This window comes from Echeneis naucrates, chromosome 15 (genome assembly GCF_900963305.1).
Source record: "Echeneis naucrates chromosome 15, fEcheNa1.1, whole genome shotgun sequence".
NCBI classification, from domain to species: domain Eukaryota; kingdom Metazoa; phylum Chordata; class Actinopteri; order Carangiformes; family Echeneidae; genus Echeneis; species Echeneis naucrates.
Window position 1 is genome coordinate 4,242,539 of NC_042525.1, and position 140,328 is coordinate 4,382,866.

The 140,328-nt window shown below is 43.2% G+C and overlaps 7 protein-coding genes and 1 non-coding gene across 18 annotated transcripts in view; 1 reads left to right on the forward strand and 7 right to left on the reverse strand.

Annotated features, from left to right (window-relative positions):
• Positions 1-720: 720 nt before the first annotated feature.
• On the reverse strand, positions 721-3,804 carry irf2bp2a (interferon regulatory factor 2 binding protein 2a). The gene is made up of 2 exons (XM_029521030.1): positions 2,452-3,804; positions 721-2,135 (listed from the first exon to the last, which is right to left on the reverse strand). The coding sequence occupies exons 1-2, from the start codon at positions 3,278-3,280 to the stop codon at positions 1,417-1,419; spliced, it is 1,548 nt and encodes a 515-aa protein (XP_029376890.1). The 5' UTR covers positions 3,281-3,804; the 3' UTR covers positions 721-1,416.
• A 1,061-nt stretch (positions 3,805-4,865) lies between these two features.
• tomm20a (translocase of outer mitochondrial membrane 20) lies at positions 4,866-29,128 on the reverse strand. Of its 5 annotated transcripts, XR_003841675.1 has the most exons (7): positions 28,926-29,128; positions 28,606-28,652; positions 28,433-28,514; positions 28,201-28,343; positions 22,323-22,400; positions 14,038-14,294; positions 4,866-5,155 (listed from the first exon to the last, which is right to left on the reverse strand). XR_003841675.1 is itself a non-coding variant. In XM_029521031.1 (6 exons), exons 1-6 carry the CDS (start codon positions 29,044-29,046, stop codon positions 5,108-5,110), a joined length of 519 nt encoding a protein of 172 aa, XP_029376891.1. In that variant the 5' UTR covers positions 29,047-29,128; the 3' UTR covers positions 4,866-5,107. The 5 variants fall into 5 exon arrangements, 4 of the variants coding, with proteins under 4 accessions (XP_029376891.1, XP_029376893.1, XP_029376892.1 ...); XM_029521031.1 differs by lacking the exon at positions 14,038-14,294; XM_029521035.1 differs by lacking the exons at positions 4,866-5,155; positions 14,038-14,294; positions 22,323-22,400 and adding an exon at positions 27,105-27,922.
• LOC115055892 (small nucleolar RNA SNORA14) lies at positions 28,014-28,148 on the reverse strand. The gene has a single exon (XR_003841724.1). It is a non-coding gene; the product is annotated as a small nucleolar RNA SNORA14 (small nucleolar RNA).
• Positions 29,129-31,563: 2,435 nt separating the features above from the next.
• arid4b (AT-rich interaction domain 4B) lies at positions 31,564-69,785 on the reverse strand. Of its 3 annotated transcripts, none has more exons than XM_029520736.1 (24): positions 69,615-69,785; positions 66,994-67,042; positions 57,061-57,171; positions 53,372-53,437; positions 52,949-53,039; positions 50,923-51,002; positions 50,454-50,545; positions 47,780-47,921; positions 46,445-46,524; positions 43,398-43,474; positions 42,115-42,263; positions 41,942-42,014; positions 41,182-41,276; positions 40,962-41,059; positions 40,522-40,720; positions 40,221-40,420; positions 36,974-37,156; positions 35,844-35,928; positions 35,620-35,755; positions 34,178-35,410; positions 33,903-34,013; positions 33,233-33,457; positions 32,855-33,001; positions 31,564-32,007 (listed from the first exon to the last, which is right to left on the reverse strand). In XM_029520736.1, the coding sequence occupies exons 2-24, from the start codon at positions 66,997-66,999 to the stop codon at positions 31,856-31,858; spliced, it is 3,831 nt and encodes a 1,276-aa protein (XP_029376596.1). In that variant the 5' UTR covers positions 67,000-67,042; positions 69,615-69,785; the 3' UTR covers positions 31,564-31,855. The 3 variants fall into 3 exon arrangements, with proteins under 3 accessions (XP_029376596.1, XP_029376595.1, XP_029376597.1); XM_029520735.1 differs by having other exon boundaries at positions 35,548-35,755; XM_029520737.1 differs by lacking the exon at positions 36,974-37,156 and having other exon boundaries at positions 35,548-35,755.
• Positions 69,786-70,175: 390 nt separating this feature from the next.
• On the forward strand, positions 70,176-79,932 carry ggps1 (geranylgeranyl diphosphate synthase 1). 2 transcript variants are annotated; one of them, XM_029521048.1, is made up of 4 exons: positions 70,176-70,307; positions 71,695-71,784; positions 72,845-72,915; positions 78,490-79,932. In XM_029521048.1, exons 2-4 carry the CDS (start codon positions 71,712-71,714, stop codon positions 79,291-79,293), a joined length of 948 nt encoding a protein of 315 aa, XP_029376908.1. In that variant the 5' UTR covers positions 70,176-70,307; positions 71,695-71,711; the 3' UTR covers positions 79,294-79,932. The 2 variants fall into 2 exon arrangements, with proteins under 2 accessions (XP_029376908.1, XP_029376909.1); XM_029521049.1 differs by lacking the exon at positions 70,176-70,307 and adding an exon at positions 70,331-70,557.
• A 5,548-nt stretch (positions 79,933-85,480) lies between these two features.
• Positions 85,481-93,516, reverse strand: b3galnt2 (beta-1,3-N-acetylgalactosaminyltransferase 2). The gene is made up of 12 exons (XM_029521127.1): positions 93,299-93,516; positions 92,547-92,673; positions 92,044-92,144; positions 90,080-90,279; positions 89,753-89,848; positions 89,033-89,143; positions 88,851-88,929; positions 88,100-88,283; positions 87,615-87,740; positions 87,324-87,483; positions 87,187-87,243; positions 85,481-86,574 (listed from the first exon to the last, which is right to left on the reverse strand). The coding sequence occupies exons 1-12, from the start codon at positions 93,417-93,419 to the stop codon at positions 86,437-86,439; spliced, it is 1,500 nt and encodes a 499-aa protein (XP_029376987.1). The 5' UTR covers positions 93,420-93,516; the 3' UTR covers positions 85,481-86,436.
• Positions 93,517-98,496: 4,980 nt separating this feature from the next.
• On the reverse strand, positions 98,497-108,231 carry gng4 (G protein subunit gamma 4). 3 transcript variants are annotated; one of them, XM_029520534.1, is made up of 4 exons: positions 108,196-108,231; positions 108,019-108,021; positions 105,214-105,277; positions 98,497-98,748 (listed from the first exon to the last, which is right to left on the reverse strand). In XM_029520534.1, the coding sequence occupies exons 1-4, from the start codon at positions 108,219-108,221 to the stop codon at positions 98,620-98,622; spliced, it is 222 nt and encodes a 73-aa protein (XP_029376394.1). In that variant the 5' UTR covers positions 108,222-108,231; the 3' UTR covers positions 98,497-98,619. The 3 variants fall into 3 exon arrangements, with proteins under 3 accessions (XP_029376394.1, XP_029376393.1, XP_029376392.1); XM_029520533.1 differs by lacking the exon at positions 108,019-108,021; XM_029520532.1 differs by lacking the exons at positions 108,019-108,021; positions 108,196-108,231 and adding an exon at positions 106,358-106,466 and having other exon boundaries at positions 105,214-105,319.
• Positions 108,232-108,565: 334 nt separating this feature from the next.
• lyst (lysosomal trafficking regulator) overlaps positions 108,566-140,328 on the reverse strand; it is a 53,467-nt gene continuing 21,704 nt past the window's right edge. The window contains exons 7-54 of one of the 2 annotated variants that reach the window (XM_029520531.1): positions 136,788-137,724; positions 136,498-136,683; positions 134,057-134,207; positions 131,992-132,203; positions 131,799-131,865; positions 131,098-131,207; positions 130,087-130,456; positions 129,850-129,997; positions 129,566-129,739; positions 129,324-129,484; positions 127,955-128,145; positions 127,118-127,363; positions 126,634-126,807; positions 125,598-125,747; positions 124,826-124,963; positions 124,557-124,755; positions 124,337-124,465; positions 122,840-123,458; positions 122,102-122,282; positions 121,343-121,512; positions 120,965-121,195; positions 120,624-120,790; positions 119,545-119,697; positions 118,709-118,900; positions 118,390-118,601; positions 118,095-118,304; positions 117,570-117,746; positions 117,316-117,392; positions 116,984-117,172; positions 116,031-116,176; positions 115,850-115,946; positions 115,623-115,684; positions 115,357-115,412; positions 115,112-115,264; positions 113,460-113,704; positions 113,048-113,114; positions 112,746-112,902; positions 112,064-112,204; positions 111,758-111,975; positions 111,436-111,666; positions 111,133-111,322; positions 110,920-111,056; positions 110,687-110,785; positions 110,085-110,224; positions 109,897-109,994; positions 109,651-109,807; positions 109,507-109,578; positions 108,566-109,417 (exon numbers count right to left, since the gene is read on the reverse strand). In XM_029520531.1, the coding sequence (XP_029376391.1) occupies positions 109,279-109,417; positions 109,507-109,578; positions 109,651-109,807; positions 109,897-109,994; positions 110,085-110,224; positions 110,687-110,785; positions 110,920-111,056; positions 111,133-111,322; positions 111,436-111,666; positions 111,758-111,975; positions 112,064-112,204; positions 112,746-112,902; positions 113,048-113,114; positions 113,460-113,704; positions 115,112-115,264; positions 115,357-115,412; positions 115,623-115,684; positions 115,850-115,946; positions 116,031-116,176; positions 116,984-117,172; positions 117,316-117,392; positions 117,570-117,746; positions 118,095-118,304; positions 118,390-118,601; positions 118,709-118,900; positions 119,545-119,697; positions 120,624-120,790; positions 120,965-121,195; positions 121,343-121,512; positions 122,102-122,282; positions 122,840-123,458; positions 124,337-124,465; positions 124,557-124,755; positions 124,826-124,963; positions 125,598-125,747; positions 126,634-126,807; positions 127,118-127,363; positions 127,955-128,145; positions 129,324-129,484; positions 129,566-129,739; positions 129,850-129,997; positions 130,087-130,456; positions 131,098-131,207; positions 131,799-131,865; positions 131,992-132,203; positions 134,057-134,207; positions 136,498-136,683; positions 136,788-137,724 (8,926 nt within the window). In that variant the 3' untranslated portion in view covers positions 108,566-109,278. Of the gene's footprint in view, positions 109,418-109,506; positions 109,579-109,650; positions 109,808-109,896; positions 109,995-110,084; positions 110,225-110,686; positions 110,786-110,919; positions 111,057-111,132; positions 111,323-111,435; positions 111,667-111,757; positions 111,976-112,063; positions 112,205-112,745; positions 112,903-113,047; positions 113,115-113,459; positions 113,705-115,111; positions 115,265-115,356; positions 115,413-115,622; positions 115,685-115,849; positions 115,947-116,030; positions 116,177-116,983; positions 117,173-117,315; positions 117,393-117,569; positions 117,747-118,094; positions 118,305-118,389; positions 118,602-118,708; positions 118,901-119,544; positions 119,698-120,623; positions 120,791-120,964; positions 121,196-121,342; positions 121,513-122,101; positions 122,283-122,839; positions 123,459-124,336; positions 124,466-124,556; positions 124,756-124,825; positions 124,964-125,597; positions 125,748-126,633; positions 126,808-127,117; positions 127,364-127,954; positions 128,146-129,323; positions 129,485-129,565; positions 129,740-129,849; positions 130,001-130,086; positions 130,457-131,097; positions 131,208-131,798; positions 131,866-131,991; positions 132,204-134,056; positions 134,208-136,497; positions 136,684-136,787; positions 137,725-140,328 lie in introns of both variants that reach the window. The other variant, XM_029520530.1, reaches the window with a different exon arrangement.

A 140,328-nucleotide genomic window follows, 5' to 3' on the forward strand; every position in this document is an offset into this window, starting at 1 on the left:
AGACACAGTAACTGCAATTTGTCACTTAACGACCCCATAAGGTGCTCATCGCCTGCAGAAATGAGTCTGGCTCCCTGCTAGCCATTACGGGGGGACAGAATTGCTGCTTTTATGGCTGTGCTGCCATGAATCTGCAACAATTAAATTTGCATCTGAAGAGATATGGAGCGAGGTTGGTATTTAAAGGCAGCAACGGGTTGTTGTTTACTCCAGAGGAGCACACGTTGCACACCGAGGCAGAAACCTGCTTTTAGCCTGTGGAGGAATGTTGTAGTATCAGTGTCACAAACTCAAAGCAAAGGGGGTGTTGCTGCAGTGCTGAGGGACCTAATTCATGCTTGGAGATCGTTTGCATCGCGGATTTTATTCACAATTTGCGATTTGTCAGCTGCTCGGTGGAGCAAAAGTAGGATTCAGCCTAAAACAAAATGAAAACCTACGCACATTTATGAACGTCATGACACAAGTTTGCACAGAAGCTTGAAAATATGTGGCGCCAGTTTAAAAACTGGGAATGGTATTCAGGATGGCAAAAGTTCTAATTTGTGGTTACACAACACAGTTACACTATGGTTTCATGTTGACAATCATGCACTTTCTCACATTACTGACTCAACAAGATTCCAGCTGACTGAACATGACTTGGCACCTATTTCTGTTCGCTGCAATCAGTTACAATGATTCACACACTAAAGCAAATAGGCAACAATGCGTTGTGGATTTTTTTTTTTTTTTTTTTTGATTATTTTTTTTTTTTTTGCTGTTGTTGTTGCTGCTTTTTATTCTCCCTCTTTCTCATCCAGCCATGCTTTCCGTCAAATCATGAGAGACTTGTGTGCAGAGAAGCTGCCGTTCTGGAGTCTGAAACAGTAGCCTAGTTGTGTTGTGCACAGCGTAAATCAAGTCTCCTGAGCCGTCACAACAAGCCTGCGTATCAGAGGACAGAGCCCTATCTCCTCATCTGTCCACAGTCCCGTGTAACTTAATCACTCAAATGAAGCAAGCTCAGACAATAAGTTCATACAAGATCAGAAATTGTATTTGGCAATTTTTAAACAAGTGCATACAAGTACAGCTAAAAGCATTTCAGTTTTGCCAAGTGCTCGTAGAGTAGCATTAGTCACATTCTACGTTAAACAGGAACTGCCACCAGACCTAGAAGTACATCAAGAGTTGTTAAACATCAACAAAGAGGAACGTAGTCCATTATAATGAGTACATACCTTTATCTTCAAAAATATAGAAACACAATGTATTCAAAAATCAAAAATTATACAACCATGTTTACGAAGTATACTCTTCCCTTGGGTCCAATATGTACAAGTCCGTTAGTTTGTTTGAATGGTACGTATGTGATATTTATATATTTATACTCATATTTTTGCTTCCCCTCCCCAAAGAAGTGTTCAAACAAAATCAAGGGTCCCTCTCCTTTTTTACTTTGACATCACCAGCAAGGATGGTGGCAATTTCTCCTTGCATGAAAGCCCAGGGTACGTTCGAGCCAACCAGGGGACATTTCTCTCCACTGGGACAGTACACTTCACCCGTGGCACCTTGCTGCTTTATGCTTTCCCTCGAGCACGGGAAGCAGAACTTGTGAGAGGGCACGGACGGGCACTGAACAAAGTGTGTGTCCTCCAAACGCTCGTGGCACAGCGTGCAGCACAGGGGTATGCTGCCGGGTACCGAGGAGTCCGGAATGCTTTGGGGGTGCACTTGGTCCATGCCTGGCACGTGGGGGGTACCTGCGCCTGACGCATCTCTCTGCGCCAGCCTCCTCTGATTCATGGAGGACGGTGACAGGGGACTGCTGCTGTTCCTCCGGGTGGTGGAGTGGACTTGGTTGGCGTCCTTGGGGGAGCTGTTCCCACCTGCATTGTCTGCCGCCATGATGAGCGCAGCCATGGGGGACTGGCCGTTCTGGGCCGCCTCAGGTGGGGTGGTGCGGGAGTGGGGGGATATTGTGGAAGGGGGAGAGGCGAAGCTTGGAGGGGGAACTGGAGGCATTTTCAGTCCGTCAGTAGGCGGTGGTAACCACTGCTGTCCTTCTCCATTGAGCTTGGCGGCTGTTCCCTCTCCCTCCGGTTCAGGAGAAGCTTTTCTCTTAATGCTCCGGGGGTGTTTTCCTCTGTCTGGAGGAGGGAAGGGGTTAAACACAAATGAGTTGAGTTGCACAGCTCAGCCAAGGATCAACAAATTACACTGGAAGGGAGACGTGCATTTTTGCTGCTCCCTGCTGCACCACGGGCTGCAAACCAATAATAACAAACACAACAACCGAGCAGAAGGAAATAAAATAAAAATAAAAAAAAAGAAAGAAACATTATGCCATATTTACCATTATTGACATTATCAACCCCTCCCTGAGCTCCAGTGGGCCAATAAGGAGCACGTAGAAATGAAAAGTGCACATGAGTTTGCTGCTTGCTTGCCCTGCTGGGAGCTCACCTGACTTGGACGCGGTGGCGCTGGCCTCGTAGCCCATCACCCTTTGTTGCATGGCCGCATGGTCTTTCTTGAACCTGTTGTCGAAGGTGTGCAGAGCCATCAGGTCCCTCACGGTCTTGCCTTTGGCCATCCAGTCCGGGTCTGCCCTGTTTTTGTGGCTCTCGGAGATCTCCGGCGTGAGGCTGTCCGGTCTGTGCTTCTCCTTCACCTCCCTGTCGTGCTCGGTGCTGGAGACCGAGGCGGGTCTCTTGACCAGATCGGCGGGGCTACCGGCCGCCAGGACGGAGGAAAGCCCCATCTGGCCCGGTCTGCCGTTGACGGCGTGCACCGGGGGCATGTTCCCGTTAACCAAAGGCACTAGGTTGGGGGGCACCGTGCTATTCCTGCGCGGGTTGGGGCTCTGGCGGTTCAGCTCCGGCGGCTCGTCGGGCTTAGGAAATCCATTGGGGACGGGGATGCCGTTCGCCTGCCTGCCGGACTGGTACTCTGGACCCAGTCTGGGCGGCCGGTCGGAGGAGAGCGGGTAGCGGTCCAGCGGCTGCGGCGGCCGGGAGCCCGGGTCTCCGGCGGCGGCGTGGTTAATCGCCTCTTTCCCGGAGAGCTGCGACTTCCCCGGCCCGGGAGACCGGCCCTCCTGGAAGCCGTGAGCCCGCTTGAGCTGCCGGGCCGTCTCGATGACAAACTCGATGCGGTCCGCTCCTTCGTAGTTGACACATCCCCTGCAGACGGGCTCGGTAAAATCCCAGATCATGGCCCACGGCATGCGGGGCAGGTCGCATAAATAACACGACTGCCTCCTGGAAGAAGCAGCGACCGCCGCGGACGACATTGCGCTCGTCGTCGATCGACCCCCCAGAAGAAAAAGCAACCCCGAAAAATCTTCTCCTTCCTTCCTTCCCCTCCTTTTTCTTTCTGTTTCTTTACTCTTTCTGTCTTTTCCTCCGGGCTCTCTCCCTTTTTTCTCCTTCTCCTTCTTCTTCCTCCTCTGTCTCTCTCTCCTTCTTCTTTTTGTTTTATTGTAAAAGCAGAATAATAAAGAGCAAGTTCCGCGCTCGGCTTGTTGTTGTTAAAAACACGCACAAGGAGAGAAGAAGAAGAAGAAGAAGAAGAAGAAGAAGAAGAAGAAGAAGAAGGAGGAGAAAAAAAAACACGCATACACAACAAACACACACACACGCACGCACACGCACCTGTTTTTTAAAAAAAAAAAAAAAAAATAGTCGTCCTCTCCCGACTTTTTAAGAGCAACAAGGTTGAAGTTTTAGAGGGAGAAGTTCATGTCAGTGTGTACTTTACTACAGCTCAGCTCTATCTATCTCCACTGACTCTCTACTACTGGCTCAATGTGGACCAGTGACGTCACCACGGAGCTCTAAACGCCTGCTTCCACTTCAGTTTCTATTGACTTGATTTCTTCGACAGACACCCCCCCCCCCCTCACCCTCCTCCTCCTCCCTCCCCCCCCCCAATCCAGTTTACTGCAGCCTCTGCCACTCATGCACATTTTATTATTATTATTATTATTATTATTGTTGTTATAATACAGCTTCAGCCTATAATAACCCATTGTTATTATTTTATTTACTATCCCTTCCACCCAGAAAATAAATAAATAATGAGAGAATGAAACAAATATTATTATTAATAGTAAAATATGACCACATGCGTCGATATCAGCCGCTGATTTTTCTTTTTTTCCAAATAATAAATGTGGCTGTAGGTTAGAAACGGTCCGCCAGGGGAATCATTAAAAAATAAATAAATAAATAAAGAGAAAGAGACGGGGGGGGGCTGTCTCCGGCTCCTCCAGTTGACTGTTGGCTGCTTTGTCCTAAATTCACAGCGGCTCCGGCTGAAAATCGCTCTCTGCAGCTTGTTTTTCTCAATGCACAAGCGCCTCGACGCCGTGAAGCTGCTACTACTACTGCTGTTGCAATGAATGAGGTGGGTCGACCCCTTGGAGAAAATAAATAAATAACCAGCCGTTGGTAGAAATATACCATGCAGTAGTTTTTTTTTTTTTTTTCTCATATAGAGGTATCAAAAAAATAAATAAAAGATATAGGGAATATTTTACTGCCCACATTTTTTCGCCGCTGCTCATCAAGCCTGCCAGCATGAAGTCAGCATGTACTGACCAGAGTTTTTAGCAGCGGTTAGATAATATTTTCCTTGCAGTGTTAATATAAAAAAAGAAAGAGAGAGAGAGAGAGGAGAAAAAAGGGCGCCTCCATTAGCCAGTAACCAGGAAGCTCTGTCATGAGGTGGGGATTTCCAGCCAGTGTGTTGTAAACTTGAATGGATCGGGGTAACAGCATGAATATAGCTCTGCCCACATTTTATTCTAGTGCAGTGAACAGTCAGTCAGTCACCAACTAAATGAAATGACACAGGAATGAATCAGCCATTCAGGCTCTTTTTTTTTTTTTTTTTTTTTTTTTTTTAGTGAGTTAACAGTCATGCAGCACTAAAATGAAAGAAGTGTTAGTAAGAGAAGATTAATGGCTGCACCATCATGTTGTGTGTTTTACATGATGGAAAACAGCTCATATACCAAAACCCCAGCCAAAATCCCCTGAAGTTAAAGTGTAGGTTTGAACTGGAGGAGTGTCCCAGTAGTTTCAGATTCCTCCCTCTCATCTGGTCTCATTCCAACTCATTGCAGCTCAGCCTCGGGCTGTGGGTGAGGCAATGCGTCTGAAACCTGCAGACACAAAGCAGGATATGTTTGTGCAAGTCCATGTGACGTTGGAAAGAGGAAGCAAGATGTTTAGTCACGTACCCTCATCCGCCTCACCCATCCAGGGGACATTGGGCCACTTGGCTCCCTGCCTGCGTGGCGTGAGGCTTTTTATTCTAAATGCTCCTCGATCGACAACACTGAAGCGCTGCTCATCTGTTGCCACACAGGGCTTGCGATTGTTGTGCAGTTGTCATATGATCGTGGCTGTGAAGCAGCCACCACAAGATCGAGCACAATACATTTATTTATTTATTTTTTTTTTTTAACAGACGTCACAAGGTTTTAGCGCCCCCGGTGTTTCTCTGATTGTAAACTACTGTATTCACACGCCGTTTCCCATCACCGCTTTTTCTCAGCTCAGCCCTCTGTAGGTGAACAACACTAGGAAGTGCTGTGAGGCTTTATGGCACAGTTAGGAAGTGACTGTTATAGGGGGCAAAAATAAACAAATGCTTTCCTTAAGATTGGTGGGAAACAGTTGCCTAATGCTTTGATCCCTTAGTTTCCACTCAGCTGATGTTTGTACAAGCAAATAGCTACACAGTGTTACGCAAGACAGAGACATGCAGAGATTCAGTTAAATCCTTAATGACCTGATTCTATAATAGAAGATCCATCGATTTTTCTTTTTTGGTTCCTTTTTTTTTTTTTTTTTTGAGAGAGACAAAGTGCTGCAGTGGTTTCAAAGCGAAGGCTGAGAGGCCGACAAAGGTCTGACAAGAAGCCAGACATGCACAGATGGCTCTGATTGGCAATATGAAACATGTATACAGTGCAATCACCACAGTGTGACCCGGCTGACGGCCATCTCATTTCTAGTCTAGCCACTGAACCAGATGGAGTGATTTTCTTCTTCTTCTTCTTCTTCTTCTTCTTCTTCTTCATTTTTTTTAAGTGGTATGTAAATTGAGATGTGCAGCAGCTAAATAAAGATTGAGAGCTAGGTGACGGCCAGGGGAATACCCAGCATGTGACAGCATCACAGACCTGATGAGATGACGTTATTTTTGTTCTATCGCTTTTCTGTGGCTGTTAAATTTTATATTGGTCATCTTTTATTCATGGGAGTGAACCATTACAAATTCCCTCTGAAGTTTTTATCTGCCTAGGCGGCACACATCACCGGGTGTTTTCTCAGTCTTTTTCTCCCTTTTCTCCCCGACAATATTTATGTTATATAACCTCTTCAGAACAACTGCTGAGGAGCTGAACTGTAACATGTTGCGCCGACACAAAATGAGGTTATAACGGGACAGTGTGAGGACGTGTAAGTGAAGTTAGGCATCTGCTGGAGTGACCTACTTTTGAGATTAATAGCTGAACACAGTGGCAGGGAGTGAATATGGGGACTAATGTGCAGCTTTAGAGAGCCGCTGTGTACGTAACAGGGAGAAGTAACCATGGAGATTATCACCGTACCCCCAACTACCATATATATCCTGTTTGTGCTGCTATTTATAGCCACAGATTTGCACTGCCTGGGTTAGAGAATAGATAAAATTTGGGGGAACTTGGAAAAAAATAAGGTGTTACCAAAGCTTCTATCATGATTTCATTTTTAGCTTTCCCTTTTTGTTTTGTGTTTTGTTTTTTTTTTTCTATGAAATGTCAGCTTCACTGTGATTGATTGATTTTCTGAATGGATCATTTCCACGGCTGCATGTGCAGTCGGCTTTGATGTAGGTATAAAATGGTGGAATTCAAATAAAATGGAGGGTCGACGGCGAAAAAGGGAAAAATGTGCTGGGCGGCTGGAATCTGGGGGCTGGAGGCTGCAGAGGTGATGTCATTGGGCCAGAGCAAGAGGCGAGTGAAAAACAAGTCTTGCTCTTTATTCTGATCCTCTTTGCAGTCCCAGCAGGAGGGGTGGGTGGGGGGTGGGTAGGGTGGTGCAGGGGGGGGGGGGGGGTTGGTGTTGTTGGCGGTCAGCCAAGCAAGGGCTGCTGGGAAATGGCAAAGGATGCCAAGCAGGCCCCACCGCCAACATTAGAAGCTCACATCTTTGTTCTCAGAAACCTGGTGTGCTGCCAAAGGCCTCATTTCGGCTCCATGGCATGATTACACTGGATGTAGGCCAACTACTGAGAGCTCTCCCTCCCTCCCTCTCTCACTCACTCTTTCTCCTGCTCTCCCTTTATGTTTCCTCCCTTGGCTCTCTCTCCCCCTCTCTCCGTCTCTCTCTTTTTCCACTGCCTTCAAAAAGCTTTCTGCCAAACATGCAGCAGTTGCCATGGCTGCAGAGAATGGAACATAAAAAAGTGAGTAATGAGTCAGGCCTGGACCCAGATGTGCCACATGTGTATCCATTTAGAAAAAAAACAAAATGGTAACATATCCCCTTAATCTGCCCGGCTTGTCAGGGGGGAGTGGAGCGGGGTGAGGCGGGTGGGGGGGGGGGGGGGGGGGGGAGTCGTGCAGACGACTTAAGTAAATAGCAGAAGGCTGAGAGAGAAAAAAAAAAAGTAAAAATCCCCACAGAAAAATGTAAATATATTTGATTGTTTTCACATCCATTTTTAAACAGAAGGTAGTTTTGGTGCTGATTTATATTTGACAACCAGGAACAGAAAGACCTGAACTTATGCTTCACTTACATAGGTTTGCATGCAAATGTGAGTTGGTGACATAATTTCCTGTGCAGTTCCCCCCCCCCCACCACCACCTCTCTCTCTTATATGAGCTTAACACAAATACACATAAGTACTGTATATATTTATATATGTGGCCACACAGTGATGTAAACAACCTTTACCTCACCCAGTTTTTTCTCTTCAGCAATAATAGCCCATGTAATTTGATGCATTTGATGTTCCTACGCTGCGTATATAAGTGGTGTCCTATTTATTGCCCGTAAAAGGCCATTTCACGTCTGACTCATAGTTATGTTTAGCATGCTGATTCCAGCTTTGTGAGCAACCCGTTTCAAATTTTCTAAATGTCATTCTGCTGCGTTGCCTCACACCACTGCTCTAGTTTCTGTGCAGCTCTCTTTCTTCACACCTCAACTGATCCTCATGAAACCTGCACGGAGACCAAGAACATCACAAGGAACTTTGTTGTAGCTCCGCAGTATAAATATGTACATACGGTAAGAACTGTGAGAATGTGATTACATTTATGTTTGCGCGCACAGCATTTTTTCCCCCTCACCATTTCTCACTCAACAAAGGTTGTATTTCTTTCCTTTTTCGAGCTTAACCAAAAAAGAATGAGGAGTATTTCATGTGTTATGTAACCTCTTCCTCTGAGCCAAAATAAAACCCTCCCAAAGTAGGCTTATTTATTGCCGGAGCTCCAGTTTATTTTTTGAGCTGCCCCGCTAGAAAATGGACTCTGACATTCCCAACGCAGCAGTTAACGCAGCACTCAGGCTCACTTTGCTGGTGCAGAGGATGCCGTGTTCAAACGTGGGCATTTTTCATTTTTCACATCCCTGCTGTCCTTCTCTGTCAGCCCCCACGTGCTTCATATCCACCCCTTTTTTTGTGTGTATTCATTTATTTGGGCCAAACAGTTGCATAAAATCCCTGTTAAATAATACAAGTATGAGTGAACATGTATATTTATCACTCCCTTACTTTGAGGATATTTTTGGGCTGCTGCTGGAAGAAGATCAAAGCTGCTCCCTCTCCAGTAATGTTTGCCTTGAAAGCAGGAGGATGTAAAGAGTAACGCTGAGCGAGGTATGGAATACCAAATAACGTGACTGAGAGGAAGGAAAAATCAAAAATAGCCAACGGTGACCTAATTAGAAAGTCATGATCATAGACAGTTTATGGCTAATTCGAATCAGGAAAGTATGGAGGAGCGCAGATTAAAGCAGCTATAATGTTGTGGTTTCATTTGGAAAGTGATATTTCTGAAGCTTTCCCGCAATTAAGCCTCGAAAATATTTACTTGGAAACAGGCCTTTTTTGGTGGTGGTCATAAATCAGCCGAGGTTTCCCATCACAGATTCCACAGATGCCTTGCTGCCCTCCCTTTGATTTTCTGGTTTATGGGGGATGTTTCATCGTGCGCCGCGAGCGTCTGTGGCAGAGATGTCCTTCCTCCCCTTTCCATAAAAGTGCAAGTTGTCACGATGGTGTGGCATTCATTATCCGCCTGTGGTTTTGCTGGCCAGTCCCCTCCCCTCCCCGCCCCACCGCCATCATCCTCGAGCAGCTGGGGACCATCGGCTGTCATAGTTAGCCTCCTGCCGTAGTGCAAGACGGGAAAGGCAGGCAATGAAGACTGCGCCCCCCCCCTCCTTTCCTGCAAGTCCCCTTACACGACGCCTCACCTCCCTCACCTTCTTATAAAATCTGTCCAAATCTTGCTCCATGTGAAGACAGAAATCGAAGCTGGAATCGCAAGTACAACTCTGAGTATGTGACTCCAAGGACACCGCTGCTTTCTCAAAAAGTGTCGGACATGGGGACGCAAGTTGAAAGTAAAATAGGCTGTGACGGCACTGATATTGCCGATTTAGTATTAGTAATTCACGACTGAGTCAAGAAACTGCTTGAGTTCACTTTGAGTAATAATGGAAACAACTGGGGGCTGTAAGTGTGTTAAGAAATTCCGATTACTATGTAATTTTTTTTTTAAATGAGCCACTCAAATTCAAACAGAAGTTACGACAGGATTGTCCATCTGATCCATTACAACCCTGCTGCTGAATATAGTCATTACTGAGAATCACGGGGCTGTAGCGTTAAGTAGAGGCATGAAAGAAAGCATGAATTAAAGATGTCGGATGTAGGAAATAAGTAAGTTTGCTGCCTTTCTAAAATGCACACTGGCTTTACAGTAATTCCAGCTTGTCACTCGAATCAGCAGAGACACCGCAAATAAATAGAGCTGCTTTAAAATGAATTCAAATGATTTTACAGGAGTAAAAAATTACCACCTGAACACAAAATTAAGACCTGTGATGATATAAAGGAGAGTTAATATTCAAGATATAAAACCTATTCCTTTGTTTTTATCCCCAAAATGATTTATAAAAATGAAAGTGACCGCAGTATTTATTTGGGAACTTCAAATCAGATTACCTCACACTAGTTTTGCAACAAAGAAAATGATGGATGTTGTCATACGTACACTCATTATGCCCAACAGGCACATTACGGACAGTTTAGTCATAGTCCCAACAACAACAAGCTCTGCTGAAGTGGTGCAGTAAGAGTGTGGGAAGTACACAAGATGAATTGGAGAGCCTTGACGCAACAGCCGAGTCCCAGAGGGAAGTAAAAAGGACGGCGCAGAGGGAGCTTGGTGGGAAAGTTCACTGCCCTTGAAGGATCTCGATAAGGACGAGGTGATATGAAACCACGTGTTTGTATTGTGCAAATATGTAACGGCTACAAGCGCGTTGCTGATAGAGAGGCCGTCTTACGCCATGTGTTTGCAGAAAAGCTGTCCGACCAAAGGGCATGTTGAGCTGGGTGTGGCCAGTGTTATCTGTGTGATTTCAGTTTGTGATGGCAATGCAACACCGCCTTTTGCACAGTCAACAGACAGGTTTGGGCAGAGGCTTTTCTCCCGAGCTGTTTTACAATATGAAAGGTTGTGATTACATCTCCCCCCCTTCCTCCCCCTGATCGGTGCTGGGGGCCACATTGTTCAGCAGGCACACAGATGTGTAACTTGACCTTGCTCTGTGCTCATTTGAATGCTCTGCCTCAACTAAGAGGGATAAAGTTCACCCTCGCCGTATTGCCACACAATGACGGGGAGGGGCCAGACATCCTTGATGCGGAAACGGCTTCCCACTGACAGACAAATCAGGTTACACCCAGGGTTGTCCTGAACACACCACCTTCCCCTAGTTCCACATTCACATGTACATTATCTACTCATCTTAGCCTCAGACTCATTTCTGTCCGACTTCCTGATGCATGTGACGTGCTCTGCGCTCTGTTTCTGTCTTCACATGACAGGAAAAAAAAAAAAAAAACGTTGCCTGACGACAAGACCGGCAAAGTTCACACCTCATGTAACTACAAAAGAAAACTCAAACGCTCACTTGACCCTTGCCAAGTTAACCATTTACATGAGGCAGGAAGGAGAGGCTTATTCTGGGCAAACAGGGTTCTGTGTTTTCTGTTTAAAGTAGTTAACCCAGCTATTCACATGTTCACCTCTCTGCCCATTAACACACAAACGCACAACATGCAGGGACGTGAAACCCGTCAGGCTACATGTCACCCCACACCGACACAAAGCTCCTGCCACCAAACAATGTAGGAGCAGAGCGCCCATTATGAAACTGCTCTGTCACAAGACATGTCCTTCGCAGGAATGCTGTTGTGACACATGCAAGTTGTTGACACAAGGGTTAAACATTGAACCGCTGACACACACACACACACACACACACACACACAGACTTCAGCTGCCAACAGGGTGGGAGCTTTAACCACTACAGCACCGGTTGGTCGGCAGTTTGTATTTATCTTTCCACTTCTGCTGTCTGCATCCTCTGACCCCCCCCCCACACCCAAACAGTCGTCAGTTTTATTAAAGGAGAAGCTTTCTCTCTCTTTTTAACTGCAGCCAGGTGCAGTACAATGTAATGATTCACACAGCAGACACAATGCTCCACAGCAGGTTGCCTTTGCCTGCTTGGAGATTTGCAGAGGTCACTGGGTGCATGTGTGAGTGCGAGTGTGTGTTGGATGTCATGTGGTGCTGATCTCTGAGCTCGGTGCTGCTGCAGAGGGTTCAGCAGGAGTTCAGCACAGATTCATTATTCATGCATTTCTGTGCTGCCAAATGATGGTACAGAGGAGCCTTTCCTCTGAAAAGGTATCAAGTTTTCCTCAAGTTGTATTTCTTTTTGCTTTCTTTCTTTTCTTTTTTGTAGTTAACAGAATATGAGAGGAGTCAGAGTATTCATGTGCTTAGGGGCTCTGCATTTTTAAAAGTCTTTGGCGTTTGGTTTCTAGGATTTAAATGTTGCCACGTCTGTCAGGAACAGGAAACGTTTGCGTAATTCTTTACAGGAGGGTGTCTTCGCTTTAATGTGTTGGCAGCGCTTAAAAAAAAAAAAAAAAAAAAACAATCCCTGCTTAACAATTCTAGGAAAGCCAAGCCACCTGGAAATCTCATGACTTCCTGAAACTAATTTCCAGGCCAAGCTATCAGACTGTCTGACTAGCAGCTTTCATTGAGGGGTATAAACACTGAATGTGAGGCATGTTTGCCCAGTGTTGAATCAGGCATTAGTACTCATGTAATGCCTGCAGTGAACTCGAATGCCCCAGCAAAGCCCTGATTATATTTTCTCCCTGTCTAACAGATTTATGGTACTCTGTGAACTGCAAGAAAGCTGGCACTGGCTGGACCGATGAGCAGGCCTCCGCACGTTCCACAGAGTCTATTCCTGTTGTTTTCCAATGAAGTCCACACCGCACTCCAACCGTGTAATAACAGATGTGAGCTGAAGCTTGCAGTTTTGAGAACCTGCAATTGTAATCTGAAATGTGCATGGAGCAAATAGGGCAACGGAGCAAAGGTATGACACCACCAAGGGAGAATCCAGAAACAAAATCCCCCTCTCATGTCACAGCGTGCTGTGTTGGCGGAGCGTGACCTCATCCAAAGTTTACACACCGCCGCCTCACGCTGCTTTGTTATCTTCCAAAACTTGCAAACCAGCACATTCCAGCCCTCGCGAAAAAGTGTCAGTGTGCAGATCCTGCTGCGTTATGAGAAACCTGATAAGTACAGACTCGAATACTTCACTGAGCAGCAGCGCGGCTCACAAAAACAAAAACACACCAGCAGATACAACACACATTCACAGGCGGAAGGCCGGAGATGTATATGGGTCAGCTGCAGACTCTGATTAGAGCTTTGCGTGTCTGCTTACTCAGCAGCCTGGAACCAAGTTTAGCTCGTTTTCAGTCTTTTTTTAAAGGCAGACCACAGGGTAGTAAATAGCTATGAGGAGGATCACAGCTGATTGGCTTGATATTTGCCTGACACAAACAGGAAGCTGCCTGTGAAAGCTAAGAGAGGGGAGAGCGAAGCAAAGACGGAAGGAGCGGAGACAAGCAGAACGTGGTGGCAAGACAAAGACGGAGTGTGTAAAAGCCCGAGGGATTTAGGTTTGAGGGGGAGAAGAAGGAAAAAATAGGTTTGTTTGTTATGTGCCCTGTGACTCATGGAAGCTTGTAAGTCAGTTCTCTGCATTGTCAGCAAGCACTGTGCAATGATAGTGATGATGTGTAAACTGTGATGTGTTCAGGGTCACTAAATTATGCCACTCATCAACTACACTCATAATAATATCCTCTCGAGGCCTGAAGGAATATCAGATTTTACATGTTGGCTTATAATTCGTGAAAAGCAGATTTCACAAAATAATTTCTTATCTTTGTGTTCAGTTTTAGCGTGACAATGAGATTCTAGTTTAGGAACAAAACTCCTGCATTTATTTACACTTTTCAGCTGAAAATGTCCCACAGGACGTCTGCACCACTAATTATACGTTCCCGTTTAATATGCTAGACTTCATTTCACGCGATTCCTATTTTTATTTTTATCCGGTTGCACAGCTTATGTAAGCGAAGCCCTCAAATGATTCCACTTCCTGGAATTTACCATATGTTTTTGTTTTCTGTGTGCTTACTTTTTGTGAGGGGGGATAAACAGTCTTCTGATGAGGATAGATTGTGTTTATCTGGTCGAAAAGTGAACCACTGTGAGGCCCCTACGAGCTCTGTGGCTTGTTGCATGTTTCTCAGAAGGTCATGACGGGGCAAAAGCACAGAGTGGAAATAATGTGTGACATATCAGCCCTGATGGGGGGGAAAAAAAAAAAAAAAAACAGACAGAAAGAAAGACCAACCTACTGTTCTCATGCCGTGGACTTTGAAGGTCAGATGAGAAACAAGGGAAAGCAAAGCCACCTCCGACAGACTGGTTCAAACAGGCCCTGGGAGGGAGGGAAGGGGTTGGCGGTGTGTGGGGCGTCGCCCACTGAGCATGCCCAGTGAGAAGGAATGCCGTGTGATGGCAACACAGTGGGCTCTCCCATCTGCTGATGCAGTGTACACTTCTCGCCCCGGGCCCTTTTCCATCCAGTCTACTGAGCAGCCAGATCAATTTACTGTGGAATGAACACAAAGTCAGCGGCTGACGCACGCACACACACACACGCATTCACACATTCTTTATGTAGAGCAGTGATGCAGAGCCACACACTGCAGCAGGCAGACAAGCACGCATAGGAATTTACTCATGCGTGCAAAAAAAAAAAAAAAAAGAAATAGTAAGGCAGAGGTTGAATCTGAGGGCTGATATATTATTCAGGGAAACTCCCTCACTAGTCCAGCTGAAGTTCACAACTGCTCATCTTCCAACCCCGAAACACACACACACACACACACAGACACACACCACTTAAAAGCAGAAGAGCTCAAATCCTGGCCACTTTCCTACATCCAAATTCCTGTAAGGTTCTGCTGACTCATCTGAGGGAGGGGGGGGGGGATTTATGGTGATAGCTGCTGATGACATCTTGGCTCTGAGTAGGATTTTCATTGTTGAACTGTGTGCCATTTCATCAACCACCAAAAAAAAAAAAAAAAAAATAGTGATATCATCTGTCTTTACACACACACACACACAAAACTAGTCTCACTTTGCATGTGTTTGTGTGTTTGCCCCTCTTATGAATAATTGAGGAGCTTTGCCTTGTGTAGTTGAGCAGGCGCTGACTCGGCACCCGGGGTGGCATTCTTAACTACTGTGACAAAATGGTGCGGTGTGAGAAGTGACATTTAAGGCGTATTGATGCTGAGGCGTGTTGTCGGGGCTACTTAAACGGACAAAGCTGGTGAGAGCACTTATTCCACCGGCTCGACTGAAACTTGGAAAACACAAGCACCGTCTGCTCGAGGGAGCGCTCCAAATAAATGGTAATTTTCTTCTCTGGGGGCGCAAATCAAGGTGTAATTCAGTCACTATCTTCTCACTTTTACATTATATGAATAATTGAAACACATTGTGGTGTCGGCCTAATGTGTTCCTTTATTTGCAGAGTCACGCCTGTGCTTTCTGATATGATAATGAGTCCACCCTTGAGTAATTGAGCTGTGCTTTAGAAAAAAATAAATAAATTAATGGTGCGTTGTATGGAGGATGATCAAAAAGCAGCTGAGATGAGGATGAGATGTTCTCCAACGATCCACAGATGACACTGATAATGAGGCACTTCAAGGACTTTTCAGCCGTGACGGGCAAGGCGGACACCTCAGTCACAAACCCGCCACGAGACGCAATCGAATTTCATTTCCAGATTTGTCACATGCAGATATCCTCTGATTTTATTTATTTATTTATTTATTTATTGGGTGAGATGTCCTTTGCGGCTTTGTCCTTCATCTCCCGCTGCCTCTTTGCCCCTAAACCCCAAACCATTACAGCCCACTCCACACTGAGCGCTGCCACCCCGCCTCCTTTCTTTCTTGAGGCTTTCTAAATAAGGAACGTCAGACACCTACTCATGTGTCTCTCTGCAACGCCCCGTGACCTCGATCCACCCTCTTACATTTGAATACAGTACACACCAATCTTCCTGTAACATTTTATGGCAACGCAATGTTCAAACACAAACCCGTGACCACATGTACACAGAAATGTCGCCCAACAAAAGACAGACAGCTGCAGTTCAAAGCTCAGCAACAGCTGTGATCCATTGTCTGACCGGGAGCTGACTGACATTTGAAGCCAGCGATGGTCGCCTTTAAACGCCTCTATTCTTTCCCTCACCATCCCTCTTATTCGCTCCCTCCATCCACTCCTTTGTCCTCCACCACACACACACGTCTCATTCCTGTGATGTTTTGGGTATCGCTGAGGTCTGCCCAGATACCGCAGTGTCTCAGATTCTCACAGAGAATATGCTCCTTATTTGCCTCCCACAGAAAGCAGACACTCAATCCAACCTCTCCAGCAGAGATATACTTGGCAAGCTCTGTTTTGTATGGGCCCCCCAACCTGCCCCTCCACACACACACACACACACACACACCTCTCTGTCTCACCCCACCAATTCTCCCTCCCCAATGTGTGTATGTGTCTTTCAAGCCCTTCGTTTCCCAGAAAGGAGCCGAGGATTTATGTGTGCATGAGCAGCCGCAAGCGACATCTCCAGAGAAGGATGAGTGTTTCCTGCAAACAGTTGGGGTGGGTGGGGGTGGGTGGGGGGTTGGACAGCTCTCATAGAAACACTATCCAGTAACACTTGAACAGCGTCATCAAGGGGAGGTTTGTTATGTGTGTTATGTGCACTGAGGGGGCATCTTTCTGAGAAAAAGCCCAAGAGGCCTTCAGGCCTGTGATTGACAGTTACCTCTGCTGATTATGGCCCCTCAGGGACACACTCTCCACGACAGCTGCTGCTTCAAACTCACCCCAAACTGTTGCTAACTTCAGGTTTGACTAAATATGTCCAGACCGCAGTTGTTGGATCGAGCGTTGTGCCCAAATCTAACTCTCTTTTTGTCTGGAAGAAGCTGAAACCCGACACAGGAGGACTATGCAGCACCGCCTCGCAGTCCCAGTTGAACTGACACATATTTGCAAAATAACCAAGCCCTTCATCATCATGATCACTCTCTTGATCCTCCGCCATCGGGTGTGGACGTGAGGAGTAACAGTGACCTAATGGTACGTTGTGTAAGAGTTCAGGGTGAGGCTTTGAGACCAAAAAAAAAAAAAAAAAAAAGAAACAAACCATGTGAGACAAATGAAAGTGCTGATGAGCCAAAAAGAGAGCCAGTGTTTCTGGAAGCACAAAAAAAAATCCTGACAGAAGTCAGATGTCAGAGAGGACAGACAGGGTCTGGACTCATCGAGGCTGTTTGGACAGTGCGTGGTAAAGGGCTAGATATGGAGTTCGGGGGGGGGCAGGAGGGGGGTGGTATCTATTCCAGTGGAGAGAGAAAGGTCACAGTGTAAGCTGATAAAGGCAGGAGGCAGAGCTTGGGGCTGCTTCCAGGCCAGCCAGTCAGCTGACGCCTGCAGCTGTGTTTGGTACATCAATATGAGCCTTGTTCAGTGCCCCCCCCCCTCCCCAACTTCCCCTCCCCTCCCTCGAAAAATCTCTTTCTCCCTCCCTCTCCTGCTCACTCGACACCTCCTCCTCCTTCCCTCCCTCCTCTCCCCATCACGCTGTTTCCTTTTTTTTTTTTTTTCCAGCTCTGATTTATGAAAGTAGGGCATGTGCCCATAACTGCTGCATCAAGGCACATGGCTGAGCCTCCAGAGGCACTAAGGCTCTGTTTACATCAGCCCAGACAACTGCACCGCATTGCACAATCGCCACAGGCGAGCTCTGTTATATAAAACACGCGGCCACGTTGCCTCCATTGTTTTTGTTTTTCTGGTTCGCCCTGTTTCTACCTGCAATTCCTGAACTGCAAAAATCTGAAAGGACACAATGTTTTCTAATCTCTGACGTGATGCAACACACCCTTTGGCCGGGGACTGAATGTGTCAGCCGACCGCACAGTGTCGAATTTCACATCTCCCAGACTGATGCGGGGGGAAAATTTTTATCAGGCATATTTGAAGCAAGCGGCGAGGGAGCAGTTCCAGGGATTTCAATAGCTGGTTTGTTTGGTAGAGTTTTCAGCTATTCCCACTCAGCGTAGTGCAGAATTTCAGGGGCTTTGTGGTTTAGGTTTATTGTGCAGATGTACTGGAGCATGAGACTATTATAACAAAGACAGCGACCGATACTGTGATTTCAGCAGCGAGCGTGCGAGCAGAAAGAGCATGCATGTTTGTTTGGGGATAACAATTAGTCCCAAATGAAGCACCGCAGCACTTCATGATCAGTTTCCATGACAACAAATCAGACTGCTCAGCCGGTGGAAGACAGGAAAATGTGCTTTTAATGAGCTCGGACAGAATCATTTGAGCCAGGAGTCCGAGACAAGATGGCTCTTACGGAGAAAATAAAACAGCATAATCATTTGAGCACGAGGAAGGAGCAGACTCAAGGTTGGACCCAAATGAATCACGAGAATCTCTGTGAATGAGCAGGTCAGGGGAGGAGATAGTAGGAACACACTGTCATCTCTCTTCCTTTTATTCATCTAAAACACAGATGGGGTTTCGTGGGTGTCACCTGTCAATCCTCACTGCAGCTGAAAAACAAGACCAGCTGCTGTTCATCAAAAACCATTCACATACTTTAATGGATTACAGGCCACATTTCTGCAGCACCGCCATGAAAGTGAGCTTGTAACCTTCCCCGTCTCGATGTTTGCTAAACCAGTGCTGACTCAACATGCAGGGCCGGTCGCTGCAGCTCCACGCCTGAGCCTCCCAGACTACAAGGACACACGATCCTTCGCAGCTGAGGACTCGGGAGCTGGACTGCTTTTCAATATTCCTGCCTGCTTATGAGTCATTACAGGCAGCGTGCCCTCTTCGCAGTCATGTCAGAAGCAGGGTCAGGCTCCTGCACACGCAGTGCACTCACTCATTACTCCAATTTTCTGTTCATGAAAGGAATTATCAGATTCTGCTGCTGCTGTTTAGCATGAAGCGCATCACTTATGTTCCTGACTTGGCTTAATTAATAATGTTTGCCTTTTTCCAAAGACTGGAGATGCTTTTTGTTGCACCCAAGTACTAATATTCTTTGGCAGGAAGGGATCTGGAAAACATCTTATTTTTCAATCCAGAGCTCAAACCCGAATAAACAAGTCTTTTTTTTTAACCCTCAGAGATGCCCCCCCACCCCCACCCCTCATGCTTCCAGTCTTTGTTGCTGGCTGCTGTCTTTGTAGAAGTCCTTCTATCCCCCCCCCCCGCCTTCCCAATCAACAGTGCCCACGCTCCTCTCTCCTCCACTCTCGTAACTCAGCTGTTACTTGGCAACACAGTCCCAGCTGGACCCAGCATCAGCCATGTTACCATGGCAACAGAACGCACACAATGCAGGCACGGTAAACATGTTGGGGTTTGTTTTTTTTTTTTTTTTTGTAGAAGATGCAGCACTACATGCACAATAAAACCCACATGTGTATTCAGCTCAGACTCGGTGCTGAGACATCCATCAAAAGGAGAGACACCCCCGGGTTAATCAACCCAGGAGCGATTGCCAATATAATCCTGTGCACCTGCGGCATTTTGACATCTGTGTTTGTGGTAAAAAATAGAGAAAAATAGATTTTGAATTGTGCACCATGATGTGACGGATTGCTGATTGTGCACAGTAATTCCTGCTGGGAGGAAATCCATCTGCCTGCATTAATTCCCCCCTTCAATATGTTTCTTTTTCTCCTGTATTAATCACATCCTGCTTCGCCATACATTTAGAGTCAAGACCCGCTCGCAGCCTCGAGCGTTTCGGTTCTGGGAAACAAACCACTTCGCCGTGCTCCAGGTAAGACTGCATCTGTTGCCATAGCAACCCGATCCATCATCTGCAGGGGGATCAATTGATTCATTATTGAGTGAGGTGCAGCCCCCTTCTCTGCTTCCAGTTCACGTCTACTTACTCTGCTTTCAAGCATCCATTATCGAAGTCTGAGCCTGCCCACTTACTGGGCTGAAGAATAGAGAGCTGTCAGCCCCCCCCCAGAAATAGAAGTCAGATTCTACAGTTTCTCTGCAAAACAGCACATTTGCTGACCAGTGTGAAAGATACATGGCTTGCGATGTGCAGGTAGGTAAGTATCCTTCTGTTGCACACCTTTAGATTGTTAAAATCAGATGGGATCTCAGCTGTTTGAGGGAATAAATATCGCACGTGCGTGCCACATGCGGTGGGAATTGTAAAAGAGGTACTATAAGCTGAAAGTTAATAAAATGGGTAAGGGTAAATGCAACTCGACACACACAGGCTGCTCAAAACACTGTTTTCTAGAGCAGGGCATTTATAGCTGCAGGGGAAGGCACAGTTTGATGATATCACCTCTTACTCCAGTCTGTCCTCCATCGTGTGGCTGCACACCTAAGTAGAGCCTAGAGGCAGCAGGATGGGTGGGGAATGCCAGTTTCCAGGAAGGAAAAAAGGCAAGACAAATAAATGTATATTATTGGAAAATGTGTGCTAAATGGATGATGTCAGCTTCGGCACTTTGACATTTTAATGTCATCCTCTCAGGGAATTACATCATTAGCCCTCTTTCCTGGCCTGGCTCAATGCTGGGAAACCTCCTAATGGATGTCAACAAGCTGTCCCTCCGGAAGAATGGAGCTGGGAAGGGGGTTGTGGCGATGATGTGCTGGGCTCTCACTGAGCTTTTCACTAAGCTATATGAGCGAGAGGCCTCGCACTGAGCGTCATCTGCACTAAAAGCCTGCAGCGCATTTCTCGGTACAAGATTAACTCAATCTGCGTTACCAAACTTATCAGACAAAGTGCAATCGTCCTCCACTCCCTTCCTGCTGACCCCAAATGACTCGACATGTAACAGCCTCACAGCAGCATTGTTTGTTAATTATTTCATGCATTTATAATTACAGAAGCACATCGAGTTGGCGTTGGGCGACACTCTGTCGATTACGCTTCTTTCAATTTAAAAAACTGTCCATGTTTCTGCTGCAGCTGCCCAGAGATCAGACGCTGCATCCAATAATTGATTCATTACTCATCTGCACAACCATCAAATCCAAGGATGCAGTTTTACTCTTGTGACATCAAACAGTAAAGAACTCATCAGACTGATTGACTTGCCGAGCTTAATATGAAATTATTTATGAAGAGAAACACCTCAAACTGGATAAGGAAATCAAAAAAGCCTTTTATATGCAAATTAATCTTGAACTGTGGTTTGAAAACAAACATAATAAGTCGCTCATATTTTAGGCAATGATATCAAATCATCAGAGGAGCTGCAAATAGACTCCAAACAAACATGGAGGGAGATCAAGGCTGCTCTGAAAAATAGGTCATATGGAGCTCAGTTGCAAATCAGGAATCTGTTACTGAGTGCACATGGCACCATGCTGAAATAATAATAACAAAATTAGTGCTGAAGATTGAAATGCAAGAGAGGAAATGAGCAGGAAAAGAGTTATGATGCACAGTGATCAAATGCAGAGAAGAGAACAACAACTGGTTTCCTGCCCTGATCTCTCATTGACAGTGTTTGAGCTGAACAGTGGATCAAGCGGGGCTTGAGGAGGATTTTCTGGCCGGGCCGAAGAATTGGAAAGACGGGCGTGTTTCTGCAGCTTAAGTTCACCAACCAATCACCAGGCCGACCAGTATTTCAGATGGATTGGGGACAGAGGAAAATCATATTTCCAGATGGACAGAGGAAGAGCTTCAGTCACAGCGTGAGAATCAGATGTGGCCTATGATGCGACTCTATTCTCTTCATCATCCTCTTGAGGACTTTCATTTGAGAGTCAAAACCCGACTCGCCGTTATTATCTCACTGACTATGAGTCTGTAATCTCCCTCCCCAGTTCATTGAGAAAAGCAGATTTGATGTGACAAATCCACAGCCCCAGATGACAAATAAGTCAGGAATTTGCTGTGATAAGTACCACTCACTTTATGGTGCGGCTGGAAATGGGGGGGCGGAGGAGGGGGGAATCTGTTACGTTCTATTTTCTGGATGCTGCTCTCCTTCGTGTTGAGGCGAGACTTAACATCAAAGTGCAACCCAAAAACACCCAGAACTAGCCAGAGCTGTGATCCCATTTTTATTTTTATTTTATTTTTTTACTCCGCTATGGCAGCTTTCATGCAGAACATTGCACACTACGGCTTTAACGTATCAATGGGCCCCTCACTCCTTATGCATCCTACAAAAGCAAACAGTGCTTCCTGCCTCTCATGTGAAGTTAAAAAGTTGCTGTACTGCCTCTTAGCACGCGCACACACACACACACACACACACACACACCTATGCATACAAAGACTGAAGTTGGTTACATAAACAACAATAAAATGTAAAATAGTTCTTCGTGCACAGCCTGTCATAAAAATAGTGCGCATGAATGAATAACATTAAATGAGTGGGGCAGATAAGCGACCCCCCCCCCTTATGTGCTCGCCTCAGATTCAAATTTATCTTTGCGTAGGGAATTGATGAGACACAGAGCTCAAAGCCCAAGTCTTCAAAGACCGTGGTTACACAAGATGCAAGGCGTCAAAACTCACTTTGTAGTTCTCGGGTGAACGAGTGGGCTGTAGCTGCCGAGCTGCACAGGGTGATACGGCAGCAGAGTTGAGTGAGCCCTGTAAAAGATGATAAAATACAGAAGTTACACCAAGGTTACATTGTGTGTAAAGGAGAGCAGAAGTGATCCTTTTTTTTCCTTTTTAGATGATTGTAGTTGTGGGAGTTGGGGGTTGCTTTATCATGTTTCAAGGTTGAGGTCCCCTTTATCGTTGCCATAAAACATAGCAGGTGTGGGAGAGACAAAAAAGCTGGAGCATCAGGGGAGAGTGAGAGGAGAACAACACGGGAGATAAGGGGGAGAATAAAGGGCTGATGCTACAGCAGTGCAAGCGAACGGTTTCATCACAGCCTTAGAGGGATATTTCGACATTTCGAGAAATGTGATTATTTGCTTTCTTGCAGAGAACTTGATGAGGAGATTGATGCCACTTTCATGTCCGTATTTCAAATGGGAGGCTACATGCAATGAGGAGACGAAATTTCTCAAACGAAAACTGGAGATATTTCCATTTTGGCAGTTATATCTGCGACATATAGTAAATAAACTGCACTTATAAGGGGCCTTTCTAGTCTTATTAACAATGGAAGCCACATCACATTTCTTCCAACATTCAACACACAGGCCTGGGGAGCCGGGGATGCCACAAAAAAAACCCTTTTGTTTCCTCTTTTGATACTTTGGGCAGAGGCAGGCTGTCTGTTTACCCCTTTTCCAGTCTTTATGCTAAGCTTAACTAATCCAGCCACCACATGCAGGTTCACATTCGAAGCACAGACATGAGACTATGAGTCCAAAGTTGTAAGTTGTGGATGAAAAGGAACATTTGAGCCCAGTTACTGTGAGGAGACCATTAGACGGTGTCCCGCTCTGCAGCCTGAGGACTGATTTCCAGTTTCCCAGTTTGCTTTGCTCACTCAAAGAAACCAGTCAAATCCCTCCCAGCTCCAGGCCTACTGTGAATAGCATCTCACATTAGCACGTGATTATTAATATTGCATTATTACTTGCAAACTGCTTGTCTTGGTAAAACTGAGAGAGTAGAGCGGAAGTGGAGGATTGCTTCATTTTTGCGGAGGCTCCACATTCCTGAGAGCTCTACAGCAGCGTTGTTGTAGCTAGTACAGTTCCTCCTTTGCTCTCCCCCCTCCAGCCCCCGGTTTCCTGTGCAGCAGCATGGCCGTTCAACCCTTCCCTTCCCTTCCTTGCTCTTAGCGCGGTCAAGCTTGAGCTCCCTCTACCCCGTTGCTCCAAATACATTATTTACACTCTGCTCCCCTCCCTGCAGCTCGGCTCAAAAGAATCAGGGCAGAGGGACATAACACCACTGTATAATACCTCCCCCCCTCCACCCTGAACTGACACACACATTGCACACACAAGTTTCACCCTCCCCACCTGCTCATTCTTTTCTCACTCTGCGGGATGGAAATACAGTGCAGGGCTGGGCTGCGTCAATGGGAAACTCTGTGAGGCCCCGGCCCTCCCATTAATCCCCTCTGACATGCCTCCTGAGGGCAGGGATTTGCTACAAGTCAATGCAGGAGACCTACAGTATGCAAAACAAGCCTGTCTGACTCTCTCATGATTTTCAAAGCCACTGCACTGTACTGCCTGTGAGACAGGAAGACAGATCAGAGCGAGAGAGAGAGAGAGAGGGGGAAAAATAACTGTGCACAGTCTGCTTGGTTAACCCCTTCCTTGCCCTCCTACTTGATGTTTGTGTCACTTCCCTCTTCTAGTTTCACTCTTTGCCTACGTCGCACAGATAATGCTGATGACAGATGACAGGATGAGAGCTGATGCTGAGTGATATATTTTTTTTCCCCCATTCAGCTGTGCTGCTATTATACTCCACAACAACCCCGCCCCCCCCTCCCCCAACAGACCAGATCAAAATATGAAAACCACCCAACGTAAACAGGAATTTGCAGGTCATGTGATGTGCTTACTTCTCCCAGGCAGAGTAGGCCTATTGAATTTCAGCCTAATCAGTGATCTAGTGATGAGGAGATAGAGACTGGGGGCAGGGTGAGCGCGGGTAGGATGACATTAGAGTGAGGCAGTCAGGGTAGTTGGGTGCTGGAGGGGGTAAGTGGGTGGGGGAGAGGATGCTGTCCACACCCTGTAGCTCACACACACAGGGAATGTAAACAAGAGAGCTGTGTAGCTTAGCAACAGGCTAGGCTACACATGGGGGGAGGGACGAAACCTGCAGAGAGGAGGAAGCGCTGCGGTGCAAGTTCAATTACCACGGGCGAGAGCAGCAGAGATGGAAAAACAAAAGACAGTAAGGCATTACCCCAAAGAGGAAGAGAAAGCCGCCAGGATGTGTAGCCTGCTTTAGATTCACGTGATTGGCTCTCACTTCAACACCACCAACCCCCCCCACTCTCTTTTTTCCACCCATCCACAGACCCTTTGAGATGGAAAAATGGGTCATCTGTGTGGAAGTTAATACTCTGAGCACGTACAGTGCTGCTTTATTTTTAGGACGTGCTTTGGAAATTTTTCTTCTTCTTTCCCTCACTGGTGAATGACACAGAGGAGGCGCTGGGTAATTAATATACTGAGTTGCTGCTGTGCACACAAGTGGCAGTGCAGAAGAGAGCAGCAGTCTTTATTATAGCTGCTGGCACAGCCTGGACATGTCTCATATTTCTCCCCAGCCTGCTCTCTCCATGACAACGTACAGTAGGCTGCAGACTCTGGCACCACCGCCATGACATCAGCAGCAGGGCACAGACTGTGCAGCTGAGTATCATCAGGCGTCGGAGGGAAAAACAAGTTCCATAACAAGGAGGGCTCTTGCAGGCCTCTGTGGACACCTCCACCTGGTCTTCAGTGACCAGCAGCAAACGCCACCCAGCAAAGTCACAACTCAGAGGGACTGAAATGCAGCAGAGAGTCTGCTGCTTTGCAGAGCTACGTGAAGCTGCCATAGCAACCGCATACAACAGGGTTATTTCTGGCTGCTTTAAACTCTCAAACACAGCTGCTACTACATAACCAGACATGTCGACCAGTCACACATCCAATCTGTACATGTGGCACTCCGGCAATAAAGCTTTGACGTTCCTCAAACTGCAAAAATCAAATAAAAGATAATTATTGTTCTGGATCAGTTGTTGGCAGGATTTCCAGTAATGAGTTGTGAGGCTGAACTGATTATAATATTCCCAATACCACATTGGCAACACGCAAACAAATTACAATTGCGGTCGGGCTCCTTTGGTATTAGCTAGTTAGAGCTCCTCTTCCCCTACACTTTGAGATGTTAATGTTTCCTTCAGTAGCAGGCTATTTCTTGCACCTGTAATAAATTATCAGGGTGCGTCTGTCATCGTGTGTGCATTGGAAAAAAGGATTACAAACTCTTAAGAAAAAAAAATCCTCCCTCCTGAGCACATGGTCTCTATGCTGCAGGCACAGCCATTGTTATTGCTGTCAACTGGAACTGTTAGACTCTCAGCTCGCTCCCCTCAGTTGTCCTTAAGTGTGGAAGGAGCGTAGAAAATCAGCCTGGAGCAACAGTGCCCCCTACTGCACCACAGGAGGGAGTTTCTCTGTTTTCCTTCCCCTGCCTGCTTCATCAGATATGAGGAGCTGACTCATAATCCATTCATACAGACTCGAATAGAGCAGGAGTGCAATTAAAAGAATGAAGCCACGTCAAGAGAAGCAGAACAAACACCTAATGGACCACGTTAAGGTTCTACTGAGCAGCGAGGACAGAGGATGGATTTGTGTTGGACCACAAAAAAAAAAAAAAAGGGGATATGCTGTGTCATGCTGAAATCAAGTCACGGCTGCTTCAGTTAACTTGAGCAGCACTGATCGGATATCCCTCAGTGACCCCTCAGCTCTCTCCACTCCACAGGAGGCTGAGCACACAGGCAGCAGCTGGGAGTTTATTTACAGGAGAAGCTGTTTGCGTGGAGGGGTCTGAACCGGTTCCTCCCTCCAGCGCCAGCAGCAGACCGCTCCGGCCTCAAACATATTTTTCTCCTCTGCCTCCCCAAAGGGCAGACCAACAACAAGTCACTTCTTCTGTGCACTAACTCACACACACACACACACGCTCCAGGCCAGACAATTCTGCAGAAATCCTGTCAGATTTCTCCTTTTCCACTAAATGGCAAAATAACAGGAGTGCTGAAGAAAAGGCTGCAGAGTGAGGGCATGAGTTAATGGAAAATGGAACAGTGTCTACCATTTAGTCTTCACTCGACATTTCTGGGCCCCCGTTCAATTTTCATTTCTCATTCCTAATGTAGAAAAACTATTTTCCCCCTGCTCTCAATTCCTGGCAACCTCAAAGCCTGGGCTATTTGGGCCAGAGCAGTTAGAAAAACAGCTGCAGACAGGGATAAAAATAATTACAGCTCTATTTGTCTTCCAAGAGACACACTTTCAACCAGACCTACTCCCTTCCCCTACGAGCTGCTCCACTTTCACTCTCCTACAAACACAATAAAGCTATTCACAATAAAGACACTGGCTCAATGCACCCACACAAGCTCATGTGTTTCAACACTCTAGTTGGAAACAGAAATACCACATTTTAAGGAGGGCAATTTAACTTGTTTTGGCAGCGTCTGTATTTTATTAACCACTGTCAAGGTTTCATTACAATGTGAAGGTCAAGATTCAAGGCGCCCCCCCCATCTACGACAAATGTCTCGGAGACAGCTACAGTTCCTTGTATGAAAGTCCCATTAGACTGGCTTACAATAACTTCCTGTGCTCTTGCATCTTGGTGTTTTTTTTTTTTTTTTTTTTTTTTTATTGTGAGCTATATTTATCCTTGAATTACTCACAACACTTTCCATTCAGCAAAATGACTCTCTGGCTCTTCAGGCAGATAAGAACTGCCCACACTCCACATTTCAAAACTGTACACACTTCATTTTTTTTTTTCCTGTGCATTGCTACTGCCATCTACTGACAAACGGAGACTCAGAGCATGTAAGTGCGTTTTCATGTTTTATTCTAGGAGTTGAAAAATAAGAACGGGTCCAGATATGAAATGCTGAAATATAAAAATAACATTTAACTGACATTAAAATAACAATGTCAGAAAACTTAAAGGGTGATATTCAACAAACCAGTGTTTTGCTTAGTGTAGATACTGTTATATTCGACGTGAACTGCACAGAAATATGTAACTAATCATCTACATATTGCTTTTTTATTTTGTACACAACATATCAACAAACACTTCCTCCAAAGAGACAATTACTTCTCAGAGAAATAAATAGAATAAACAGAAGTCTAGAAACATGAGATATGGTGCCAACAAGGTAAGAAAGATGGAATGTGTTTAACATTTCCCAGAAACATATTGACAAAGTTATCTCAGAATGCTGTGATACAGGATGATTGATGTCCACAGAAACCAGACTCTCAACTCAAATCGCTCTCTGTCTCTCACACACACACACACACCCCCCCCAGTGGTCACGCATAATAAACAGTGCAGAAATATTAGTGCCCGAAATCTCTTTACAGAATAGTAATACACTTAACGTGCATTCATTCGACGTCATCCTCTGTTAAAGACTGAGAGCTGATGATTCGCTGAAAAAACAGAGAAAAGAATCTTTCAGAGGTTGTGCCAAATATACACTTCAAATCACACAGGAAAATCGGCATCTAATTCTTTGCAAAAATCTGTCTTAGAGGTGAAATAACCAAGAGCTACTGACACATGGCTCTCAGCTTTGGATGATTCTAAAATTGATCTTGCACCCTTTCTTGTCCCAGAGACCACAAATCGCAACTGGGGGGTTTATTAAGGATGCTGTGAGACCAAACCATCACATTAAAATGACGGGTGTTGAAGGATTTATTCTCACCTGGCTGATGGTGGGCAGCTTGGTGAGCAGCATTTGGAAGACTGGAGGCGGCAGCGTCTGCTGGAGGACCTGGAGCAGCTGCTGGGGCTGACCGCATACTGCAATGGCATTGGTCAGGTGGTCCACACCTTTCTCAAATTCACCTGGAAGGGGAAGAGTGTAGAAAAACTTAAAACGACAAATACGGCTGGAAATAATGAGAATGACTGCTGGTGAATTACAAGTTTCTAACCTTGTGACAAGAGCTCCTCTCCCAGCTGGATTTCCTCCAGGAAGAATTTCTGAACAGCTTCTGCGTCCTTCAGATCAGGCAGCTTTAGAGTCAAACAGGATGAGACATCGACATTTAGGCCTCAGAAGGACACAACAATAATCTAAATTAACCGATTGACCAAAATGACCCACCTTTGCCAGCCTGGACTTCTCACAGGACACCTTTTGCTTCCGTCTACCTGTACAAAACAGTGTTTTACACTTTCAGTCAACTCCTGAACAAGTCACATGTCACAAGTGAAGCTAATGGCTAAAGCCTGCCTCGTGTCTACCTTCACTTCTCTGCGACACAGCTGCAGAAAACTAACTTACTTTACACTTTTTATTATACACAAGCAATGAGAATAACGACGAATAAAGTGTTCCGTGTAGCTTTTCTGACCAGCTGTGTGGGGGAACGGAGGAAGCTAACACGCTGCTAAGCTAACCCTTCACCCGCTCCCTCCTCTTACGTTCCCGCAGCTTTTCCTTGAAGCGGGGGTCGCTCCGTCGCTTTCTGTCGAAGTAAACGCAGTATGCCACGAAAAGGGCTCCGCAGACGCCGGCGACGACCGCGCTCGTCCTGCCGCTCATCGTGTCCGGAAGCTGCTCATTGAAGCGGCGGCGAGAAGCGAAAGGCGGGCGAGCTAGCGGGCTAGCAGCTAGCAGGCTGCAGAGGAAGTACGCAGTTCGTGACGTAAGACGCAACGTCGACGTCCACAAAGCCTCAGATTCACGAAATGTCTGAAAAATCTAAAAAGAACACGTCGATTTTTAAGTAAAGCTTTGGGTAAATAAGACAACACGAGAGCGCATAAGTGGCTAAAAAGTCTAATTTCAATGATTTGGCAAGCGCAAGTTAGCCGGCTAGCAGCTAGCACGCTGCTGAGCAAGTACGTATCCGATGACGTAGGACGTAAGGGCGACGTCCACGAGCTTCCGACCGAAATAGTTAAATAAATAATAAAAAAAAAATTACTAATAACATTAATAAATGTGCCAACACACCTACCACTAATCCAATATTAGCTCAACGCTCTATGGAAACGATTTGGTAAATACATTTTTCAAACAAGTGGAATCAAAAGACTTTCCTGCTGTAAAACCGAGTTAAAAAAAAATCCCCTAAAATCAGATAGAAGTATAATTAACTGGGAAGTTAATTCAAGTGCAACTAGTGTTTAAGTTCAGCAGACACACTGAGTACTTCACAAACTATGGCATTTATTTCAAACAGAGGCTTCTGCTTTGCTTACATTTTTACAATAAATTACACAATGACCATCATCAGATGAGCCTAATAAATACTACTGAGCATTTTTTTTCCAATAAGCTCCATTACTTTCTCTTTATCTATGATCGCACCATTTTCCATATACAGGTTCATACAGCTTTAGCTTCAAGGCCATAGTTCGGCCACATCCGAAAAACCAACCTTCTCCTCTTACGAGCACAAGCTATAGAAAAACAAAACAGAATACAAACTAAAGCAAACATGAAATAAAATTAAAAAAAAAAAAAGAGAGAAAAGGAAGACAGAAAAATAAATGAATGTTGAAACCAATGAAAGAGGCCAAACAGAACAACATAAACCAACTCAAATCTGTTCCTACAGGAGAAAAGAATGAGGACAAAGGGGAAGAACAAACATGCTGTAACCCTCATTATTTACACTCACACTACAGTTAAAACCATAAAACTGTCTGTACAGAAAAGTACATGTTATTAACAGTGCAAGATATTAAATAGCTTGACTCAAAACACTTCTCAATATACAAATGTATAACAAAAGCATACAATTACATACAAGTGCCAAACAAAACGCAACTTCAGGTTATCATACAGTAGGGAGTCTATACAAAGGAAACACTGGAGATGTCCTCAGAAATGTATACGCATACATCACTTTATGATATAAATGCACATTTACAATATCTTTACCTTTAATCTGGTCATAATACAGGAAACAGAACCAAACTTTTTTTTTTTTTGGTAAGGATGAGTATGAGAAGAAGCTGGCATATAATTATTGATCACGAGGAAGATGAGAAAGAGACACGTTGCTTTAATAAATGGAGCAAACATATGCTTAAGTAACTTCATGTTGTGTGAAACACTGCAAACTTGGAATTTAATCGTTCATGTAATCTGAGTTTATGCTGATAGATAGATAAGATACCTCCTACGGCAACCTTCAAGTTAACTTGATCCAGTTGCAGATGTGCACCATTAAATCTTCAGTAAAGACGATGGAGCTTGTGGAGGTGGGGGATATATAGGTGATGAAAACATAATAAAAGAAAGCAGATGGACTTTTTAAAAGGCCGATGACCCGAAGAAATGTGACCATTGCATTCACCAGCTCCATCATTGCACATTTTATACTGGCAATCTCAATGGTTGTACTCAGGCTGGGTGAGTATTCAGTAGTCGATTACAGGTGTTCCAGTATAGGAGTTCTTGCTTTTACAGTTCTTAAATATTACCATATGCTGATAAAAACCGTCATCATCTGCCAGACAAAGCCCTTCACCGCCTGCTCACTTACATGGTGCTTTTCAGTCTTTTGTAAGGGACACATTATTCCAGCTGACCCTCTCATTTGAGAAGAGGACCTGGAAAAAAAAAAAGTGCCGTCCTTTCTCAAAGTGCCCCATTGAAAAGAACAAAAAGGCACTACAGTATCACTCCGTATTCGCCCGCTGAGGTTGTCAGTGGACCTGTGATGGTCTGAAACCCTCTCTAACGCCACGTGTATGAATCAATGGAAACACGCACAGGACCAACGTGCCTGTACATGAGGAGAATATCTTCAACCGCTTGAGGTGTAACCACACAAAGACCTGTTCAATGAGTGGTGGACAGAGAAACGTGGCAAAGTTACATTTCACACGCCCTTAATGCCAATGTGGCAGTGTTCCTCTTAATTCCCCATAGTAAGATGGCAAGCCCAGGCTGCACCATGTTGAGCTATGAGGACAGAGCACAGAGGGGTCTTCACTGGAAATCATCCCTTACCAATACAACTTTATCAAATGGAAACAATTATTGCTTGCAAAAACAATTCTTATAAATGTTCAATTAAGGAGAGCACAAAAGACAATTTGAATATTTTTTGACAAATTTCACCCCCTTACACAATCTTCATAAAAGTGCACTTAAGTGCCATTAGCTTGCCAAGGAAACAGTTGTCAATATAAAATAGTGCTTGTTTCTTGTTTTTGTTTTTTTTGTTTGATTTTTTGTTTCGGTTTTTTTTTTTTTTGTCTCTGGTCTGGTTTTTGTGCCCCAGTAGTTACAGTATGCAGGTTGAGTTGTCCATCCTGTTGGAAGGGAATGGGGGTGGTGACCCCAGCGTGCTGGTTAAGTGCTTGGTGCGGTGGTTCCTTGCTGGTCTGTCCTGTCACCTGCACTCCACTGACAGCCCAGAGTTCTGAGAGGAGGAGGATGAGGATGACACCGGAGGGTCAGCCAGTGTCAGCATGACTGCTGCAGTCAGTGAACTGGAGGACGGTGAGGAGGAGGAGGAGGACGAAGAAGAAGCGGCTACTGTGCCTGTGAAACAAACAGGATTTGGTTGGGGTCAAACTGTAGATTGGAGCAATCTTAGCCTCATTATGATAAAAGTGTTTGCTATGTGGACTTTTATGTGATGCTAAATTAAAATGAGCTGACCAAAATTAGTTCTTAACAGATACATGTTTGCTAATTTCTTTTAACCCGGTGTCCATTAGGTTCAGCCGAGCACAGTCTCTGAGTAAAAGGTAACTCAGCCAAACCTGAATGCACAGACTAAATTCAGGGTGACTTGCACTCACTGAAGACAACATTCGATCCAAAGAGCACTGCATGAAAACATCCATAAATCTTAAAACTCCTTTCTAAAAATGTTCTCTAGATGTACATTTCCACTGACAGTTGTCTGCTGATGTCTGATTTGGGACACTTTTGACTGCAAATATTTTGCAAGTGGAACAAATATGAGCAGAACAAAAGCTGTGGGCCAGTTTTTCGAGACTTGATTTAGTAATTTGGGCGTCAGTCTGTTTGTAAACACGATGCAAGACAAGACACGACAATATGGAAATGTTCCAAATCCTAAAGCACGTCTATTCTCTGAACACAAGTAGAAATCAATTTTTAATTAGCAAAAAAAAATATATATATATCTGACAACATACTAGATAGTATAAAAGCACTATAAGCACCACGAGTGCGTGACAATACAGAGACAGTCTCATATTCTCTAAACATGAGAGTCAGAGAATATGTCTGTTTGGTACAACTTCATTTAAATCTTTTTTTCAATGAAAATAAAATATAGAAACATTTAAAATATATTTTTTTTTGCACATCCTCACATTAGACCCAATTTTTGTAATTCAACAAAGAGCTGACTCACTTTCCCGTTCTTTTTTCTTCATGCGTTTTCGTCGTCGGTCAATAGAGGCAACCTCGGACTTGAGGGAGAGGTAGTGGTTCCTGATGTCCTGCAGCTTTTCCTGAAGAAATGAAATCCTCTCCAGGCTGCTCATTTTCTCCAAATCAGCTAAGCCCAATGTAAAGAATATTTATTTAATCATCATCATTTTTATTATAGGGTCAATTCAAATTCAACTATAGCCAAAAGAAGGAAAGACTGTTGCTATAAAATGCAGTTTTTGAAAAAAAAAAAAAAAAAAAAAAAAAAAAGATTAATTTAGATTTAATTAAAATTGTGATGTTACTTCTTTTAAACGAGTCTTTTCAATCATCAATTATTTGGCTGTGTGACACTTACACATCTGGAAGCTCCACTTGTACACACGTGGCGATCTTCCATGGTTGTCTCGGTGCTGGCCGTGGTCAGCATCACCCTGCTTGTGGTACTTATGGCTCGAAGGGGGAGACCGTCCATGACACTTGGGCGAAGTGGCCGTCTTCACGTCTGAGGCGTTGCTCTTCGTGGCAGTAGATTTGGCAGCGCCCTCAACCACAGACTGGTCCTCACTGTCACTGCTGTTGGCTGAGAGATGACAACCAGATTTTGAGAAACGTGGACGACAATCGAGCAAAATCGGATTTCAAATCAAATCAAATCAGATTTATTTGTATAACGCCAAATCATAACAAAGTTACATTAAGGCACTTTACATATAGAGCAGGTCTAGACCAAACTCTTTATACATTTATTTAAAGAGACCCAACAGATGAACCAGGCTCAGGGGGGGCGGCCATCTGCCTCGACCGGTTGGGTTGAGAGTGGGAGAGAGAGAGAGAGAGAGAGAGAGAGAGAGACAGGCATTGTAGGGGGGGGGGGTGTAGGCAGGAACATGTTGGATTGTAGGATTTCTCTAATATGTCAGGAAATGAGTGAAACTTGGAACAGAAATTCTGCAGCTGATAAAAGATGATGCCAGTACTAGAAACAGGAAAGCAGGGAGTCAGCAATTCATTGCACTGCTCCTTACCTGTTTTCCTATTCTTTTTGGGAGGCACACCTAGGCTCTTGCGGTTTGGCTTGTGTTTCTTTGAGGCTCCACCTGTCTGTGATTCTTTCTGCCGCTTCTGACTCACAGATGCTACAAAGGAACATAGAAGATGGTAAGGAAATAGGCAGGTTGTGAAATTTATGAGTTACCCATGTGTACTTCTGTAATATTCCACTCTGAATAAAAAAACAAAAAAAAAATAAGGAAGTCTCTGTTTGAAAAATACATCATGTACGTTTGCTGTGACTATGTACCTTTGGACTTCTGCTCACTCTCCTGTTGGCTGCTGCTGCTAAGCTCGAGGCTGCAGCTGCTGCTGCTGTTACAAGAGAGGCTGACGTCGAACACCTTTGAGGGGGAACCTGCCCCCTCATCCTGAGGGAGGTCTTGCAGCTCAACATCCATACACTCCACTTCCACTGTGCTGCTGTCCGTCTCGCTGCGCCCACCTGTTGCCTCCTCCTGCATAGGCCCTGGGGGAAGAGTGTCAGAAACTGGCTCTGAAGGCAAAGCAGGAGGTGTGGATGGCGGCAGAGAGGAAGGCTGCGCTTGAACCGAGTCTTCTACAACGCTGCCTCCTCCTGAGGGGGATTCTGGCGTAGTTGGCGGTGTGTTGAGTACTGAGTTGCTGCCACTGCTTGGAAACTCCTGCAGTTTGTCGTTCTCCATCTGCTCCTCAGAGGCTTCATTCTCAGGTCCTGCGTCCTGTTCGATGTTTGGCTCCTCTAGGCATGAGGGTACAGGTGGGGGAGGAGAATTGGCGGCCTCTGTGTCTGAGTCAGAGAACAACTCTTTGAGCGTTTTCTTTGGCCACTGGGCCTGGATGCTGGACCACACATCCTTTTGTCCTTTGGAGCGGACAGCAGGCCTTTCTTCTGCATTTCCGGACGTCTTGGCCCTCTTTTCAGGAATCTCCCAGAAGCCGGCTTGTCTAGCAGTTTTGGTCTTCTCCTTCATCCCATTGTACTTTTTAGAAGGTGAGCCTTTGGACTTTGGGCGGCCTCTCTGACTTTCCTCAGCCTGGGTATCAGCCTGAACTGCACCCTCATCATCTGAACTGCTGTTAGATGAGGCCCCCCTCTCCTCCCCAGGTCCGGAGGCTCTTTCTTCCAACTTCCTGGGAGAGCCTCCAGGTAACCAGTCAGCACTCCTGGTGTTCCTTGTCTTGGCTTTGGATTGGCCTTTTGGGGTCCTCTCCGCTGCACTGTCAGATTTCCTCTTCCTGGTGCTCACCTCCCCCTCCAACTCAGATTGACTTCTGCGCTTCGCAATGTCTGCGCTCTCAGTGCTGACTAAGTCCTGGCTCTTTCCTGAGACCGAAGAAGGTTTGGACCCTTCGGGCGGAGAACCGCTCTCCCAACGCTCGGGAGCTTGCGCCATCTCTGTTGGGGCCTTCTTGAGGCTGCCTCTGCACCCTGGGTGATCCTCATCATTGTGCTCTCCCTCTTCATCCTCGTGCTCGCTTTCGTCTGTGGACATCTCCGAAGCTGAGGCAAACAAGAGAGAGCAACTGTTAGTTTCAGGAGGACACTAACAGACACAGATAAGCCACTTCAGTCACAGTCAAACAGTCCTAATCTGCTGTATGTGTGTGTGAGGACTACAGGCTAATGAGTGTTGCTACCTTGGAGGCCATTGAGGATAGATGTAATTTCTATAGACTTGACTGGAGACTGCTGAGTCCCTTTGTCCTCACCCTCGTCCAGCTTGGAAAAGACATCCTGACTCAGGCCACATTTGGAGCGTGGAACGCAGTTGGTGTTGGGCGAAGGGCCGAGGACTTCCCTGTCATTGAGCCTCTCCAACCGGTCTCTCTCCCGCTCCGCTTTGTTCTGTCAGAATTTTAACAAAGTCAGCGATTCACTTCGTGACACCATACGCTGAAACAAAAAGAAAAAGTGCCACTGTTCAAACTCGTACCTTTATTTTTTTGCGGTGCTTTATTTTTGGTACATTCTTATTGGCTGGGCGCACAATCTTGTCTGCTTTGATCCATTCATCGTATCTAAAAACAAAATAAAAATCAAGTACAAAAGACAAGAGACAATTTCATCGTTGAGGTCTTTGAAAGTGGCTCAAAAAAATTAAATAAAATAAAATCTCTCACACCACCCACCACACAGACACCTCTACTGTCTGACTCCAACATGTTGCTGTGACACAATAAGCCTCAACAGCAAAAAGGAAGAAGTCCCATGGTGTTATGTGGAAAAAAGACAAACCTTTTACGATGAAGAAAGAAACAATATTAACACCGACCACCACACAAATCATATTCAACAAAGTTCCAACAGTACCAAGGGTGCTACTTGTGTCGTATGAGGAAAATGAAAAGTTTCACGACATCACACACGACAGACACAATGCAGAGAACATCCCACTGTCTTTTATAGAGTGCTAGAGGACCACACAACAACATTAAGACAATGAAATGCTGATTGCACTAGTTAACCTCTGTGTCATGGTTCCCTAACACTCTACTTAACACTGCATTAACCCTGACCCACTGGGGAGGGGGGAGAGGGTTGAGAGGTAGAGGTGAGTGTAGCAGCACTTTGTTTGGCCTTGTCAGAGAGATTCAGAGAAGGGAAGCTCACATTAAAATAGCACATCTGAAAATTGCTTGACCACAACCAGTTGGTTATAATTGGTTAAAAAAAATAAATAAATAAAAAAAGAAGAAAGTTCAGTCTGTCTGTAGATTTTGCTAAGAGACAGACAGCTGGGGGACAGACAGACAGGGGATTCAGTCAAAACTGAGCGAGGGAGGATGAAGAGTGATCCACACCAACCCAAAACTCAGTTCTGTTTCTGCCACTAGATGGCCCAGTGCTCTCCATAATCAGAGTGCTGAGTATGGGACTGGATTAGATGGAGCACAATTGTGAGGAAGGGATGTGTTACTGCTGCGGGGATACCCATGTAGAGGTGATCCCCTGAGCTGAATTGAAGGTTAAGAGATGTTTTGTTTGTTTGTTTGTTTTTTTTTTGTTTTTTTTTTTTAGGGTGAATATAGACGTTAGGTGATTTCTCCCCAGGTCCTGTCTTACCTGACGTTCCAGCCACAGTAGTGCACCAGGTAGAGCACCTCTCCCCCCTCCACGTCTGCCTCTTTCACAGTGGCCTCGTACGTCTTCAGATTGCGGCCTCGCCCATACCTCACCTGCACCTTCATCCCTGGGGGGTAACACTCAAACTCCTCCCCCTCCTCCCCCTCCTGACTGCTGTCATCCCTGCAAGAAAAACAGTTCAGCACTTCCTGGCCCTAGGCTGCCCCCATTTTCCCCACCCACAGCCACCCCTCCCCACTCTTTGCCTGCTGCTTGAACTCCTGTTGTCTAATTAATTTGCTCCAGTCTTGCCTGCCATGTCCCGTTACAACACTAAGCCCTTATCTGTACAGAAACATGAACTTCCCATTTTTGCCCTGGTCCAGTGTAACCTACAGCAAACAACTGGCTCATTTACAGTAAGCCAGACAAAGAACAGTGCAGCAAATAAAACATCATTCTTTCATGGCAAAAATCAATCATCTTGCATGGGAAATAACTCTGTTATATCTAACTAACCCAGTAATCCACACAACAACATACTTGGGATTCTCATTCTCACACAAGCACACACAAACTGTAAGAAAAAAAGCAGCCACAAGGAGGAGCTAGAGGGAAACAGTCAGGAGATGTCGAAGCTTGAGGGTGTGTGGGCGGTGCAGTGGTGCCAGTAATTGGTTTAGGTGCAAGGGGCCACAGGGGCAGGTTAGCACGGCAAAGCACAACTGGGACAGGCGGGGCCGGCAACAAAAAGCGAGACCACAGCATTTGAGAGGAAGCGCGGCTGCAGGATACCACTTCTCTACCCCTCACAGAGGTCCACAAGAGTCCCCCCTAACAAACCCCCAGTGACCTGACTGCTCCTCTGGCCCGAGTGTGAAAAGGAGAAATTGTGACCGCCAACCTACAACTTGGGATGCACTCAAGTGCAAGAAGCCAACTGATGTTAACAACTCGCTGCACTGTAGTCAGTTTCATTGACCACCTCCACGCCGCAGTGATAATGTGGCCATGAAACACAAACGAGCACAGGTAGGTTATTACAACACGCACACACACGCACACACACGCACGCACGCACGCACGCACAAACACACACACAGATATTGCAATAATTATTCAGAGAATAATCTGCAGGCTTTCATTTTCAAACAAACAGTTGGTTCCAGATTCTCAAGTGTGTCAATATATTTAATATTTTGGGGACAGAACGGACGTTATCTTTTATTGGGCGTTCTTTACTGTTGCTTTTATAGACCAAACGAATGATCAATTAATAAAAGGAAAAATGCCCAGCAGATTAATCAATAATGAAAGTAATCATTAGTTCAAGCTATACAATCCTAAAATCTGTATTCTTCAAAACCAGAGCAATGAAACTTTAATCCAGTTGTATTATTATTCACCGCAAAGAAACTTTGGAGTCTCTTTTTCATCAGAGCTGTAGCTGAGTATGCTTCATCAGAAGAAAAAGGTAAAATGCAAATAGCACTCAGGCAGCAGCTTAACAATTACTGCAAAACAGTAGTTTCTCTCTATATCATTAATTACCATAATTGATTTAAATTAAAAACATATTTCTCTCATTTAAGTGCACTGTAAACTAGCTTTATTGGTTGCACAAAAAGTCTGCTACTGGAATTAGAATGTGGTCCAGGGTAAAGGCTAGGAACATCACACAGGTTTGATATCATGAGGAAAATGGAGCTGAGGGCCCTTGGACCGCCACGGCACCCATGAGGACCAATCACAACCCAACAGGACCATCAGCAAGTCCATAGTTGATGGTGATTGGTATTGTGCCATACTATAGTGTTCCCGCAGCCAAGGGGAATTGAAAGAAAAAGAAAATAAACTACACAGGGAGGGAAACCAAGAGCGTATCAGGAAATCCTACAGTTGTAGAATTCACAGTTCTTCAGTTGGAGACAAAAAAGCAGCAGAGCAGTAAGCAGCAAACTAAGCATGGCGACACTTAACTCTCTCAATGTGTTTTCTAGCTGGTCCCAAGTAGCACAAACAACCTGAACTGGAGGATGAACAAACACAGGTCTAAACTCAACAGAGAACGCTGGCCTACAGGCTCCAGACAGGAAACAGTAGGGGGAAACGAGGCGTCTAACTGAGACCAAACAGTCCGACTCCCCAGAGCAAACATTCATCAACACGCTAAGTTCCCTTTTTCCTCTAAAGGTTACTGCCTCTGAAGCGCTATCTTGCATCTAGTGCACTAATGCATTGGTGACAACACACACACACACACTCACACACATGGAACATTTAATAAAGCTGAACATCAAAAAGCCAAATAAGATGGGAGAGGGAGAGAGAAGACAGGAAGGCGGGTCAGAGGAGACAGAGAGTTTAGGAAAAGGGGTTGATATCAAGAAGAGCACAGTCATGTTGTGTGCATTGAATGAGTTGAAGCTGGACACGGTCAAACAGTCCCAGCCAGGGACAGGGATGAAGAGAGAGAAAGAGAAAGAGAAAGAGAGGGAGAGAGAGAGAGAGAGGGAGAGAGAGAGAGAGAGAGAGAGAGAGAGAGAGAGAGAGAGAGAGAGAGAGAGAGAGAAAGAGAAAGAGAAAGAGAAAGAGAGAGAGAAAGAGAAAGAGAGAGAGAGAGAGAGAGCACAGCATGACATGCCAGGTGAAAGGTAGCAGTCAGGCTTTGGTGCTCTAAGATGTCTCTGCCAGCTGATTCCGACTAAGCCGCAAGAAATAATAATAGCACAGAGGGCGGTGGGTAAGAGCTTAGTTAAGAGGAGAGAGGGAGAGAGAGAGAGGGAGAGGTAGAGAGGGGGGGGAGGGAGAGGGAGAGAGAGAGAGAGAGAGAGAGAGAGAGAGAGAGAGAGAGAGAGAGAGAGAGAGAGAGAGAGAGAGAGAGAGAGAGAGAGAGAGCGAGAGAGAGCGAGAGAGAGAGAGAGCGAGAGAGGAGTGCCGGCCTCTCTCTGGTTAGCAGGTAGAGGTGGTTTGTGGGTATATTGCGTATTAGTATCATTAAAGTCAAAAGGATTGTTACTTCTCATCTGCTAATGGTCTTTTAGGTTTTTGCTGCCACCAAGCAAAGTGAAGTGCTTTTGTCTGAACAAACTTTGAGTGACGGCCAAATGAAATAACACAGCCCGTCCACACAGGAGCCCTGCGTGGAGGAGCTGTGTTTGTGCCATGAGAATATTATTTGTTTGTAGATTTTTTGGTTTTCTTAAAAACCACCCTGGTGGAGGGACCATCGTTTCAGAACACCTACCCAGAGTTGTCCTTGCTCTCCTGCTCCTCGTCAGGCTCGTGTTTCAGGCTCTCAGCTCCGAGATGGGCCGTCGATGAGCCCTCGTCTGCGTCTCCCCTCTGGGCGGCATCATCTTCTTCGTCTTTGTTTGCACTGTCCTTCGCCTCAGCTTTCGTCGGTTCGGCCTCCATTTTGTTTCGCGTCAAATCGGGTTTCTCCTCCTAAGGCAGAGGAATGTTTTTAATATAAACACGTGGGAGGTCTGCAGTTATTCAGTAATCAGGTTTGTTTTTTGCATGAAAACACAATAGAGGAAATTCACCTTGCAAACGACAGATTGTGCACTGCAAGGCTCTCCGTCCACCTGGGCTTTCTGTTCCTCCGAGCTGGAGGATGCGGGAGCTGGGACTCCTGCCTCCCCTTCAGACTTCACCTCCCCCTTGGGACCTTGCTTCAAAGGGAGGTCCATCCGGAAGGTGATGGCGGTGGAAGTGCAGTATTCCTCAAATCCATACAAGTACCTGCACATCATAACATCACATTTCTCATCAAGATGCAGCCAGACGACTTTCACTTTGAACACACCTGCACTGCTTAAAATGAGTCTTACAAAGACAAAAATTCAACTGGCTCATTTGGAAGGAAAGTACATTTAATGTAAATTCAACAGTAGAGCAGGGAACAGATTGCATGTCAAAAAAACTGCAACAAAAGCTGCAGATAAAAGCTTGGAGGAGCTGTGGAGGCAGCACCTGTACGTACTTGCGGTAAGCACATTTGACATTGTAGCCAGCGGCAGAGTTAAGCACAGGGATCCCTAGATCTTGATAGACCTGCTTCCAAATGGCGCCGCTGTCAATCTGCTCAGATGTGGACACAGAAGGACAGTTTTGTAGTAAGTCAATATCAGAAGAGATCATTCCTGACAGAAAAAGACAACCGGTCTTGGTCTGGAGCAGCACAGAGAAGAACTGCAACTCACGTTGTCAAAGCCTCCAAGCTTTTGCACCAGCCTGTAGAGCTTGAACAGGTTCAGGTTCCTGTAGCCCAGAACTGGCCGTTTGTTGATGGGGGTTCCTGAGCAGGAAACACACAGAGTGCGTTGACACGACTGGCACACAAACATACAATTAAACAGTGAGATGGAGCTGCATTCGTTTGGTGCTAAACCTTTCTGTGAAGCTACCAGCCACCACTTTTCAACAGTGATGTAAAACTGTTCAAAGTGTCAAAAGAAAAGAAAACGCTGTATCGATTATTTTTGTATATTAATTTGTATATTCAGACTGCATAATTGACAATCTGATTATTGCAGTGAAGTGAATGAATGAATAAAGTGACACACGAAGGAAACGATTAAATCAAATAAAGGTGCTCCTCAGAAAACAAAGGAAAAAACAGTCACATTTTATGTCTTGTTATAAAATCAATTTTGAACAGCATATTTTTCTTTCAATCATTTTTTGGCCTATATTATTGTGAAAGGACAATGTGTAGAGACAGGAAAGGGGACAGAAAGAAAAGGAATGAGATGCAGAAAATGCAGCTCAGATGATCTGACGCTAACTGCTCAGGTAATGGGACACTTGTCAATCTTAATTTCCAATCAAAATTAGAATTAAGAGTCAACCTTTTTTCTAACATCTGGTGCTAGTTGGGTTCATTTTGGTTCAAGCTGCACCGACACAAAAACCTGTTTAAGAGGAATGAGGTGTGTCTAATGATGTGCACTGTGGCCTCACCCCTGTCCTCCATGAACTTGTAGAGCTGCTGCAGAAAGTTCTCCCGTTCCTCTGGGAATGGCTCCACTTCCTCCTGCAGACAGGAAACAAATTTGAAGATGTTTTTCCTTTTTTTTCCCCCGTAACTCAGAGGTTGAAGCGATAAGAGCATGTGTGCGGCTTCTCTCCACTACCTCCTCTTCCTCGCCGCTGGCATCTTCCTCCTGCTCTTCCTCTTCGTCCTCGTCGTCTTCCTCGCTGCTGGAACTCTCCTCTTTCACTTCTGTCTTCCAGTTGCTGGGAACAACCAGCTGCTGCTGGAATTCGAATGCTGCGTCCAGTGCTGTCAGGCGGAAAATGTATTATAAAGTATGAGCCACACTCTGTAAGCGCTGCCCGCCGTTCCCCACTGCTGTTATCTGGCAAACTGAGCTTGTAAAACTCAAACTGGGTCATTTTTCAGAGGGAACAATTTCCAGGCTAAATAAACAAAGATAAGAAATGAGCAGATGTTTGAATCAGATTGCTCTTCACATCTTGCACACAAAGTATAAACAACCCATATTTCAAGGAAATAAATCCGATGAATCAGCTGAACTAAACGCTGATAATCTAACTTTAAGACTTTGCTACTGTTATTTTGACCTCATAACATTTGCCAGTGTGTTTGTGTACTCGTGTGATACCAGTGGTGACCCAATCAATAAATCAATATTTCACAATGACAAACCAAAAAACAGATTATCATAATTGTTTGCAGAATGATTGAACACAAACTGAAATATGACATTGACATCAGTATTCTGACCCTTTAGTCTGAATCCAAAGGGCCCTGGGTTGGGGCACTTTTGAATTTTCATGGGTATGTGAGGAGCTTTGCAGACCTGGATTTGAGGATTTTGTGCCATTCTTTTTTCCAGATCCTCTCAAACTATTTCAGGCTGGATGGAGTCTGTTCTATTGGGTTCAAATCAGGACTGCCTCCTGTTGCTGTGTTATAAGGGTCAAAAATGATCTTTGACATTAACACAGAGAAAGGCAGCATGAGAAGCGTTCAGCAGTGTTATCACTGAGGCAGAGCAGGAGAGACTTTCAGCCACACTGTCACAGGTGGGTTTAAGCAGCATTTAACTACCTTGGCAGATGCTTGTTTACACTGATGTAATGCGGCAAATATCAGAGTTGTGAGTCAACCACCTGTGAATACCAAGACTTGGATAACACAAAGCCGCTTCCTAGCTGTAATTATGAGAAAGTGAGAGCTGTGCAGCAGAAAAAAAAAACAAAAAACAAAAACACGCAATGTATAAAAAGCCTGGTGATGACTTAAAATAAAAATAGACTTGACAGTGACAGGCGCTCTCCACCGCTGCATTCCCCAGAATAAAAACAAAACTTCTCTTCAGTCTGCCTTTCTGCAAACCACTCTCACCTTCGAGTGGGTTATGAAGATCTTAAAGCTCCATTGCAAACTCACCTGGCTTGAGACCTGCATCGGCTTTTGGAGGACAGTCGGTGTTCATTTCACGGACATCTTTTCGCAGCACCATGTAACTGCACAGACAGACACTCTGATTAAAATGTGGTCACAAACAACAGTGTGGATGATGGTGTTGTGAATATTCTTACTCCAAGTTTGGCTCTTGGGTGTGATTGTAAGTAAAATCAGTTAGCGAGCCAACTATCCACAGAAGAATTTATTTTCCTGCAACAAATGGGCCAATTATAAAAGTAAAATGTACAGCAGAGAAAACTAACCACCCTGAAATCTTATTAATTAAAACACTTGCAGAGACAGAAGTGCCCTCTATACTTCGGTTTCCCACAACAACCTCCAAATGTAAGTAAATATGAAAAGCTGTGATTGCATTGATAGTGCATTTTCTTGCAATGTCTCTACAGCAGCTGGACAAAGCGTCAGTGATTTGGCAGATAGATGGATCAGTGGAGCTTGTAAACTGAAAGCAGCCAGAGGCTTGGAGAGACGATTGTCTGTGGGATTCTCGGGCAGCTGAGCTGATTGAACGACTAGACTTGCCACCTAGTAGGGGTTCATTGCAGCTAATCGAGCTAAGAAAAAAAAAGCAACTTCATTCAATCTTGTTTCCGATTGGTAGCCATTTTTTTTTCATTGTATTTTTAGTGGCTTTCCAAACACACCTGTGTAAAAATTATAATAACAAAAAAGGCGCAAAGTTTGTTTTTCATCACTGTGAGGCACAGTCAAGCTAAATACCAATAAATGCATGTTAGCATTTACTAATTAGCACTAAAACAGCTTACACTGAATGGGAAAGTGGCCTCTGACTATAGAGCCCACTGTATGTATATATAAACGTGTGACTGACTCAAAAACTGATGTAATGTCACCAGCGTTGATAAAATATATGTTTAATTTATTAATCAACTAATTGTTTCAGTTGTAAATGTGACACAGAATTTGTAGCCTATGTTTGTTTAGTCGATTCTGAAAGTTGCACATTTACGCACAACAATCCAGCTGTCTCTCTGTGCATGTCAGTATCGCTGACAAGTTTGAGGACAAGCCCCACCACCCAAAAAAAAAATAGAGGAAAAAATAGTAACAGCTCCTGTTTCCATCGTTACTACAATAACCAGATCTGTCTAAATAAGAATAACAGTTTCCTGACGACTCCTGTCTCCCCTCTGGATGTGACCTTGTTTCGTCTGAAATGTTTTCCAACACCATTGTTTTTGAAAGTCATGCTGAACAGTTATCGCTAACAATCCCAAACTCTCAGGGGGAACGTGAACACACTGACTCCAGCACAGCGCAGGCGAGGTCACATGCTTTATGGATGTGACCCCTATTCAATAAAAAGAAAAATATATCATCATAATCTCACACGGAGCAGGAAGGTTAGAATAACAGACAAGAGGCTGGCATACATGATAACGCCTAATAAAATTTTTTCTTTGAGTGGACAAGCTGGAGCAAAATTAGATATGTGGTTAGAAAGCTTTTTCTCTGTCTTAGTAGTAACTAATCTCTGCAGGGACCACTCGGATCAAACTGTAACATAACACAAAGTCGAGGCTGATGGATCAGGCTGATACATCACATCACACACACGAGTAACAGTAATGATCAGCCTTTTTCATCGTTGTTATTCCCACCACATAAAAATCAAAAGACTGAAGCAAAATAAACCTGAAAATCTCATTAACAATGATATGGATTTTCCGACATCTTACATTACTATTTCTTGCGTCCAAGCCCGGATACACTATGCTGATTTCAGTGAGAAGACTCAAATTGCTACAAAGCTGAAACGAAAGACTAAGGCGGGTGTGCGAATGTAATTTGCTAGACACAGCATCACAGGGTGCTGTGCTCAGGAAGGAAATACTTCAAAGAATAGGGCTCCCGCACCTTCTGATTCATCATTCTTCATCTTATCCGCTTATTCAACTTTACCCTTTACCTGACTATTAACCAAAATACAAGCAATAACACTTCCTGCTCTCCAAAAATGTGTTCAACTGCAGATCATGGGCCATGGTGCGGATTTGTACAAGACACCTATGAAAGAGTGCATAGTGAAGGATGCTCTGACACCAGTGGAATTCAAGTAGACAGTAAATTTCTTTGGCACAGCAAGCAAACATGGGATTAATCCCGAGTGTGGGCTACAGCCCGTTTCTAAATGGCCAGCTAAGCCTACACTCCTCCTGACTGGATTTATTCCTGTCTTTGTGTTACAGACAAAACAATCTGGCTGTGCGTTTTCCACGCCGTGGGCAGACTGCGGGGAAGCAACACTACCTTTCCTAACTGGTTGAGGACAACAGCAAACAGGAACAGCAATGTCAACAGCGAAAAGCTGCACATCTTTACTCTGGATGGGAAATTACAAAATCTAAATTTGTATTCCAGTAAAGGCATAAAAGCTGTCTTAACTAATTTTGAATCATGTTCTATTCATTTGGTGAATTGCAATTATAAAATGTCAAACTGTGATACAACACTGTAAAAGGAAGAAAAGAAAATGCACCAATATGATATTTGCATAGACCATCCTGATGTTGTGCAGCTGCTATACATCTTACAACAGAGCGCACAAGCATTTCCTTGTGCACATGCATCATCTTCTTGCAAAGGTTCATTGCACATGTATCCCATTAAAACACTTATTCAGGCTCCTGATGGGAGATGTTTTACATTGGCACTTAATGAGAGGTTGATTAATAGACTTAAAGAGAATTAATCAAGGGACAACTTAGGTAATTTATCAGTAAAAATGCCAATCATTAATTTCTTGAAGCTAAAGAAAAGCTTGCTTGCCTCCTCTTCCCTCCCCCACAGCAGTGAATTGAATTGAGTTTATTTTTTGTGGATAAAAACTGCAAATCAGACGTTTGATGATTGAATACGATATAGATAAATAAAATTAAATAAATAAATTATGTTCTCAGTTAATTGACGATGAAAATGTCAGATTGCACGACACAAAAAATCTTCTTTTAATCAATAGTGAATTTTTCACTGAAGTAATTACTCACAATTTTCCATCCTTGAAAGAGCGGACGAAGATGTTGTCCTTCTTCATCGTCACATCTTCATGACAGTCTGGGGAGATAACCTTGTTGCATAGAGACAAGAGACAGTTAATAGGTCAGATGGGGTGGTACTCTGAGTGTGTGTGTGTGTGTGTGTGTGTGTGCGTGTGTGTACGTGCTTTTTTTTTTTTTTGGGGGGGGGGGGGGGGGGTCGGAGTCTGACTGTGGCCTTCAGCAAAAGGCCACGGTGATGGATTATAAAATATGCTGTTGATGAAACAAAGAGAATGAGGTGGGAGAGATGAGGAGTGATCTGTGAGTGAGGTGGGGGGTGTAAGCCCCCTCACAGCATGTGCTGCTGCTGTTTACTGGAGCCGAGGAGCACAACAGCCAGAGTTGTTCCAGTGCCAGGGTCTAACCCAAAGGAGGCAGCACTGCCATTATGGAGATCTGATTTCCAGCAGGACTCACACCCTCTTACAAAACACACATACACACAACTCACACACGTGTGCACTAGCAGCATGACAACATTTCCCTTTCTGAAGCAAATAACCTGCTGCAAATGTAAGCATCAGGCTCCAACATACACACACACACACACAGACCTGTTTCCTTTGACTTTTGTTTAACTGGGCCATTTAAGAGCAGAGCACACTGTTTGTTGCAGATGTGAAACATCTACCAGAGCACGACTCCACCCCTCTGCCATATGGCCACAGTGTAAACAATGATGGGCCACTGTATGATGTGCTTCTCTGGACTGTCACAGGGAGGCAGCATGGAGCTCGGCCCACCACAGGCCAAGAACAACAAACCCTGGAGGCGGGGCAGGGCTGATTACACTATTAAAGAGACAGCTTTCCCCACCCTCTCCTATTCTCTGTCATACTTTTAACACTTAGATAAATAAGCAGCGTCAGTCACAATCTCATTGTGTGCAAACCATAGCTGAGGGTTGAGGCTGGGTGGAGGGAAATGGGTTGGAACAGATTGAAAACATCAAACTAGTGTTTGTGCTGCACAGCTGCACACATCATATTTATTTTTAATCCAAGATAAAACACTATGAAATCCTTCAGACTGCAGAAGTTAGCAGGCTGCTGCTGAGTTGTGCCTTATTTATAGAAATCAGCTATGTAACAACATGCACATTTCTGGAATCTCATGGTGGATGTAATGCAACACTGTAATCCTGCAGCGTGCTGTGGTTACATAAGCAGGCGTTTAGATGAAATAGCACAATACTGAGTGTACCAGAAGACCAGCAGCAGTGCTGGCTGTGTCTTCACAGGCGCAAAGTAGAAAACAGTGAGGGAAGGGAGACTTTTAGCTCACCAGAGCAGGATACCACGTGGTCTTCTTTTTGTCCCCGGTAGCAACCCCCTCCACACAGACCACTTTGCCAAACAGGTCCTCATTCTGCCGCTGATCACTCTCCTCTTCTTCACTGGAAGATGAAGACAGCTCTTCTTCTTGACTGTGGGGGAAGAAAAGGACAGTTTACTAAACAGAAAGGTAAAGTGAGTATATGGATTTTATAATGTACTGTATATTGGGCAATCATTTAAACATCACTACTTAAAATGCCGTTGCAGCTTCTCAGGTGTGAGAATATCCTCATTTAATCAGGACAATAGTCATGTGTAGCCAACATTGACAGTTTGTTTTTCCTGGATGCACTAAAACTGTGTCAGCCTCTATCTCTTAAACTACATTATGTCATCTGTTCTTGAACACTGGGGACCGGTAGGTGTCCCGATCTTGTTGAAAGTGTTGACATTTGACTGAGAAAGTGCAGCCATCTCATCTCCATTTTTAGACAGGAGTTTGGTATCAAGAAAGAAAAACACTCTGGTTGCTCACAGAGCTGCAAAGATATTGGCATTTCGTGTTGAGTCCACACTACATATTTATATAAACCAGTGGGGGGAAATAAAGTCTGCATGCAGGGTTTTCCTCAACATGGAGGATTTCTACTGACCAATCATCTTCTTGCTTACTTGCTTCTTTGGCAGAAAAAACATAAAAAAAATCTCCAACTAACAAGCCGCAGTACAAGAAAACTATTTGCAGACCTTCTTGTTTTATCATTGTGTAGCACAACAAAACATTAGGGTCCACTCTGCTGAACAGCTCACTCATTAGGATCGGAGTATTGACGAGGCAGCTCATTCCCTGCTGCCTGACAGCCATCCCAATAATCAGACAGAGCCCTGACTGCAACGAGGAGACAGACAGCGATCATGTGAGGAGTACCAGCAGGCAAACAGATCCTCCATCCTCTTTTTATGCCTTACTAGGCCTGTTCTGACAACAGCTCTATTGCATATACATACACACACAAATACACACACACACACTGTCTGGCACCACTCAAGACCAGTAATTCAGCCATGCAGCTATTACTACTACAACTACAACAACAACAAAGCTGTGAATTTGCACTTAATGAAGATCCACTGTTGTTTCAAGTCAGATGAGAATACTGCCACCAAGCATATCTGTACACATATCTATAAATATGAAGCCACAGGCGGCACAGGCCTGTGTGATGGAACAATGGAGATATCTATCATCAGTTGATACTTCATCAATAGCAATGTTAAAACTGTTCAACAGAAATGCTACTAGATTCAAGATTGCATGAACAAACGCCAAGCTTGCTCTGTGGCTGGCATACTAACATAGTCTATTATATTCTTTGATAATGGAGCCTGCTATGAGCGACCAAGAGATCAATTAATGGCTCTGTTGTTTGGTTGCACCAACAACTGAAAAATGGAGTCAGGAAAAACAGGAGGGTAGCTGATGTGGAAATGTAGAAAATGGAAAGGTCAGCTGACCAGTCTGGAAGTTTGCTGGCTTCTTTACATCACAAATTAATTCAGGAAGTGCTTTTGTACTACGTTTAATGGGGAAACGAGCCTGATTCCTCCAAAATGTAAAAAAAAAAACCCAACAAAAAACCAAAAAACCAAAACCTCCTAACAAACTGGAAAAAAATAACACCTATCAATACCTTTAAGATATATAAAGCCAATTAACTAACATTTATTAGTAATTTAATGAAACTGTACAGTGAAAATTAAAAAACAAAACAAAAGAAAACATAAATATTAGAACTTTTTCTTTGTCTGGAGCACCAACTTTTTGGCTTTTCTGCTTTCTGCTCAACCTCATGAACATGATGTTACCTGCTGTCAGAAGAATGCTACCCATTTCCCCGTTTCCGGTATTTACCATACCAACACAAGAGTATCTGATTCACATCCGACCTTCAAACAAACAAATTAGCTTGGCCCGCTAAATGTTGCATTACACATTGAAAGATAAGACATGTAACTGAAGCTTAATCTCAATCTGTGCCACATCGTCAGCCCCTGTTCAAAAGACAACTGGTCCAAGGTGCTAATGTGCAGCTGGGAAAGCTCCAAGTCAATATTGCATCAATCTTTAGAGTAATATTGACTTTTCTCTGAGTGCCATTAGCAATGGGTGTCAGAGAATAAGATTATGCAGCAGAGTGTCCTCTTTATAATAGAATGGAGCCACAATTATATTTGGTGCCAAAAAAACCCTCAGCAGCTCCTATTCCCTGATGAAAACTCTGCAGTCGACCAAGAGGAGGCACATCAGAGCATAAAACATCCACTGGAACATTTGAGTCAAAAGGAGGTCAAAAAAAGACAACATTGAGCAGGACCATGACATCTTTTCACTCTCCAAGAAGCATGAGTACATGCACACACCCGAAGCCTAGTGTGATTAAGGAACTGAAAGAGGCGAGTAGACTGTCCTCTCCTGTACCTAAGGGGCTGTTTATGAGGAGATGGAGATGGGAGTAAATCTCTCAGTTCAACTGCTGTCAGTGCACTTAGAAATGGGAGAGCATGTTACTGATGACTGTGGATCAGCAGGAGAAAATCCGTCCCTGCTGGCATCCCAACCTTACGATACATTAAGTTTGATTTCAGCCCTGGATGATGTATGGAGATGGGGGGATACTCACATCGGGTTCGATCGCCGGCCCCGGTTGCCCTTCTTGCCCATGACAGGTGTACCAAAGTGTTCGGGGTTGGTTAGAGGGAGCCTGTCGAGTGTCTGCAGAGGAGAAACGACAGCAAAGAGCCTCAGTGCCACCTTGTCAGACACTAAATTGGAAGACAAAAGATTGATATCGCACACCTAGAAGAAATGCCTTTCATGGGATTTCACCGGTTACAAATAAGGGGATTCACCCAGCACTTCGCTGTGATATCAGTTTACAATTCCTGGAAATATTTCACAGGTGACTGACTAAATGCCATTTTGATATCACTGATACCATACCACCAATTTGATTCATAACCAGCATTTTAATTTACTGAGCACTGTGATTGGCGATGTAAGGGTGACTGCTGGTGACTAAATAAAAACTATGAAATGAGCCCTGTTTCCCTAGAAAGCTGCCACAAACTGCAGGACAGTATGATACTCGCCTCGCTCTCTGCAAAGTGACGTGCTCCTTTCAGGCAGAGAGAGGAACGCCTCAGGGTCTTCTCATCGCCATCGTCAAACACTGCAGAGATGAGAGAGAAACTATTAGGCTGCTGTATGTAGGGCAGGAATCCACCAGCGCGCGCACACACACACACACACACACACACACACACACACACACAGTTACAAAATGTCTGCTTGCTTTATGATATGTTTAAAACAAATTATGCTGGTCTTTTAAGGCTTAGATAGATCCTCCAGCAGGCAGCAAGAGAGTGGCTGCAGCTCAAAGCTCTGCTAGAGCTTCAAGGACCCTCAGGGAGGCAGACACTGGAGTAAATGTCAAAATAAAGACACTTGGGAAAGTGTCTGATGCATTTACTCATATTACATCTCCATTGACTTTTACACAAGGCAGCCACATCACAGAACACTTAACATTCTAATAATAATAATAATATACATCATATTAAAGATGTCCCTCAGCAGCCACAGTGCTCCCAAAGACAAACCCAGATGTACACAAACTGAAATTCCATTATTCATTGCTCAACAATAAGCACTTGAAGCACCTTCAGCTCATGCAGGGTTTTTTTTTTGTTTTATTTTGTTTTCTAGCTGATGAATGGAGAGATGAGTGTTTTCAAGACAAGGGAAATCCCATGGGCACTCTCAAGTGACGAGCAGCTGCAGAGGGACTGCAGCAGCCTCTGCACTGTATGCTTTGGATTATCCAACACAGTAACTGTGTGCACTTGACAAGATGTCATGCTTAAATGAAAATAAGCAACAGTTTTCACACTTAAAATATCCCCCTCCCCCATGCAAAAATTCAAGTACTTTGCTGAATGAAGTTTTGAAATACGAAAATGTGCTGCTTTAATCACTTTCATTTAACTGGAAACTCAAGGTTAGAATTTTGTGGTCAGCCATGTGAAGCAATTTTACAATGTCACATTGAGCTGTAAGAAGCTGTGATCAGCATTTCTGAATTTTCTAAGACCAAAGGATTAAAGTATTGGTCATCTGTTATTGATATTGAATTTATATTACTTCCCTTGAACACATAATATAGATCAGGGGTTTCCGATATTTTCCAACTGTGTATGTATGTATGTGGACCGGGGGGGGGGGGGTGTCACAGCTCAGATAGTGTTGGAGCTTTGTGAAATTTAAACAGGAAGTATGATTTCACTTTGGCCAACCAGCACCATTGATTTACTATGAGCATCATCAATGTGCCCATGAATGTCCACACTGTCTCTGGGTCACTTTGATACTGAAGATAAATTGTGAGAAAGATAAATTCTGCAGTTTGAAGGAACAACATTTTTTGAATCTGATTCCTGAGCAGATTTTGGTTCATTTTGGTTTGTTTGTACCCTCTGCAGCACCGGGGCAGATCACAGCATGTTTGGCCTTGTCATAGGTGATCTTGCCTGTTTAGCTGCACTGTAGTGGGATTTTAGGATTTGGTTTTAGTGATCTAATTGGGATATTATGGATCCTTAAGTGAGTCTCAATGCAAAAATGTAATTCTTAAACATAATTGCAGATCATCAAGATTGTTCCATTTAAGTATTTTCCCCCATCATTTGTTCTTTTTGTAAAACACTTATGAATTTATATTACTTCCCTTGAACACATAAGGTATGCGCAGAATGATGCTAATTTGACATTTCAACGAACAAGCAGCTCGACTGCTTTGGTTAGATTTTATGAATCTGAGCAGTCAGGGCACAGCAGTCATTCTGCTGTCAAGTTACAGTTTATTTATAGAACCCAATATTAAGTCACAATTTCATCTCTAGAGCCTTAACAAAACCCTCTGGCTCGTCCCTCCCCATTCCCATTAGAAGAAACTCCCTGCAACAACAAACTGTAACTTGGAGAAGGAAAACACAAACCTTGACACTTTCAAATTTTCATTGTACACAAACATGGTTTCACAGAGTATCTGTCGGCAGAACACCAGTCTACAGGCGACGGGGAAGAACAAGGGGTTTGCTCTTCTCATTGACTTACCGACAGTGTATATACTGGCATCGGTCAGCTTGTTGATTGTGGCTTCCTGGTAAACTCCATCTTGATTCTTCACCTCTACAACAGCACCCACCTTTTTGGACAGATTGCCATCTGTTATTCAACATGCTGGCAGACTAACTTTTATTCTACTCTATTTATGTTTTTTCCAAATAACTGTGACATGAAAACTTGTGACTTAACATGAATTTCTTTCTACAGTCTCTGTTAGAGAAGTGGTTAACTAGATTGATAGATACTAAAGAAAGCAGAACTAAAAAAAAAAAAAAAAAACATGACATAATTGGGAGTTTAGACATGTTTACAAATAATATAATTAGGTGAATTTAATGCCAACATGTGGGTTTATGAAAACTCAATCTGACTGTTGCTCAACATTGATCTCTTCCATCTTTCCTGCCTTACCTTCAGAGGTCCTTTGATGTTTTCATCATGAACCTCAGCTGTGGACAGATCTGGTTTAAAGGTCACCTGTGGGGGGGGGGGGCATGGGAGGAGAATCAGTAATGAGAATAAACAAACAATTCCCTAAAGGCCTGACCAGGACACATCAATCCTCCACTTCAAATAGGACGTCGGTCTCTGTTAGCATTGCTGGACTTCATAACTGTGACACAACGGTCACACTGATCGACTTCCAGCTGGTCAGGTTTGGTTGCCCGTCACAGGTTTGATGTAACACAGAAATAATGAGCCCTTAGTGTCATCAGGCAGCAGCATGTTGGGGAATATCAAAATGGTCAGATTAATTTCTGCCATTGTGACCGCCAACCAACAACTGTAAAGCAACTGCTGGCACCAACTGGTGGGGGATCTCTGCAGTGAACGTTATGGGGCTACTACCAACTGAGCCTCCCCCTCTCCAACCCATACTCCCTCCCTGCATCTGCAGCCTCCCCTGAGTGAGCCATGGCAGATCAAAATCTGATCACACTGTGGTAATCTTGCATCTGCATGGCAACCTGGCAACGCTGAGTGACAGAGGAGACCAAAAGGCTGGCTCACGCAGTCACGCAGTCACACAGTCACACACACTTGCAGCCATTTACTGTCACAGGTTTTCCGAGGAAGCGTGTGTGAAAAGTGTCAAAGCGGCCAGAAGCACGGAAGCTGTTTAGTATTACAAATGCCCCCTCCTGCTTTATATATATCAAAGTCCTCCTGTTTTGTTTTTTTTTTATAGTTTTACCTGGGGGGGAATTAAAGCAATTTTTGAAAGTTGTGCTAGTAAAATAGTAACATAATTATAAAGGAGAAATAGCTTCACTTTTATTGACTGTGATTTACTTTAGACTTCAACTGCTACACAAGGCCAGGAAAACAGGATGTTAAGTACCTCATCTTAGAGAAGAAGCCTGGAGGTAACAAATTCAGACAACGCTCTCTGGAGCCACTTTCAAATATAACAACAGCAGAAACACCAATCAAAGTTGCTGTGACGCCTCGATCTAGATGATGAATAAAAGAGATGCATATTGTACAATGCTGCTGGATTGGCGGGTCATATAATAAGAGGGGAAGAGAAAGAACTAAAAAAAAAAAAAAAAAAAAGCATTCAATGGCAGCGCTTCATCAGTTATGGGGATAATGACATTCCTGCTCAGTAAAATAAAGGAATCCCTTTCCTCTCAGGGATGAGCAGGAGGCTCCGCTCTCCTCAGACAAGAGGGAGGGGGCTCTAACCATCCAAGGACCCAGCATCAACACCAGACCTCTCTGAAAGCCTCCTTACTATGAGCTCGGATGGAGCAGAGCTGTGTGATTGTATGCACAACCACTTAGACTGAACAATGAATATTAGAAAAAGATAATAAACCATATTTCTGATACAAGTCCAGGAAATTCATGTGATGTGAATGTTTTTTAGTTAACAGGGCATTACATTATAAGATTCCTCCGAACAAAAAGCTTTGATAATACCGAGCTATCCCACCAGACTAAAAAAGGGACATTTTTACTATCTACTACATTTCTGTGTTACACAGAAAGTAAATCTGACAACAGAGGTGTACTCTACAAATAAACAGCAAAAGAATGTGGTCCTTAGCTAACAACAAGCACCCACTGCATTTGTGACAGCTTGGAGAAAATAAACAGCAATTCCAGCTTCCCCTTCTACCTCACACAATGAAGCTGTCCTCTGCTCTGATTTCACATGTTGTCTGGTTTGAAAATTAAAAAAAAAAAGAAGAAGAAAAAAGTCACAATGATTGCTTTAAAGGGAACAACGGTTTGAGCATTAAAAAAAGTTAACATTTGATTTGTAATGATCTGACTGAATTCAAAGTTTCACATCATAGCAAAAGGAGGCAAATAAAAAGCGAGCTGATCGGATTATAACAACACTAAACCATGCCTGAACATACCTGAAGAACCTGGAGAAGCAACAGAGACTCCAAAGATAAATTACTGAACTTTGGATCTATTGAGATAGATTTTAAAATGAAATTCTACTTTTAAAACGTCCACACAAGAGACTGCTCTATAAACATAAGGCAGCACAGTGATGAAGTGGTTAGCACTGTCACCTCACAGCAGGGAGCTCGAACCCCAGAGTCTGTGAGCAGTTTGCATGCTGCCTTTGTGCTTACATGACTCCCTCCGTTCACTCGGGCTTCCTCCCACAGTCCAAACACATTTGTGACTCTAAATTGACCGCAGGCGGGAGTTTGAATGGATGTTTGTCTCCATGTGATGTCCCTACGATCGGCTGGTACCCCACCCTCGCCTCAAGTCAGCTGGGACTGGCCCCAGCACCCCCAGAACGCTGCATGTGTAAGTGGTGTAGACACTGGATAAATGGAATAGCATGTCAGGCCTGTCATGCAGCATTCACTTTTTGACAGAACACTTGTTACTGTGTCAGAGGGTAGTCATGGCGGAGCAGATGCGTGCTGAACCTTTCACAGCTACAGTGCTAAGTGACTTCACAGGGCCCCTCTAGTATAGATCATTGCTGTAATTAACAGTACCACACAGATCTTTTCACAGAGTCTTAAAATCACTCAAAAGACACGAGCACCATGCCATGACCATCAACTTTATTAAACAAGCAGAAAGAGATTAATGAAGCAAAGAGCTAAAGAGGAATTCATTACAGTGGGAGATGCACAGCAACAACAGAATAATTGCCATGTTTCAGTGTTTGTGTAATAGAGCTCACATTCATTTTACAACAGCTCAAAAACAAACCGCACACTCAGCCAATTAGTATGGTAATTAATTTATGAACTGGGGCTATCTTATTAGCTTCATTTTAGCCCCTAATATTTAAACTAAGAAGATCACATAGTACACTTTGCCATGTTGTACGTGCATGAGACAAAACGGCACAATCATTTGATGATTTCAGCTGGTGAGCCAGAAAGGCAGAACATCGCTGCTTTTTGGTCTCTATGGGGGGAACTACAGTGCACTGACTCAGTGAAGCATCCAATCTTTGTTCCTCCCACACTCACACACACAGACACACACTCACAGACACAGACACAGACACATTCATAGACACACACACACACAGAATGAGAGACAAGCGATCTGTCTCTATTGTATTATCCAGATGCTCCAGTCCCACTGGGAACTGAGAAACTGTAGTATGTGCACCGTGCATCCGCAAGGCATAAAATCAATCGGGAAATGTAGAAGCTGAGGACCGGAGGATACGACGGCTACCTGGTGGGATAGGCCATACCCTGCAACTGTCACAGCAGGGCCTCCTGATCAGAGTTTCAACTTGATCAGCTGTACTAACAACCTAAAGCCCTCGGAAGTGCTCTGGCACATCAGCAACACAGCTGGATTTCTAAGAACCTTGGCGATAATAAAATAATCTAATGACACAGGTTTGGTGAATAATTCTAATGTGAATAATGCTTTCAGCCCATCAACCTGGTCTCTACAGTAACATTTTGGTCAGTGCCTTTTAAATGTGGTCATTTCCAATCTAACCACTCCAGGTGTGCAATGAGGCTGAGCAGTGTGATCAAACAAAGATAAGGTCCCCCCCAGCCCTGCTAGCAATCTTCCTTGCACATAAAAAAGACAGACAATACATTTTTAATTTTGGACCCTGAGCACTTTAAAATGTGACTTACCTTGGCCTTGACTAGCCTCTTGGCAGTCTTAATCTTAGCCTCGCAGAAAGCCCCTCGGTACTTGGCACTCACATCAGTCCCTACTGTCAAGTAGGGGGGCTCCTCCAGAGTCTGAAGAAATTACAAAAAAACAAAAACATAAAATCAGTGAGTTTTAAGCATTTTTATTACACATATATATATATTTAGCACAGGTGTATTCCTTTGACCAAGGCAGGAGGGTACACATAGAAGCTTCACACAGTCTAGCCCAGATATGCAAAACCCACCCAGCTCAGTGATTCATCCATGGAAAACACATACCATCTGCTCTGGGTATTGGAAAACAAGCCTCTGAGGGAGCAAACAAAAAGGCCACTTCACTACTGCTTTGATGACTACAAAGAAAAAGCTATCCGAAACACGTAGTACCATCTTGTGTCATCATTGGATGTTTATCAAACCTCCACACACACACACACACATATACCCCTCTCTCCTCAAGAACAGATTTGTGGAGGGTATGGTACAGTGAGAAAACAGACTTTTAGTATGTGTAGGTGAGTGCAGGTGATGTTTGAGGTTCATGTAGTGCAGAGATGAATTTGCTGGGAGTTTTTACCACCCAGGCTGAAGAAAAGGCCTAATATAATTTATATTTAGATATCTTTCTAGAATAAGAGCCAAAATGGGCCATGCTTCCTGCTGACAGGATACATCAAGACCAGCTGCAATATGTCATAATGTGCACTTGACTGCAGGCTTCAAGACAAGTGTTTTGTGAGAAGAACATCAGCTTCTCTTCTTCACCTACAAATTTCCCATTTTTTGCAGTATATTAAACTAAATAACATCTTACTATCTGAATGTATGAAACACATTAAAATGTGTTGCAGGGAATAAAATTTAGAACAATTTCACTTCAGATTATTTAGAAAAATTCACCAAAGATGGATCTAGCTTTCATGTTAAGTTTATTTCATAGACTGACTGCAAAATCCTTACATGTCTCAATTATTAAAATCTTCTCACTGTTCCCACAAGGAGGGCAAAAAGTGTATAGCTTAATAACCCAACTAAAAACTACACCAGCAGATCAGTGAGGAGGAACTAATCAGTGACACCAGCTGCTATAGGCCTCCGTGGCACATACTTGTGCCATGACCAAACCACTTCGTGAACCAAAAAGTCCATGTGCTAATGTGAGACATTTGTTTTAACTGTTTGGAGGTTTTTGTTTTGTTTCCCCAAAGCAATGCGCTCCGGTGGCTGGAGCCCATCAGCCCCTTATCCAAGTCCGATCATTTATTTATTGTAACCCAGGGGATACGCCAGCTGTCAGAAATGACCCACTGCCTTTGTGTAAACACTTGAGAACTGTTCCTAATGTTTTATTGCACACGAACTAACCCTTGAATGGCAAAAAAAAAAAAAGAAAAAAGAAAAAGAAACAATAAACAGCAGCCAACAATTTTATAGAGGGAGTTCCACTACAAACAAAGAAGCTTTGGAAGAAATAAAAAAGAAAAAGAGAAGAAAAACAGCTTCTTAACCTCAATTTCAGCAACATTTTGCAGGTGCAATGCGACTCTCACCACTGAGTAGATACTGCATTTGAACTTAAATATAGAGGCTGCTGAGACTGGCACTACTCACTCTGTGGATGCCATGCATACTGTCACATTAAGGCCATTAAAGTTCCAGCACAGGGAGAAACAAAATACTGCTCTTCCTGATGAATTGGGGAAATAGGTAAAACAACAACAATGTGATTAAAAACGAGTTGCACAATTATCTTAATGAACTTAATAGATTTGTATGTCTTGTTAGACAAAGAAACTAAGTGGCAATGGTCGGCCACATTTAATATCATCTGATAATAATCTGACGCTTTGAAACAACAACAGAGCTAAAGATAATCTGGATAGGCAGACAACTACAACATTAACTGTTGTAACAAACAGAGTCTGGCTGGCAGCTAGGATCCTCAAAAACTAGAAGTAGATATTGTACTAAAAATAAATATGGTTTCTTGCCAACTACAATCCAGCCGAGTTCTGTAAAAGAAAGAACTGTTGGGGTGCTCTGTTTGCCTCAAAGTGGTGTTTCATATTGTTCACTTTTTATCTTGTACTGTGAAAAGTCTGAACTGTTGCTGATGGGGAGCTTGCCACACTGTACAAACACCAATCCATCCAAAACCTAATTTAGGCTATACGCTACTAAGACCATTTGAAAGCACCCACAATAACACACCTAAAAACGAACGCACACACACAACCATTCACTGACATCAGGCATGTAAACAGGAAACAGATTGTTTACTCTCAGGCTGATTAGTTACAGAAAATACTACCGGCAAGTTGTGGTGTTAACAGGCAGTATTCAACTGCACAGCTGCTAGCAAAGAAGACAAGCTTGGTAAGTAATTTATTTCTCATGTTGCTTTCATCATTAGTAAGATCTGATGATGGCGCAACTAGCTGCAAATACATCATTATTTAACTCTCAGTCTCTGCAAGTCCAGACTGCAACGCAACACAAACGGGCGGGTTTGGTAAAGTTTTCTAAATATATAAATATCATACATTTTTAACTGGTCCTTGTGTGTTAAGAAGCTCATAAACTGGTCACACTGAAACTAGGACAGGGTGCCTCATCTACATAGTCTTTGAGATTCTGACAGACAGGCTTCAGGAGCAGGAGTCCAGTGCACTTCAGGCTCCCTACCTCTCAGATAAACACCTCATTACTCTTTAGTGCAGTCTGGCCTTGGCTCTCGCTGCCCTCCCTGACGCCAGGTTTACATGACGCAGCAGCCATTTCCACCGGCTAACCAACGCTCTTGGCAGTGGTGGCCTCGACACAAAGCCGGGCTGCCACTGTGTAAAGCACAGATGCAGCTCTTCTTGAATTCCGCCACTTGTTTCCCTTTGCTTCCTCTGCTCTAAGCCTGCTCGCTCCTTCTGCTTAAAAGAGAAGAGTCACACTGGTGAGCTAGATAGGGCAGCTTGGGTTATCTTGTCAGCTGTTGCTGCCAAACTCTGCCAACTTAAGAAGGGAGGGGTGATAACTCACTACTGTGCCCAGATTTACATTTGTCACACTCACATGCCAACACAAATAGAGGATGGATTGTTATTTCCACTGACAATACCCCGCCTCCCTGCATTCGGTTAAAACTATGAAAGAGGATTCCATTCTCTGGACTGGATTTCCATTTCGCCTACAGCTGTCTGCAGCAAAACATTGGCTACTTCTTTTTATCTTTGTTGCTCTTGCTGGTGCTGAAGGACAAACAATGTTCCTCCCCACTCAAAAATCAATCAATCAAGATGACTAAGGTCAGAGAGCTGGAATTTCTGTGCTTGGGAGACAAGCAATGTCCTTTTCCTCCATCCCCAAATAACAGCCTGCACCTAACAAGAACTGTTGTCACCTTAGAGTCTGCCATATATTTGAAAAGAGAGCATAACAGCATTTATTAGAGGCCTCAAGTGCCAACTCAGCTACAGCATGTTCAAGTCAATGAAGTGGTAATAAGAGTATTACAATCAGGACCAGCTTTCTGGCTATTCACCTTGTGCCAGTGATGTGGAACACACTCTACAGGCACATGTGCTTGATTAAATACATACAAATGTGACTTGGCACGCAGTGACAAAACGCACCTGCAGCTGGCGTGGAAAGAAACAAGCCTAACTGTAGCTTGACTTGGATTAAATACATCGCAACTGACTGAGGAGAAAAGGTACATGTAGTAATTAAAAGGATGCTCCGCTTACATTAGTCTAACTTGCCCAGCTATCACATGAGATAACACTTAAATCTATTCACACTATAAATGCCCCCCCCCTCCCTCACATAGAAACCAACTAAAACAAGTGCCAGAGCTGATGGCACAGCAGGATGGTTGGGCATAAAGCACAGTTAAATCACACAGACAATTTAAACAGTACTAGCACCTCACTGATTACAAGTGATCCAGAGCCTGCTCAGTATTTAAGCCTTTATAGCCCAAGGAACAAAACAGGCCAGACTGCCACATTCAGTCAGAGCTCTGAAATCATTCCAGCTCCACCAAAACAAAATATATTGGAGTGACACTGGCAACAGCAGAATGAGATCCGTTTCTGTTCTGACAAAGACTCTCAGGTCATGAAATATTTAACAGCCAACTCCTCAGAGCACTGGTTGATACGCTGTTGCTTATAGGGCATTTCTTGGACAGCATGAGTGACTATAGCATTTTTATTCCAAAACTCAGTGAAATTTAAAAAATAAATAAATAAATAAAAACACCTTTCCTTGCAGCCCTCTAAATGTTAAAGCTGCAGAATTAAAAGCACTGATTGCACAGTTGCAGTGTGGTGCATGTCAACTGTCGATGCAATCCACTGTGGTGTATGGCCTCATTTCATATCTGACATCAAGGAGTCACTTGCTTAACACACTACAGGCAGTTTTACACTTGCAACAGTCTCTTACTCACCTCACCCGAAACTAATCTGACTGTTACATTCAGTGATGCATTTCCAGAGCGACTATCATCAACTATCATTACAAGTTACGAGGGCTTGACAATCTTGCACTTTAAATTTCCATAACAATGTTGTCATGATCAGTTTTGTGCCAGTTTGCAGCCTGACATTATTTAGATTGTTGTTTCCAGATTATCTTCATCAGACACACTGAGGTGTAAATGAGATGTAGCTCTGTAGGGAATTACTTGAAATATGGCTCTTATGATTTCGCATATCATACAACAAGTGTTTGCAATGCTTCTTATATTTCAGTGTGTCAATCATGACCAAAGAAATTCAACCAGTCTAACTCCAGATCACAATCAATGACATTCAGGAAAGTCTGGCCAGTCGACAGTCAATTTGAATGACTATATGAACTTCAAACTCAATAAAATAGTCTAGAGGTTCATAAGAGGATTTACTTGCATGGTTCTGATAGGACTGGCATATTTTCAATCCAAGATTTAAACTCTCATGCTGGATTTTTACTGTGAGATTGCTGATTTAAAGAATCTGACTACTTCTTCAATCACTGCTAATAATGCAATTATCACAATATGCATAACTCCAGAGATGATGTGAAAGCAGATAAAATTAACAGCCAATGCAAAATTTAAATTACGGACAAATCTCGCGTCTTTTTCACATCACCGGAGTTGCAGTTTGCGTCTTATTTTCACAACAACAATTCCCCCCATTCTTTCTTCTTTAAAAAAATAAATAAATAAATAATAATAACCGGCTCCTGTTGTGCTGTTGCTGTTGCACAGAATATAAACTAGTTGTCACACATGCATGTGTTATGATGGATGTGTCACTATTACATATTAGTGTGTTTGAAGTTATACAAAAATAACAACATGTATAACATATACTCAGTATGTTTACCATGTTAGGGTGGTGGGGATAGGTTGACATAGCTGAAAATCACTTGCAATAGATTTCTGTGTATTGTTGATTTCTGCATAAAACTACGCCTTAAAAAAAAAAGAAGAGACTACTGAAACACCAGATAGCATTGCCAAAATATTATAAACAATAGTCTTTGACCAATTATATTGTGTTATAATGAATAGGCTTGTAGGCTGAACAAAGAAACATGCAAGAGGCATGCAGGAAAGAATTAAGCTCCCTCCCAGCCTGGCTCACATGTACAATAATCCTGCTGTGAATCACCTCTTTGTCCAAACCAGAGTCACCGCAATTCCAGTGACTGGTGCTTCAGCAGGAGTTGCCTTGGCAAAGCCATGGCAGCTTTAAACCAGAAGGGGAAAAAAAAACCACAATCTTAATCCCTTTTGTTTACATGTTTATTACCCCCAAATTTAGGAGTGGTTCAACAAATCTACTCCTGCAGGATCTTTTAGGCCTCAGCACAGGCTCAACAATATTGAGTTTCACAAGATGATAAGTTTTGGATGAGAATTTCCCATTCTGACCCTGTTACCTAACACTTTATGAGGCAATCTTCTCTTCTAGTGTGGCCTCAGTGCTTTTTATGATTAAAATTATAAAACCTACTATGCTGTCTTTGGTTGCACTGAAGAAAGAGAGAAGCAGGTAAACAGATTCCCTTATAGCATGTATTTCACAAGTACTGATCTGTGTAGGCAATTGCTTGGAAAGAGCACCCCCGCAATTTAGTGATGCACTTCCATGAAGTTGTAAAACGAATTGATGCAGTGGAGGATGAGATGTCTTGAATATTAATATTTAGACGCGAACTAGCCTGTAAAAATACAGAATTCCTAGATTTGCCATAACAAACAACTTTCAGTAGGTCTCCCATACTTCCTGATTTATTTATTTATTTAGTTAGTTAGTTTTCTTTTTCTTTTTTTTTTATACACACCTCACAGCTGCTACTTGTAACAAAGCCCAGGCTAAGATAACCCTGATGACATTATTAGCATTATTTTTCCTTCAGGGCCAAAAGATATAATAAAACTACTTTTATTAAGCGATTCCTACTCTCTAAAACACGTACAGTAAAATTCATAGGTAACAAAATCGAGGGAAACATGAGTTAATAGGTGGAAGAAACCTAACAAAAGTAAATGCTTCCACACTGGTGTACCACATGGTACAATTAAGCTGTTAACATCCAAACATGCTCTATAGCAGGTGTAAATATGCTGAAAAGGCCAAGTTCAGTTTTGATTCTGTATCAAGAGGAAGGAAAGAGGAAAAGATCTAAGTGACTTTGAAAGAGGGTTCATTGTTGGGGCACAGATGGCAGGAGCTACAGTCACAAAGACTGCTCAGCCAGCTAGTGTTTCAAAGGGAACAATGAGTAAAGTCACATTTAAGTTCTGATCTATTTCATGACCAGGACGTCGCTAAATGGGGTTTACAGCGTATATTGATTAGACATTACACATTAGTGAGATAGGAAAAGAAACAAACAAACAAAAAACAGATGAGCGTTCCTTCCTCTGGTGACTTGACCAAGCTGCATCAGCAAGAACAGTCTGGACAATTACACACAGAGAGATGTTATAGTAGGGTTGTAGTGAATAAACCCATCATTACAAAGATGAAGGTACATTTGAGAGTGGTGCAAAAACCAGAGGCAATACTCTAAAGAGGTGTGTGTGTGTGTGTGGGGGGGGGGGGGTGATATGGTCAGATGAGTCATTTCTCTCCATATTCCGCACAAGATGAGTAAGTGAATATATGACAACACTAAGACTAAATCCGTGGTCCCTACAATGAGGGGATGTGGTGTCTCTTAATGCTGTGGAGGGCATTTTTCAGGCCTGGTTTGGATCTACTTGTCCCCTTCGAGGGAGGGGTCATTACAAATCAATACAAAGTTGTTCTAAGCAGTTGCCTTTATCCAAAGAAACATTCTTGTCCTAATTGGAGGCATCTTTCTAAAGCTGGCGATGACTCCATGCATTTGGGGTCACTGAATGGCTTGATGAGTATGAAAATGATAAGATTCATACATCATGGCCTTTGCAGTCACCAGACCTGGACTCATTTGTCTCGACTAATAGCATCAAAACACCAAACGAGGGAATGTCATGGAGGCACTGTGCTCATCCATCCATTAAAATCAATGACAAGTTGCTCAAGCATTTGAGCTGTTCTGGTGGTGATACAGACAATTAGAAAGAGACTTTAGAATGGGCTCATCCCGATAGTTACTCATCTATATATATAAAGTTGTTATGTACAGCTATTTTTTGGAACCCCCTTGTCTTAGCAGAATTTCATGCATCTGAACATCCCTATTATCTTATGAATATATAAATGAGTGCCATGGATGTCATGAGACTGTGCATGAATCTGAAATGGTAGCGTATTTAGTATGGGCTGCTGGTCTTAAGGCTTGAGACGCTTTAATTAAATCTCATCTAGGTTACCAAGGTCATGGACAAAGCGCAACAGTTGAATGCATCAGTGTGCTTCTCCTCAAATCAAAACTTTCTTTATTCCAGCATAAAAACCCTTCATGATATTTTTAGAATAATTTAGTTGGTGGGCTCTCTCTTCTTCAATGATCAAACACATTATCCCACTTCAATTGTGTTTAATGTCTAAAGTGTTCTATACAGCCCATACAACAAACGATGTTTGCAGCTAATGAAGAAAGTCTGTGGACCTTCAGCCAAAGGCATGAAATTCTAAATGAACATAATGAAAATCAGTCCTCCTTACTGAAAGATTTACAGTTTAGACATTGAGCAGATGCTCCTATATAGCAGGAGTAGTAAAATAAGTGAGCATCCCTCAAGCAACAACAGAGCTGCGCAACTCTGAGCTGCATGAAAACAAATGCTACAACCATAAGTAGAAATGTCATTGGAAATGTTTCAGTCCTGTCAGCAGTTATTTGGATAATTGTCTAATATAGGATAACTGCCGGGGAGAATAATGAATGCAAAAGTGTCATGGGCACTCGCAAAAACAGTTCAATTAATTATCACTTGTCAAGCTTTATTCAAGTGTCCACTTGTAAGAAAATGTAAGCAGCAAAACCAGCCTATGGTGTGAATAAGGAGGTGTCTGCTAACCCTTGTGATCCTGTAGAGTCTGCAGCTTGGAAGCTCTGCTGACTGAAATGGATTGCTAGCCATGACATTTAGAATCCTATTGCCTTCCTATGAAGCAAACAGTACATTATATAACTTCCTATAACATCCTGCAGTTCATGTCATTATTACCAGTAGTACATGTGTGAGTGCATGCAACAGAAATGCTTGTGCAGTAGAGAAAGGTGAAGCATTGAACCACATGTTCTCATCACACTCAGCTAAACAAATAAATAAATAAAATATTCAACTATTTTCAAATGACACGATGAGTTGAGGTGGAATTTTTCACCATTTAATTAGATACTATTGTTGACTACTAGCATGTCTGTTAATGGGCAGTGATATACTTTGATTAACCACAATAAGCCTAACACCATTAGTGGAAAAAGAAACGGACTAGAAATAATTAGTCCAGCAGATTTAGATATGTCTAACACCAATTCGGCCTTCACAAATCTTACAAAATCGTATGACATCTTCTATTTGCTTCATTTTTTTCCCTGCAATCCTGCTAAACTACACATGTTGGCTGTCAAATAAAAATGCAACTAAACCCACACACACTCCCTCTAAACTTCTGTATGTCATACCAATTAATTTAAAAATCAAATGAGATAGCAAATGTGAGGACCCCAAATGAGGCCTACATGGCAACAAATGACAAATTAAGACACAAAAGCCTGTCAGACTAACAAGTCAACAACTGTGATCCACCAAAAGAATAAGAAAATAATAAACAGCTTGCTTCACAGCCAAATTCCCGGGAAATATGACAGCTGTACTTTCACAAATGGATACAAACAACATCAGTGCATTCAGTTATTTAATAAAATTTAAGGCTCATGTATTTTATTATCCATATATTATCAATAAACATACTTTAAACCATGAATTACACACACTCTATGACAGCAGGTTATAAAGTTCAATTCACAAATCATCATCAAAATCCCCGCAGCCTCTATGAGCATGCAATTCAATAACACAGCTTGAACTTAAAAGAACATCAAAATCACAGTTCCAAAATTGTGTTTGCTGGTAAAGGTGAAGCTGCTGGAAACTCCATATCATGCTTATCAGACAAATGTATTACTTTGGCTGATGTCCAATACATTTCCCCGTGTTTGAACAGATCAAAATTGACATTCAGTACAAGTTCACACTAGCCTTATTCGTGAGAACAAAAGGATAAAACTTTGCATGTAAAATACTCATGTTACCTGATGTACTGATGTTTCAACATTCATGTTTAAGTAGGGGGCACGTTTATACAGAGGATAGATGAAAATGAGCCAAGACTGGGGATGTAGAAGCAGTAGTAATGGAGTTTACCCTGGCAATAAAGGCATGCAAGTTAAAAGGGGAAGAAAAATGAATGGCCATACCTTCATCTCTCAATGAGTCCTCTAGGTGACCAGTGTAACGAATCTGAGGCTGGAAACAGAGGATGGAGAAGCTGTTAGGCATCACAGGCAGTGCCAACTTCAGTCTGCCACATCAAGACACGTTTATGTTATGATGACATCACTTCTTCTGCTACACCGCTGGATGCCATGGAAAAAAAGAAAAAGCTGGGCGGCCGATGCACACTTTGCATTGCTTGGGAAAAACATAAACACGCACACACAAACACACACACACACACACATACACACGAGATGTCCTCTCGGGGGATTGCGGGTTTCCTCCAGAAACTTTAACACCATTTACGTCAATAATCCCAACTCATGCAGGAGGGCTAAATAGTATATGTGCCAATGCTCCCAAACACATCGGTGCTGTAAAGTAATGAAAAATAAAACATCCAGGCAGGCTGATCATTCTCCTTCGCAGAGCCCTCAAAAGCTGTTTATGTAATGCCCAATGTACTGTAGTCAGTCAGCCAGCCAGTCTTGTCTTGTGGCTACTGAAGGGGCGAGCAAAACGCAAAGTATCCAACAGACGGCTTCCTGTCGACACAAAATGCACGGACGGTGCGAGCAGCCGGCGACGGAGCGGTGGATCCCGCAGTGAAAAGCCGCACCGTCGGCCGGTTCTCCCGGAGCTCGGCAGCGTGGTGTGTCCGCTGTCTGCACCGCACCGACTATAGCAGCACCACAGCAGAGGATGACGCCATTTCTGTAGCTGACAGTCGGCTGAAGAAGGGGAACACTCGGGCGCACTAACGCTGGGAATTGCGGGACCTGTGATCGCGATTCATTAGAGTCCTTTCTCTTGATTTTTCTTTTTGTTTGTTTGTTTTTAATCTCCCTCCTCCCTCTCTCTCTCCCTCTCTCTCTTTTTGTCAACAGAAAACTGCTCCGAAACGCTTCGTTTTCGCTTCTCTCCCTTGTCTCGGTGCGCTGCTCTCTGCGGAGAGAGTACTCTCGACATTAAATAAAAAAAAAAAAAACAGAGCACTAATAAAACATCCCATGGGCAGACAACACAGCTACCAAACCAGACTCATTTTCTTTTTCTTGTCAGAGGAATGGCACATATAAAAATGCACGGGGTTGTGGTCACAGCGTTAAGTTGAACCGGGAGGAGGAGAAGGAGGAGGGGGGGGGGGGGGTCGGTCGTGCAGAAGCCACTGAAAGTCACTTTCTTCCACACACAAAATGCTCTCTTTATCGACTGGGGCATTTCGCTGACTGTTCACTGAGTAACGCTGAGTGTAGGTTTTGTCTCTGACAAAGAAACAAGTCGACGGAACGGTCCGCAACAAGGTCAAGCCGGAGGAAAGAACCTGTAACGCGGCGACACCGCGTTCATACCTACGAGCATTTTTTTTTATTTATTTTTTTTTTTGTAATAAAATAATCCAAGGTCGCAGCCCTCATTTGAGGCTCTTTAATCGCGGAAGATACAATGTCATCCGCCCCAGGCAAATGTGCTAGACCGGCCGCTGCAAACTGAGTGACTGACCACCAACCAACCAACAATAATGCACACAAACAGCCCGAGCCTCGGCCGCCTTTCCTGCACCCACCACAAGGCACTAAAGCATTGATCCCATTTAAGCCACCGTAATGATTCCTTCCTAATCTGTCTACGACGGAGGATGTTGCCTGTTACGGAATATGTGCAAAAACAACAACAACAACAACAACAAAAACAACAAAAAAAAACTGGTCACGCACAACACTGAGAATAACATCCGAGAAGTGCTCTCCAGCAGAGGGAAAATAGTCCACCTCGCATTGGGCTGTAATGCCACAACTGATCAAAACGGTGAGTTCCTTGACACAAGGCAGCACCCCCCCCCCCTTCCCCATCTGCTCCAGCCTGCCCCCCTGGACAAGTCGATCCAGAGGAGCTAACCATTACAGTTGTCGGTGGTGGCACAAAAGAAAAAGCCTGACGATGCAATTTACCTGCGAAACTACACGGATTAGTGAGCTACACGACAAATCACATCCCCGCAACGATTGTCGAGCCGACACTGGGGGGAAGGGGACGGAGGGAGGGAGGGATGGAGGGGGGGGGGGGGGGGGGTCGCCGAAAGGTTTTGTTGTAATATCACTTTTGACGGCTATTCGGAAACACCATGACAGGCGCCCTGCTCGACGACAACCTCCGAGGATTCCTCCGCTTCAGAAACACAACACCCCGGTGCTCGTCCGGCAGGGCTGCAAACTATTCAACCGGGAGTAGCATAACCTTTCCCCGTGCTCATCGGCTTCATTTGGCTGGCTGGCTACGGCGTAACTTTGTTATCGAGGCGACCAAGTTTCCCTCCGTATACTCGATCCGCTGCTTTTAATATTATTATTACACATTTATGTACATATATGTGTATACGTCGCTAGCCTTAACCGCCGTGTTCATTGGTTTCCATAAATCTCCGTTAAACACAGCACAGCGTTAGTTAACAAGTTAGCTTAACGTCAAGGTTGGCTTGGTAGCAGCGGGGAAGCCAAGCTAGTAACACACACACACACACACACACACACACACACACACACACACACACACAAAAATGTTCAAAAATAGCGATGGCTTTGCTGAACAAAAGCAGGCTTACCTATGCCGTCAACTTGAGGAACACTTGTGTTTTTCGACGAAAGTGTTTCAGTAATCCATAGGAACATTTATGTGGGGACTCTGACAGGTTTTACCGTCGTCCGTTAGCCCCCCGATGGATGTTGGATGCGGATGGGTAAAAGTGTTTGTCTCGGTGAGTAGCCCTTCTGTAGCCTAGCTCTTTCTGTGACCCTCGCCCCGCCCCCTCGAGAGTGATTGACATCTCGTTAACGCCCCCCCCCCCTCCTTTTCCTTCCCCTCCCTTATTTTTTCTGACTCCTGCTTTCCTACTGGCTGAAACCGCCAACCGAAACGCCTCCGCGGCGCCTGATTGGCCGATCATCGCCATGGTGAAGCGAATGTAGCGACTTCATTGGACAGTTGTCACAATAACGACTACAAGCCTTTATCTTCAAGCGTTCCAGGGTGCGCTCGTTTTGTGTCATACGCTGACCTGACAACGCGGAGTTTGGTTCCCCTTTCCCTTGCATAAACAAGGCAGGGAGATTGTACCGGGCGACGTCGATACTTAACTGTAACACACAGTATTCGAGGCACCCATGTTACGTTTTCCCCCGCCTCTTCTGCGCCTGCGCCGCCATGAAGCCGAAGCGCGTATATATGTTGCTGTTCCATACCAGCTTCGGCTGAACGGCGCGGCTGATAACTGTCGATCCTCCTAGCATAACATCCGGTGAGTTGGCCAGTAGCACAGGGGCGGGGGTGACAAACATCGGTACTGAAGTGTGGCTGTGACAATAATATCGCATCCTCATCAGTCTATCCAGGCTGAAACTGGAGATTTTATCCGGGAGAAGAAAGAAATATATGCTCGACTGTAGTATAACGGCGCGGGGTTATTTTTTTTGTTAGCATGCTAACGCTAGCTAGCTAAGTAACCGGCCTGAGTAACAGGAGCAGCTAGCCGACCTGCCACAGCAAAGGTGGGTGTAGTTAAGGAAGGAAACAAGGCAGTCTGCCACAGAGGAGCATTAATTGTAAAGCGTTTATGTGCTTTACTACCAGTTAACCACTTCATTAATAACACAATGGGTATATAATCCTGCTATACTTAAAGTGTTTACTATAAGATTCACATACTTCCCAGGTATACAACAGATTATTAAACTTATAAATTACTTGGCAAACTACCGAGTCCATCGTTAACTAATGAGGGAAATAATGTTCATAAGATGTTAACATTGATCGTTGGACATGCAAGAGTTTCCATCATCTGTGTTCTCCATATATTCAGTGTGGGAACGTCAGGTTAGATAGATATATAGATACTTTATTTATCCCAGACTGGGAAATTGCAAGTTTTTTTCAAAATTGCAATTGAGGTTACCTCACACACCTCAGAATTGTCAGCGCAAAAGTCATGAGACCAGTTTTTCATGTTCTAAAGATAAATTGTTGGGTGCCATGCTTCTGTCTCCAAAGAGACATAGTCTTGGTGATCTGGGAATTTCACAAATCAACCAGTTTCTCCTATGATCTGTAACATTTTCCCATAAGGGGCTAACCATAGAACATTCCCGTAATGCATGGATAAGTGTGCCACTTTTTTATCCACATTTCCAGCATACGTCGTCATTAAGAAGGCCCATTCTTATAATTGTTGTATAATAAATCTTTTAATAATTGTCTTATAATTGTCCATATCTTGGTAATTAGTTTTGCTGCAAGATTTTTTTCTTTTATCAACTCTGTTTACTTTGTTACTCAGATGCTGTCTTTATGGGTGCGGTGGTTATAAAATTAAGATTTCAAACATTTGAAAGTGACAGTTAGCAAATGGGTGTGATGGTGTTCTGGAATAGGATTAGTCACTTTGTTTACTTTGTTTTTAACTGTTTGTGTAAGAACTTCAATAGGTTTAAAGTGAGAGGTAAGCTTTTGCTCAATTTGGACCCAGTCCAGAATAACTCCAGCTCCACTCCAGTGTTCTGTAAGTTTAGACATTTCAAATGAAATACTTATGTTCAGTAAGGATAAGCCCCCCTCTCTAAGAGCCAGTGAGTTGCCAAATCTGAATTAAGAAAACAAATTTTCTTTGGTTTTTTTTTTTGTCACCCTAGCATAGATTTGTGCACCAATGAAGCGGGACTCAGAAGCAGCAGCAGAGCAAATTCTGCTGGAGCCATATAAGTACTTGTTGCAACTGCCAGGTGAGTCCTTTTCTCTGTCACTGACTGCAAGAACACGAGTAGACATACAACTGAGAGGTCCACATTTTCTATAGATAAGTCCCTAGAGCTCACTTCCTGTTAATCACCCAGCATCATCACCCTGGCAGGATTCCCTAAAATGACAAATGTTTATAGTGTAATCAAATCCCAGAAAAAAGGCATCCATTGTAAAACAGCTCGTTCAATTGTTAGCTAAAGTGCATTTTGTTTGTCATACCCCAGTGGAAATGCAATCATGACAACTGACTAAAGTAAATCTGTATTTTGGAAGCAGCATATGGTTAATTGAGATATTATGTCATCAAGACCCAAACAGCACAGTTTTCATTCTGTCATTCAACCATAGAAACTGTAGGCAATGTTTTCAGCATGTCTACTTAAAAATAAAACTATTACAATTATAATTATGTTGAGAAAAAAAATTAATAGTGATTAATTGTGTGTGCTCAACTGTGCATGTGTAATATCCCTGTATAATTGACTGTAATTTCACCTGACTGACCAATCATTGCTGTATCCTGCTGTAAGGAGACAATTTTGTTATTTCATTTGTTTCCTCAGTTCTGTTTGGCTACTTTTTGTCAGCGGAGAAGTAATTGAGGGTGTAATTTTATTTGGGTTAATAGAATATAAAAAATCCAGGGAGTCCCAGGTAGTTGCATCGTTTCCTTTGTTTGCCGTGTCACTGTGTCATTCAGGCTCCTAACACTTGAGCATGACCTCGCAAGCGACATTTTAGCTAGAAGAAATTTCAAACCTGGGTGTATTTGTCATACACATTATAAAATTTTAATTCATAAAAGCTAGACCTGAGTAGTAAGTCACATTGTTTTACATAGAATGAGCAGTGTGCAGTTGTCATTGTAAAGGATGCAGTCCAGGTGGTCTTTTACTCTCTAATAGCATACTATAGCACATATACTGTATATCTGAGTTGTTTTTTTGATTTTATTTATTTATTTATTTTTGTTTGTTTGTTTGTTTGTTTGTTTTTTTTCCATCAAATGATTAAACTTACTTTTTTCAACTCCCTTCCCAGGTAAACAGGTGAGGACAAAACTTGCCCAGTCATTTAACCACTGGCTCAATGTTCCAGAGGACAAACTGCAGGTGAGAAATTGTCCATTTCAAGCTTCTTAACATTCAGACCCATTCAATGTTTATTGTTGCAGATGGGTGCAGGAAGGTGAAATGATGCCATACCCATTCCAAACAGGCAATTCATTTTGTAATGCAGCCACAGTGTTTTGTCACAGCGAGTACCTAGCTGAATGTAAATGTGAAACCTGGGTGTATGGCATCCATGCTTTATCACAGGAGGATGTCACTGTGGCTGAAGTTTGGGCAAATTGAAAAAGGGGGGCAACCCAAGATAGTTTTCTTTTTCACAGTTTGCTGGATATGATCATGATGATTTCATGAATTTTTGAAGTCGGATACGTTTTATCCAGAATTGGGCGAGGCGGTTATTTTTTGTGTGTTTGTCACTACAACCCAACCTGTTTACACAACATGTAGTAACAGTTTTCAGAGATGACTGTGTTTGTGCCTTAAGCCGTACCTTCAGCCCTCTTACAGATATCTGAATGTCTGCCTATATTACGCATTTTCTGATTTCAAAACGGGCTGCTATTGCTCAGGTGAATAGCTGTTGAGGAAAAAACGGGCCCTATTAGGCCTTTTGTGTGTTTTGACATGAGCTGACGTGAGGTCATGATTATGTCAGATTTAGGTTTCTTTTGCATTTTGTTGACATTTTTCAGTATTTATGATGCAGCCCCCAGCTCCAGAATTCCAGAGCTCTTATTAAACTTGGAAAAAAGAACAAGGCTCAATTTCCATGAAACCGGTGCCTCAGAATTAAATATGCCAAGCCAAAATTTCTGTGCTCATTTTAGTCAAAGAAGTTAATAATTGGGCCATTAATGTACTTTGCCTTCTAAATCATAAATCATTATTATTATCATTATTGAAACTCTATCACACTGATGGAGTCCTGCCCACTGCACATATATTCAGAACGCTTGAAGTTTTCTTTTCATTTTTCTTTGAATAGGCTAAAGGTTGTTACAGCTACTGTTTTAACGTCAAGGTGTCTACTTATGACTCACAACTTTCAGTCAGTCAGTGGTGGCATATTAACAATAACTTTACAAAATATCATAAGGAGCACTGTTAAAACAAAAGGAAAGTTAAACAGTCCCAGCTGACTCTATTGTTATTGTCTACATTTCAAACAAGATTATAACAAAGCCATTATGAAGTCACCTTATCAAAGTCTTTCAAACCACCTTTTGAGCCCAACTTTTTCTATAATATTTAGCACCTTTTACGGGATTTATGCATTCCACTTGCAACTGGAGACTCGCCTCATAGTGGAGTCATGATAGTTTTTAAATCGGCTGTAGAAGAGCCGTTGATACATTGTCAAAATTAAAAACAATAGGCCAGCAAGTGGAAAATCAAAATCACACGAGTGTCCCTTTTTTTGGGGGGGGGATAAAGGCAAACCTTGCCACAATAACATACCATAAATCAAGCATTATGGGGCATGAAGCTCCAGTAGTTCCTGAAAGGAATGCTTTTGTATGGTAAAAGACCCAATAAAAATACCATCCACGTGTTGTTTTCAGTGAAAAGTTAATTAAAAAGGTCACATGTGTAGATAAAGGCTTTACTGGGAAAATGTGAAGGGCTTTAATGACAGAAGTCACTCAGCTGTATTTTCATTCTCACCAGTTTCTATGTGCTGCTTTTGTTTTCTTATTCTGGACACGTCTTTGTCTTCATGGGTTATTGTGTGAGTGCTGCTCATGTGACTCCCAAACCCAACCACCCCTATTGGTAAATTCTATAACTGGCTAAACAAAATCAACTTTTTTCCTTTGAATTTTCACAAATGGCAAGTCTGATTTCTTTGCTTTCTCTTCTTAATACTATCAACTGAAAATGACAGAAATCTTCTGAAATAGGCTCTTGAATGAATCCTATCAATGCAAAGAAGTATCCTTGTATGAGACGTAGCCTGTGGCTGAGACAGAGGGGTGTTGTGTTTTTAGAGGGAGTGAAAACAGACTCCCCATCGTGTTGAGGTTTCATTAAATTATATTTGCTAAAGTTTTAACTGTAGTGTAGTGTGAGCAGCTGTTGAGCCAAAAACCCAGAAATCAGTTTGTTTCCAAGACTTAAAAACACAGTGTGTCCTTTCCTGTCTTTACTTTGTATTAGTCTTTAACGTTGGACTTTCTATGGATATTATGAATTGATTCAAAACAGCCATGTCAGTATTGCTGTACAATATATACCAAATAGGGTACATTAATAGAAGTACAGAGGAAATATTTAAAAGTAGCAGGGGCTATTTTATTTTGTTTTTAAGATACACCCACCCTTTGCTTCTTCAGAGTCTCGTCTTCCTTTTTAGCATAACATAACATCAACATACACATCCACTCAACCTTTCCCACATTGTAAGCTATTCTTGGAAGCTGTCTGACTGCAATATAACGCATACATTAAAGCACCCTGACAGATAGAAGAACAACTGACATTTTATCAGATGGGACTCTCACTACTATCACCTTGATGGCAATAGTGTTGTAGTGACTGAATGCTGGTCCACTTAAAAGGGGGTAGGGACCAATCTGTGTTATCTGAATATACTTAACTTTTACAGAGAGGCATGCTAAGTGCCATGTCTGTCAGATCTCATTAGGTTTGCTGGTCAACAGGTCTCCCTTTGTCCTGAATATTTTATTAGCCCTCTGCTGTGGTCATGTCATCTTCCAGAGTGCAATCACCCCCCCTGTGGATTGTATGTCAAATGAGTATATTCAGTGTGCAAAATTAAGAAAGAGCAGCTCTGCATTCGGGGTGGCATTTCCTTTATATTATTTTGACATTAGATGCTGCTGCGTTTCTTGACTGTAGTGCTGACATTTTCAATTCAGAAGAGCATGTGCTCCTTGAGGCTACATGTTACCCTGGAGTATGACTGATCAGTTTTTGATGTAGTTTGTTGCCTACATTCATATGCACATTGTGTCAAAATCAACTTTTGCTTCTCCTGATAATTCCACTTCAGACCGATTTTCCTTGTTATTGTACAGCAGATAGTGAGGTTTAATTTACCTCACATATCACAGTGCCCTCCCCTGTGGACCCCCTGCTCTGTCCTTCTCTGCGTAGCAGCTCTGTAAACTCCTGCTGAACCCATCATGCAGACTGAGAGTACTTCTCTCATCATCATTAGCACACTGCTGCCAAGAAGTCGCCGCCATGGAAACAACCATGCCTTCAGATAGATGGAGGCAGCGACAGTGGCACACTGTCTCATTCACTTGGCAGTGCTTTTTTTTTTTTTTTTTTTTTTTTTTTTATAAATCAAGCCCCATATGTGCTTCTGTGCTCTATAATACAGCACAGAAGGTGGTTTGGGAAATTCCCCCCGTACATGTCAACCTTTAGCTGACTGTCTTCCTCTTGTTCCCTCTGACAATACAAAAAGGTTAGCTTTTATTTACCATCTTTTATCTTTTACTCTCACATGTGTCATTCACAAGAATGTCTGCTGCCTTGAGCTCAGAGCTTCTTGTAGGTTTTAATTTGACTGATGCAGAGTGAGGCAATGACATTGTCTCTATTGGAAAATAACTAGAATGTGGGTGGCAGGTTAGCATATTGAATATGATTTTTAGCAACTCATCACTGTTGGGCAGTGTAATAAGGTCAAATTCCTTCATAAAACCTGAGATGTGGCAGAGGATTATCATCGCATGGAGCAGATACATTTTGACAGCAGCAGATGGCTTTACAATAAAGGCTGGAGTTAGACTCTACATTTGTACTGCAGGGTTTTCCCCAGGAAAACAGTTTAGCTGCAGTAGTCAGCCTGACATAACCATGAAACATGTCATCTCATGATCAGTTTAGTATGAGCGTAGTTAATTAAATAACTGCTTTGCTCTTTACTCTTAAGTTAAACATTCAATTTCATGAAAGTATATTTTTTTATTACTGCAATTAAGGCAGTTGTTTCAAACGAGTTGGCCCACCTCCACTACAAAACTCCAGTCTGTTAGTGAATTAAGTTGGAGCTTCATTATCCACATTGTGGAAAATTGCCTTTAGCTTCTGTGGCCAATGATGTTGTAAAAAATAAATCATACAAATCATATATTCGAGACTGAGATTATGATGTGGCTTCCTGATAAATTTTGCGGCTGCTATATTTAGTTATATATGTTTATAACTATATATTTTGTCATATTTGCACACTAAAAGCACTGTTCTACATGAATGAGAAGGCAGTTTTGAATGACTCAAACCACTACCCGTGTTGTTTGATCTTGTGGGAGGACCGCTGTACGCTTGTGGTTGTTAATATTAGCTGTAGTCCCTCTTGTGCATCCACATAAATGACTTGTCTGTTCAGCAATTTCTCCCCTCAGTATATTAGTCTGGTTTGTTATGAAGTAATCTCTGCATTCTTAATGGATCACTGATTGTAGCTTTGGCAAACAGAGTAAATTTCTGTATCAGTAACCTCTGCTGATAATCAATGAGTCTTGTGAAGCAGTGAAGACACTCTCTACTTAAACAGCAGCATTATACAGCAACAGGCTGACTAATTAGATTCCTTGGAGAATCCAAAACAAAGTCCAGGGCTCGAAAATTGTTGGTTCCTCCTGGGTTTAATGGCTGCCTTTGTAATCTCAGATTGTCGTGAATTTCAAATATTGTCTTGATTATGCAGTCGTTCCCTCGTCATGGCAGGATATGATAATTCACAGAGCTCACTGTTTGTTTGCAATGAACCTGTGAATCCCTGTGTGCTTTTGTCAATGCACTATTACACTTTCTAATTTATGTGAGCTTTCACTGGCACTAACAATCCCCCTCTCTTGTGTATGGCTCACTGAGGTTGCAGGGTGAGCAAGTGTCGGGACCCTGCCGAGGGAAAGGTTGTGTTTGGCGGATAAACTGCTCAACTGGCCCAGCCTTGGCCATCTGCCTGACCCACTGAGCCTCTCTTTGTGCTCCCCAGCCCCATAAAAACAGCTTTCATTACCAAGCCACACCACTTGTCTTTTAAATCAGCAGAGCCAGTCCAGCAGGCTGCACTGCCAGCTCAGAAAAGCAGACACCTGATGGCAACCCTGGCTGTTTTGTGTCATAAAAAGTCATTTTTCATTGTGAGATTGAAGATGGCAAACTACTAAATGATTCCTGCAGTTATCGCTCTCTAGTTCAACAAGGAAAGCATTCATGTATGACATGTTTTTAGTATAATGCCAGTGACTTGGCGAATACAAAGTCATATTTCATCAATATTCTCAGCGATCTCAGGTCTTGTCATTCTCTCATTAGAGGAGGTGAAAATTCAGCCCTTCACTGTGAAACATGTGTCTCTAAACTCCTTGTAGTTTCTTGCTATTAGACACAAAACCTGAATTTTTTGAAGAGGATGCAGCAAAAACAAAACTTATTTGAATTGATTTCTCAACTTTTGTCTGCTGATGAAGACTCACAGTGGAACAATCATGTAGACATGGCACCCTCTACTGTATGCAAGTTGTAATGCATAATTTACACCGCTCCTGAGAAACTGGTACTGTTTGTGTTACCAATTAGAGAGTAAGAAAAGTGTCTTTAGCACTGATAATATGTTTATGTCACATTCAGGTGATTATAGAGGTGACCGAGATGCTGCACAACGCCAGTTTGCTCATAGATGACATTGAGGACAGCTCCAAGCTGCGGCGAGGGTTTCCCGTAGCTCACAGCATCTACGGAGTTCCCTCAGTCATCAACTCGGCTAATTATGTGTACTTCTTGGGGTTAGAGAAGGTGCTGACCCTAGACCACCCTGAGGCTGTCCAAGTATTTACCCGGCAGCTGCTGGAGCTGCACCGCGGTCAGGGCATGGACATCTACTGGAGGGACAACTACATCTGTCCCACCGAGCAAGAGTACCGCAACATGGTGCTGCAGAAAACTGGAGGGCTCTTTGGTTTAGCTGTGGGTCTGATGCAGCTCTTTTCCAGCTGGAAACAAGACCTGAAACCCCTTCTGGACACACTTGGTCTCCTTTTCCAGATACTCGACGACTATTGCAACCTGAGGTCCAAGGAGTACACCGATCGCAAAAGCTACTGTGAGGACCTGACTGAGGGCAAGTTCTCTTTCATCACCATTCATGCCATATGGGCCCATCCAGAGAGTACCCAGGTGCAGAACATCCTGAGGCAGCGCACGGAGAATGTAGACATCAAACGATACTGCGTTGACTACTTACAGAAGATGGGCTCATTTGCCTATGCGCGTCAGACACTGAAGGACCTGGAGGCAGAGGCCTACCGTCACATCGCAGACTTGGGAGGAAACCCTCAACTAGAGAACCTGGTCCAATATCTCATCAAAAAGCATGACGACACTGAAGACGTGGCAGAGTCCAGTACTGAGCCAAGCTCTAGCCCAAACCACTGACCTGCACCTGCACACTCGCTCTGCAAACTGCTGAAATGGACACTTTACTGTTAATAATGTACATAAACGGTTCAGTTCCCATCACAAACCATTTTATGAGACATAATTCACCATCGTCAAAATTGGTATAATTTTAGGTTTGCTTAACAAGATAATCCAAAACAAAAGATTAGAAGCCTTCCTTCTGATGTATTACCGTGCATATACATGTATTTTATTTTTTTTTTTTATGTTTTTGTCAACACATTGAAATATATTTTATGAAAGATGGATGCTATTTAAAATAGGAAGTAACAGTCTATCTTGAGTGTATGAAGTGTGATTTGAGGTTCCTCACTCACTAAGCTGCCAAAGTGCCAATCCAGAGAAAAGACCTCTGCAACTCACTTGTCCACTTGTTATGTAACATGCTGGTATTATATGCAAAGTAGCATTCACACTGTCTGCGCTCAGCTGTAGATTAATACTGTGTTGGGGCTTCTGTTTGTTACAAACATCTGGTTCAGATTTAAATCAGCTTGTCATGTGTTTGAAATTTGAAAGTGTGACTAATGAATACACTTGGCTTTATTGAATAAAAAAAAAACCTTGTGGGGAAACCTGTGGGCTTGTCTAACTTAAAAAAAAAAAAAAAAAAAACAAAGCAATATGCCACATCTGCCTCACCACTCTCCGGGGATAAGCAGCACCATCTACTGAGCATATTGGTGTAACTGAAAATCAAGACGTGACCTAAAAAAAACTTAAACATGAGTATTTTTCTGTCTATTTACTGTAGTTAAGGACATCTTCTTAAACTGGATCTGATGCCTTATGTCATGCTCCCAAACATGTACACACCTCACACATGGCCTATTATTTCAAAACCTTACTGCAGATCTATGCAACTACACCCTGATCAGTTCAGGCAGTGCAGTGCAGTGAAGCGAGGCGAAGCAGCTGATGCAAGGTGTTATAGAATCGCCTGCCACGTGCTTTGTTTTGAGAAACCTTCACTGAATACTCACGCAGAGTGGTTGCCATAGATGTGGTGGGTGTTTCACTTCAAGTGTGGTCTGAAATACAGTCCACCAGTCATCTAAATCCTGTATTATCTCCTGCTTCTCTTAATGCCATTGTACGTTCTTCCTCAGCTGCTGAAAAGCAGCACAGCCCCGTGGACAGAGGCTATCTGTCCCAGACAGCTCTGTTGACTCGCTGAAGCTTTTACTCTTGACAACTGCAATTCAATTAATTGTGTATCTGTTGGATTGAGTTGTGGCTTCTCTGAAAATAAATCTATTCATCAAAATGTCAAACTTGAAAATCTGGGGGAACCGGTTCCTTTGCTAATTTTCCAGTCAAAGCCGCCACAAGTGCAGGAAAATGCGATACAAATGCTTTTCTGATTTGATAAACAGTGGAGACGTATGAAGTGGCTTTTGCAGAGCTGAATTAAGTCCATCACAATAATCAAAGCCTCTCACGGTTCTCATTTCTTCTCTCCCACTCTCTAGGTTGACTAGATTGATTTTCTCCACCCACAGTGTCTGAGTTCTGTTTGGAGCAAAACAGAATTGCTTTTGTGTGAAGAACGACATGGCTCACTCACTGTCTCCCTCGTCTTCTGCAAGCTTTGGATTATTTATCACTGGGCTGCACTACACATTTGTGCTTCTTGGTAGCACTATTTCATAAATATTCTTGAGGCAACAACACAATTACTAAAAATGGAAATAGATGCTGCTGTGTTCCTACACCTTCACTGATTTCTGTCCTTTTAGTGATTCTCCTAAGAGCCTGCATTTCACTGAATCACATTTTTAAAACTACCTATTTGGTTAATGTTTATGATAAAATTGAGGGCGGGGTTTGGTTTGGTTTGTTTGTTTTACTGTTTTACACACTTACACCTCAGAGCTGCAGGAACAAATGCAGTCCTTTAGTGTAGCACTGCTGAGATACTCCACTGAAGCAACTGGCAGGAAATTTTATTGTGCACAGTAGCCTCTAAAAAACATAAAATCTCAACACATTGAACTGTATTCCACGAAAGATGTGTGAAAGGACAGAATCGGTCATTTATTCCCAGCTATGCTTTTGGATCATGGAGCTGGATAATGTATAGAGCAGCCTCTACATTCTGCTATTGTCAAGCGGTCACATGAATCAAATTCAAAGTGTCTCAGTCCTTCACACCTGCTCATTCCTACCAATAATGGTATTTAAATGGTGTTTAAGAACATCTGGACACGTGTTGGGTCTTTTGTCAGCCACAGACAGCTCTTATTAGGATCAGTTCAGTCGAGACTTTCATGACTCAATGGCTAGGCTTCGCTTTAAAATATCGCTGCCAGTATGATTATCAGATTCACCTCAGTGTTCCCAGAACAACACATCTCATGCATAATTCTGCTGGTGCTCAGGTATCTGTGAAAACTTTGCCGTGTCATTACTTCCCGTTGGGGATTAAGAGTGATGACAAAGTACTCACTCGTTTTCACTGAACATGACTGTTGCCTTCATGAAATCACTTTAAAAGTCACTGTAAGCACTAAATCAAAGGGGCACTGGGAATGTTCCACTTGTAGTTCAGTTTACTCGGCACAGGGGGTGCTATTCTACCTGTAGTGAATTATCTGCTGCTCTGAGAAGGAACTCTTAAGGCTGATTGGTGTGCATTATGGGAAATGTAGTCATCGCCTGAGCTTGTCCGGTACTACTACTGTCATCTTCTGCTGCATTTATTATTTTTTCAAATGTGTCTTATTCCAAGTTTGTGCATGTGCAGCTCTACATTTCTGCATTGAGGGCCAACTGGATTCATTTTGCTGACATCATGACATCTCCCCCATTTATAACACTCAGGTTACAATGGATGACTGAGCAATTTCCAAGAATCTCATCATCCTTCTGATGAGCTAATTCATGATCCTCTTAAGACACAATAATTGTCAGTAATGGTTCAGTAATGACTGAGCTAATTATCTTTCCCAAATACTAGCATAGTAAATCTGCCATGTTGCCGCAGCAGGGGTCAAGTGAGCGTATGAAGCAGTGTGATTCAGTCTGTGGTTGCATCACTTTATCAAAGACATGTGCAATTATGTGTGCTGTCTAAAAGCCAAACCATCCGCCCAATATATCTTGTCACCGATCCACAATGTCACACATTTCACAGCTGTGTTCTGCAAATGTTTACCAAAAAAAAAAGTGACAGGCCCTTGGCAGGCAGAGAAAGTGTAGCTGCATGGAAATGAGAAAGAAAAAGAGAGAGAGAGCTATGGGTGCAATTTGAGAATGAAAATGTTGCCCCATTAGGACATAGTTACTTGTGTAATAATAGCTCCTCATCCCTGTGAATCAGAATCAGACAGAAATACCCGCTTTGGATGCTGGGTGTCATGAATAAATGATTTCTTATTTGCTTCAGTGCACAAACACACACACACACATACAGGAGGAGGAGGAGGAGAAAAAGGAAGAAGGGAAGGGATAGGGGTTAGCCGAGGAAGAGGGAGCTGATTGACAGCAACGTGTAACGCTCCAAGAATCTGGAGCAGTTTGAATGAGTATGCAGATGCACAACACTCAACACACTAAACTCCTCTTTCTAAGATCCCACACAGCCGCGCATGATCTGAATCTGCATCTTCACTTTGACACCACAGGTAAGTTTTCATTTCATCCAAAGTGTACTGTGTTTTCCACGCCGCTCTAAAATAACGTGTGGATAATACACATGGCCTCATTAACGGGATATCATCTATGGAGTGGCACACAGCTCTGATGTCTATGCTTTCAGTCTCAAGTATCCCGAGGGGGTGTGTGACAGGGGGGCACTTCTGCATGTTGTGTATCAGATAAATATAGATCTGCAGCCACGGAGGAAAACAACAAACAGCAGGGTGAGGCTGATTTTTATCAATCAATCAATAAATCCTGATTTGTAGATCACTTTTCATACAGCAGTGAAACACAAAGTGACACACTGAGTGTGCAATTTAGTGTTAACAATAAGAAGCCACCCATCCGAAGTCAGCTGTTACTCCGACTGAGAGAGTGCAGAGTGGTTACCAAACAATCACGGAGGTTGGAGGCAGCAAGGTTAAAGTAAACACTTGAAATAGGAACAGATGATCGATAAAATTTTGAATAAGGGGAGGGGATGCATTAAAACTTATAAGAAGCTAATGAAACTTTATTCTTAAATGAATAGCTGAAATGAGCTGTTGCTTTCAAACCTATTAATTTCTAAGCTCATAACCCTGAGAAAAGATATTTTTCTTTAAACATTTAATAGCACAAGTGCTCAGAAAGCCTCGACCAAAATCCCCCTGCATTCTGCTATTATATGGATTGTATTATTAGTAAAAGTTTAAACAGTGAAAACAATTCAGGTTTAATTAAAACTAGTCAAGTAACAGTTGGAATGTTGATATAAATGAATGGCTGAGACACAAAAAGATCTGAATATAATCTGTAAACCAAAACCCCCGTTTGTCATCACTTCATGAAAACACATTTGGAAGATGGCGAGTGTTGCTGATGAAGGGTCACGCACTTCACCCAGGCTGCGAGGAGGCACCAGACTCTAAACACTCCAGTAAAATGAAGTGTTTGAGAGGCAGGCACGACTCAAAATAAGGCTCAAATTTATAATGTCAACTAAGTCTTGAGTTCAGTCGCCAGCACCAGACGATGATGAGTTGTGGGAAGAGGTGAGACTCAAGATGAAAAGAATTTCATAAATACAATTAACTCCAGAGCTCAACTTCCCTCTGGTTTTTCAGGGCGCTGCTCGTCACAGGTTAAACGGATGATTGCACTTTGATGGCAAAATATTAATAGCGTGAAAATAAGTCAGTGGTTCAGGGAATTGTACTTTGTCGTTGGTTAGAAGAGATTACACGCAAGCAGAAACGTGTGCTCAGGGGCAGAGATGATTAAAAACATGGGGGTTTCAATCAAACCTATAGAGGAACTGGGCTGTTTTCATCACACCTTGTTTCATTCTTTAAGCATCTTCATATATATTAGTTTCTCGGAAACAAATGGATGATTTCAAAGACAAGACAATAAAATTACATCAGCAGACGAGTTATCTCTGCATTATATAAAATACAATAAACTACATTAGACAATCTGAATGATTTTGGCAGGAGATGAAATATAACAACAAAAGCAGAGCGTGAATGAAATATATGACTGAAATTAGTGAGCAAACATGATGCAATCGGTCTCAAGTTTCTGATGAAAGAGCTGGATCGAGTGGATTTGGACTGAGGCCTGAATAAAAGATCTAGCAAGTCTAGAGATAACAATTTTAAAAAATGATCTAAGCTTTTTACATTAGAGAGTGACAATATCCCTAAAGTGTTTACTTTACAGATAAGGCCAATAACATAAATAAATCCAATAACTTCATCTTCTTAAGAAGCACTGGAGCAGAGATGAGAAGTAAGCTGTTTGGGTTTTTTTTTTTTTTTTTTTTCAGCCGTGTGTTATTTCCACACTTCTCTCAGCTCACAATGAAGGGCTTTGAGCCAAATCAACAGGAAAGGCTGATGGGGTGAAAAATGTTGTCCTTATCTATGTAGGAGAGTGGAACGGTCACGGGTGTGACTTTGTTATCATGCAGCTCGCTGAGACAGAGTAGCATGACAGTATGAGATGGAGCGAGGGAGAGGATGAAGAAGAGGAAGAATGTGTGCTCCACTGTCAGGTGAATTGCAAGAATATTTTCCTGGCAGGTGGGACGGAGCTTAAATAAGACAAACAACTTGTATTATCACACATTAAAATATTCTGCACCGTCTTTTAGTATTTACACTCTAGTAGACTGCAAAGCAATCCTATGCTCATGAGCTCGCATCACTCAAATGGATGTATTGCAATAGTCAAAGAAATCACTGGAGCAACTAAAAGCTCATCAAAAAACACAAACTAAAATTAAAAAAGTCACACAACACATTCATGTCAAATTTTTAAAAGCGCCCCACTGGATGCGTTCAGCCTGTATTGATTACCACAATGCAACCGATCAATTTGGGGCTAAAGCGCTCCACAGGTTTTCATCTTCATCATTCCAGCAGTGAAAAACAAATAACTTAGAGATCAGAGGGATTTGAAGATTGAAAATGAAATAAAGGAGAAAAAAAAAAGAAGCAGACGGTCTGTGCTGTCTCACAGCGTGGGCGAAGACTATTTGCTGATTGTGTGTCTGGTGAGGACTGAGCAGCACCAAGATCTCAAACTGCTCGGACACAGATCCAGCAGAGGGTCACCTTGTTTACCATCCTCCTCCAAAAACAAACAACAGCAAAGACACTGGGCTCTCTCAGGTGTTTTTTTATTACCTGCGTTGAGGTTTGGATAAAACTAGTGTTAAACTAGTGAGTTTATGACAGTCGCTCTGACTCCAGCTTCGTTAAATTCCAAAAATTTGTGTTGCAAATACACTGGCTGACATCTGTGTCAACATGGGCACAGTATGATGCCTGACAATTACAGTAAGGCCATTTGCACAATGACAGTAACACTACAAACTGTGCGTTTGTGAGAAAGCTCATCATAATCTACAAATCGTGAGGAGGATGAAGAGCCGAAGACAATCATTTACAAAATATAGCAATGTAAAGCAGTCATCTTTAAAATAACATCAAATATGCCTTTTAAAACCAAAAGGTTCCACTCTGTCAAACATCAGTGTCAGTAATTGCAATATTACAAAGCATTCAAATCTTACAGCTCATGTTTCTGTCAGTCACATCGCTGAAACATTTTTACCCACATTTTCTCTCTTCGGATTTTATATTACAAATACTGACTGTGAGCTATAGCTAAATGTGTTCCTAACATGTTCTGAAGCTGCAAATGATTTATTACGTTTGTAGAGTTTTTTTGTTAATACTAAGAACCTACGATGGAATCTAAAAGTTTATTTATTTAAAGTTGAATTGTTTATTTTATTCAACAGAAATTCACATTTTTTAAAACCTAACTCTTTATATCATCATCATCATCATCATCATCTTCTTCATAATAATATTAATGATAAAATTCAGCTTGGGGTCATAAGGAAACCCCAAAAATTCAACTGACAACCATCGCCGTGTGAATGTTACCCACAGTGCTGCATGGTTAGTGTGGTGTCAACCAGATTTATTGGCTCCAGGGACAACCGCAGGGGTCTCCGCAGGCCCTCTTCCTGTCCCAGAGGATGTGCAGCTCCTCTGCTGTGTGTTGTGGGGACGACAGCATGTCCACATAACACTCTTTCTCACACAGCCAGCCGGGGTCCTGGCAGCAGGAAAGGGGAGTGGTGGGAGGGGTACATGCACATCTGGTTATTAGTCATACGCTGGTTCAGGTCTTAGTCAGGTTAAACAGTTAACATGCACCTTTGGGAGGCTCTGACTGAACCACACCATCCTTTTATTCTCGTAAAATGTGCGGTGCTATGTGATAAGGATGATGAGTGGATGCAATTTGGTAGATTTTTCTTTTTTTTAAAGAAATCACAAGGGTTATAATTTCAAAAAAGGAAAAAGTTAATTACTAAGAGAAGGACAATCATTGTAATTTTCATTCCTGATTCTAAACATGTTTTATAGAAGTCAACAATTCCAGCCAGAAGCAAGATATGCCATGTTTTTTTCCATATTCTATATTTATTCCTTTCTCAGTGAGTAATGAATCTCTCAGGACTGAGTCATTGTCAGTAAAGTATGTACAAATGCATTGTTGTCATTGTTTAGCAGTTCATCTTCCTGCTGTCATTTGACTGTCCCATTAATCTGAATTTAACTGATGTATCCCTGAAAATGTCTGGTGAGCTCTCTCTAAAAAAATGTCGTCAATAAACCAAATTATCAGCGGAGGTGACAGAACTCAGTGTTTTGCTCCTGTTACCTGATATTTCTGCGGTCCAACAGCTGCCATCCAGATCCCCATGCTCACATCTTCTCCCTATGACGAGACATTCGGGGCACATTGTATTTATAATTGTCAGTCCATCACCCACACACATATGGTGCTCGCTACTCCACCTGGTAGGCTTTCAGCTTCTCTGCATTGCTGGCGAGCCACTGGACAAGGTCACGAGAGACCACGTAGCCCGAGCCACAGGCAAACGCCGGGTAGGCCGGACTAGCGTATTCCAGCTCCTGCCACTTCCCAATGCGATCCACTGCCCAACTCTGCCTGAAACTGGGTCAGGACAGCGGTTCATTATCATCCAGCGTCCCTGTTTCTTTCATCTACAGCACGGCTGACAGCACACTGAAGTTCAAGTCAGTAAAACAAACATTGTCAACAGGATCAGACGCCACAGAACTTACTTCCCCCACCAGAAGTTGCTGAGCTTGAGACCCTTGTGGTCAATCTTCATTAATACTGAGTCCACGTCGATATAACAATCATCATCCGTCTTCAACAGCAGATTGAAGTCAGCGTTTCCCACAGACCTGCCAGAGAGGGAATTTGCAACCTTAATTAAAGGCGACCTCTGGAAAAAAAAAAAAAAAAAAAAATCTCTATTGCAATATCTCAGAGTGGATTTACTCTCAAATCCCACTGACAATCAAAAAGAAGAGGCATTACAACTGAATGAAACACTTTCCATGTAAAACATTGGGACCACTTTGTGCATTTTGCCACCTGATGACTCACAACTGTACTTTTTCCCAGGCTGAGTGATTGCAATTGTGATTCTAACAATGAAACGTTCTAAGGCGCCGACACACTTTCATTTCAGGGTGCTGATTTCCTCAGAGGACGCAGGCAATTTGCAGACGGAGAATCGAGTCATTAGCACTTGGCGTACCATTTATAGAACTGAAGCAGTTTGGAAGGTACGTTCCTGTATGTGTCTACCACGTCGACGAACACCATGTCGCCGTGCCTCAGGCTCTCGCGCTGCAGGGCTCTGTCCTCCTGTCTCAGCCTGGAGGCATGGTGCTCCATCCTGGCAGGGCGGCCCCGGAGGAGCCCCGACAGACCCTCTGCATCTGAAGCAGGTGATGGGGGGTAGACACAAAGAGGTGCGTGATACAGATAATGCAAAAGAAACGCAGACAGAATGAAAAAGCTGGAGAAAGTCTTTTGGCTTATAGTGAGATTCCTTTTTAAGGAGCCGTATTAACTTTTTACTCATCCAAAGTATGAATAAGTGTCGGCACTTCTGAAGGACAATAACTTTTGATGAAACAATGTGATAAAATTTTACGTTTACAGAATAGATCCTCACTTTTGCTTTCAGAGATATTGAAGGGTGAATTTCATTTTCTTTTCAGCAGCATGGCTACAAATCCATACTCAGATAAAGTCAAATGCAAACACATGCAGGGTGTAAAATCAATAACGTAACGCAGCTGGGGGAAGAGAGGAAGAACAGTGTTATTTCCCATTTGACATGTAGGCAAGAGCCCCGAGGAATAAAAAAAAAACAAAAAAAAACAGCGAGAGAACGAGTTAATCTCATAACCTGCCAGAGCAAGCAGGTTTTCACATAAGGAGCCGTTCTGATCAAACCATTTTCATCAGAATTTCAGAATTAATTTTGTTGCTGGACTAACCATAGATAGTGAAGGTGAATCCTCCAGCCAAACCGGGAAATCCAAGAGCACTTCTATGAGGCAATATGCCCTCTGCGATCTGCAATTCCAAGAACACAGCAAAAACGGAAAAAAAAAGGTATTTTTCTTTCTTCACTTCTGAACTTGAGAATATTCTTATTTTTAACAACCCCATCACGTACAGAGGAGATCTTGAGGACACCTCCTCCATCATTGAGCTGCACAGAGGAGGTGTTGACTGTAGTCAGTCCTATAGAGTCCAGACTCTCCCAAACCAGCGTCCCCTCAAAACCCTGGAAGAAAAACACGTTTCGGTCATTTCACATGCAGAAGCTTATTCTGGGACTTTTTAAATCAACCTTCAGGAGTTCATATTCTACAACTTCTCTTTAAAAATCATGTTTTGGTTTTTTAATTATTAAATTTCCAAGGCTGCTGCTTAGAAAGAACTATGCATAGTAATGTGCATAAGTACTACAATAATTAAAAGAGTTATTTCTCTTTTTTCTGCTGCTGAATGTGGTTTCTTGAGGAGCAGATCCTCACCCATCATTGCTTCCATAATAGCAGAGGCTATAACAAACCCTCTGGGCTGCTCTACGTCCTGAGAGGGGGTGGAGGCAACAGTCAGTAACTAAAGCAAAGTGACAAGATGGGCTGATACAGTTGGTGGCAAGCTGTTTAAAATGGCGACTTCAGTAATTTAGTAAACTTCAAGCAACAATAAAAACCAGAGAACTGTTCGCGCCTTAATCCACCCTGGAGACGGAGCAAGTTTAGCAAGTTTTCTTCTACACTGGAGAGCTAACAGTAAAACTGTTTCAAGACTTTCTAGAGTCTCCGGAGGCGCGAAGGAAGGAGTCGTGGTCCTGGTTAGGCCCAGTGTGAAGTGAAACACTCACTTTAGGCAAGATGAACTGTTCCACCGGTTTGTACCAAACCCCGTTCACCATGGTCCCTGTGCTGATGGCACTGAAGCGAGCAGTGACCACGGCCTCCTGCACAGAAAGAATTCACTAACTATATTTTTCATACCGCTGTGTAAATGTGTCTTTATCTACACAGAACGCCAGACAACAGAATTTTATCTCAATGGCAGTGATCCACCAGAAATTGCAGTCCCTGTTTTGAACAGAGGCAGAGAACAGCGGCAGCACCGTCTGCCCTCAGGCTGCAGAGAAAAACAACAGACGGGACAGATTACGCTCAGAGGTCGAGGTCCCCGTTACCTCCTGGTCCAGCTGGAGAAGCTTCACAGTGACGTTGCTCTGAAGCTCGGGACGGGTCCCGCTGGGAAACACCCCGAGCCTGGTGATCACCACCGGATGGAGGACCTTGAAATCCAACGCGATGGCCGAGACGTCGGACGTGATGAGCACCGAGGGGTCAGCAGCCGTCACGATCTCTACCTCTGCATCCTTCCCTGTCACTGGGACAGATGGTTTGGGGGGGGGGGGGCAGACTGTTACAGCACAAAAACAACTGATATTTATTATGAAGCCAACATGCTGACTGTCTGCTTTAAGCGATGAAGATCAGGTGATTTGGGGAAAGGGAGAGTCTTCAGGGGAAGAAGGCTCAACATCAGCACTTTGAGGAGCTGCTTCTTGGGACTGCTGTCTTCAAAGCCAGCTTCTGCTCTAGAATGTGGTTTCTTAATTACAAAAGAGTAGTTTATTACCCAGGAGATCAATGAAAAGATAGAGGCTGTTGAAGGGAAGCAGCCTTTGTACTTCATATACATCCTACTCAAGTCCAAAATAAAAGAAACGACAATTAGGGCTCGAGCAATCGAACGAGACGCCGAACAGAGAGCAGCCGTTCATCAAACCGCACGTCCCTCACTCCGACAGAGTGGAATGGAGCTGCAGGATTTTACCTCTGTGTAAGAATATGTTTAACATTGCCATGCAGACTAAATATAAACACTTGGTTTGTGCCAACTTGTCAAAACAAACAACAACAGTGCTTTTCTTGGCGCCAGGAAAGACAAGCTTGCCAGTTTATTCATTGGAAAAATGAATACAACTTGGCATAAATCCTTAGTTATTAACTGCAAATTTTGTGTCATTTCACCTCTGCCCCCCCTCCCACCACACTAAGCAACAACTAATACTCTGCAGCAGTCTACGTTGTTTACATTTCATGTCTTTCTTTTGCTGATTTATTGGGTTAGTAAAAATGCTGACCTGGAATCAAATCTTTCTTGCAACAACCCAAAACCTAAATACATTCAATTAACCACCAAAGAAGACATTTGAGAAGCTGGTGTCAGTGAATGTTCAACATCCTCGCAACAGAACAAGACGTTGGTCATAACCTGTCAATCACAAACACGTAAAAAAAATATATATATATAAAAAATAAATCATTCTCATCAACATCAGCATCTTGTGTTGGGAGCAAGATGTTACTAAAACGAAGTTGAAAATACTAATTAGCTTTCACCTTCTTGTGGTTCATCTCAGGATGAAAGCATCACAAACAAACAGATGTCAGCAATAATTACATGTCCACTTATGCTCATTCCATTCTTTACTTGGAACCCAAGTCTGGTTTTCAACTTGATTTTAATAGCAGCCATTGCCTGTTTCCCTTCCAGTCAGACCAGAGCTGCCTCAGATTCGGAAGCAAATCACGTCAACAACTTACATCCATCAAACACACCAGAGAGGAGAGAATGGGCCGGAAAAATGAAGCATCACCGTGACCCTACAGGCCGCTGCCTATTCTGATGAGCAGTAATTACGTTTTCATGAAGGCAACAAACACTGAGGCAACGGGGGGAGAAGAAGTGAAGCGGCTGAGCCGGAGCTGGACCGACTCTGTGAAGGTGAGAGACGGACAATTTACTGCAGCGAGGCTGTTGGGTTATATCATATTGTGCGTGTCACAGCTTCATACAGCTTTTACTTTTCAAGTGTTAGCATGCGGCTCTACATACAGCTGCAATGACTGCAAGGTATCTCTGCTTCGGCCTTGGGTGTGGAAAAGGAAAAAGGACAGTGTCCTTGAGCTGTGTGTGAATAAGAAAAAAGGTGTTGTTTTTTTTTTTTTTTTTTTTTCAGAGGATGTATTCTTTTCATTCTTTCAAACCATCTTCTGCTATTCTTCTCCGTTCTCTGCTACTAAAACAACTGCATGAGAGTCAACAAACGATGCATTCTCTGTTTCTTTTCCCTCCTTTCGGTACCTGGCTCGGTGAAGTTGAGGATGGAGCAGGAGTAGGGATCCTCTCTGTCCTCCTCTGGAATGGGACACCCATGTTTGCCCACGATAAACTTCACCCCCACTCTGGAAATCAAAAGCACAAACACTACTGAGTTGCAGTCACCTTTCTTTTCTTTCTGTCCTTTTTTTTTTTTGGAGATTTCAAAAGCTTTCCCATCCATCCACCCTCCGTTGCCATGGCTACTGAGGGTTGCTTAAAGGCCATCACGCCTTATCAGCGCTCAGATCACTGAATGAGAAGGAAACGGACAAAAAAAATAAAATAAATAAATAAAAAATAAAGGAAAAATGAAAGCGAGAACAGCAGTGGCCGCTAGTCAGGTAGAGATAAAAGGGTTTGATGGGGAAGTCAGTTATTAGCTGCTGGCAGCAGGGTTTATTTCCACTATATGAATCTGGACTGGGAAGATTAAAAAAAGAAAAAAGAAAGTGGTGAAGTTGGGAGATCCAGTCCAGCGAACAGACCTGTGCTGGAAGTGGGGGTGATCTCTGAGGTAGCCCAGCCAGGTCTCCCTTATCGCTTGTCGCAGTTCATGATGGTGTCTTGCTGACAGCACTCCCACCAAAACTTCATAGGAAGGTAATGCCTCATCTGTGTCAAAAAACAGGAACCATGGAGACGTTTTGTTTTATTTTAATTGTTTTACAGAGGAGAAGAGGGGGCACCGAACACCTCAAACAGCATCAACAGTGATGAGGAAAAAAACAAATGACCTACAGCTCCTGGTGACAATGACAAGGCATCAGATATACACACAAACAAAAACCAGTGGGTCACATTTACGCCTCTCTTGGCACTTTACTTTGCACTGACTTACTGTGACGCCTCCCGCATTTGGACCTCATGGAAATGAGATGCATCGAATAAACTTAAATAAAATGAAATAAAATGAAAAAGGTGGCACAACTTAATAGACTCCAGTGAGTTTAAACAAGCAGCTGCAGCCTCCACCTCAGACCCGATCCGGGAATAATGTCTTTCCAGACATTAGACCGTCCCAGCAACGCCCAGCACTACTCAACTGTTACATGCACATGATTTCCCATTAAAACACGCACACGCACACGCACACCGACGAGCTCCAACTACCTGTTCCGGCACAAACTCACTCACTCACTCACTCACTCGCGCGCGCACGCACGCACGCCGAGCTCGGGCTGTGGAAAAGTTGCGGCGCTGCGCGGAAGCTGGAGCGAGAAGAGGCAGAGAAAAGTACCCGAGAGTGTGTCGTTGTCCAGCGGGTCGGCGGAGGAGGAGGAGGGGGGTCGGTGCGCCGACCACAAGTGCAGCAGGACGGCGACGGCGCAGGGCAGCAGAATGAGCGCTAGCCTCCGCATGGACGGAGCCCTTCTTCGCCGGCCGGAGCAGCCTGCAGCTTCAGCGGCGCGGAGCCTCTTCCCGTCGGGCGCTGCGCGGTGGACTGAGCCGCTCCTCCGCTCCTCCGCCCGGCTCTCAGCACCGCCTCATGTCTGCCTCCGCCGCTCCGACAGCCGGGCCAATGGGAGGCGAGTTTCCCCGCCGCTGTGCACTCTGGGAGATGGAGTTCGAGGCGCACTAGCTTGATTAAAATATATTCTGAGTCTGGAAAGAAAAAAAAAAAGCATTCTTTTGCTTATTTTTATTTTTTTGATTTATTTTTATTCCTCCTCTTGTTGGTGTTTTAAAATTTTTATTTTTTTATGAATAATTTGATGGCTACTTATTGACAATGCAGTGGTTGGCAGCTTTGCCTCGCAGGAAGAAGGTAGATGGTGTGATCCGGTGCTGGGACTGGCTCCAGCCCTCATGTGTAGTCAGCTGCTGATCTATTCATATTTTTCTTTTAGGAAAAACACTGGAAATCATGTTTTGTTTTGTTTTTTCTGCTGGCACAAGAGCCGGAAATCAACAGAGACGCAGTCTAATGTAAAAACTCCACACAGAGTCACCAAGGCCTGGGGTCAAACCCAGAAGTCTCTTGCTGTGAAGCAGCAGTGCACATTATTATGTAGATATATTCTAATTATAGTCTATTCCAATTTGACCTCTTGGTATTTTAGCTGTGTATAGCCCATAAAAAAGATAAATGTGTGGTTGTAGATCATAGACACGTTCACGTGTCCATTTAAAATAATGCGGCCCCATGCAGCTCCAGTCTCCACATGAACCACATTAGTCAAATGAACTGTGCAGTAGGCATGAAAGATGCTTCATTATATGTTTTCTAGAAGTAAATTGAAACACACACAAAAAAAAACTGAGCTACATAATGTATGGCTGAGGTGGATCTTTGGGTTTGTTTTTCCTCCAACTGCACCGTGAAATTTCAAACGAAGTGAGCAAAACCATTTATGCAAAGTGGGAAATGAGCATATGGATCTTTCTGACACCGAGGTGACATGCTATGACTTTAAGGACGTATTAAACCTGTTACTCTGGTCTGCACATGAATCATTTAAGTGGAATCTTTTGTGGATGGAGAGAGATGTTTGACGAGGATTTCTCCTGACTCTGAGAGCGCCGGTGTTTCTCCCAGAGAGGAGGAGAGACACACACCACCCCGAGCGCCTGCTGCCATGCTAGTAAACATTTCATTTGTATTTATTTTAATGGAGTAGAGACCTTACCTTACCAACCCCTCTAGGGAACAATGATAATGATAAAGGAAAACACTGACATGCAACATGATGTGTGTAGAAATCTTAGAGAAACCGCTTCAAACCAGCCTGCTGAGAGTGTAGATAAATAATCTTATCAGAAATTGGTATTATTTTTTTTTTTTTTTATCATGTGGAGATTTTTGGGGGCTCACAGCTCAATTTGGCAAATTGCTCCAGCCCAGATTTTTAGTATCACTGCCCGAGGGATAATTAATTTCCTTGTGCACTATTATTCCTTTTGGAGTCATATTCATAGATATGGTCGTTAGAATGATTCAGTTCTCTTCTCTGCGACACATTATTATTCCTTTGAAAGAAAAAGGCTATACATAGCATGTGCACAGTTTCTGGAAACACAGCGTAACATCCTGCTCTCCTGCGGACAAGTCAGCCCTCATCCATCCTGATTAGTTGTTTACTTGCCTGACTCTCATTTGACTTTTTATTTATGAGTTGAAACCAATGGTGTATTATTTATGCTATTTCAATAACATGTATGCAATTATTTGGAGTTTCTCTTTTTGCCTCATGGAGCGTTGAAAACACTCAGCGCACTTCTCTCCAGATCTATATAGATTTCTTTTTATCCACTCAGGTCCCAGCTGAGAACCGTGTGCATACCAAATAATTTTGAGACCTTCTTCTTGAATTTTTCTAATTTTAGTTTTTGGTACATAAAACTCAAATTTCTCTCCATAAATTCCTCTAACCCCTATAAAAAAAAAGACGACAACTCTTTTTATCCAAACTGAGGGTCGAAGGGAAGGTTGTGCTGCCTGTTGTCATAATTATAAAGCCCTCCAGTGTCGGCTTTAGTTTTTTGGTTATCCAGCGCAAGTAAAGTTGACACACTGCCCTGAAAAATATGAATTTCACCTCCTGAGTAAGTTTCTATAACTTACTGAGTCATGAATTAGTTTAACATGAAGAAAATAAACACAAAATTAATCTTATCTGCATTATCAGGACTGAAAAGGTGCAGATTGATCAGATTTTATTACATTTTAAGCCAGTAAGAAGAGAAATAATAAATGAAATACAGTAACCTTCCTGTGAATGAATAAAGGTAGCAGAACTTTAAACTCAAACTACTCATTTTGAAACAAATTATGAATAATACTTTTTTTTCTTAGAGCCTTTAATTTGAAATTACTAGCTAAATGCGCCGCAGGTGTGACTCTAACTCTAAATTTAACTTTAGTTTCTCTTTAAATCACACCCTGCTGCTTTCGATTCAGACTTATTACTAAAGGATGCCATATCAAAAAGATTTATCAATAGTATTTTGTCAAATCTTTTCAGTTCCTAGGTGTTTTCATATTTCGAACTTAGCGACTGACCCCCAACTCAACCCCTCATTACACCTACTGAGCAAAGAAAGCAGTTTTACACTGATGTCACCACAAAACCTGGAAGTTTTGTGAAATGGTGTCTGAAAAATAAACAAACACCGTCATCCAAACTTGATAGAAAGATGAAATTTCAGCCTGATCCCAGACGAGGCCATAAATTCATGCAACAGCAGATCATTTGAATGTTGACGTCAGCGGTTGATATTCCTATTATACGATCATTCGTGTGTCCTGCAGAGACGTCACATGATTTCTTTTTTTCTTGCTGCATCATAGAACGCAAACTAGCAAAGACTGAATCAAATAATAATCCTTGAATTAAAAAAAAATGGGGTAAAAGAAAAAAGCCACCACGAAGCGTGATGAGTGCATCCACGTGGCCTGTGGTTCAGCTCAGCCACAGGAGGTCTCCACAACACACACAAACATCACGTTCCTCCACGAGAGCCGCAACGGTTTGTGGTGGCTTCCTATGTCATCAGTGTGATGAGACGGGGCCGTATCTCAAAACATCAGTGAGAGACACGAAGCAGAGAGGTTGACGACACAGCACATCTGGGTTGCCCTTTTCCTTTAATTCATTTCATCCATCAGAGGATTTACAAAGCCTGCTATCTAAATGCTATTTTTTCCCCTCCCAAAACAATAATACCATCCACATACAGCTGCACATTGTCAACCTACTATGTGCAGAGTAGCACCCAGAAATTCAATGTAGAGGCAATATTTCATCTCATAATAGTTCTCTCTGTTATAGATAGAAATAAATCCATGCAATATTCATCTCGAGCTGTTATATTTCTTGTTTCAGATTTGGCACCGTCCTTAAGATGAGGTCAATGAGAACGCCCTGAGGTCAGTCTCAGGTTTCCAGATCAGACATGACAACAAGAATGATCCTGAAAACAATTTGAGTCCAATTGTTGGTGAGTTTGAGTCCCAATTCAATGGCTATTCAAACAGCGGGAGGAAAATATCCTCAAATTTTACAGAAACGATGCTGCAAAAAGCCTGAACCACTGAAGGGATCGTGTTATGTAAACTGACCCTCACTGTTATTGTTAAAAAATACTCAGATAATATCAATAATTGCATGATTTATAAATGTCTTTTTTTTTCCTAAGTATCATACAAGCTTAGTAGCACTACACGTCATGTAGCTGTCAGTGCTATGCAACAAATATTCAATAATACTACTGATAAGAACAATATTAATAACGATCATAACAATTCATCGTAAAAATTAGCAAATGCTATTCAACTACCATGTAAAGGAAAGTTTCTCAACAGTGTGCTTTTTCTTTTTCCAAAACAAACAGAACTTCGGGGAGGGGGGGGGGCACAGTGCATGGATCACACTGCACTCACAGAAATTGGCACTGTAACATACTGTACACTCTAAAAGACTGGCAGCCCCTCAGAAACTGACGAGGCTGTCAAACAGGAGCAGAGAAACATGCAGGCCTCCGGTCTGGCATTAAAGTCAAAGGCCGTGCCATTCACTCGAGGACAGGCAAAGAAAAATCCGGCTCAGGAAACATGCCCAGCAAACAAATGAGACCCGTTAAGTTCAATAAGAGGAAACTACATCCTGCAGCTTGTAAAAATATTCCAGTTGGGCGTCGCAGGATTTAACTGATAGTGTTTCTGATTTGAGGTGGATGAAGTATATGAAGAGTAAATCAAACAGAGCAGTGAAGGAAGAATGCATCAGAGCGGGCAAAGGAAGGAGGTGGCAGATCCATAAATAACTTCTGAATTAAGGGTTGCTTGCACAGTGATAACCCTGAAGAACTCATCCCACCACTGAAACATTAGCTCTGCACCTAATGTCTATTTATTTACTTGCAGCAGAACTGATTTTGCAAGCCCCGCCCCCGCCTCTTCTTACAGACGGGGAGGATTTACTACGTGAGACAGGGCTTGTGCTTGTCGGCTCTGATCTGGACCGGACTGCGCTGCAGCTCCAACGCGAGCAGGTGAAGAGTCGGTGACTCTGCAGGCCAATTCAAACAGAAACCACCAGAGAAGGACGAGTCAAATTTCAGTGAGTGCTGCTGGAAATAGTCAAAGCTAAACAAAACAAAAAAAAAAAAAAAAAAACTGACTACTTATGTTCAAGATAATATACAGATGGGTGTTCTTTTAAAGTCCAGATAAAGGGAGAGGGGTGAATGTGTCTTTTCTTTTTTTTTTATAGCGGTACACTTGGGCAGATTTCTGTTTCCTGAGGCACGTTAAGATCTAGCACAATAAAAGAAAAAAGAAACATCTCTCATCTCATTAAGCACTGAGCAAGGCTGTTCTCTAATAACAAAGCAATAACAAACCTATTGAACAAGACATGATACGCTCACTGGGTTGCCAGTTTGGTGGCCGACTCCCCCTGAAAAAACCCTTCAGCCACCGGGACAGGGCTGACCAACCACAGAGTCCACGTGGGGAAACTCAACTCAACGCCTACAGCCGGTAGCTTTCAGGTGTGGTGAAGACAGAGAAGGCAGGCGACGCCATGCCTGCACCTGTGCGGCTCTACCGGCGGCTCATCAGAGGATGGTGCAGAAGAACTTCTTCTCTCGGAACGGGTTCTCGGAGGCGGGGACGGGCACGATGAGGGGGTCTTCGCGTATGTGGGCGTCACAGTACGCCATCAGGTCTGCAGCCGCTTTGGAGACCTGAAATGAAGAGAAAGAGGAAACAAACGTGTGATTATTTTCTCCTCCTACACGCCTTCAGATGAAACGGGTTATTAATATGATGATGGGGACGTTTCATCACAATTAAAACTGTCTGCCCTTTTTCCAAACACGCCATATTTCCTTTTAGAGCAACCTCAGGTGGAGTTATTTTCTGATTTTCTCAAGTCCTTCAGCTGTTCGACTGCAGTTCAAAGCAGTCGTACAGCTGTTTTAATATTTCTCTTCTACGTTTCATTTTTCCTTTGAGAGTAAAAAACCGCATCTCATAAAAACTATTATAAATAGTCGACGGCAGTGTTTTGTTCACTTGATGATGATTACTAGGTTGATGTACGAGGTGCACTATTGCTTGTTTAAAGAAAATGGATGCATCAGACGTGACCCTGATGAGGGTAGGACAGCCAAAAACCATTTGGCTCGGTGTATAAATTACAGAGTACTGGAGAGGAGGTTGCGTGACATTTTAATTTCCATGTAGACTTGCTCTGGAGCCTGTAACGTTTTAGGAGATAAAGTCGATCCAGATGGTTCCAAAATCTGGATGAATGCTGCCCAGCTCTCTCTTTTTTTTCTGTGAAAATTGCGTACTGTCTTGAGTTTCCGATTTGCCAGTGCCTGTGGCAACTATATTGATGTCTGTAACCTCAGCCTGAGGCAGAGCGGGAGAAGACAGCTCGTCAGGATGACTGACAAGTGTTAAGGCGGGACCTTAACCAGCGGAGGGGGAGAGGAGGATGGGGTTCACGACACACTTCCTGCCTCAAGCTGAAGATTTTTGGAAGTCAAACAGCGAGTAAGAATTAGACAGTCCGGTTTGGACTGTATATGAATCACGGTTTCCACTGGGGAGCTGAGTGGGAGGTAAATGGGAGGGAAAGGAGCAGCTGCATCAGAGGGACGGTGAGGGCTCGGGGATCTGTGTGGAGGACCGAGCCATCTGATCTCCTGCCTGCCACTTCACCTCACCCACTGCTGCTCTCACAGGAGAATACAACGCACCAAATCCGTCCTGCTGCCCTTCACTTTAAGTGTTAAAGAGGGATTATTACAGTATTATCATCGCAGCATAAAATTATTCCATCTGCAGGACTGTGGATCGATATCAGGTGCGTGAGGTATCTGGATTTTAAAGCACCAACAGAGCAGGTTTTATGTTTGATGTCAATAAATCCCATTAAAAGACAAAAAAAAAAAAAAAAACTAAACTAAAATTATTCAGTCCCAGTTTTTCTGCGCTCCCTGTCCCCCTGGCTCTGAGCTGTAAGCTCATCCATTCTTACTGAGGACATATATGCATTAAAAACAGCTCAGAAATATATTTTTTCACTTTTAAAAGAACATCTGCACCGGCTAGTTGTTTCTCACACAGGAGCAAATGGCGTCTCAGTGAGGGACTACTTTCAGTCATGGATTAATACACCGCCAACACGGAGTATAAGACGCTTTAGCTTCACAGACTTGTTGCTGAGAGTTGGCTTGGTTGAGGATAAGATAAACTGAGAACGTCACCATTTTTCAGAAATATAACCAAAGAAAGATGTGTGATGATGACAGGAACAAAAACACCAGCATTTATTTCTGTTCCGTAAATTGCGTTTTTTGATCTCTTCTCATGAGATACTGGACACATTCACTTCTTCACAGTCTGTCGTCTAAATGAATCAATCTTGGGGGGGAAAAATGACTCAGTGGTGGAGCTGTTCAGACAGAGGCCACCACCTGTGAGCAGGAAAGCTGGCTTCATTTTTAAGAGGTCACACAGGGCAACGTGTTTGGAAAAGCACAACGAAGGAAACCTCACTGTTAAACACACATTTTCCGCCTCCTATCCTCCACTAGAGACGGCCAGAATTGAGAAAAGCAGAGAAAGGTGTTTAGTTATCGAAAACGTTAAATTCACAAACCTGAGAAACAGAAATGACAGAGCGGTGTAATCACACACAGTTACCTCCCTGCATGATGCTGTTGGCTCTCCACTCTAATGACTGTAACCACCTTGTTCCAGCTAATGCGTCTTTATTATTTTTGTCAGCTCCACACCACCTGTGCTAATGTTTTTTTTTTTTTTCTCCCAATTCCTCTGTGGCTAATAATAAAAGCTGATAAGTCACTGATTGCCTAATACACCCTGCAACGAGGTTTAGGGAGGAAGAGGTGACATTGTCTTTTCTAAAAAAAAAAAAAAAAAAAGGACCTGCTTTAAAAAAAGAAAAACACCAACATTGTAAACAGCTCCGTGTAAAACCAGAAAATGTGTTTCTGCGCCCCTTCACAACCTCAAACATATTTCAGAAAAAAATAAATACATAAAAGGTTTCAGTCTGGATGGTTAATTTCCTCCGTTTATGAAAACTGTACTGCGACATTTCATATAACTCACCAGCTTTATCTTTATTAAGGCTTAAAGAACCGAGGGCACTTTGAGTGACAGGCGGGCGACATCACGGAGGAATCGTCCATCTTTATTTACAATCTACATTCATTCATATCTATTAAATGTAATCAAAAGTTACACTGATTGAATTATTTTATCTGCAGAATGATCTTAAATATACTTTTCATCTCCCTGCACAAAATGGAACCGTGCACGTGAACTTGCTCTCTAAATGGAGGTAAATGCATTAATTACATGATCACGCGTCTGCAGGCAGAGTTCCTGCAGAACTACGGGATCCCCACAGGACAAAAAGTGGTATTGCACGGTGTGTGTCATTAGCCCAGGCTCTCTGTAATTACGCTGAGGCCCCATGATGGAAGGAGAGCCCTTCTAATTAGCACAGATCACATTCCTGTGGCTGATTGAGCAATTAATGAGAGTGTGGTGATACTTCAATCAGCAGCACAGAGACCACTCTTGTCACAGATACACACTCTCCTCCTCCTCAGATCCTTTAATTAAATTTAAAGAATCGCCAGACATGGCCAAGTATCTGTTTTATTCTCTTTCTCTGCTTTCATTCTGAGCCACGTTCTACTTCACTGGCTCTTTTCGGGGGGCTGTTAATAAAGAATTACTTGGATCTCCACATCTGACGTGTCAAGTGGTTACAAAGCACAAACAGCTGCCAGCCGATCAATCATCCCACAACTGCTGAGAGAATAATACAGATGTGAAATCACGCCGCTGCTAGAACTTCATTTTTTGGTGGTGGTGGTGGTGAGGGGGGGGGGGGACGTCGACTTTCCCATCTTTTTGTGTTGAAAGGTTTTCACCTGAGAGCAAAACCGCACCACTCTGCAGTCAGGAGGAGACTGCAGAAGTCAACTATTCACAGGGCTGAGATTTTTGTCAGAGCTGCTGGGGGGCCGAGAGAAAGACTTTCAGATAAGAATCAACTCTGACATTTAAAATTCATTTACATTCACAGTCCGATGTGTCTTTTTTTTTTTTTTTTTTTTTTCCCCCCATAAAATGCTAAGGTGACAGTAAAACTGACAAGTCAAATCTATTCAGACACTGAACTAAACACTCCTGTTGGACACCAACATCATTCCAGCTTCACCTGCAGCAGGACTATAAATGAGCGCACTGACCTCGCACGCTATGTCGGGTTAGGACAGCAGCTTATCGTGCGTGCTCTTGTTTTATTTTCTAGCTATTAGCAGTTTACAGCTGAGAGCGCAGTTAAACCTCCAGCCTTGTTATGCTCCACGCTGGTGCTGCCCTTCCTGCTCAGTGATCCAGTCGCTCAAACAGCCTGAAAATTGGGAAATACTGTCGTCGTCCTTTTTGCACCGGCGTGTGAATCCAGTCAGAAAACTGGCTGGAGGCCTGAACTGTCTGTGTAAATGTTGAACAACTGAAAGTGTCAAACGTCCAAAGTCATTAATGGTTTTTTTTAGTTTTTTTTTTTTTTTTTTATATTGGCTGCACATCAGCCAGAAAACCTCCCATTAGCTCTCAGCGTATTAACATTCGTTTTGGACTTTATAACCGTCCGTCTTTGCTGCCTCCAGTTCGTTGACACTTTGGCTGAGCGTGGTTTTCTCCTCTCAGCTGCTTTGCTATGATATGATATGACACGAACACGGCATTAGTGTTAGTCTTTAATCAAACTCTGCGGGTTGTTTTTTGAGAGCGCACTCTTGATACAAACTGTTGTGTTTCACCGTCTCAAGTGTGTCTCAACAGCACAGAAATTGATTGTGTGTTTCCCATCCGGGTGGAGCTGCTGCAGTCAGACGGCCTCTGACTGAAAACGCTGGGTGTGATGGCCTAAATTTTCCCTTGCATATTCAGATTTTGCAGCATTAATATGTTTTGTATTTTCTGTATCTACTAAGAGCAAAAACGGTTTGCTCTGTTCACCTTTGGCGATGAAATGCGATGACCTTTCACCTTGATGGACTCACAGCTCGCATTTATCTGCAACAGTCGGTGCACATGCTCTCTGAGTTACAGACGGCTGCACTCAGAACAAATTGCCTGATTGATTTTGGGGCTGCTGTAATGCTGTACATTACAACATCAAATCTAAAAGTGTAGCTGGGATATGGAGGTTAGCAGCGATGTTGAAAAAAAAAAAAAAATCTAAGTCAAAATCTGATGTGGCAAAAAGTCAACCTGCGCCTTAAATCAGAGATCTTCCGAACCCCTCAGTTTCAGCTGTGGGGATAATCAGGTTTTTTATGAAGAGGAAGTTTCCTGGTAAGCAGCCTTTGTTGTGCTTAGTCGGGATGATGGGGCACGACAGGTGTCCAAAGCCGGATATAACGCTGAGCGAACAGCCTCGAGGCTGTGGGGCAATCGTTCCCCGAGCGCACGAGAAGCATATCCAACGAGATGATGACACCGCCTTTTAAGCTGCACAAGAAGGCGTTGATGGAAACTATCGAGAGGGGCCGACCCTTCGCACGGCTGAAACATATTCATGGAAAACGGGCCTCCGCTGGGGGGAGAACGAATCGAGCAGAAACGACAACAAACTCTGTGAACGGCTCTATGTCAGAAATTGACCTTACATTTTAGAGCAAGAGCACCGATCTGAGCCTTTAAGAGCAGATTGGCAGTCGAGGATCGATATTTAACCAGCTGTTGTTTAATGAGGACGCACAGTCTTTATGAGGGCTGCGTGCTGCTTCACAGGAAAAGCCCGGTGCACTACAGGAGCTTGAAGGACGTAACACGGAAAATGAACGCTTAGACTGTCCTTGCTGAGTTTAGCAATTGGAAGCATCAACGAGAGAAATCAAACGCTGTGTGAGTAGATGAAGTGCTACGTGAGAAAAGCGCCAGCTGAGGACACACCGCTCACCGGACTGAAACGGGGAGAAATATGAAGTGGTCAGCGGTCACCATCACCCATCATGCCTCTGGGTTCATCAGCTGTGCACGGAGGTGGCTGCACTCTGTCGCCATCTTGTTGGGATATAACTCATATTGGTCGACACATGATTTAAAAAAAAAAAAAAAACCTTGCGTGAGATCAGATAAATCACGTGGCTACGAAATTTGATGAAGAAATAAGAATGAAAGGAATTAAAAACAGTAAATAAAATGAGTCGAAAAAGAAAAATAACCACATAACATACATGACAGACATGATATATGTCTGCTGTGATTTCAGTCTTTATGCTAAGCTACGCTAACCAGCGCTGGCTGTTTGGATGTAGTAGGGCTGAAAGGTGAAGTCAATGATGAAGCGCCTTAAAACTGCATTCTGTGTGATTACGGCCAAGGGGGGAAAAGAGGGCAGGCAGACTGTTTTGAAGTCTATGGGAAAATGGCCCGAAATCTCACTTGATTTATCAGCTCAGTAAACATTTTCCTGGTGAGTCTTTGGTCAGTTTTTAGTTTCAGGTCTTATTCAATGCAACATGATAGTTTTTTTAAACGATAGTCCCATTTAGAGAAAATTAGATCTTAGCGTATAAATTGGCTCCTTTGTGATTGACAGCCAGGCACAGAAACAGCAACTTCAAACACAGTTTTAAAAAACCAACACGACGACGGCCAATTTTCAAACTGCAGTTCACAGACCGACGGGTTTTTAACTTACAGACTACAAGATGGCAGCATCTGTGCAGGTAGCTCAGGCTAAATCAACAAATCCAACTTTCTCCGCTCCCAAAGATCATTAACATCCTAACAGATGATCATACAATCTCCCATTAAGGGAACTAATTTAATCTGCAGATTAATTCAAACATGGCGCGCTGCTGATTACATCATGTTTATGGGTTTATGGTAATGATCCTGAGTGGCTCACTGATGTACTTACAAGTTTTTCAAAAAACTTTAAATAAAAAAATAAGCTGTGACAAATTCATGTAGATTTCATTTACGTGCGTTCAGACTGTTTTTCTCCACCTTTAGATGAACTACGTCAACATACTGACATAAAGATGGGACATCTTGGGACATTTGAGATGTTTAGCGGTCACGGTGAAGGTTTGTGGCTGCGCAGATGAATTTTTAGAATAACGTGCACATGAAAGTACCTTTATCCTGTCCATGCAGGCCTCCATCTTCAGCTGCTCCACCGCTTTCCTGGCTTGGGAGATGCTGGCCGTGCTGTTGTTGGCGATACCGTCCTTCATGGTGCTCCTGTGATAGGGCACATAGAGTCAGAGGACATCACATTAAAAAGCAGACAACCCCCCCCCCCCCCCCACTTCCTATCGCTCTCCCCCTGGGTGATGTTTTCTTTTAATCTAAAAGGACCCATTTTGTCTGGCTAAGCTCCATTTTATGTGAAGAAAGACGCTTTGAAGCGTGTTTGTCCTTTTCCAGTCAGAGTTCATGCATCATTACTTTTCTTTTCTCTCTTGGGGAAGTTTTTCTTGACAGCAACGAGCCTCTCTGGAGCTGCCCGTTTGCTCAAAAGCACTTCAGCAGCGACACCTCGTTTCCCTTCCTTCCTTTCTCCACCTTCAGGATCATCTCATGAACTTTCTCCACAACGTGCATCAGCTCAACTGCAAACAGCCTCTCTGTAGATCTATAGGCTGAGTCTTAATATCAAGTTAGCCCCCCCAGTGTGTCCCACTTCGGCAGAGAGAGATAACACCTGACCACAGATGTGTTTCAGAACAATCTGCATGTTTTTGCATCGATTTGCTTCTCAAATCAGATTGAACAGATGTTGTGAAGCAGATGTTTTCATGCCGTCGGTGAATTCGTTCTCTAATTCCGCAAAACGCGCCTCTGCAGCCAACTGATAGCTTTTTAAAATCACACCCTGCTGGAGAAGCTCTGAGGCCTTTTCCTCCTTTAGGTCGCCCCCCCCCCCACCACCACCACCATCCCCATCACCCTCCTCCTCCTCCTCGATTCGTCCATCTGAAGCTGAATCTGGATCAGCCTCCATACCGATTTAATTCAAAATGCAACGACGCTAATTGTAGATTCAGATCTGTCACAACACGGGCGACTGTTATTTCTAAGGGGAATAAACTGTGGACACACACGGTGCGAGCTGCGGCCCTGGGCAGAGCAGAAAACCGCAAAACCCGCACATCAGGAAATTTGATTATGCATGAAGGAACTGATAAAATAAACAAGTATTAAAATAAAACCTCCCGATGCTTCGCTGCATTGCGCGGCTATGATGTGATTAATGAGGGGCTGCAGCCGCCGACCTACCTCAGAATGTGCCAATGGATTTCCAATTTGGAGAATTCCGGGTTGACTCCACCCAACACACACACACACAGGGGGGGGAAAAAAAAAAACAAAAAACACCCCCCTCTCCCCCCCCTCCCCCGGAAAAAAGACCAAAACAGAGGATCTGTCAGGTATCAGATGATGGAGGAAATCCCAGCCTCGGCTCGCTGAGGACTGAAGCCGGGAGGAAGGTCCTGCAGCTCCGGAGGCGCTCTGGGGGAGTCGTGCGTTATTCCCGGGGAGGAGGATGAGCTCCGAGCGGCTGGACCTGGAGAGATGTTACGCATGCAGCAGGGGGGGAACCTCCGTGTGACGACCAGATCCGGGCTGCTGGGGCGGGGAGCACTCGATCAGCGGACCGGGAGCTGCGGCGTGAGCGGCCAGGACGCGCTTTCTGACGTGCGCAACCGGCCCCTGAACGCACCGGCGCTGCCTATTAGTCAAATTAAGAGTCTGCTGGGTTTTTTTTTTTTTTTTTTTCCCCTCTCTAATTTGCTTCATTGCTGCAGAAGGAAAGTCAGATCTGCAGGATTCAACATTTCGTTCTCTGATCAGCTTTGACATCACCAAATACCACCGATAGGCCTTATCCAAAACATCACTGCCACTGTTTCCAACAGGAAACAAAAAAAAAAATTCAAATTCATAAAAACATTTCAATCGTTTAGAAACAAAATATCTTCATTTTTACTCTCCTGATTTATTCAAGTGTGCAGCATCACTAAAGATTCCTCTTCTTCTCGATGCCCTTGAACGCACCAATCTCCACAGAAATGGACACAAAACACTGATGTAGTAATATTTCTTCAAATATTTATATATATATATTTATATATTTATAATATACTCATCACTTGGTTTTGCCATACATACACACATACACACACACACACACACACACGCACATATATACAAAGAAACAGAAACTAAACATGAACTTTCAGATTCTCAGTCAATGATGCCAAACTGCAAGGGTCACAACTAAACAACACAAAATAAGCAACCTAAGACAATGATCTTAAATTATGCATATCTTAAGTTATAGACTGCAAAATATTTCCTTATTTGTCAGCTCAAAATACAATGTCCATTACCACATTTTCCTCCCTGGTTATTCGCCATTTCCAAAATAAAAAGCGGACGAGATATAATCTCACATTTGGATATTTTGGAGAGAAAAATAAGACAAACACATATGATGAAATGTAAGTACACATTTTAGCATGAAACACAGTAAACAAACACATCACAAGTCCCGGTTGTCTGAGGAGGAGAAAGAAAAAAAAAAAGACACAAAGGGAATGACATCATGATACAAGAGGAAATATTCCCTTTCCCGTAAACAAATTCGTCAAACACAAATGTGTGAAATGTAAGACGTCATGACAAAAGGCTCAAAGGCAAAACAGGTCACAGCTGTGCTGTTGGAACAAACTCCTCCATTCTCCTTATAGGAAACCTGACCCAAAAAAAAAAAATTTATATATATATATATATATATATATATATATATCTATCACCTATTGCATGTTCATGTCTGGTATTGCTTTCTGTTTTTGATGTATTAGTGAGATTAAACCAAACCAGTTCACATTGAGACCACAGATTATTATCTTCTCTTGGTTTAAATGGTAGCTGACTTACTTGTTCTTCAAAAAAAAAAAAAAAAAAAAGTGCTTAGACTACCATAATTATGAATTAAAAAGTGCGGGAATGTACAGAATAGCTGCATGGATCCACGGCCGGGCTGAACGTTTGTAAGCGTAGTGTAAGAATCTGAAGTCAGAGTTAAACCTCCAAAGTGCAGGAAAACAAACTTCTCTGACCTCAGCCTGTTAGACATGATGCTCTTCACCCCCCCCCACCTACTACAACCTTCTTTAAATGCTGGACAGGTACGGACCGTGCCTGAGAGGAGATCCCTCTCTGCTTCTCTTCCAGCTCGTGCTGCTGCTTTATTTCTCTTCGAAGTAGTGAAAGGTTTTAGTGCATTTGAGAGGCACCGCAATACACAAGGGGAGGACAGCAGGAAACAAGAGGCTCCATGGCGATTCTAATAAATAAATGAATATCATAATTTCTCAATGCAGAGGGACAGATAGAGCCAGCGAAGGCTTCAAACAAAAAAAAAAAAAAAAAAAAAAGGAGCAAAATGACAGCAAATGTCACACAGTCGAAGTCGGCATCATCCCAGCATGCGAAAGTAGGACAGAAGAGCCAACACAGGGTACAACACGCCCCAAAACAACCCCCCCGCCAGCCCACCCGTCCGCTGAGCTCAGACACAAAGTGATGCCGGTCCGTGACACTAGTGTTCACACTAAAGTGGAGCAGACAGCCCAGCAGAGCGGCGTCTCACTCCCACAGAGTGGGACGTCTCCAGGTGACAGACGCGAGGAGGGGCTCCTTCCCTCCTTCCCATCAACTGCAGTGTCAGCGGGACGCAGCAACAATCTGTCAGACGACGCACTGCGGGGTATCTGAGCGCCGCCGAGGCGAGAGACTGGGGGTCTTCACACTTTGGATCTGGCTTTGGCCAGAAGATAGCAGCTTACTGAGACACGGCAAAAATCATTAATGCACACAAACGCAACAGCGGGAAAACAAAAGTAGGAGAGACAACTAACCAACCACACTCTCAGAAATTAAAGTGTCTGTTGCAGCCTCAGCCAAACCCCACCCGCCCGTCATTCCACCTCAGTATGTCTATAAATATATATCTATATACATATAATACTATTTTTATAATCCACTCATTGCTGGGAGTGGCTGTGGGAGATGGCTTTAGTTAAAAGTCATGGAGGATTCAGGGAGGTCGAGGCCATGCTGATGAGGAGGACGAGGAGGAAGGGGAGCTCCTCCTGCTGAGAAGTTGACAGGAGTGGACGTCAGAGACAAAGTCAGCCTGCAGCGTAGCTACTGAGGAAGGAGTAGAACATGGGCAGCTTCATGCGCTGCTGGTCTCGCCGACACCACGCCATCACCGTGCCCTCGCTGTTGGCGGTGTAGAGGTGGTGGCCGTCACACGAATATGTCAGGCTGAGACACACAGGAGAGGACGTGCTCATCGCGGTTCCCCCGCACAACTGAACGGAATGTTTGCAATGTTTGTGGCAGTGTCATCGTACCTGATGATGGGTTTGCTTGATTTGGGAAAGGTGATTTCTCTCACAGGCTTCAGATCCCAGGTGCTCCACAACCTGAGCGCGTTTCAGACGTCAGTGTGAACAATTCAGAGAATAACAACAGCTTAAGTTCGGGTTTCTGCTCACCTGACGACACCGTTCTCCAGCCCGCCCGCGATGACGTTTACAGACACTCCTTCCGGCTGGTTGGAGAAGGCCACGGAGCAGATGATCTCTCTGCAGTGGACGTGACCAATCAGGTCACCGTTCACCGTCCACAGACGCAGGTCGCTGCCTCCGCCCACTGGACATAAAGGAGCACAGAAACGCACTTTGATAATCTGGAGATGTGATATAATAGACGCCGAGGTCACAGTGGGAGACGCTCCTCACCTGAGTCACAGACTGTTGCGATGTCACCTGTGGTCTCGCTGGCAGACACAGAAGTCACGGGGCTTTTGTGGCCTGTGAGGCTTTGAACATAACAGAGCCTGGAGAAACACACATCGGCTCAGACGTGACACAAAAAGGGACCGCTTTACTTTCCGGTTTCCCGTCCCACACTCGACACGTTCACTGACCTGTTGAGGTCCCAGAGGATACAGGTCCCGTCTTCGCTCACACTGATGAGGATGCTGTAGGGTTTGCAGACAAACAAGCTGGTGACTTCCCCTGTGTGCCCGTACAGGTGAACCTGAGATTCCACCTCCATCTCTGATGGCTGTGGGAGACATTACAGACCAGAGACAGATTAGAGGCCATCTGCAGAGGGGCGGGGACATCTCAATACCTGCCTGTGACTCACTCTAAGCATGTATCCATCTCCAACAGGATTTTCTGAACAGCACATATCACTTCTCACTACAGCGCCCTTGAGGTGCAGAGAAACAGGAAACGTAATTGCCTTTTTTTGTTTTTTTGTTTTTTGGGGGGGGGGGGGGGGGGGGGGCGCTGATGAAGGCCTGAGAGCCTCTCTGAGAGCCTCTCTGATGACTGAACTTCCAGATCCCTAATCCCACTTGTAGGCTCAGTGGAAATGTGTTTCAAGGGCAGCTGTGATGTGACTAATGAAGCTGAGCATTTGAGTATGGTGAAGCTGCCTAAAGAGGGGGAGAGGAGGGGGTGGATTGGGCCCTGATGCGGAGGTGGAAGGTTAGAGGGGGACGTCGCCATGGAAACCCACCGTGGTGCTGGTGAAGCGGTTGCTGTAGGCGGTGATGACTCCACATTTGCTACCTGTAAATAGCTGGCAGCCGTCAGGCACCCAGGCGCAGCTGGTCACCTGGGGTGAGAGGGAGGGAGACGACCAATGAGCTCTCAGACTCCACTGAGAGCTCATTGGTCGATACTAAGTGCAGAGAATAATGCGACACAAGTATCATCTTTGGTACGCCTGGGTTTTTCTGAGCCGTTTACCTGGTGAAGTTGTGAACACTGAATAAAGTTGATAGGTGGTTCGCTCTGTTTGCTCTTCAGCCTCAATATGTTGTCTGCGTAGCCCCAGCTCAAGATGGCCGACCACTGGATGTCTGTGCTGTGCATACTCCGAACACCTAGAGAGGAGAGGACACAAAATGGAGTCAGCAGGAGCCTGTATGTTGACTTGTGGCTGAGTGCGGGGCTTCCTACCCTGCTCTTTGCTGTAAATCATCATGAGGCAGAACTTGCGAGAAAGCCCGCAAATTGCTCTCGTCGGCAGAGCCAGCAGGGATCCAAACCGCTCGCCGTGCGGCTGGCTGAAGCAAACAACTGGGTCTGGAGCTGAGGGGGAGCCCACGTACTCACCCCATTTCAGACCTTTGATCCACGGCAGTGGGCTCTGTGGGAGTGGAAGAGGAAATTACCAGCTGAGCAGCACATCATTTCATGGACTATGCACCGAGTTGTGGCACAGCGGGCTGCCAGAGTCGCTGCCACCGCAGAGTAGATTACCGGGCACATTATTTCCTTGGCCTGCTCTCTGGTTTCTCTGAAGGCCAGCTGAACCAGGAGTCCCATGGCTGCTGGCAGCTCCCCCTCCATTGTGAGTTTTGGGCCAGCTCTGCTGATATGAGAGGCGTTGAAGAGCTGCCTGGGTGTCTGTCCATATGTCTTAATCATTGTCTCCAGGGCCCGTCGTTGCACTGGATCCTCAACAGCCGAAACATCCATGCCAAAATATGTCTGAAAATTGAGATGTAAATGGTGTAAGCAACAACAAATCTGATATATCGTCCGCAAGTTCATGCAAACATGTTCATTAGCAGCTTCTTACAGCTGGGTGGAAGACGTTGATGGCCTGGACAGCAGCTTTGCCCTTCTGCTTGAGCCCAAACACCAGGTCAATCCACTGGCACAGTGTCTGGGAGACCTGGTCGGACTCCAGCGCCTGCCGGTGGATCAGGATGAACAGACGCGGGTCGTTGCGAGCCCAGGGAGGCAAGTTCACATGATTCACCCTCTCGCCATTCTGACGAACGCCAAAATCAAAACCTGTTCAAGCCCCCCCCCCAAAAAAGAGTAATTAATGAAAAGCTCGGCAGAATAAAAATGTGATAAAAGAAAATGAAAATGGAATTACCCTCTCTGTTGACCAAGAATTCTGGGAGGTAGAAAAACTCTGGGATTAGCTCTTTCACATCAGTCATGGACTCGTAGGAGGAAAGGCGCCACGTGGTGTTCATGGAGTGAAAAGTCCGGTCCGGAATATCAAAGCTCTGGTCTGATTAAGGCCAAAGACAATCTTATTACAGATTCAACTCAGCAATTGCGAAAAAAAAATAAATAAATCATCACCTGAGACACCACGCTCAATGAATACATTTTCCAGACACACAAAAAGGTGCCTCAGAGGATCAGAGGAGAGAGATGAATGAATGAAAAAACAATTAACACAAACAGAAGAAATAGGAAGAGATTGGGAGGGGGAGGGGGGGGGGTGGATTAGAGAACAGTGTTGGCATGAAGTAACCATTCATGGCCAGCACAGATGGTGGAACCCATCTATGGCAACACGCTGCTCAGTTCCAGTGTTTCAGCGCTAAAAGCCTCAGAATCAATTAAGATGGAGTTGTCAAAGGAACACAGACAGGTGGAACTACACAGGTGCTGCTAAAAGCTTTTTGTAGCCGTATGATAACCGTTTTATCAATCTCTCACGACTGTCACTCACTTAACATTGACACATTGCTTGTTTTAACTGCTAAAAATGTAAAAGCTGGCGCCTAACAAGGCGAGAGAAGGAAATGTATTGTGCAGCTCACCCTGGTACGCGAGGAACATCTTGGTGAACGGGGGCATTCGGACCAGGAAGTGCAGCACGGTGCCGCTGTTGGAGTAGTGTGAGCCGTAGTGGTAAGGCTGGACGGGAGGCATGGGGTCGTCCTCACGAATGCCCTTCTTGTACTCCTCCTCCAGGTACTGCAAAAAGAGACAGATCCAAGTGTTTTATTACTGAAACAGGGAGGGGTAGACTAAACTGAACGATTCAGGCCCGCAATCTGGGGGGGTGAACCAGATTAGGACAAAAGATCAAGACTGACCAATGAATAGGAAAATTAATTACCCTGTAATTATCGACGTAACGGTCCTCTTTTTCTTTGGACTGGACTGCAATAGGTTTGCTCAAATTCCTGCACAATGACAAAATGGCAGCAGAGCAGAAATGATCTGTGATTTTCAATGGTGACAAATGACAACATGTTTTCTATAATAAATCATTTACCTGTCACAAAGCCTTATTCTTCCATCTAAATATTCAAAATGTGATTTCATATATCAAATAATAATGCCTGCTCTGATTTATCTCACTTATTTCACAGCCGTACATCTCAAATATGTAGTGTTGAAAGCATCAGTGAGAAGAGGTACAAATAAGCATGAAAATACTCGAGGACAGTCTTCTTGACCAAATCAAACATGGTGTGCGGACCATAACCTTTGAAAACACAGTAATGGAGGAACCGTCGGCCACCGACCTGTAGATGTTTGGGTCCTGCAGGTCGAGTGTCTCACTGGTGTAATCCCGCAGGATAAAGGGGAACACGGGGTACTGCATGAGGTCGTTGAAGGAGCGACCGGCATGCTTGTTGAGATGCGTGAGGTATTCGAAGTTTGAGATCTGACCCGAGCCCCACAGCTGTGTGAGCGCAGTGATATTTCCGTGCTCTAGCAGATTGGGCAGGTCGGACGTCAGGATGTTGTGGTAGACGTCGTCACGGAACTAAGGTGAGAAGAAGCGAGATTACTTTCATAGATATAGTGCGAATATGATCATTTAGCTTCACGTGATACCGATCAAATTAGCCTTAAGAAAGGTGCTAATCCACTTCAAGTAACTAAATTACTCTTACATTTTTGTTTCATTTATCTAAGAGCTGAAACGTTTCCACCTATTCGAGCCAAAGATAATAAACTCACAAACTGCCCCAAAACGTAGCTGCCAGCCAAGATGCTGATGATAAGCAAATATAAAGTTTACCTTCTTAACAAATTTTACACTCACATTCATTAATTAGCAATAAAAAAAATGTAAACTGCAGGTTAATACCTGTTTGATGAATTAATATTTTGGCCTGATTATGATTTTGGATGAGAAGTCAGAGGTAGTGATTATAATTCAGCCCATGGGGGGACATAAATGTTTGGAACAAATACCAAAACTCATTAATCTAAACAAGTAAACTTGAATAAACTTGAAATAAGTTCTTTCTGCTTGTTTAAAAGATAAAGTGAATTCTAGGGACAGACTGTTATCCCTGCTGGAAAGTCAGCTTGTTCTACCATGCTGCGATGTTCCCTCGGTGTTTAAAACAAAGTAATGTACAACAGGGACAGTTTGTCCTTACAAAGTGTGACAGTACTCTGTCTTGTTATTGTGACTGATTCTTGGCACAGAATACTACAGAGCTCAGAAGGCATCAGGGACAGAACAACAAAAAGGCAATTCAACAATTAAATCTCAGGGAATTATTATTTTTTTTCCTAAGCTGCATGACTTTGTCTATTCATACATCTTCATTTTTGAGCATCAGTAGGTTCTTACTTTTTGTCATTTTTAGTCCTAGTCCATTCTGTGTGGCTGCATTTTAATATTACATTTTCTCTTGTGATCTGCTGAGTAGTCTAATTATGGATGACAAGCACAGTCAGCTCTTTGCAATAATGAATTGAAATAGCTCAAGTAAATATGCTCAAAGGTTTACTGCATGCCAATCACGCACAATGTCATCACTCATTTCAGTATTTCTTTACCAAATAACCAACTTTGCGTTGGCTTTCATTTTTATTCCACATGGCTCGTGTTTGGCAGCACAGCATTATAGTGTTTAGCACTGTTGCCCCACAATAACAAGGTTGCAGGTTCGATTCCTAGGCCTAGGTCCTTTCTGTGTCTGTGTTTCCTCTGGGTACTCCGGTTTCCTCCCACCATCCAAAAACATGCAGGTTTAGGTTAGTTGGTGACTCTAAATTGCCCGTAGCTGTGAGTGTGAACGGTTGTTTTTCTGTCTCTGCGTTGGCCCTGCGATGGACTGGTAGCCTGTCCAGGGTGTACCCCGCCTTCGGCTCCAGCACGCCCCGTGACCCAGAAACGGACAAGCGGTTGAAGATGAGTGTGCGTTTGGCTCACCTTGGTGTTGTCAAAGGCTAACAGCAGGGTCCTGCCGTTAGTGAGGAATATCTCCACAGCGTTGTCTCTAAGCTGCCACCAGCGCTTGTGCACCTCCTTGATCTCCTCGTACGTCCAGGAGAAGGAAGGTGCCTCGGTCTCCCCGTGAAGACTCTGTCCAAACACGTCAACAAATCCTGTGCTTAGTTGCTGGGCAGAATCGCGTAAGCCAGAGAATAATCCTGAACAATAAGACCTGTCTTTACCTGGCTGTCATGAGCATCAGCAGCATTGTCCTCCACAAAGTACATCCCAGACTTTCCTGTGAGAAAACGCAGTGTGAGAGAGAGATTTGGTGTACTAAGAGCAAGACAAACAAACGCTTCCTGCGCTGAATAACTAACAAACACTTCTGTGTGAGGGCAGAACAATATTCTCTAAAGCCTCAGAAAGAGCACACTACTATTTGTGCCTTGTAACCGGCTGAGTATATTATGCATGGAACAGCTGCAAGTGACGGTCAGTGACTTACCCAAAAGTAGCTCCCCTGCTGTCTCTCTGGAGGGGGCAACGCTGATGCAACGTCTAGTGAACCTTTGGACAGAAAGATATTTCTCATTCATGAAACACACCATATGAATAAAGTCTGGCAATGTGACACAGACTATCAGACATTTATGTGCCTTTTTCAGATAACCCCTACTTTCTGAGATAGATATGATGTTCATTAAAGGTCAGTAGAAAGGCTGAGAGTCACACCTGATGGGCTCACTGGTGGCTTTGTCTTTGACAGTAGAGGAGAAGGAGGAGTGGGTCTTATCCTCAAACAGGAAGGACAGAGGCGGTTTCATGGTGTCTGAAAAAGACACAAAGGTCAGATTAGAGACAAGTCCTGCAGTAGTGGGTAGAATTTTGCCAAAAAGGGTGTAGCCAGTCCCACCTTCAGACTTGCGTCTATCTTTGAGCAGATATTTGTTGGGGATGGTGAGGTAGCATCTCTGCAGCCGCCGTCGCTCTCGGTTCGACCCTTCGGTGGGGTCCAGCTGCCACGACGTTGGGTATGACGTCTGGTCATACCAAACCGCACTGAAACACAATATTTATAGCTGTTTCCAACAACTTGAAATAAAAATAAATAAATAAATAAAAAATTTACTGAAGATGTCAAGTTTTTAGTAATGTGGAGGGTCCCTGGGGAGGTTTGAATTTATGCATCCATTTTAGGTAGTAAGGTTAAAAAAAAAAAAAAATAAATAAATAAATATATATATATATATATATATATATATATATATATACTGTTGCTGTTTGTTCCTTTGTTTTGTCAACATCTATATGTTCATCATCACTGTAATTAAACTTTTAACATCTGTTTCTGTTTCTGAATTGAGCTGGGAAATATAATTTGCCAAAAAGAAAATCAACTTGGCTCTTTGAATAGCAATGTTGCTTAGTCACCTACTTTATTTCAGACTGAAATATCCCAATGTTGGATGGAGAGTCACAATATTTGTACAGACAAATATTTGTGACATTTAACAAAAGATGGGGAACAGAGCTGCATTTTCTTCTACATTTCCAGTCCTGCCTCACTGGACATGAATTTACACGGGTATATATCAAAATGCTTGCTTGATTTGTTTTACAAATTGCATTTCGCTGCCCTGCATGTCTGAGGAAATAAACAGGAATAAAATCAAAAATTCTCATCAAACAAACTGCAGCCAAACTGTCTCACATTAGGATGCAATTTTCTTTTCATTCTTTTTTTTTAAAACAAGAAAATGGCAAGAAGTAAGTTGGAGAAATATAATTATCATGACACTAACAATTTAACTGTTGCACTAATGACGTTGCAAAAAGCCCATATGAGAACTACATTTCAACGCCCACCGATCATGCGTGAGTTGTTGCACAAGCTCCTGCCAGTGGCGGCTGGCACTGAGGTCAGTCTTATAGAGTCCTCTGATGTGCTGGATGACTTTCTTTCTCTCCATGCCTTGCCGCAGAGACACATTCTGAGTAATATCAGCTGCAATCTTGGAAATGTCCTTGGACTTTCCATCAAGCCTCTGGATAAGGCTGCAGAGGAGTAAAAAAGGACAGAATGAATAAAGGAGACGAACAAAGATAGGACTCTCCCCCCATTATTTTCTTGTGCTAAACATCTATTATTATTATTATTGTTGTTTTTAAATCAGAAAAAAAAAAGAGGCCAGACTCACTTCTTTTGAGTGTTGGCAATTTTCTTTTCCCATGCCACTTTGCTTGTTTTCTCTTCAGCTTCATACTTGATTTTTTCCTGTGAGGATAAACAAAAAAAAAAAAAAAAAAGTTCTTCACATGCATTTTTCTGGCTAAAAAGAGAAGCTTACAGGTTTTATGCATCCAGCTGCAGTTGGTAGTTCATGTTTTATTAAAAAGCCTTAGAAGGTGTTTTCCTTCCTTTTGACAATGACAATGTTTTTGTAGAGCTCACCTCTTTTATGGCCCTGAGTAAGTCTTGTTTGTGTGGTGTGTTGGGTGGAATGCAGCGATGGCCACAAAGCTTGAGAGAGGTCATAAATACACCCACGGCATTCTGCTCATCTTTGGTGAGACTGTCCTTGTGATCATGCAGCATCTCGTACAGGTACAGCGACAACTTTGGTCCGTGCTGAATGACAGAGAAACGCAAGGATTAAAATTTAATTTGCAGCTGAGCAAAATTACATACGGTGATGGACGGGAGATAGTGTGAATAAGACTAGCTGACCTTCAGTAAAGTCTGAGAGGAGGATACAGAATGAAAATGACAGAGAGGCTGAGGAGGAGCATGAAAAAGTTTGTTTACACCTCCTGTAAAACTACAGTAGTGCTTGGCTGAATACACTGCACATACTGTACTGTATATCACTTTTCTATTCTCACTTTTCCTGTTACAATTTTTTCTTGACAGAAATACTAAAGTAATCACGCTGTTGGTTTTGGTGTTAATTAGTCTGTGAGAGGTAGTCTCACTCACCTCTAGACCAGGGCTGAGACTTTCCTTAAGGATGTCCAGATGTCTGGTGTCAAACACAAAGTCCAGCGCCTCCCTTCTGTCAGACAGGGGAAGCGCAGGGCTGAGTGTGTGCACCAGAAGGCGGCCGATTTGGACCCGAAAAGTGTCCCGACACGACCACAGGATCCTTCGCCACTGCTGGTGTGGCGCTCCTCCCCGGCCTGTGCTCCCCTGATTGGTGCAAATATTAGCACATGATTTCACAACAGGGCAATGACAGCAGCTAAAAAGATCTTCAGAGTTACTTCTGACTTACAAGGCTAATTTTGATCCCGTCTATCATGAGTTTGAGGACGTCTTTCTGAAAGCTCTTCTTGCTGGCGGGTGGAAGGGTAAAAGGTGTTGGAGAGTGTGGGACAGAGGTGGAGCCAGTGTCCTCCTGTGTTTGATCACCTGGCTCTGGTGTGAAAAGCTGTTGGTCTGGAGAGTCGGGAATATTCAGCAGGTCAAACAAATCCTGACTCACATCTGAAATGGAAAAGAATGGGGATTGGCAAGCAAGTTTGGCTTATCTCATCTGAGGAGAAGATGAAGAAAATTATAGCACGTTAGTGGGAGAAGAATTTATTTTTCACCATGATAGATGAGTCTGTTGACGGCAAGAACCACAAGTCTTTGCAGCCGCTGGACAAATTCAGTTTCGCTGGCACGAATGGGGTTTTCGTGGCTCATCCTCCTCTGCATCATCTGGTTGAGCTCATCGCTGGCTACGGAGCGCATCCGCATCAAGAGGGAATCAGTCTGGGCCAGAGAGAACCGGCGACGGCCTACGAGCACAACGCTGGTATGAGCTCAGCTGTGAGAACTGCACAAACTGGGCACTCGTGATGTGATGCCATTTGTAAGTAACAGCACACATGCTTTTTTCCTTTCAAGTTCAGAGTAAAGTTATGCAAATTCCTCTTATACCATTGAACGAAAAGATTACAGAGATTCAGTGATCAAACTGCCATCTGTGTTGAAATGCTTAACGCTGATTTAGTTAAGCATTTAAAAGTGTACAACCAAAGGCACCAGTAGCACAAAAGGGTACTGGGCAAATCAACCCCCAAGGTGAGTTGGGAGGAAAAGGTGAGTTCACTGCAAAAGTGAGAGACATGCCCCGTGACAGGGAGGATGTTCTCCACTATGGACGGCAGTCCCAGCTACCTGCGTCACTGTGGAGCATGTAGGATGGAGATCCTGAGGGGGAGGGGAGGGGGGAGTCCTGAGACAGGAAGCTGAAGGAAGGGGACAGGGGGATCTGGCCATAGGAGCAGTAGTGCTGTCTGGGTATACGAGGGATAATGGAGTCTTTCATGGCAATGGAACCTTGAGGTCGGGATGAGGAGAGCATCAGTGAACAGACACGTGAGAGTGAAGAAGTGTGATGCTTGAAAAAACGCACGGTAATTGCTTTGAAAACACTCACCAGCGATGCTCTTGCGCTTCTGATAGATGGCCTGGTGCGGAGAGCTCGGGGCATTCACAGAGCTGCTCAGCCTCTGAGGCTCTTGATTGGCCGTAGTCTTTATAAATTCTATGGCCGACTGAAGAACGCGGAACTGCAAAGCCACTGACATCTCTGAGGAGAAACAGCGACAATGAACCTGGCCATGATAGAAGACTAATACTGATGGCAGTATGCTTCATTGAAGAGCCATTGTGCACAAACATCAAACATTTTCTCTTTCATCTGCTCATAGCATCAGTGTAGTGTGAATCAGAAGGAAATTTGCTGAGATTCGACAGCTCCTGCAGTGACAAGGTGTTAAGAGCTTTAGGAATATTTTCTCATTTTTACAACTACCTACTCTTCTGCATATATTTTCTTTTGATTTGCTTAATGTAAATCCTTTTTGCATGCTTGCGTAACATTTTTAATGAATTAAACTTGTTCACCAACAGAGCAGAAAAAGCTGCCTGGGTAGCGATTTGATCTCATGGATTCTGCTTATGATCAAATCTGACATCTTTTCATGAGCAGGTCTGCATTAATTAACTTTGTGCAGGTGGGAAAGCTCACTGAATCCCATTTGTAGAAAAGAAAAGGAGAAAAAGGGCGTTCTCATATAAGGCGCTGTGGAGGGGGTGGAGCAAGAATATACTATAATTATTAAACCGACAAACAACCCAAAAAATGGTGGCATGTATAGAGTCATGATGCATTTGTGATGTTTTTGTGATCACACAATGATAATATCAGATTGGGGAAAAAACTGTTAAGAAGCACTAATGGTGAAGAGATGGGAGAGAGATTCATCAGAGAGAAAATTTAGGAGCAAATGAGAGAAAACCATTTAGTGGGAAGATGGAGAAAGGAGAGAGTTCTTGAATGATACTTTTTCTCAAATGAGTTTCCACTCTACAATTGTAGATAATGAAAAAACAGCCCCGTTTCTTTCTGCAGCAGAGCATGACAGATTGATACTACTAGAACTATAGAGCATAGGAGATGACATGAGAGATATATTTTGCATGTGCATTGAAATTCAGAAATTCACTCCTCACCCTGCGTGCGACGCATCTTGCTGGTCTGCATGAAACCCAACAAGGTAATGAGGTCTTCGATGATGCGGAAGTACTGGGACCCAGAAGAGCTGCAGGAGTGGATAGTCACAGCAACCAACAGCTGTTGGATGTCACACACCAAGAGCTTGTAGTCATTCAGGGGAATACTGCAAAGGGAGGATGAGAAAAACAATAAAATAAAAAGCAGAGGAAGTGAGTCTAACACTCACATATGCCAGATCAATGAACAGTGAGAGGATTAATGATGTCATGGCTGAAAGGTTCAAGACAAAACCCATGGTGGCATTTGAATGAATCATCCTCTGTTCTGGCAGCCGTACCCGTTCTCCATGCCATTGAGGGTGGAGAGGGTGTTAAAGAGCACGTAGAGCAGCCCGTGATCGAGCAGGATGTCTGCCAGCTTGGGGCAGGCATTAAGGAGCTGCAACAGCATACACAGGATGTTGTGTACCAAGGAGTTCTCATACAGGGAGTTCTCGATGAGACCCAACACTGGGATAATACAGCGTTTTCTGAAAGGTGAGATATTTTCCATTTCCTCCAGGTCCAGACTGAAAAGGAATAGAAAAAAGAAAGAGATAGGTATAATTTCTGTGCATATCAGACGGTATACATTATGCATAGGATTATCTATGAATATAAATCTTCTGCCTACAGAGCACAAGACATTATAGCTTAACAACTGTGACTGGACTGACTCTTCCTCGAGGCCCACTGGTCGCCCAAAGAGCATCTCCAGAAAGCATTCAAGGAGTCCCTGACTGCCTTGGTGGATATACAGCTGGTTGGCCAGCAGTGAGAAGCCGTGGTTCTTCAGGAATTTCTCTTTCTGCTCCTTGAGGGCCCGGGTGAAATAGGCATCCAGCAGCTGGGACAGAGGGGGCGAGAATGTTATGAGACATACAGCAAAGAACAGGCCACTTAGACACTCGTACTGTTCTCTTTGGCTGTTTTAATAGTCACAAAAGAGATGTTTTCTGCTGGTCTTCAGGCACAGGTGGACAAACTTTCAACAAAGAGAACAGGCTTGCTTAGTTTATCATATAGACTCGCTTGTCTGCGTTAAAAGGCATCAAATCTCATAAACCAGCACCTCTAAAACAGTAATTCATCTACATATCCCTTTTTTTTTTTGTCTGTAGAGAAATACAAAATGAAACCTCTCGGGAAATGTTTTCTTTCTGGTTGATCAGTCTGCAAGCTTATGGTTATTTGACTTGATGCAATTGAGTACACAGTTTCTTTTGTCCTGTCTACTCTGACATTAATGTTGCTCGACAGTTTCATTCTCTGCAAGCAGCTTGAGAGAGAAGTGTTCACCAGAAGCATAAAATGTAAAACAAATGTGTGAACATGAGTCTTGGGAATGGTAATGAGCAAAACAATCTTACTTCAAGTAACACCATAGTGGCATCTTAGGCGCAGTAAAACTGGTGCAAAAAGTATGCGGGACCGACCTTCATGACTCCCTGCTGGATGAGAGGTGATGAGTGGTTGACAAGGACAATAAGAGCCTCTGGCTGTATGAGTTTGTCCATCACATCCTCAAGCATGAGATCAGGCAACAGAAGCAGGACACCCCTCAGTAGATCATAGAGTCCACAGCAGATCAACACCAGGCAGTCCTCCGTACTGGACCTGAGAAACACAGACTTAAGTGCTGAATCACTGTGTGTGTGTGTGTGTGTGTGTGTGTGTGTGTGGGGGGACGACTATCTAATCTAATAAACTTAGATTTCAATTTAATATTAGATTTTTTTCAAATATTAATTCAAATTAACATGTGTGAGAATCATAAAAATCAAACACAAAATTGGGGTTACAATGACTAACTCTCTCATTTTTTTTTGTTTTTTTTAAATGAGTTTAAGTCCGCAGCGGACAGGGAGGAGAAAAAAAAAAAAAAAAAACAGAACAGAACAGAACAGAACCTATTTATCGTGGAGAAGCTGTGGTCAAGGTATTTACTTATTTATGTATTTTTTTATTATGTAAAACAATAAAATCCATGTAGGCATAAAATAAGTTACATTTAAATACATTTTGAAAAGAGAAAGTCAGCTGTGAAAGCTCAGGTGTGAAATGGGCTGAACTAATTAATGTTGCCAACCAATATCAGTTAAAACATACCAAGTACATTTTCTTGATACCCAGTGATATGGTCAGGCACACAAAAGGGCACTATGTCAGCGTACCTGTCATTGGAGTCAGTCTTGCTATGGGCTCTTTCGTAGCCAGGCGAGTACGTGTAGCTCTCCCAGTCTTCAGGCATGGAGCCTCGGTCAGCCGCAGTGGGCCATCGTCCAATCGCCAATGAGCCGTTTGGTGCTGGGAAGGCCAGGCCCAGACTGGCCAGGTTGCTGTGGCTCCTCTGAAAGGAGTGGATACCTTTCAGACTGTCAGGGCGGCGCGGCGCCTCATCACTGACCCAGTCAAACCTATCCTCAGACTCTGCCACCCCCACGCTTCCATCTGCCAGACTGTCCACTTCCACTGCTTCGTCCCGCTCCTCCTCCACGCTGATGGAGGGCGTGCGAAGGCCTCCTCCCTCACTGATGTCTTTAGAGTCACAGATTGTCTTGGCTGATTCGCAGCTGCTCAGGAGCTGCTCGTCACCTCCGCCCTTCTTGAGTGTTTCTGTGCTGCCCCGTGCCTGCTGAGTGGCGAGGGAGACCCCGTTACCTTCACCTGCCTCGTTTGAGCTGCCGTGCCGAGGTGTAAGCAGAGGGGAGGAGGATGGAGAAGGAGCCATGCTGGGCAGACGTAACGACTGCTCATCACCTCCATGTTCAGGAAGAGGTGTGTGGAGATAGCCTGGGAAACACAATAAATTATTCAGCTTTTATAAAAGATTCTACTTTTTATGACTGATGGCTGACCTGTGCATGCAGGTGCAATATGTGACAACAGCAGTGGCAATAGTGACTGATAAAGCTGATAAGGTGATGAGTAACAAAGCAGATGCTTTACTGTTTATTGCCAAAATTGTGTGTTTGATTATAGTGAGAGAGAAAAACCAAATATCTCTTGTCAGCAGAGTTAATGCAGGAAATGTCACCTGTTTTTTATTTCTGGAGTTCATCTTTTTGTTCCAAAGCATCTGAGCCAATTCTCTTTTATTCACACTGCCATTTCCCAAAGATAAAGTATTTTAAAAGAAAAACAAAGGAATTAAATTCAAAAAGCATTATAAAGACAAAAGAGGCTTATAACTCTAAAACTGAGGGAACAATACAAGATTTAAACAAGAAAAGAGGCAAAGCGAGAATGATATAGAGGCTGTATAAATAAGAATGGTTCAATGAGAGCAACTGTTGTGAGCAGTAGTTAGATTAAATGTTTTCAAAGGTAACAAGTCGAGGAAGACGGGAGGGACTTTCACAAGCATATTAAATGACCTTATGCTCATACATCAGCTTTTTCCCAGAAATAACGATGTTTACATTAGGTACTTAAAATAAAACTCTATTGACTGTAATTCATCAAAAAGAGAAAACAAGGCTGATACAGCACTGAACACAGTAAACCAATATTTGTTGTCAGTGGCGCATGCACTCATAAAAGAACTGCTGATCTTTCCCTTGATATTGTCATTCCAAGCAACAAACTGAAGTTTTGTATTTAATTATCTTCAGTGGCTTTGGTGCAGGGAGCGCTTCAAGGTCAGCGTAATGATGTTAAAGCGGCTGTACCTTCATGGGGAGCCTCGGTGAAGACAGTTGGGGAGAGTGACAGCACAGAGCTGCTGGCAGACTTTCCTCCGCTGTTCGAGTGTCTCAGGTACATAATGGACTGCACCTTCTCCTGGTAGAGCTTCCCGTCTGACAAACAGAGACATCAAAAGAACTCAGTGCATTATTTTAATGGCACTTTGATACAGAGGTGCTGCTTTCTAATGTGCGGTTTCCTCACCTATGTGCAGGGAGAAGTAGAAGCTCGATGGAGTGTGGCAGACATAGGTGTTAGTGGGTGGGTGGACTGCCAGCAGGAAGTTGTAGATCAGTTTGAGCAAGTCCATGTCCGGAGGTGACCCGAGTACCTCCTGGATGATTTTGACGAATGACAGACAGACATCCTGCGGGATGGCAGTCAGATGCTCGTCCCGATGCTCCTTAAGACAAACAAACTGTGGTTACGAACAGCCTCTGAGGTGAGGAAGGACATCGTGACAGATACCTCACCTGTAACACCTGGCAGGTGAGCAGGAAGCGATGTACGACTTCAGCCTTGAGGAACTGATGGATGTTGAAGACCTGATGAGGGTGGTGCACCCTGATGAGGATTTCTAAGGCAGCAAGAAGGGTTTCCCACACTCCACACTGACAGAAACAACACAAGCAGCAGATGAAAAAAAGAGGCAGAATTAGTTCATGGATTTGAGCACCCTAATCAAAGTAAGGCTGCGTTGCACAGAATGCTAAACTTTAGGGACTCATTATTGTTCCATCTTGGATTTTTCAGTGTTTACTTTTTCAATATATTAAAATTTGGGTGGAAAAAATATGAAAAACACACTTTGCAAGGTAAACACTTCAGTTTACCCATTTGTTGTTTACCCAGACAGGCTGTGTATTTTTTAAGGTTTTCTGCTCCAAATTCATTGTTTGTCAGGACATTCAATTTAAATTAGTTTTTGTGAAGGATGATATTTATGTGCTTGTAACTGAGAGGTGTATGAAACCATTACTAGCTCATCATTATATGATGATGTTTTGAACTCTCTGCCTTTCATTGCAATCTAGCAGACCTTGGGAGAAACACTGGATTCAGTAATGACATCTGTGCATTTAACTCTAGACGATAGAACTGAAGTAGCAGGATTTTCTTTTATTACTTTTGTCTATTACTTTATTTCCACGTCTCAATGGAAAACATCTAATTATGTAGTTTCAGCATGTACTTGGCTTGAAGGTTAAATTATTTAAGACTGTATTTTTTTGTATTTGAGTTTACCTCAGCCTTTGCCCAGATTTTCCAGTCCAACAGGACATCTGAGAGAAGCCTGATGTCCTGCACCACAGCAATGGACTCTGTGTCCAAACGAAACTGCCCATCGTCCCCCAGGATGAGAATGGGTCCACTGCAACAACCATCCAGCAGAGTCTACAAAGACAATATGGCCACACATCAGCCACCACATCAGAAATAAAGCCACTTTACTAACTTCCAGAGAGCTGTTCACTCTCAACAGACACATACCTCAACATATCAATGATCAAAATCACTCCAGAAACTAACCTACAGTGCAGAACTCCAGTCAGGGTCAAAATCAATAATTCATCCATGACATTTTTTTGGAGTGCTTATCACTCTCTCAAAACTAATACCATTTACTTCCAGAGAAGCCCCAATTGTATTGATCCAAGTCAATCATTTGTGACCAGCTTCACTGCAGTGGTCATAAATCTTGCAGTCCTTTGGGTCCTCTGGTAGTCTGAGGTAAGACAGAAGCCTGCAGTCTTCCACAGTTAGTTACATTATTTATTGTCTGGCAAGTGACTTCAGTTACAGCCAAATGGAAGGATTCCTTAAATCACATTCATTGATTTTACTGACTCTGAAACAGTGTGAACGAAAAAGTACAAGTAAACTAAAATACAATCACTGTAACACAGCAAGTATCTTTTCACAAAGCAATGTTTGTGAGTGTTTCTTACACTTCTTTACTTTATTTGAGCTATACAATTCAGCATGTGGAAGCCTAAAGTGAAGAAAACAATCAGGGCTGCTGTGTGACTCTGCAAGAGCTCAGTGTTTCATCAAGTTGGACAGAATTCATTTCAGCACACAGCCATCACACAGCTCAATTACAGACACAGCCAGAGGGTCAAGTAACAGCAGGGTCACCATCACTGATGCAGAGACGCACCGGAGTGTTGGGCTGGATCAGATTCATGATGAAAACAGGCGCACAAACATATGTTTTACTGCAGACATCAGGAGAGGTTGTTGAAACAGAAGAAGGCGAAGAGCTCAAGGTGTGACTCACTTTCAGCATGTGATATCCCACAATGCATTTGGATTTTATGAGGACCTGGTGGATCATAGAGTAACCATGGTAACAGTCAATCTCGTGGATGCGGTGCTGGTTAAACTTGGAAAGAGACAGCAGCACCTGCAGGGCCAGAGCCTGAGTCTTCTCACAGTCACTCAGCTCCACCGTCTGGATGCCGAGAGCCCCGAGATGAGGGATGAAAAGAAAACAGATGACAAAAGGAAAAAAAGAAAAGAAAAAGAGCTGAATGTGTGACCGTTAACAATGTGGGTGTTCTCACATTACTCCACACACTTCCAGCCACTGTAACTGTGCTCACAAAAGCACAGCCATGCACAAATATTTCTTTTATATTAAACTTGAACTCTCTCTCCCTGCTCAGAATATCTGACTAAACTCCACAAATACAACAATAACTGAGACTCCTTATCTGTGACTTGTGACTCTTCACCTTTATTGAAGATATAAATCGCCCCACCTGTGCAAAGAGGAAGACAAAATTTCCTGTTCCTCCGATCTTGTGCAGGACGCTCTGCAGGCCTTGTGTTTCAGTTGGGAGCAGGGCCCTGAGGGCGCCGGGCTCCAGGGAGACACTTTGTACGTCTTTTGAGCTGAAGGGCCGCTGGGTAACCACTGTCTTGGCCTGACCCTTCAGTCGAATTACGGGCTCATAGATAGTGTAGACTCTGGGGCTGCTCGGGGCATACACTACTGCCAAGCTCTCCTGTGCAGACACACAGTGCAGACAATTAAATGCCATCTTGTAACATAATTCTAATATTAGGCACAATGTATGCCTCAAAGCCTCTAGAAGTGATTAATACCTGTACTTCACCTGGTCAGAGTATAAGAGAAGCTATATAAATGTGGAAGGACATCATTTTTCTTGTGCAATTCCTTTTTTTTTTTTTTTTTTTTTTTTTTTTTTAAATCAGCTGAGGTTTTATCAACAGAGCTATTAGCATTTAATAGGAGCAAAAACTATTTTCAGTCTCACTAAAATAGCTTCAGCTTAATTGTAATAGCTTTTTCCATCTGGCAAAATTTACTTTCTAACATTCTGTATCATTAATGACAGCTAATTGGAACAGCACATTACTCATGCACTGTGAAATGAAACAGTAAATGAGATATAGGAGAGATTTGCTATGCCTACAGAGCACCTGAATCACAGAGTACAATTACAGGGTTTAACACCAGCATCATTCATTGTGTTTTAGCACAAATCTCCAAAAATATTAAGCAACATGCACAACAAACCAATAATTCAGATATTTCATGTTTTATAAGTGCATATTGTGTGTTTGCGACGCACCACTAAAGCTGTTGTGTCCACATCCTTGTTCTTCATCAGAATCTCTCGTACATGCTCGCACTTCAGCCCTTCCTGAGTGACAAACTTGGAAAATGTCCCATTGGGCTTGCCATATTTGCAGGGCATGATGGAGGTGAGGTCAGGTCCGCTGGTGTACAAGTACAAGGCCTCCTCAGTTTCTATTCTAGACCCTGAAACATAAAGAGGCATATAAATTAACACAAGTTTCCAAATATATCTCGCTGACTTCTCTCAGAAATTTCTGACTTTCTGAATCTTTCACAGGAATCCAGAAAATGAATTGTGAAACATGCCAGATGAACCCAGAATCAGACCGATGAATGAATGATATATATAACTTCATCAATAACCCAATAACATATGATGTGGTGCAAATTGAACCCCTGAAGGCACCTGGGTGGAATTTGATATTTTATTTCACTGTCTTACAGCCTTTCTTTTTTTCAGGAAGAAACTGCTCCCCATAATGAATTTCAAAAACAGCTGAGAGGCTGACGTTTGTAGAGGTGGGAATCTTTTACTACCTCAGGATTTGATTCATAATGATTTCTGTTTCAATCTATAGGTGTGCAAAGGATCCTCATGATGGCTCCAGAGAGTAGACTAGACCAGACGAGACACTGACACCCCCTAAAAAGACTAGAACAGACCACTGCAGAGCCTAGAGACTGGACCCCTCCATAGAAAGACTGGAGGGGAAAAAAAACTAAACAAAAAAAAAAAAAAACAAAAACAAAAACAAATAATGAATATGGGAACGGAATTTGGGAAAAAAGAAAACAGACTTTATAGGACTCGAGGTAAAAATCTAAATAAGTCCAAATCTTTGCCTTCAACAAGGACAGTCGAATCTGTCTTTATTGTAGTTTCCACCTTTTTTTGGTGCTTACTGCATATGTTTCAGAACCGGCTCTGTGGTGATGTCAGGACGCCCCGCATACAAAATGGAGGATTTGAAACGGAAAAAGTTTTATTTCTATTTTTTTTTTTTTTTTTTAAATCGATTTTGGGACATTTTAAATCAATTCTGAATCGTAGTAAATGAGAATCGTGATTCTTATATGAATCGATTTTTTGGCACACCCTTACTAGTTTGGGTTCATAGGTTGGGATTGTCCAAACACAAGCCATTCACAGCCAATTAGAGGCAACAAGAGAACTACCAGCCACAGCCTTTTATATCCACCAGACTTAAAACATTTCAAATATACCTGCGGCATAAGCCAGGTGGTGCCCTCTGCCGTACCACCAGAGAGCACCACAGATGTATACATGTGGATGTAGGGTAACATGGTAAGTGTCTGACTTAATGTCTAATGGGGCATTAAGGATTTAACAGGAGTCCTACCGTTAAAAAGAAGCACAGTGCCCATGCTCCAGCGCCCACCCTGCTTCAACAGCTCCTCACAGGATGGTGTGCAGTGGCCCAACATGCAGAAGGTTTTATTGCTGTCAGATGATAAACTTGACTTTCTGGGTAACGTGTAGTCCAAGGAAACCTCACATTTCCTAAAGAGGAGAATTCTGTTAAATTTAAGTTATATTTACCAATCTAACAGGTTTAGTGTTGCCATTACACCCGTTCCTCACCTGATTCCACACATCCAAACAACCACTCGGCCATGAATGTTTTTCTTGCCCTCAGGCTGCTGGTTGTAAGTGAGGCCGAGGTGCTGCCACTGGCCCGGCTGGAGCAGTCCCTCACCTGAGTCTGCCTGGGCCAGCAGCCCTGCTTTAATCTCGTCATTTGGGTCTATACAAACTCTAAAGGAAGAGCACATTGCAATACTTCAAGGTTAATAAACTACAGAGACTTAAAATGTAGAAAGCCATTCTTCACAGTCTTTGAGGATGCAATCTAAAATGGAGCTCACCTGAATGTGAGAGAGCCTGTAGAGAAGTCTGCCCACACTTGAAGCATCAGTGCCTTGGAGCCCATGGACAGAATATGAATGAGGCCTTCTTCTACTAACCTTGTCCCAGCCAGAGAGGAGCCCTGATGCGACTCAGGAGGGTTACTTTCTTCTGGAAAACAATGAGAGATCTCAGAGGAAGTTCATTTTATGGGCATGTGACATGAGAGGATCTTGGTGAAGGATGAGTTTTTTTACCTTTGTCTTTTCCCTTGTCCTTCTCGCCCTGCTCTGACACCCTCAGCCACATAGAGGCACTGAAGCCACTGGCCATGTGGGGCCAGCAGTTCTGCCCTACTAGGGGCAAGTGAAGAGGAGCGATGTGCCAGGGGGAGGAACGGAGGTGGCACGGTCGGTACTCTGTATCCCCGTCTCTGCGCCCGGGAGACAGTTTGCCCTTCAAAAGAAGACCAACACTTTTGCCCCCAACAGCACCATTTTGTCGTGAGCCAGGAGACAAGCCTCCTGGCGTCGAGGATCCAAGGAATATTGGAAAAGTCAGGAAGTGAAGAGGATCGATATTCACGTTGGCTTCAACAACTTGTAGGATCCCATTCAGTAAAATCCCCTGAAAAAGTCAGTTGAGAAGGAGAGCTTTTTTGGTTTGCCACATTAAGAAAACTGATATCCACAGTTTTATTGCTGTAACTGTGAGGTTCATCTAAAATGGAAAAGCTAAAACTGCAATAACCTTGTGTGTCTGGAAAAATAAGCAATAAACTGGCTGTACATAATGAAGCAGAGTGCTGCACAAGACACTGCTTGTAAAAAAATAAATGCACATTTTATGTAGCAGAGCAAAAACAGCAGCATAATCATATGTGGTCACCGATCTTTAGAAGATAGAGAGCACAGGTCGTACGTCATTGTGTTCACATGGTTAAAAATACTCTGCTTCTACCCTCTGCAAACCTATTTCTTGGGAGACAGGTTATTGATGATGTCTGCGGCTGGAGTTGAATTAAACACAGGCCTGTGGTAATAGTTTGAAGCATCACATCTGTTCCACACTCACTAGCGTTTTGTACAGAATGAAGTGGACCCAAAGAAGCATTAGGTCTTTTGAAAAAATGAAGAAGCTGGAAGTTGAAGGACAGTAACAGGAAATAAAAAAGATGTGCGGACACCGAAGCAAGCTATCAGTGTCAACGCCCTGAACATAAGCTAACAGCTAACATTGTTGAGTGATTGATAGGGTTTGCTATTTACAGTAGGTGGGGTTTTCTCCAGGAAGAGACGAATCAATAGAGCCAGTTCCTCCGCTGTGATTCGCTGGCTCACCATGGCAACCAGAAGCTCCACGAGCACAGTCTGACAATCTGAATGTATATCAATGAAGAGCATATTACACAAACAGTTCTCATTCACCGGGGCATGCACCAGAAGATAGCTTCGTTATCAATGAGAAACATCTCTGACGAAAGCTAAACAAGAAAGAGAACGACATTAGATACAAATGCTTGACAGATATGAGTGCATACTAAAATCTGTTGCATACAAATTGTTCTAAAGTGTTAAAATAAACTACAGTTATTGTAGTTTATGTCTTATACATAAGACACCACTTAAAATGTGAGGAAAATGTCAAGTAAAACAAATTTGTCATTTGTAAAAGATAATAAAATTGAATAAAATTGTCTATTTCGTGTTTTCAGTGTTGATAATATATTGAAATACCAGCTGAGGTAAATACAAACTGGATAAAATATGTCCACAAATAAAAAAAAAAACAGGGTCCCTAAGGACCCTGTCGAAATGTCAGTAGCAGAGGAAAAAAGTACATCTGAGGAACACAGCAAACGAAGTCTTCACAGTTTTTGTTTTTTTTTCCCCTCACCCCAAGATGTCACACATGGACAATATCCAACAGTGTCAGATAAACCAAAAAGAAGCCAGAAGGAATAACAAACCTGTAAAAGAAGAGTCTGTTTGGCTGAGCATGTTGTGGAAGCCAGACAGAATGGTTTTGACTCCTCCCTGTGAAGACGAGAAAAGAGGCTAGTCATATTCTTCACAGCACAGTCAAGGGGAAAAGGAAGACAAATATAAACTAGTCAGTCAGCTAAGAGGAGTACACAAAAAGGAAAGAGTGGTCAATCTGACCTGATCATAAAGCAAGGCAGCATTACGGGAATTGGCATGTACTGCATCCAGCAAACTGTGAAAAACATGACTCAGGACTTCCAGGTCTGGGGAGCCAGTGGCAAGAAGCTGCAGCTCCATGATGCAGATCTCCGGGAACAGCAGTAAGCCCCGCCCAGGCCCGTCCGCCATCACCGAAAACCCGTGCAGCTCGGCAGACTCCACCTTCACTCCTGAAAGAGCAACCACAAGGACAAGATCTGAGACACAACAAGAGACTCACACATGGTCATGGACGATTCACAGGCATCCCAGCCTCAGCTCCAACCCTCCATCTTGGTGGCAGCTCATAAAAAAAAAATTATCCTCAGTCTTGTGCTGAGCCTCAGAGCAGCATGGGAGTCCCCTCATGATTTACAGGAGAGCAGCCCAGCTTCTGGGACCTCCTATCATTAATATAGCTCTCTCTCCCTCTACACAACTAAACCATTTTCCTCATTTAATATACTCACACACTCAAACACATAGTGCTTTGAGTAAATCCTAACTGAAAGACATATGGCAAATGTCACCACTGTCTCCTTTAATTCTATTTGCATAAAATGTAAATCCTGATGTTTGCTCAGAGGTTGAATTGCATGTCAGCAAGCACAGTGTTTTTTTTTTTTTAAAAGAGAGGTTACCTTTCAATCTGAAACAATTTCAATTAATGTCTGCTCATAGGCAGTATAAGTGCATACAAAAAATGTTAGGCATAGTTAAACACATAGGAAATGCAGACTTTATTAAAAAAAAAAAAAAAATTAAGAATAATGTGATGTCATGCATGGGATTGTGACGAGCAGGTAGTTGGAGTCAGAAAACCTTAATTTGGCCACAAAGAGGAAAAGTCTGGGGGAAAAAGAGGCATTTCCTACTTGACCAGAAAGTTCAGTGTGATGAGAAGAGAAGACAGAGAATTGTAACTGCTTTAAAAAAAAAAAAAAAATTCTTGTTAGCGCATTTATTTGTCTAACATGACGTCAGTATCAAGGATTGTCTATTTAACAGGACCCAAGAGCTTTTCAAAAAGTTGGAAGGCTCAATTTGATGGGCACTTAAAGTCACAAGATTCAGCTCATGAGCCTGCAGGGTGCAGTTGCCTACAGCTGTAAAAAGTAAAACAATGACTCCATTCTGAGGGGATAAAAAAGTAGAATATAATCAAGCCACGTTCTTAACCTGTGAGACCAGAGTGGGGAAGCAGAGCTGATACAAGAGCTTGTTGTGAGTCAGTTGAAAAAAATGCAGGCTTGTTTCTGCAATGTCATTTGTGTGCAGCAAAAATAAGTCACTTGTTATTGCTAAAGTATGCTCCACATTCAATAAAATGAGGATGTGGTCATTGCATGAAACTAACAGCGATTATCAGCACTTAGCAAATTGGTGAAAAACTATAACGCCATTTAAAAGAAAATATTCCAGTAAATGCAAAAACACACAAACTTATACATATATAATAATTATATAATCATAAAAGTGGAAGAAAAAACGTTTCCCACGGCTTAAAATCTGAAAGTTTCAAAGTTGAGACCAATACATGAACTCTCAATTCATCAAGATTAGTCTGTTGACATTTATCACCAGCAATAACAACCGGTGGATGACAAGGACTATGTAAAGCAAACATGATTTACAGTGTTTTTAAAATAACCCCAGGGAGGTAAAAAGGGTGAAAAATTAATCTGCAGTGAAAAGTCAAAGCACTTAAAGTAAAGCACAAATAATGTTAAACCTATCTATGCTACTATTGAGGGGGTGTGTAGAGTCAAATTGGAGTAGAAAAGTGAGAGAGAGAGAGAGAGAGAGAGAGTGTGTGTGAGAGAGAAGAGAGAGAGAAAGAGAGAGAGAGAGAGAGAGAGAGAGAGAGAGAAAGAGAGAGAGAGAGAGAGAGAGAGAGAGAGAGAGAGAAAGAGAGAGAGAGAGAGAGAGAGAGAGAGAGAGAGAGAGAGAGAGAGAGAGAGAGAGAGAGAGAGAGAGAGAGAGAGAGGGAGAGAGAGAGAGAGAGAGAGAGAGAGAGAGTGTGAGTTAATAACTGTGGACCTACCCTCCTCCTGCTTGGCCATATCCTCAGGATTGCTTTCGCTGTCAGCGTCGTAGCCCTCCTCCTCCCCCGGGGGCTTGACGCAGCTCTGCCCTTCGTCCACCTCCTCAGACAGATAGTCTGCTGGGGCCACCCCCTCCACCAACACCTGGAGCTGCAGACAGTCAGAGCATGAGAGGGAAAGAGGGAGACAGGGTGAGGGAGAGCGAGAGAGAGCCAGAGAGAGACATAGGAGGAGAGGGAAAAAGTCGGTCCAAACATGTCCACTGCATATATGAGAAGACCGAGATCAGAGGCTGGACAACTGTCAAGCGGTTAGTGAGATAACAATCATTTCACAAGCTTACCCAATCCTGTTCAATTAGAAAAAAAAACAAAAACAAAAAGACAATCCTCAACAAAAAGGAACGCTAAAACAAACTAAGCATGACAAACAGCGGTCTTACCACTAATGTGGCATATAAATTGCCAACAAAATGTTTTCAAGTCATGTGGAGAAGAAAAAGAAAGTTCAAGATTTTGATCATGAGACAAATATCAGCTGACTTGCGCAGCACACACACCCCAGTTCTTTGACGTGAACAGTCAGTTATCATAGGTGTACACACACACACACACACAAACAAGTAAACAGCTCTTTTCTGTTCAAAGGACCGCGTTAGTGTAATACACACCAATGTTCCTTTCAACATTAAACTTGGAAGCTTTCATATTCAATTGTAGGGGATGTAAACATTTCAAAGAACAGCCCTGCAGTGGACAAAATTGGTGGTGGAAGACTAATCTTGAGGCTTCGCAGCACATACTTGCAATGGTTAAGTAAGCATCACATAGCACAGTGCTCACAGAGAAAGAACTAAGCTCTTAGGAAATAGGTAAATCTATTATATAAAAAGCCAAATCCTCCTCTGTTGGAACAGGCTTAGTCAGGCAGGCATTTTAAGATGTGTGGAAAACACATCTAAGACCTAGACGGGAGGGACCCACTACCAGACAGGAAGTCATTTTACAGAGGACGGCCAGATGATCATATTTTTGCAAAGTATTATTTCTTCTATATTCCTCTTTATTTCTGGAACAATTAAAACACTTACACATCTGTTCCTAACTACATTCGGTGTTGATAATCTTTCATTAATGTAGCCTGCAGCGATAAAGTCACTGTTGAGGAAGCAGAAGTTCCTGTGAGGTGACACTTTTCTGTCCCATTCGTCTCGTCTTTGTTGTGAGATATTGTCATGAATATAACATCTTATTTCATGTAAGTGCAAACATTTAAAAACATGGCCTCGCAGATTACTGATGAGGCCATGCTCGCATCCACTTTACGCTTTAAGCAAGTGCTATCATTATTTTTGTATGCTGTTTTGTTGCACATCAGGGTGATAACAGCTGCTTAGCAACGTTGTGTGAGTGGCCACACACTGCAGCCCTGAGACTTGATGATGCTTGGATGGAAAATGATTTCCCTTTCATGGTACGCTTGTCTACTGAATAAACACCACTGCTCTTTATATTTTTCCATGGTGTTTGGCTACTTCTGAGCCAACGATGGAGCAGGTCAAAGGACGTGGAAGCTGAACATGAATTCATTTCTTTAAAAAGCAAAAAAAGCAATTGCATAGGGAATAGGATTTCTGCGACATATTGTGTTCAAAAGCAACTTAATTTGAAAATTGTCATTTAACTCATGAATGAATCCCTGTGGTGGAAAGTTGTGCGGACCTTAATTATCTTCCTTAGCAGCATTTTAAAAGGCACAATGCAAGATAAGTTAACAGCGCTGGGGAGCAATGCAACAAAATGTTGTTTGTTACTGGTCACAAAAGCTTTTTTAAATGTATGATCTCCCTTGACTGCTTCTACTTCGCAGCCCTGCCTGAGAGGCAGCTGCAAGCTTATTCTGACTAGTGATGGGAATCTATCTAAAAATACTGAAGAGCAAGGAAAAGGCGTTTGTGAGAAACAGAGAGACTAAGCAAGCATGAAAGTGAAAATAAACTGAATTTCTAATTTGGTCTTCACTTCAGTGCACTTGGTACCAATTTGTTGAGTGTTTTGGGGGCATTTAATGCCTTTAGTTGACAGGAGAGACATTTAAAAAAAGGGAAGGAGTAGGGCATGCTTCTCTTGTGGGCTGCTAACCATGCATGTTGCAGTACATGATTACTTCCTTAAATTTTCAGGCCAAGAGGGATTTGGACAAATAACATTTAAATATTAAGAGTTTCAATTACAAATCATATTATTATTTTATCAATTTGAGTACTATGCTCAGAAGAAATAATAATTATTTGCAGAGACAGGCTTTGCACAGAGCTGATACTGGGATGAACACGGATGGCACCAAGATGCAGACTGCTTGACTGGGTATAAACTGAACTGGCCTCTTGAAACATGAGTTGCTCAAACTTGATAATATAAAAAGGGGATTGAACACTCACAGGTTCTCCAAAGGCAGGACTCACCCTGTCTGGCTTTTCCTCAGGGGGTTCAGGACATGATGATACCTCAGCCAGGGCCACTCTCAGGAGAGAGTCAAAGAGAGGTACAGCAAGGTCAGAGTTCACCATCCCAGAGCGAGAAAGCTGGTCTCTCACCTCAAACAGAGTTTCTTCCACCGAATGGAGCTAGAGATGAAAAGAGGCACAACAGTTTAACTGAGGCCAAGGTAAAAATGCTTATTTTGATGTGATTAGGGATTAGCCGATTGGTGTGATATTAAGTGACGTACCTGAGAGGAAAGCTCCGGCTCTGTCTTCTGCAGAGCTGAGTTGGCGTTGTGTAGGCAAATAGCCAGCAGAGCCTCAAGCAGACGAATGCTCTGCAGTTGCCATTCTTCCTCTAGTTTCTTTGCGGGGTCTTTGGTCTTCCCCTCAGTGCTGATGGTGTCGGCTGAATCATGAGTCTCCTCCAGTCCCTGTGGAGGGACTGCCAGTGTGGACTCAGGGCTGCTTTTTCCTTTAGCATCCCTCTTCTTCTTTGCTTTCCCATCTTTGGTTTTACAGGAAAGTTTCTGAATTACCAAGGCCATGAGGCGCAAGCAGACATCCAGTCCTCCGAGCCTGAAGAACTGCCTCTGAAACAAAGGGCTGGCCAGGTAGATCCACTGACACACTGACCAAACGTCTGCAGCACGACGTACCTGCTCTTTGGACGGCAGAGCCACGCTATCTGGGGACAGGTAAGGCAGCCGACCACCGAGCGGTTCACTCGCTGTACTGTCATAACCTGACGTGTCCTCAGAGTCGTTGGCTGAGTCCCGGTCAGAATCAGCTTCTTTGCTGACACAGAGGAAGGCCACACAGAGGAATAGGTTGATAACATGAAGGTGGGTCTCTGCTCGGGTGCGCCCTGGTCCACGGCCCTGTGCACTCCGGCTCTTATGACGTGGATATGACTCTTTCAGGCCTTCGTAGAACTTGCTGAGGCTCTGCGGGCCTTCTCCAGATCCTCGAGACCCCAGTTCCTCAGCCAGACCTAAGACGGCCTCTCTTTCTTCAGCATCAGCATTCTCCAGCTCCTGAAGCAATCCGTAAACCTGCTGGTGTCCAGCACCAATGATCAGAGTTTCAAACACCTTTAAAGCCAAGGAACGGGTCTGGTCCAGGTAGACAAGCTCTGTCACTTGATTGAGTCCGTTACAACTGATGAAAAGGTCTCGTATCACCCTGTAACAAGATAAAATAAAACAAATATTTATAATAATGACATAGTAACACAAGACACTAAAATCATAGTACAGTGCACTTTAAATGCACTGTACTATGATTTTAATATTTGCTCCAAGAAGAATCTGACAACGCAACTCCAAGCATTTAAATTGTCCTTGAACTCCCAGCAATTAAAATCCAACTTTACAACAAATGAATGAGTGGAAAGTCTGCTGCCAACACACAGTTTCTTTCACTCTTCATCCATCATTTATTTCACTTGCTCCCATCAGGTTGCAGATAAAGGTAATTCCAAAGAACAATGCCACTTTCAATAAGTCAACTTCTTCAAACATGATAAACTGCTTCACATATATAGTGTTTGCTTTGTGATTGCTGACTGTTTCTTTTATTGAGCCACAGCAAAGACAAATTTCGTTATCTGAATATGAATCATTCGTTTCGTTTTCAAGACAAAGCAGAAACTCTACACTTTTAAATTTGTTGACTGCTGATATACAAACACTACAGAGGCTGTGGAGAATAATAAATAGTGTCACCTCTGACTGAAGGTTAAATCGACATTTGGTGAGCAAAACAACACTCTCTGGAGATAAGCTGCCATTAGACATGAGCAAAACAAAAACACATTCATCTCTACATAGCAGTGTCTACCCAGCAGGATAGGACTTAAAACAGATGTTCACTTGAAGCTTTGAGCTCAGTGCATGAAATAGAGAAATGCAATAGATTATTAATTTGCTGATTTTTTTTCTCTAATTCAAACCCTTTTTCCAGCTTTGGTCTGAATTAATGTAAAGTTGATTGATTTAGCCTTTTCAGAACATTTCCTCTTTTCATTAGTGGTGTGCAAGTCCATCAGGGTGACAATTCATTAGCCTGCATATTTAACGCTCTCAACTGAAAAATATGGAGCTCTGTTATGCAGAAAGCTGAAGGAGCAGAGCAAGATGTTCAGACGATGTATAGTTACAGAAGCTTGCTTCATCTTTTAGATTATCTTGCAACAACATTTTTTGTAGTTGCTATGCTTTAAATCGAAGTGTACACTGTCTTAAAGCAATACAGCATTAGTTGACTTTCACATTGACTTTCAAATTTCACACTGCAGCCTCAGCAAAGCTCAAAATGACTAACACACACACACACACACACACACACACACACACACACACACACACACACACACACACACACACACACACACACACACACACAGAGTGTGTGTTACTATTGGACAAAGAGATCATTTCAGTTTAAAAAACAAAACACATTGATTATTTTTATGTTTGGAGAAACTGATGAAAGCTGACTTTTATTTTGACAGTTTGGGAGAAGCCTGAGATGGAAGACTAGGAAAACTAAATATTTCACTTTGGATATTGTGAGAGGCTTTGGATGTGGGTAAACATAGCATCAAATAAATCTTTGGGGAACACACAATTTATCGATAGTAAATCTTTCCTTATTTGCATCTTTACCATTAAATCGTTTCAACCAAAAAAAAAAAAATACACATTCATTTTGGGTCAAAAAAGAAGGCAAAACCTAAATTCTCAAATATGTAAATAGCCCAGCAGATGGAGCTGTATAATATAACCTAATGAAAGTGAGCATCCAAGAGTGCGTAGGTTTGTCATAAGACGAAGAATCAAAACTTCCAGTAAACGTTGTAATTTGGTTGGCGTTGCCCCAGGTTGTACTGGGAGTATGTTTGTTTGTGTTTTTTAATGAATTTTCTGTAAAGTTGTATGAAGTGGGGAAAAAAAGTAATAAAGAGACTTGAAACCTTTCCAGCTACTAAATAGAGACTTTAACTGTTCCAGCTAATGAGGTTTGAGTATAATACAATCCTGCACCTGCTGTCAGTATTAGCTCTTCACTTGACTTGACTCACAGTTCTATTGGTAGGCTGCAATAGAGTACATAACTTGTTTATCATCAATAAATTATTAATGAACGAACAGGGTCTTCAAATGTGTGTTACTGATGCAACCAAATTTGTCAAGTGAGATTTAACCAACTATAAAACAGGTGTAATCATACCTTTTACATAGAGATAATGATTGAAAATTGTTTCCAAGAGTGTCCTTTGAAAATGCTGAGATAAAAAACATCCTGACTGCAGAGACTGAATGTCAATCAAACCTGCACAGACCAGAAAGGCGTACTCTGAATTTCAATAAGAAAACCCATCAGCCCACTGCTGACAGAAGACCTCAAAGCATCCACCCCTTCTTTTTCTATAGCCACAGATCCTGTTTAGGGTCACAAGGGGAAACAACCTATCAGCATGCACTGGGGTGGAGCAGGGATGGAGCTCACAAAAGGTTACCATTAAGAGAGAAAGACATTTAAACATAAAAAGCAGATACTGGCAATTCAGCATTCACTTAACCTTCAAGAGTCTGGGGTGTCTCAAATTAGTATTTTAAGTCTTAACTCAGGGGATTATAACCAAACCTCATGCAAAACATAATTATACACTATTGTACCAGCTCCATTATGTATGCATTTTGTTAAATGTACCCAGAAAGCATAAGCACCTGATTTTGAGAGGTTGCTATCCCATGACAGAGTGACATTAACAGTCAATAATCC

Bases quoted from the DNA above. Each gene is read 5' to 3' on its own strand.
- arid4b (XM_029520735.1), bottom strand. The intron at 53,438-57,060 runs GTAAGTCACATT...CCCCCCCCACAG, and splicing joins AGAGGCTAGTCAAGGCCAAG to GTGACCTTTAAACCAGATCT. The intron at 40,721-40,961 runs GTACGTACAGGT...TATGATGTGCAG, and splicing joins GTCAAATGTGCTTACCGCAA to GTACTTGTATGGATTTGAGG.
- tomm20a (XM_029521031.1), bottom strand. From the start codon at position 29,046: ATGAGCGGCAGGACGAGCGCGGTCGTCGCCGGCGTCTGCGGAGCCCTT. The intron at 28,515-28,605 runs GTGGGTCATTTT...TTGACTCTAAAG, and splicing joins AGAAGTCCAGGCTGGCAAAG to CTGCCTGATCTGAAGGACGC. The intron at 5,156-22,322 runs GTGAGTTTTGAC...TTGTGTCTGCAG, and splicing joins GTTCACCCGAGAACTACAAA to GTTTCAGACGCATTGCCTCA.
- gng4 (XM_029520532.1), bottom strand. From the start codon at position 105,312: ATGAAGGACGGTATCGCCAACAACAGCACGGCCAGCATCTCCCAAGCC. The intron at 98,749-105,213 runs GTACTTTCATGT...TCTTCATTTCAG, and splicing joins CCTGCATGGACAGGATAAAG to GTCTCCAAAGCGGCTGCAGA.
- ggps1 (XM_029521048.1), top strand. From the start codon at position 71,712: ATGAAGCGGGACTCAGAAGCAGCAGCAGAGCAAATTCTGCTGGAGCCA. The intron at 71,785-72,844 runs GTGAGTCCTTTT...CTCCCTTCCCAG, and splicing joins GTACTTGTTGCAACTGCCAG to GTAAACAGGTGAGGACAAAA. The intron at 72,916-78,489 runs GTGAGAAATTGT...TGTCACATTCAG, and splicing joins TTCCAGAGGACAAACTGCAG to GTGATTATAGAGGTGACCGA.
- irf2bp2a (XM_029521030.1), bottom strand. From the start codon at position 3,280: ATGTCGTCCGCGGCGGTCGCTGCTTCTTCCAGGAGGCAGTCGTGTTAT. The intron at 2,136-2,451 runs GTGAGCTCCCAG...TCCCTCCTCCAG, and splicing joins CGCCACCGCGTCCAAGTCAG to ACAGAGGAAAACACCCCCGG.
- b3galnt2 (XM_029521127.1), bottom strand. From the start codon at position 93,419: ATGCGGAGGCTAGCGCTCATTCTGCTGCCCTGCGCCGTCGCCGTCCTG. The intron at 88,284-88,850 runs GTTAGTCCAGCA...CACCTGCTTCAG, and splicing joins ATTCACCTTCACTATCTATG to ATGCAGAGGGTCTGTCGGGG. The intron at 87,484-87,614 runs GTAAGTTCTGTG...GTCCTGACCCAG, and splicing joins AGCAACTTCTGGTGGGGGAA to TTTCAGGCAGAGTTGGGCAG.